Source organism: Pseudophryne corroboree, chromosome 11 (assembly GCF_028390025.1).
Source record: "Pseudophryne corroboree isolate aPseCor3 chromosome 11, aPseCor3.hap2, whole genome shotgun sequence".
In the NCBI taxonomy this organism is placed as follows: domain Eukaryota; kingdom Metazoa; phylum Chordata; class Amphibia; order Anura; family Myobatrachidae; genus Pseudophryne; species Pseudophryne corroboree.
The window spans coordinates 274,503,008-274,647,186 of record NC_086454.1 but is presented as its reverse complement, the minus strand read 5'-3'; positions in this window follow the sequence as shown (position 1 = coordinate 274,647,186).

Below are 144,179 nucleotides of genomic sequence, written 5' to 3'. Positions count from 1 at the left end.
ATATATATATATATATTTAAAAATACATATACATACATACTGTATATGTATATTAGAGATGAGTGGGTTCGGTTCCCCAAAAGTCCGGATCCGAGTCCGCCAGACTCAGAAACCAGGAAAAGGCAAAATGTCATCATCCCGCTGTCGGATTCTCGTGGGATTTGGATCCCATATAAACAGCCGCACGTCGCTGCCATTTTCACTCCGGACTTGGAGTGTGAGGAAGACAGACCTCTGTCTCTCTGTGGGTGGTGGCGTTGGGTGGGGCTAGTGTGTGCTCTGTAGGGGTGCCGCTGCAGTCACTGTGGTGTACCTGTGCTGTGTTATGGGTGCTGTCCTGGCTGTCACTGGTGTTTCATGTGCTGCAGCTGTAAATGAGTGTTGCTGTCCTGGCTGTCACTGAGTTGTACAGAGGGCAGGGGTACTGTAACATATAAGGGTGCTGATGTCTTAAATAACATTACATGGGCCCTGTCTGCTATAAAAATTCAGGGATACAGTTCTTACAAATTAAAAGTACACTGCTCTTGTATGCTGTTAATTGTTAAATATAGGGTTGCTGATGTCTTAATAACACTACACGGGCCCTGTCTGCTATAAAAATTCAGGGGTACAGTTCTTACAAATTAAAAGCACACTGCTCTTGTATACTGTTAAATATAGGGGTGCTGATGTCTTAATAACACTACACTGGCCCCGTCTGCTATAAAAATTCAGGGGTGCAGTTCTTACAAATTAAAAGCACACTGCTCCTATATGCTGTCAAATATAGGGGTGCTGCTGGCCCTGTATGTTGTAAAAATTCAGGGATGCAGTTGTTAAAAATTAAAAGCACACTGCTGTTTGCTGTAAAATATAGGGGTGCTGCTGTTCAAATAATATTACACTGGCCCTGTATGCTATAAAAATTCAGGGGTGCAGTGAAAATCAATGTGCACTGGCACTGTCTTGCATGCTGTAATAATTCTAGGGTGCAGTGAAAATCAGTGTACACTGGCCCTGTCTGGTATGCTGTAATAATTCTAGGGTGCAGTGAAAATCAATGTACACTGGCCCTGTCTTATATGCTGTAAAATGAAAGGGGTGTTGTGAAAATACAGAGGTGCTGGCACTGTCTGCGGTTGCGATGTCTAGGCCCTACTTTCACAACACTGTATGGGAAGAGGAGGCTCCTACCACCATTTGTACGTGCCCTGCAAGTGCTGGGAGGAGCACCGATAGTCCAGTTGCTGACATTGAGATTAAGTATGTCACTGTAGAAGTATACCAGGATGAGGAGGATATGGGTGTAGCTGGTGCTGAGGAGGAAGTTGACGAGGAGGATTCTGATGGTGATGTGTTTTGTTTGAATAAGGCACCAGTGGAGACAGTTGTTGTCCATGGGATGAGAAAGCCCAATGTCATGCCTGGGCAAAATACCAAAAAAGCCACCTCTTCGGTGTGGAATTATTTCTCCACAAATCCGGACAACAGGTGTCAAGACGTGTTGCCTTTGTCAATCCATAATAAGTAAGGGTAAGGATGTTAACCACCTAGGAATATCCTCCCTTATACATCACCTGCAGCGCATTCATCATAAATCATTGTCAAGTGGCAATTAAATTAAAGAGAAGTACATTGTCAAGTATGTGCAGTTCGGGGCCTAGTTTTTAAAACTGCCATCCTGTCTTCCACTGCAGTGCCACTCCTAGATGGGCCAGGTGTTTGTGCCGCACACTTGTGTCGCTTAGCTTAGTCATCCAGCTACCTCGTTGCAACTCTTTCTTTTCTTTGCATTATGTGCTCTTTGGGGCCTAGTTTTTAAAAGTGCCATCCTGTCTAACACTGCAGTGCCACTCCTAGATCGGCCAGGTGTTTGTGCCGCCCACTTGTGTCGCTTAACTTAGTCATCCAGCGACCTTGGTACAACCTTTTGGCCTTAAAACAATATTGTGAGGTGTTCAGAATAAACTGGAAATGAGTGGAAATTAATGTTATTGAGGTTAATAATACCGTAGGATCAAAATTACCCAAAATTCAGTGATTTTAGCTGTTTTTATGGGCTTTTTTTTCAAAAATCATCCAGATCCAAAACCAAACCCAAAATGTGGGTTTTGGCAAAACCAATCCATATTCAAAACATGAGCGGGGATCCAGATCCAAAACCAAAACACAAAACACAAAGAGGAAAATTCAAATGTTTGAAAAAGTCAGTTGGGTGTCTGTTTTTACCTATCTAATAGACAGGAAAAACAGACGCTGTGCTGCATTGTTGTGAGCAGTATATATAGTAGTACAGTGCAGCATTTTGGTGACCAACAGTATACAGTTGTACAGTACAGTAGGCCATTGCTGTATCTTGCAGCTCCGTGTCACTTCAAGTATCCATATCTGTGCTGCATTGTTGTGAGCAGTATATATAGAAGTACATTGCAGCATTTTGGTGACCAACAGTATACAGTTGTACAGTACAGTAGGCCATTGCTGTATCTTGCAGCTCCGTGTCACTTCAAGTATCCATATCTGTGCTGCATTGTTGTGAGCAGTATATATAGAAGTACATTGCAGCATTTTGGTGACCAACAGTATATAGTTGTACAGTAAAGTAGTACAGTGCTCAGTGTCAGTGCTGCATTGTGGTGACTACAGTACAATAGTCCAGTGCTGTTCTCGCTGCTCAGTGTCAGTTCTCCGTAGTATCATCAGTGCTCAGTAAAATCAGTGCTCAGTATTGTCAGTGATTGATCAGTATAATCAGTTCTCAGTATAATCAGTGCGCTGTTAGACGTGCGCTCGTTTTCCGCAATTAGTGCATTGGGATTTAGACAATTGATGAAGTTATTGTGTCCCCGGTACAAAATCCCATCTAGATTCCACTTCACTAGGCAGGCGATAGCGAGATTTTACCAATTAATATCAGTGATTTATAATTAATTATTAATTACAGTGATCTTGCCATATGATTCCATTGACTTTGTCATTTTCTTCCAGTGATTTGGACCAATAATACCATTGATTAGAATTTAGAACAAATAATTCCTGTGATTTTGTCATTTTCTTCCAGTGATTTTGACCAATAATACCATTGATTAAAACAAATAATTCCTGTGATTTTGTCATTTTCTTCCAGTGATTTGGACCAATAATACCATTGATTAGAACAAATAATTCCTGTGATTTTGTCATTTTCTTCCAGTGATTTGGACCAATAATACCATTAATTAGAACAAATAATTCCTGTGATATTGAGGTGTTTGTGTCGCTTAGCTTAGCCATCCAGCGACCACAGTGCACCTCTTTTTCTCTTTTCTTTGCATCATGTGCTGTTTGGGGACTATTTTTTTAAGTGCCATCCTGTCTGACACTCCTAGATGGGCCAGGTGTTTGTGCCGCCCTCTTGGGTCACTTAGCTTAGTCATCCAGCGACCTTGGTGCAAATTTTAGGACTAAAAATAATATTGTGAGGTGTTCAGTGTTCAGAATAGACTGGAAATGAGTGGAAATTATGGTTATTGAGGTTAATAATACTATAGGATTAAAAATTACCCCCAAATTCTATGATTTAAGCTGTTTTTGAGGGGTTTTTGAAAAAAAAAAACACCCAAATCCAAAACACACCTGAATCCGACAAAAAATTTTAAGGGAGGTTTTGCCAAAACGCGTCCGAATCCAAAACACGGCCGCAGAACCGAACCCAAAACCAAATTACAAAACCCGAAAAATGTCTGGTGCACATCTCTACTAGGAATATGGAGCCACTCTGCCATTGAAGCCATGATGAGTATCTGTATTATTTCTTTTTCCATCCCTGGCTGGTCATTGCACCTGCACTTTATGTGTATTTGCTGTTGAATAAAATATATTTGTTTTGCATTGAAGAAATTGGGTGTACTGGTTCCATTTTTTTGTTTTAACATACTTATGTGCCTTGCACTCCGAAGCACTGGGACTTTAAGGCGTGCAGATGGGTTTGTATATATATATGGAATGCATAGAGGAAGTTTGTTAGTCTGCGGGTGAAATGCATATTGGAAAGATGTCCCACCGCAATTCGTTGCACCTCCATGCACTTGTTTACAGTTATTTACTGTGTCCTCTGCTTTTATAGGCTCACGGACTATTAAGTAAAACTTACTGTCCTGCGCCCGCCTCCGGATGTCCTTTACCGGAAGTGAGGTCGCTGTCCATGGAACGCATACAGGAAGTACATTAGTCCGTGGGTGGAACACATATTAGAAAGACATTCCACCGCGATTCGTTGCACCTCCGTGCACTTATTTATTAGTTCTTCACTGTGCCCTCTGCTTTTATAGGCTCACAGGTAATTAAATAAAACTATACTGTTTATTTGTAAGTGTTAAGTTTTCCTCATTATCTTTTTATTTGTTAATTATAGACAGGAAGTGATGTCATCTCTTTACTGGTGTATATATATATCCCTCACTTTGTCACTCACCACACATCACTATTGAACTTTGATAGACACACATCAAGCTGTGGTAAGTATTATACCTTTATAATTGTTTATTGCTCCCATATATGATACTGGACCTGTATATCTTTTATTGCTGTTGGACTGCGTATTATTATTTAAATGCTAAGTCTGATAAATTGAAAAGCCCCTTTTCATGTAATTAGTATTGGCAATATTTAACTTCATGTTTCGCATTTGTAAAGTATAATGAGTAGATTTAGCTAAAAAAAATTCTGGAATGACCATATACTATAAGAAGTAGTGCCTTATTTTGGCGCCTTATGGTCACTGTACACACATATGAACTATGATGTATTATTATATACTCTCTAAGCCCAAATTTGATGGTACATATTACTATACACCTTCTGAGCCCAATTGTTACAATATAGGAAATAATGCTTATTCTTAATTATTTATTTATTATTTATTTTTCAAGTCTTTAATTGGTGCATATAAATTCCCACAGATCACTTTTTCACTGGTTCGGTGAATGCCATTGTACTATCAAGTGGAACTAGTATAAGTTCAGTAGTGTTCCTTGCGCTTTTGCATTCCTGGTATGTATAACCATCCCTACCTAATGGTACCTACCAACAAGTATATAACTTAGTTGGTATGACCTTTTTAATGGTTTCTTATCCTCTCTTTCTTTTTTGTAGGCCCATTATAATCATTGGGTAGCGTACATAGCAATCCTTTGTAAGGATTATTGTATGAAAGAAGTGCTTATTTGTTTTTTTTATTAATTGTTCATATGGGAAAACTATTCTGGTATGTATATTCTGTTAGACCCGCTCTTCCTCTTCTTGGATTTCATTGTCAAACCAGACTCTTATAGTATAAATTATGTGACAGTTTCAGGCTGTTTTAAAACCGGCATTTCTAGAAATATTGCTTTGTACACCATGTTTTTTTATAAGTATTGGTATGTATTTATGTTTTTGACCACTGTTAAGAATGAATGGTCTTTTGTATATTTATACTTAGTTATTTAATTTATGATTTAGATACTTACCCCTGAAGAAGTCCTTTTGGATGAAACGGTTTGGGTTCTGTCTCTTCTTGATCATTATATCACCATTTGAACATCTGCTTGGCAAAAACATTCTGCCCTATTTCAACTGAAATTTTATCCTATGTGATTATAAATTTCTGTTATGTCCTTTATTTGGAAATGTAAATAACTTTTATTTGTATGTCTTACACTGTTTTATAATACATATTTTTTGACTATTAATTAGGATCAGGATTGTGTTCCATGTTGATATATATATATATATATATATATATATACCATGTGTGTGTATGTATGTGCGTATAGTAAATAATGCAGCTGCATGGATGATTATGTACCAGATTAGTAACAGCAAAGCACTATAGAAAATACAACATAGTCCGGCGCAATATAAGGTAACAAGTATACTGTATAGGCCCTGGGGCCCACTAGGGGGTTCCCATGTACTCTTGTGGGCCAGTCCAACTCTGTAGATAGATAGATAGATAGATAGATAGATAGATAGATAGATAGATAGATAGATAGATAGATAGGGATAGATGCTGGTAATACTTTAAGGAATGCAAAGTGGCAGACCTGTTCTGCAATAAATTGCTTTGCCAGCAGTTGCTTCCCTGACACCACATTTCAGTAAGAGTGACAAATAATCTTCGCATGGATTGGCCCGTATCACACCTTAGTAGATGTACACCATAATGTTAATTATTTGTCTGCAACTGTCAGCATGTTCATTCTGAGTGACTTTTTGATTATAGTCCTGTCTCAGGGCAGTGGATTTCAAACTGCTCTGAGACAGGACTTCTTTATAACCAGTGTGGATCAATTAGTGGTAGCTGGATCATTTAGAATGACTGCCATTGATTAATCCCTGCGATCTCCTCAGAGAGCTCGTTACATATGTACAGCAATACTGTTGTTGATTTTGCAGTACTAAACTATTATAGATCCACATAAAAAAATAAGAAAATCTAAGGATAAGATTCCCTAAGAAAATATGTTTTTAAAAATATATTTTAAAATATGTACCATTTCTATTATTACAGACAGATAGGGGTTGATTCAGTTAGCCGAGAGATGGCTTATATCAGGAGGTGATGCATATGCCACACTTATAGTAGCCCGAACTTATGGATTTCTGTCCGCAGCCCCAACCATGAGTTTGAGGCGAGATCGATGTATAATGGGGGAGGGCTGATGTGCCCTTGCTACCATTCCTATAATTTCCATGGCATTGTAATACCAGATTGCGGGGCTCACTAATAATTGAATTGCCCCATGGTATTTCTGCTAAAAGGTGAGGTTTGTGTACCTATTGCATCCCATTTGTTTCTTAGCGCTGCCTGTATATACTGTAAGCAGCTTTGAAGTTGATGGAGCTAAACAAACTTAAATAAAAAATTAAATGTGTGACAGTCTATGATCTACAGTAAATTAGGGCTGTGAATGACAACGTGCATCCCATGGATATATGGCATTACATACCATCATGGCTGATGAATTTGGAACTCACTTACCAGCGTTATGATTCCCACAAATATTTTGTTATGATTAGTTTTGCTATACATATACATTATTATAAGAGATTGCACATAATGACAAATGACACACTGAAAGCATTAGGAGTGAAAACTACAGATATAACACACAAAGGAACTTTTCTTGTCACAAACTACTCAGAGGCGTCTCTAGAGAGGAGGGGACCCATCTGCAGACTCCGTGTATGGGCCCCCTCCTCTCCCGTAGCCTGCGCCACCGCTGTTAGCGCTATGAGTAGTGGCACAGTGTCTAGAGCACATACGCAGGACTCTGAAAAATGGCCGCCTCACCATTTTTTGGGAGTCCTGTGCCTGTGACACTCTACTACTTTTAATGGAGCAAGGCATATTACAAAATGACTGGACAACATGACAAAATGATATAGCATACCACAGGCAGATACATGCACAGTGAAGCCATGTTCAGTTCTGGAACTAAAAGTCCAAAGGAGAGTTCACATGCGTATGGACTGAGCATTCACTGTGGCCAGCATAAAGATTGTACTAGCATCTGGGTCACCCACCCTCCCACTCCAGATACCATGTCCATATCTCTCACTACAATAGCTGTAAGTCCTCCCCTGTAAACTAGAGATGTGGCGGGCACACTTCGTGTTTTGTGTTTTAGTTTTGGTTCTGGTTCCATGCTTCGTGTTTTTGTTTTGGATCTGGATGATTTTTGAAAAAAACATAAAAACACCTAAAGCCACAGCATTTGGGGGTTATTTTGATCCTACGGTATTATTAACCTCAATAACATTAATTTCCACTCATTTCCAGTCTATTCTGAATACCTCACACCTCACAATATTGTTTTTAGGCCAAAAGGTTGCACCGAGGTGACTGTATGACTAAGCTAAGCGACACAAGTGTGCGGCACAAACACCTGGCCCATCTAGGAGTGGCACTGCAGTGGCAGACAGGATGGCACTTTTAAAAAATAGGCCCAAACAGCACATCATGCAAAGAAGAAAAAGACGTGCAATGAGGTACAGTAGCTGTATAACTCAGCTAAGCGACACAAGTGTGCGGCACAAACACCTGGTCCATCTAGGAGTGGGACTGCAGTGGCAGACAGGATGGCACTTAAAAAAAATAGTTCCCAAACAGCACATCATGCACAGAAGAAAAAAAAAGAGGTGCAATGAGGTAGCTGTATGACTAAGCTAAGTGACACAAGTGTGCGGCACAAACACCTGGCCCATCTAAGAGTGGCTATGCAGTGGCAGACAGGATGGCATTTAAAAATAATAGTCCCCAAACAGCACATCATGCAAAGAAGTAAAAAAGGTGCAATGAGGTAGCTGCATGATTAAGCTAAGTGACACAAGTGTGTGGCACAAACACCTGGCCTATCTAGGAGTGACACTGCATTGGCAGACAGGATGGCACTATTCAAAAACTAGGCCCCAAGCAGCATATCATGCAAAGAAGAAAAAGAGGTGCAATGAGGTAGCTGTATGACTAAGCTAAGCGACACAAATGTGCGGCACAAACAACATGGGATGTGCTGGAATTTGCCCAGATGTAATACACGCACAATATTGATGGCACAGGAGAGCGTACCCCTAAACCACACATGCACGGCAAAGCCTGTAAAATTAATTTGGATAATGATAACCCTTTTATTTGGAGCTATTATAATAATCTGCAGCACAGGCGAGCATACCCCTAATACCACACAGGGCAAACTCTGTAAAAATAATTTGGATAATAATATAAGTAATGTATATAACCCTATTATTTGGAGAAAATAATATACAGCACAGAACACCACCACTGGACTTATGGCAGCACAAGACACCACCACTGGACTGTTGCAGCACAATACAGCACCAGTGGACTGAACTTATATGGCAGTAGCCCATGACTTATACGGCAGTACCCCTAGACTTGAACAGCAGTGTCAAATAGGATGGCACTTAAAAAAATAGTCCACAAACAGCACATCATGCAAAGAAGTAAAAGAGGTGCAATGAGGTAGCTGCATGACTAAGCTAAGCGTCACAAGTGTGCAGCACAAACACCTGGCCCACCTAGGGTTGACACTGCAGTCCCACTCTACTATTGGCAGATACCAGATGCACGTCTAACACCAGCATAATTGTTATGGCCTCAGTAATCCGCTTTGCAACAGGGTGACTGCTGTCATATTTCATCTTCCTCGCAAAGGACTGTTGGACAGTCAATTGCTTAGTTGAAGTAGTACAAGTGGTTTCCAACTTCCCATCTGGGATGACGATCGACTCCCAGCAGCAACAACACAGTGGCAGCAACAGCAGTAGGAGGAAATTGTTCTTGATCTCTCCCTACTTTATCCTCCAAATATTTGTTCTCCATTATTTTTTTAGAGTTATATAACAAAATGCAGCACAGGAGAGCGTACCTCTATATCACAAAGGGCAATCCCTATAAAAATAATTTGGATTAAAAATTATTAACCCCTTAGTTTGGAGTAAATAATATACAGAACAGGACAGCACCACTGAACTTATATGGCAGCACCACTGGACTGGACTTATACGGCAGCAGCACTAGACATATACGGCAGTATCACTGGACTGTATTTATATGCCAGTACCACTGGATTTATGCACCATACAGCAGTAGCACTGGACATATACTGCAGTGTCACTGGACATATACGGCAGTACCACTGGACTGGATTTATACGGCAGCAGCACTAGACATATATGGCAGTATCACTGGACTGTATTTATATGCCAGTACCACTGGATTTATACACCATACAGCAGTAGCACTGGACATATACTGCAGTATCACTGGACATATACGGCAGTATCACTGGACTAATATGGCAGTACCACTGGACTGGATTTATACAGCAGTATCACTGGATTTATACGGCAGTATCACTGGACATATACGGCAGTATCACTGGAAATTTACGCCAGTACAACTGGAATTATACGGCAGTATCACTGGACATATACTGCAGTACCACTGGACATATACTGCAGTACCACTGGACATATACTGCAGTACCACTGGACTGGATTTATATGGCAGTATCACTATACTTATATGCCAGTACCACTGGAATTATACAGCAGTATCACTGGGATTAAATGACAGTACCACTGGACTTATACAGCAGTACCACTGGAATTAATTAATACGGCAGTACCACTGGAATTATATGTCAGTATCACTGAAATAATTCGGCAGTACCACTGGACTGTATTTATATGCCAGTAACACTGGAGTTATACAGCAGTAGCACTGGACATATACTGCAGTATCACTGGACATATACGGCAGTATCACTGGACTAATATGGCAGTACCACTGGACTGGATTTATACGGCAGTATCACTGGACATATACGGCAGAATCACTGCATATATACGGCAGTATCCCTGGACTTATTTGGCAGTACCACTGGAAATTTCCACCAGTACAATTGGAATTATACGGCAGTATCACTGGAATTATACGGCAGTACAACTGGACTTATACTGCAGTACCACTGGACTGGATTTATATGGCAGTACCACTGGACTGGATTTATATGGCAGTATCAATGGACATATACGGCAGTATCAATGTACTTATATGGCAGTACCACTGAAAATGTATGCCAATAGCACTGGAAAAATACCATAGTATCACTGGAATTATACGGCAGTACCACTGGACTTATACTGCAGTACCACTAGACTGGCTTTATATGGCAGTATCACTGTACTTATACGCCAGTACCACTGGAATTATACAGCAGTATCACTGCAATTATTTGGCAGTACCACTCGACTTATACAGCAGTATCACTGTACTGGATTTATATGGCAGTACCACTGGAATTACATGGCAGTATCACTGGAATTATACAGCAGTACCACTGGATTGGATTTATATGGCAGTATCAGTGGACATATACGGCAGTATCAATGTACTTTTATAGCAGTACCACTGGAAATGTATGCCAATACCACTGGAAAAATACCATAGTATCACTGGAATTATACGGCAGTACCACTGGACTTTTACGGCAGTACCACTGGACTGGATTTATATGGCAGTATCACTGGACTTTTACACCAGTACCACTGGAATCATACGGCAGTATCACTGGAATTATACGGTAGTACCACTGGACTTATACTGCAGTACCACTGGACTGTATTTAAATAGCAGTATCACTGGATTTATATGCCAGTACCACTGGAATTATACAGCAGTATCACTGGAATTAAATGGCAGTACCACTGGAATTATACAGAAGTACTACTGGACTATATTTATACAGCAGTACCACTGGAATTATATGGCAGCATCACTGGAATTATACGGCAGTACAAATGGACATATACGGCAGTACCACTGGACTGGATTTATATGGCAGTATCACTGGACTTTTACACCAGTAACACTGGAATTATACAGCATTATTACTGGAATTATACAACAGTACCATTGGACTTATACGGCAGTACCACTGGACTGGATTTATATGGCAGTATCACTGGAATTATAAGGCAGAATCACTGGAATTATACGGCAGTATCACTGGATTTATATGCCGGTACCACTGGAATTATCTGGCAGTATCCTGGAATTGTACGGCAGTACCACTAGACATATACGGCAGTACCACTGGACATAAACGGCAGCATCACTGGACTTTTACGGCAGTAATACTGGACATATGCTACTGGACATATACGGCAGTATCACTAAACATATACGGTTGTATCTCTGGATTTATATGGCAGTACCACTGGACTGGATTTATACGACAGTATCACTGGACATATTCGACTTTATCAGTGGACATAAACAGAAATATCACTGGACATATACGGCAGTATCACTGGACATATACGACATTACCACTGGACTTAAAAAGCAGCACAGGGACACCAACACTGGACTGTTGCAGGACAACACAGCACCACTGCAATGGACTGGACTTATACAGCAGCACTGGACATATGGCAGCAGAGGACACCACCACTGTTACTGGACTGATGCAGCACAAGACACCACCACTGGACTGATGCATCACAACACAGCACCACTGGACTGGACTTATACAGCAACACTGGACATATGGCAGAAGAGGACACCACCACTGTGACTGGACTTATGCAGCACAAGACATCACCACTGGACTGATGCAGCACAACACAGCACCACTGGACTGGATTTATATGGCAGTACCACTGGACTGGATTTACACAGCAGTAGAACTAGACATATACGGCAGTATCACTGGACTGTATTTATATGCCAGTACCACTGGATTTATACAGCAGTATCACTGGACATATATGGCAGTATCACTGGACATATACGGCAGTGTCACTGGACATATATGGTAGTACCACTGGACAGGATTTATACGGCAGTATCACTGGACATATACGGCAGTATTACTGGACATATATACAGCAGTATTACTGGATTTATATGGAAGTCCCACTGGAAATTTACACCAGTACCACTGGAATTATACAGCAGTATCACTGGAATGATACGGCAGTACCACTGGATTTATATTGCAGTACCACTGGTCTAAATTTATATGGCAGTATCACTGGATTTATATGCCAGTACCACTGGAATTATACAGCCGTATCACTGCAATTATATGGCAGTACCACTGGACTTATACAGCAGTACCACTGGACTGGATTTATACGGCAGTACCACAGGAATTATATGGCAATATCTCTGGAATTATACGGCAGTACCACTGGACTAATATGGCAGTACCATTGGACTGGATTTATATGGCAGTATCATTGGGTTTATATGCCAGTACCACTGGAATTATACGGCAGTATCAATGGAATTATACTGCAGTGCCACTGGACTTATATGGCAGTACCACTGGACTGGTTTTATATGTCAGTATCACTGGAATTATACGGCAGTACCACTGGATTTATACCACAGTACCACTGGATTGGATTTATACGCCAGTATCACTGGAATTATTTGGCAGTATCCCTGAAATTGTACGGCTGTACCACTGGACTTATACAGCAGTACCACTGGACATATACGGCAGTATCACTGGACATTAATGGCAGTATCACTGGACTGGATTTATACGCTAGTACCACTGGATTTATATGGCAGTACCACTGGACATATACACGGCAGTATCACTGGACATATACGGCAGTATCACTGGACTTATATAGCAGTACCACTGGACTGGATTTATATGGCAGTATCACTGGACTTATACGCTAGTACTACTGGAATTTTACAGCAGTATTACTAGAAATATATGGCACTACCACTGGACATATACGGCAGAACCATTGGACATTTACGGAAGTATCACTGGATTGGATTTATATGCCATTACCACTGGATTTATACACCAGTACCACTGGACATATATACGGTAGTATCCCTGAACATATACGGTAGTATCACTGGGCTTATATGGCAGTACCACTGGACTGGTTTTATAGGACAGTATCACTGGACATATACGGCTTTATCAGTGGACATATACAGCATTATCACTGGACATATACGGCAGTATCACTGGACATATACGACATTACCACTGGACTTATACAGCAGCACAGGGACACCACACTTGACTGATGCAGCACAACACAGCACCACTGGACTGGACTTATACAGTGGCACTGGACATATGGCAGAAGAGGACACCACAACTGTGACTATACTAATGCAGCACAAGACATCAACACTGGACTGATGCAGTACAACACAGCACAACTGGACTGGACTTATAAGGCAGTACCATTGGACTGGATTTATACGGCAGTAGCACTAGACATATACGGCAGTATCACTGGAATGTATTTATATGCCATTACCACTGGATTTATTCACCAGTACCACTAGATTTATACAGCAGTATCACTGGACATATACGGCAGTATCACTGAACATATACGGCAGTATCACTGGACTTATATGGCAGTACAACTGGACAGGATTTATACGGCAGTATCAATGGACATATACGGCAGTATCACTGGACATATACGGCAGTATCACTGGACTTATACATCAGTACCACTGGAATTATACAGCAGTATCACTGCAGTTATATGGCAGTACCACTGTACTTATACAGCAGTAACACTGGACTGGATTTATATGGCATTACCACTGGAATTATCTGGCAGTATCACTGGACTTATATGGCAGTACCACTGGACATATACGGCAGTATCACTGGACTTTTACGGCAGTATCACTGGACTGTATTTATATGCCAGTACCACTGGATTTATACGGCAGTGCCACTGGACATATACGGCAGTATCACTGAACATATACAGTAGTATCACTGGACTTATGTGACAGTAACACTGGGCTGGATTTATACGACAGTATCACTGGGCATGTACAGCTTTATCAGTGTACATAAACAGAAATATCACTGGACATATACGTCAGTATTACTGGACATATACGACAGTACCACTGGACTTATAAAGCAGCACATGGACACCAACACTGGACTGTTGCAGGACAACACAGCACCACTGCAATGGACTGGACTTATACAGCAGCACTGGACATATGGCAGCAGAGGACACCACCACTGTGACTGGACTGATGCAGCACAACACACCACCACTGGACTGATGCAGGACAACACAGTACCACTGGACTGGACTTAAACAGCAGCACTGGACATATGGCAGAAAAGGACACCACCACTATGACTGGACTTATGCAGCACAAGACATCACCACTGGACTGATGCAGCAAAACACAGCGCCATTGGACTGGACTTATACGGCAGTACCACTGCACTGGATTTACACGGCAGTAGCACTAGACATATACGGCAGAATCACTGGACTGGATTTATATGCCAGTACCACGGGATTTATACTCCATTACCACTGGATTTATACAGCAGTATCACAGGTCATATACGGCAGTATCACTGGACATATATGGCAGTATCACTGGACTTATATGGCAGTACCACTGGTCAGGATTTATACGGCAGTATCACTGGACATATACGGCAGTATCACTGGACATATACAGCAGTATCACTGGACTTATATGGAAGTACCACTGGATATTTACGCCAGTACCACTGGAATTATAAAGCAGTTTCACTGGAATTATATGGCAGTACCACTGGACTTATACTGCAGTACCACTGGACTGGATTTAAATGGCAGTATCACTGGACTTATACGCCAGTACCACTAAAATTATACAGCTGTATCACTGGAATTATATGGCAGTACCACCGGAGTTATGCAGCTGTACCACTGGACTGGATTTGTACGGCAGTACCACTGGAATTATATGGCAGTATCACTGGAATTATACAGCAGTACCACTGGACTTATATGGCAGACCATTGGACTGGATTTATATGGCAATATCACTGGACTTATATGTCAGTACCACTGGAATTTTTACAGCAGTATCAATGGAATTATATGGCAGTACCACTGGATTTATACAGCAGTACCACTGGACTGGATTTATATGTCAGTTTCACTGGAATTATACGGCAGTACCACTGGAATTATACGACAGTACCACTGGACTTATACCGCTGTACCACTGGATTGGATTTATACAGCAGTATCATTGGATTTATATGCCAGTACCACTGGAATTTTATGTCATTATCCCTGGAATTGTACGGCAGTACCACTGTACTTATATGACAGTACCACTGGACATATACGGCATTATCACTGGACATTTACGGCAGTATCACTGGACTGGATTTATACACTAGTACCACTGGATTTATACTGCAGTACCACTGGACATATATACGGTAGAATCACTGGACATATATGGCAGTATCACTGGACTTATATGGCAGTACCACTGGACTGGATTTATACGGCAGTATCACTTGACTTATACGGCAGTATCAGTGGACATATACGGTAGTATCACTTGACATATACAACAGTACCACTGGACTTATACAGCAGCATAGGGACACCACCACTGGACTGTTGCAGGACAACACAGCACCACTGCAATGGACTGGACTTATACAGCAGCACTGAACATATGGCAGCAGAGGACACCACCACTGTGACTGGACTGATGCAGCACAACACACCACCACTGGACTGATGCAGCACAACACAGCACCACTGCAATGGACTTATACAGCAGCACTGGACATATGGCAGAAAAGGACACCACCACTGTGACTGGACTTATGCAGCACAATACATCACCACTGGACTGATGCAGCAAAACACAGCGCCATTGGACTGGACTTATACGGCAGTACCACTGCACTGGATTTATACGGCAGTAGCACTAGACATATACGGCAGTATCACTGGACTGGATTTATATGCCAGTACCACAGGATTTAATACTCCAATACCACTGGATTTATACAGCAGTATCACTGGACATATACGGCAGTATCACTGGACATATACGGCAGTATCACTGGACTTATATGGCAGTACCACTGGACTGGATTTATACAGCAGTATCACTGGACATATACGCCAGTATCACTTGACTGTATTTATATGCCAGTACCACTGGATTTATACAGCAGTATCACTGGACATATACGGAAGTATCACTGGACATATACGGCAGTATCACTGGACTTATATGGAAGTACCACTGGATATTTACGCCAGTACCACTGGAATTATAAAGCAGTATCACTGGAATTATACGGCAATACCACTGGACTTATACTGCAGTACCACTGGACTGGATTTAAATGGCAGTATCATTGGATTTATATGCCAGTACCACTAAAATTATACAGCTGTATCACTGGAATTATATGGCAGTACCACTGGATTTATACAGCTGTACCACTGGACTGGATTTATACGGCAGTACCACTGGAATTATATGGCAGTATCACTGGCATTATACAGCAGTACCACTGGACTTATATGGCAGTATCATTGAACTGGATTTATATGGCAGTATCACTGGACTTATACACCAGTACCACTGGAACTTTTTTGGCAGTATCAATGGAATTATACGGCAGTACCACTGGATTTATACAGCAGTACCACTGGACTGGATTTATATGTCAGTATCACTGGAATTTTACGGCAGTATCACTGGAATTATACGGCAGTACCACTGGACTTATACCGCAGTACCACTGGATTGGATTTATACGGCAGTATCATTGGATTTATACGCCAGTACCACCGGAATTATACGGCAGTATCCCTGGAATTGTACGGCAGTACCACTGGACTTATACGGCAGTACCACTGGACATATACGGCATTATCACTGTACATTTACGGCAGTATCACTGGACTGGATTTATACACTAGTACCACTGGATTTATACCGCAGTACCTCTGGACATATATAGGGCAGTATCACTGAACATATATGGCAGTTTCACTGGATTTATACGGCAGTATCACTGGACTTATACGGCAGTATCAGTGGACATATACGGCAGTATCACTGGACATATATACGAAAGTACCACTGGACTTATACAGCAGCATAGGGACACCACCACTGGACTGTTGCAGGACAACACAGCACAACTGCAATGGACTGGACTTATACAGCAGCACTGGACATATGGCAGCAGAGGACACCACCACTGTGACTGGACTGATGCAGCACAACACACCACCACTGGACTGATGCAGCACAACACAGCACCACTGGACTGGACTTATACAGCAGCACTGGACATATGGCAGAAGAGGACACTACCACTGTGACTGGACTTATGCAGCACAAGACATCACCACTGGACTGATGCAACACAACACAGCACCACTGTACTGGACTTATACAGGTACAATGGACATATGGCAGCAGATTACACCACCACTGTGACTAGACTGATTCAGCATAAAACACTACACTGGACTGAGCAACACAAGACGGCACTGGAATCGCCACCCCACTTTCCCTCCCGCACAGACACTGAGAACGGAGACACGTCCTCTCGTCACACTCTCCTGGACTGGAGTGAAAATGGTGGCGACGCGTGGCTCCTTATATGGAATCCAAACCCCACGAGAATCCGACAGTGGGATGATGACGTTTTGTCTCGTTCTGGTTCCGAGTCTGGCGGCAAAATCCGAGCCTGGTTCGGATCCGTGCTCAGGTAGTGAAGTTCGAGGGGGTTCGTTTCTTAGGGAACCGAACCCGCTCATCTCTACTGTAAACATGTGTCTGCTCAATTGAGTTTAAAAACATTGAGTATAGGTGCTGGATCTAATTTCTATATTTGTTTTACATATACTATAGTTAAATACAGGAAGAAATGTCACTTGTCTCATCCTCCTCTATGTGAGACACTGCAGCTTTAATGCACTGGAGACCAATTGACTGACATTTCCAAGTCTTATTTTATATGATCTTTGATGATGATATTTCATTTGTTTTATTGAGACCTCCATGTGAATATGTAGGAATAAGTAAAGCTGTACACCTTAGGGCCCCATACACTACAACGATATGTCTGAGGCTGAAGTCAGAGGCGACTTCCCTTGAACTCTCCCGGGAGCTTCCCGGCAGTGGTTCCATACGATTCCATACGATTTGGTACATTTTGCATGCAATATATCGTATGCGATCCCAGCCATGCCTGCGGGAACCGACATATCACGAGTGCAGCACTAACGATCTAGGGGAGCCGATCCGACCCTCATGGGAATGCGCATCAGATCGGAAACAACTCCAAAATGCCCAATTTCACCCGATACAGTATATCGGCCCGAATGCCCGAAATTGGATGAAATCGGGCATTATCATTTTAGTGTATGGGGCCCTTTCAGTATATTTAGACTGGGATCATCATTTTCCTGTCTTTGCAGAGTGAAATGTCATAACTAATCTCATACAGTGCTGTGCAACAGACTGGGAACCTGTACACAGTGGTCTTTTATTGTGTCACTCCTTTATACATTATTGTTAAGTGGCTGCCCCTGTACCAGGGGCGGCTTCTGCTCAGGCGGCTTCTGCTCAGCTTAGAACTGGTAGGAGAAGATACTCAGAGTATTGGAGATGTGAGTGCAGGAGGTTTTCTGGGCACTCATTTACAAGAGGCGTATATTTTATTATTACCAAGAAACAACCCAACTTTGTTAGATATTATACAAAATGAATTATAGAAATTCTTGTTTTGTTTTTTTCATTTGAACTGTAACTGGTCATCCCAGAGCAAAAAATAACAACAACAACAACAAAAAACAGGATAATTATACATAGGGTTAACTAGAGTTAACTAATTTGTTAGCAGTTGGGCAAAACCATGTGCACTGCAGGGGAGACAGATATAACATGTGCAGAGTGTTAGATTTGGGTGGGGTGTGTTCAAACTGAAATCTAAATTGCAGTGTAAAAATAAAGCAGCCAGTATTTACCTGGCACAGAAACAAAATAACCCACCCAAATCTAACTCTCTCTGCACGTTATATCTGCCCCCCCCCCCCCCCACCTGCAGTGCACATGGTTTTGCCCAACTGCTAACAAATTTGCTGCTGCGATCAACTCTGAATTAGGCCCATAGGCAGCATTTGGCATCATAATCCTTTAAATCTATATAAATTAAGCTGAAAAGTGATAAAAAAAATTATGTCATCACGTTGGCATGTAATATCAGTTGGTATGAACCCTGACCCCCCTCACCAGTGACAGAGATGTTTCTTCCAGAGAGTTTAACTACATTTTCATATTGATAATATAGGTTATTTTGTACCAATTAGTATTGCAAACTCCTAATTTAATGCATTTTTATACTCTATATTTAGAAAAAAAAAGTAGAAAAATATGTGTTTAAATAACAGTAATAATACTATTTTTAATAATAACAATTACAAAAATGAATGATTATATTAGAAATCATCATCAACATAATAATCATAATTATTAATAATACAAGTATTATTATTTACAAATTATATTTACGCACTTTTCTAAAATGTTTATTTTGCTTGGCTTTAATTCAAAATTATTCTCTCATTTTTGGGGGATGAGGAACAAGTTATTAAAATAAATAATATGTTTCAGTGAAATAGGAATACTGATGATTACCTAGTGGTGTTCTTAGAACCGTCATAGAGAATAAGTGGTGGCTGTAAATACTGAACATCATTAACGACCCTTCTGATTAATGTAATATCTCTGTTCTGTAACAAGGATGGCTTTTTCATTTAATGACAGCAGCACGTAGAGACACAGAACATTAGAAATGATAGTGGCAGGAAAGGAGAGGCTTGGAAAGAGTGGATGTAAATATAAAGAATGGGGTTACAACAGATGATGACAGCAATGCTTCTCTTGCTGACACATTTTAAATGGACTGAACAGGATTAGAGCATGGGTTAAGGACATAATATTCACATTGTAAAGAAAGGAGCTCTAGAATTGATCAAGAATTTCCTGGTGATTTAATACCTCACCTGGAGTGCTCTGCGAGCAGAATAAAAACAAGGAAAACATTTGCTTAAAATGTAGTTTTAAGGTGAACCTATCAATTTACATTATTAGTTACTAAGTTCACCATACCTCCAGCACCACTGGATGCCTGAAGGCAGTATGGGTGCTAAGCTTCACGGTTGGGGTCAGTTCACATACTCCTGACTGCTCACTGCAGTGCCTCCCTCTGAGCCCTTCTCACTCTTCAGGTTGTAGGCTTGGCAGGGTCCACAAAGGATTGACTTGGGAAATCACCAGAGGAGGATCTACTAAGAAACTAAACTAGCTTAAGTGTCAGAGCCCCTAATCCTGGAGAGGCCTATTTTCACCTCTTGATTTTATGTAATGTATGGTTATAGCTCATCACCAATAACACCATAATAACAAGGCTTCTAGTATAGCATAGCTGCTATTACAGCTTGGATGCACTTTACTTAGTACTGCGAGAGCTGCTGGGTGTTGTAGTCTAACTTTGTGATTTGTGCTCTGTAAATAGTGTGACACATGTATTTGTTTTAAACTACAATTCCAGACAGCCCACAGAAGTTCTCCTTGTGACATTTCCACGTATGACGGAGCCTGATAAGGCCCATCCTGGGAAGGAGGCTGGGAGCAATGCAAGGTGAGAAGGAGCCCAGGACAAGGAGGCAACTAATGAGACAAACAGTGTGTGCTGTCAAGTGTTTATTAGAGATGAGCGGGTTCGGTTCCCTGAAAACCGAACCCCCCTTAACTTCACGCTCCGAGTCCGGCTCGGGACTTCCCCCCCAGACTCAGAAACCAGAACGAGGCAAAACATCATCATCCCACTGTCGGATTCTCATGAGATCTGGACTTTGTATATTTTGCGCCTCCCGCCCCGCCATCTTCACTCCAGTACTGGAGAGTGTAGCGAGAGGATGTGTCTCCTCAGTGTCTGTGTGTGAAAGTGGCGTGGTGCGTGGAGAGGCAAGCTGCTCTTCTGTATCATTCCAGTGATGCTGTCTTGTGCTGCATCAGTACAGTGGTAGTGTCTTGTGCTGCATCAATCCAGTCACTTCAGTGGTGGTGTCCTGTGCTGCCATAAGTCCAGTGGTGCTGCTGTATAAGTCCAGTCCAGTGGTGCTTTGTTGTACTGCATCAGTCCAGCGGTGGTGTCCTGTGCTGCCATAAGTCCAGTGGTGGTGTCCTTTGCTGCCATAAGTCCAGTGGTGCTGCTGTATAAGTCCAGTCCAGTCCAGTGGTGCTTCCGAATAAGTCCAATCCAGCGGTACTGCCATATAAGTCCAGCGGTACTGCCGTATAAGTCCAGCGGTACTGCCGTATAACTCCAGCTGTACTGCGGTATAAGTCCAGTGGTGCTGTATATTATTTACTCCATATAAAGGGGTTATTAATATTTAATCCAAATAATTTTTACAGGGTTTGCCCTATGTGGTGTAGGGGATACGCTCTCCTGTGCTGCATATTATTTGTAATAACTCCAAATAAAAGGGTTATTATCCAAATAATTTTTACAGGCTTTGCCGTGTGTGTGTGGTTTAGGGGTACGCTCTCCTGTGCTGCATATTATTAGAATAACTCCAAATAAAAGGGTTATTATCCAAATAATTTTTTACAGGCTTTGCCGTGTGTGTGTGTGGTTTAGGGGTACACTCTCCTGTGCCGCATATTGTTATATAACTCCAGAAAAATAATGGAGAACAAAAATTTGGAGGATAAAATAGGGAAAGATTAAGAACCACATCCTCCTAGTACTGAAGCTGCTACCCACTAGTCATGACATAGAAGATGAAATGCCATCAACATCATCTTCCAAGGCCAATGCCCAATGTCATAATAGTGGGCATGTAAAATCAAAAAAAGCCAAAGTTCAGTAAAATGACTCAAAAAATACATTTAAATCATCTGAGGAGAAACGTAAACTTGCCAATATGCCATTTACGACACAGATTGGCAAGGAATGGTTAAGGCCCTGGCCTATGTACATGACTAGTGGTTCAGCTTCACATGACGATGGAAGCCCTCATCCTCCCACTAGAAAAATTAAAAGCTGACAAAAGCACAGCAAAGAATTGTGCATTCAAAGATGGTATCACAAATCACCAAGGAGAGTCTAAGTGTGTCGGTGGTTACGATGCCTGACCTTCCCAACACTGGACGGGAAGAGGTGGCTCCTTCCACCATTTGCATGCCCTCTGCAAGTGCTGGAAGGAGCACCCACAGTCCAGTTTCTGATATACAAATTGAAGATGTCACTGTTGAAGTACACCAGGATGAGGATATGGGTGTTGCTGGCACTGAGGAGAAAGTTGACAAAAAGAATTCTGAAGGTGAGGTGATTTGTTAAAATCAGGCACCAGTGGAAAATGGGATGGGATGAATAAGCCCATTGTCATGCCTGGGCAAAATACCAAAAAGCCACCTCTTCGGTGTGGAATTATTTCTCATTAAATCTGGGCAACAGGTGTCAAGCCTTGTGCTGCCTTTGTCAAGCCATAATACTGTAAGTAGGGGTAAGGATGTTAACCACCTAGGAACATCCTCCGTTATACGTCACCTGCAGCACACTCATCGGAAGTCGTTAAGTTCGGAAAGTTTGGGTAAGAGCGTAAGCAGTCCACTGACACCTAAATCCCTTCTTCCACTTGTACCCAAGCGCTTGCAAGCCACGCCACCAACTCCCTCAATGTCAATTTTCTCCTCAGTCAGGAATGCAGGCCATGTCACTGGCATGACTGACGAGTCCTCTCCTAACCGGTATTCCTCCGGAGGATCCTTGAGTGGTACGCCTACTGCTGCTGCTGCTATTGTTGCTGCCGGGAGTCAATCGTCATCCCAGAGTGAAAGTCAGAAGACCACTTATACTACTTCAACTAAGCAATTGACTGTCCAACAGTCCTTTATGAGGAAAATAACATATGACAGCAGTCATCCTGTTGCAAAGTGGATAACTGAGGCCTTGACAGCTATGTTGGTGTTAGACGTGCATCCTACATCCGCCATTAGTGCAGTGTAATTTAGACAACTGATGGAGGTAGTGTGTCCCCGGTACCAAATCCCATCTAGATTCCACTTCACTAGGCAGGCGATACCGAAAATGTACAGAGATGTCAGAAAAAGTGTCCAGTGTCCTAAAATATGTGGTTGTACCCACTGTCCTCTTAACAACGGACATGTGGACAAGTAGAACAGGGCAGACTAAGGAATATATGAATGTGACAGCCAACTGGGTAGATGTACAGCAGCGGAAGCAGTAACAGCATCTCAGAAACGCAAGCTGGCTCCAAGGCAGGCTATGCTGTGTGTCACTGGTTTCAGTAAGAGGCACAATGCCAACAACCTCTTAGAGAAACTGAGGGAAATGATCGCCAATGGCTTACCCCAATTGGACTCTCCTGGAGATTTGTGATATCAGACGCTACCAATATTGTGCGGACATTAAATCAGGGCAAATTCCATCATGTCCAATGTTTGCTCACACAATAAATTTGGTGGTGTAGCATTTTTTGAGAAATGACAGGGCGATGCAGGAGACGCTTTCGGTGGCCCAAAATATTCCGGGACACTTTTGCCATTCAGCAACTGCGTGCCGAAGACTGGAGTGCCAGCAAACACTATTCAACCTGCCCTGCCATCTCCTGAAGCAAGAGGTTGGAACTCAACCCTCAATATGCTTCAGAAAATGGAGGACTAGCAAGAGGCCATTCAAGCCTATACATGCACCTATGACATAGGCAAAGGAGGTGCTATGCACCTGACTCAAGCGCAGTGGAGATTGATTTCCGTATTGTGCAAGGTTCTCCAACCCTTCGAACTTGCCACACGTGAAGTCAGTTCAGACACTGCCAGCTTCAGTCAGGTCATTCCCCTCATCAGGCTTTTGCAGAAACAGCTGAAAAAAGTGAAGGAGGAGCTAAGACGTAGCGATTCCACTCGGTATCTGGGACTTGTAGATGAAGCCCTTGATTAACTTTGCCAGGATCCGAGAGTAGTCAATCTGTTGAAATCAGAGCACTACATTTTGGCCACTGTGCTTGATCCTAGGTTTAAAGCCTATGTGGTGTCTTTCTTTCCAGTGGACACAAGTCTACAGAGGTGCAAAGACCTGCCGGTTAAAAACACTGTCAGCTGAAGCAGAAAGTGACACGGCAACAGCTCCTTCTTAATTTTGTTCCGCAACACGGGCTGCCAGGAAACAACTTAGATATCCGATTCCTAATCAACCCACTGGCGGTGATGCAGGGCAGGTAGGACCAACTTTGGACATCTGGTCATGACTGAAGGACCTGCCAACAATTTCTGACATGTCTACTGTCACTGTATATGATGCTGTCACCATTGAAAGAATGGTTGAGGATTACATCGGTGACAGCATCCAAGTAGACATGTCAGACAGTCCGTACCTGTACTGGCAGGAAAAAAAAAGAAATTTGGAGGCCCCTGTACTAACTGGCTCTATTTTACCTAAGTTGCCCCTCCTCCAGTGTGTACTCAAAAAGAGTTTTTAGTGCAGCTTGGTAACCTTGTCAGCGATAAGCGTAGGAGGTAATTCCACACAATGTGGAGAAGATGATGTTCATCAAAATGAATTATCAATTCTTCTGGGAAGTACAGCCTCCAGAAAGTACAGAGGGACCTGTGTTGGTGGATTCCAGCGGGGACAAATTAATACTTTGGGGGATATCCAATTCTCCCCGTTAAAACATCGGGTCCGAAAAACAGCCGTTTTCAGCCGTTTATCTGACTCTTTTTTCCGATATTTCACCGATTTTTTTTTTACAGGCTATCCTGTTAAATCGTGTGTAAAAAAAATATTTTCTCCCGAAAACACACAGTTTTAGTGAAACCTGTGTGTTTTTGGGTGAAACAGCCCCGTTTTCGGACAAAAACTGGGCTGTTTCCGGGGATTCTGCTTCGCCTGGCGGAGGCAGGCGAAACAAAATCCCAGATAAGCCGTCGCGTGCCACGGTTCATCAGGGCTAATTATATAGGGTAGGCGAGGAGCTTCTTCTCCTTCATTATGGTTATGTTATTACTTCCTTTGTTTAACCCTGGGAGTTATTTAATTATGTTAAGAATGTTTTTCTTGAATGCTATTTTTCTGGCTTGTAACTTAGTTGCCTCGCTGCTGGACGGACGGCAACGGTTGCTTCTTCTAAGGTTTCGCTGTGATACGTGGATTATTAATTCGAGTGGTATTCATGTGACCGCCGGTCAGCTGACCGACAGTCACATGACCTCCTCCACGAGCCTGACGGCTCACTATCCCGATGGTCGGCATGCCGACCAACAGGGACTATTTCCACTCGTGGACACCCATAGAGTGGGAATAGAACCCGTGGCGACCGCAGGTCACCACCGAGCCCGCAAGGGGCTTGCTGCACTCGCCCCTCCCCGCCGGGATCCCAGCGTCAGTATGCTGCCGGGATCCCGGCGTCGGTAAGCTGACCGGCGGTCAGGAGACCGCCGGTCACCAGTACTACACCCATTAATTCTACGTCTCCTTTTCTATGCTTTTCAACTCTCTCTCTCTCTCTTTCTTCTCTCGCCCTTCCCCACATACTGATTTGTCACGATGGAGTAATGGGTACCAATATTTAGATGTGTATCTGATACCTGCTGCTTATATACTATCATGCTCACCTGTATCCACCTTACTACAAAATTATAATTAGATGACTACTATTAAAATAGGGTCTTGGAATATTGGAGGGATCAACTCTCCACATAAAAGGAAAAAGGTTTTGTTATACCTAAACAAATTGAAGATAGATGTGATATACTTGCAGGAAACCCATTTAAAAGAATCTGAGATGCTCAAACTGAATTCTCTGTCGTGGAAACTGATTGCATCCTCACCATATACATCCAAGGCTAGAGGTGTAGCTATATTAATTAAACAACATGTTATGATGGAAATTAAGGAAACAATAGTGGATCCTGAGGGTAGATATGTGGTATGTAGAGTTCTTCTGGATAATAATGCCTATTGTCTATGTAATTTGTATGCCCCAAATACGAATGTGCAGCCCTTCTTGCAAAATATAATGCAGATTCTCATGCCCTATTCAGACATTCCTATTATCGTAGGGGGTGACCTCAATGCGGTGTCCTCTTTGTTGCTAGATAGACAAATGCCCAGACATAGGAAGGTCAAACTACCCAAAAAAGGTGTTCCCTGGTTTACAAGATCAATGAACTTGTTAGATATATGGATAACTCTTAATACGACAGATAGAGCATACACATGCCTCTCGGCGGCGCATAACACGCTCTCTAGGATTGACTACTTGCTGCACTCCATATTATTACTGCCCAATATAACGACAGTAGGTATTGAGCCCATCACAATATCCGATCATGCAGTAGTGTGGTTGGACATGACATTACAGATGGATAGGGGTCCTTTCCGATCTTGGAGATTCCCATCGTCAATGGCATTATCTCTTGATTTTAGAGGGATGCTTAATGAGGCCTGGGACTCTTACTTGGCTAATAATGAGAGTACTTTAATAGAATCACCACAGTTATTCTGGCAGGCCTCTAAAACAGTCTTACGGGGTGAAATTGTTTCCTATACCTCTAAAGTTTATACCTCTGCAATCCCAGCAATCATTGACAGACAATTTTCAGGCTTATAAAACTTCCCCGACGGCAGTGAACAGGGACAATTACTCAAAGGCGAGGGTGTTTGAGAGTTTGTTTGCCAAAATGGAATCCCGTCATACTTTTAAAAAAGACGCCAATTTCCACCGTTTGGCAATAAATCAGGGAAACTCCTCTCCAGTTTACTGAGAGGACAAAGATCACCTATGCTTGTACATCCTCTTAAGACTAACACGGGCTCGGTTACAACAGATAGTGTTCAGATTTCCCAGATAATGCAAACATTTTATGCGGACTTATACTCAGAACCCCCACCGCCAAACCCAGATGCAAAATTATTTTGGGAGAACTTACCAGTCCCCCCGTTATCAGAAAGACATGGGGATCAGCTGATCCTGGCCATCTCTGAGGCGGAGGTATCCAAAGCCATCGCAAACCTTAAAACCGGCAAAGCACCGGGCCCGGACGGCCTTACATCCGAATACTATAAATTACTGGCCCCTAGGCTGATCCCCCTACTTACTAAAGTGTTTAACAGTATCTTGACCACCGGGAATATGCCACTATACTTTAATTTAGCAGTGCTTAATGTCCTTCCCAAAGTAGGAAGAGACTTATCTGATCCGGGGTCATAAAGACCAATCTCCTTGCTCAACCTAGATTACAAACTTCTAGCCAAAATATTAGCGGAAAGGCTTAAATCAGTATTACCCACTTTGATCCACTGTGATCAGACAGGCTTTATAGCGGGCAGATCCTCTGTGGTCAACATCAGGAAAGTATTAACAGCTATAGATATATCCCAGCGTGAGTTGCCAAAGATCCCTGCAGTGATTTTGTCATTGGACGCGGAAAAAGCCTTTGACATGGTGCATTGGGAACACCTGTATGACACAATGCAACGATTTGGCATCCTCCATGACTTTATAAATTTTATCAAAACATTGTATACCAACTCTAATACTCATGTTTTATGCAATGGTTATCTGTCACCAGTGTTCTCTATTTATCGGGGCACCAGACAGGGCTGTCCACTCTCACCCCTCCTGTTCGCGCTGGCCTTGGAGCCCCTAGCTATTGCCATCCGGCAGTCACCCTTATACCAGGGTATCAAGATTAGGGAAGTGGATCTTCGCATCTCATTGTTCGCATATGACATGTTACTATTCGCCTCGTACCCTCATGAAACATTGCCAGTGGTATTTAGTTTGATTACTGACTTTGGTAAATTCTCGGGTTATAAAGTAAATATTCAAAAATCTGAACTCATCCCTTTAAACGGAGAACCCACATATCTGGCCTCACTGGGTCCACTCCACAATCTAAGAGTAGCCACTACAGCAATTAAATACTTGGGTATTAAGATCCCTGTAAAAATACAGGACTTATATAGACTCAACTATACCCCTACAATACTTGCCATGTCGAGAAAAATCCACACATGGAGATTTCTGCCGTTGTCAATGTTAGGACGGAACGCACTGATTAAATCGGTACTCTTCCCCCAGCTATCGTATCTGATTCAGATGTTACCGATACGTCTGTCCAGAGCGGATATCATCCTCGTAGAGAAATTATTTAGTAAATTTATCTGGAAGGGAGGAAAGAGTAGGATTTCTAATGCGCATCTGAAATTACTGCGTGCAAAAGGGGGGATCGGCTTGCCAGATGTTATGCGATTTTCACACTCTGTCCATTTTCGATACATATTAGATTGGTTGTATGAGAGAAGTGTTTACACATTGTATCCCTTGGATTGTGCTGTGATGGCACCATTTTCCCCAGGGGCTTTACTGCATATGCCCGAATCTAAAATTCCCCTTACCGCCCGCAATCATTTGCTGTTCCGAGATACATACGCTTCCTGGAAGGCTCTAAACAAGAGACTAAATATAAACTCTAACTATTCTCATTTGTTACCCTTGTGGGGCAATCCTATGTTTTTGCCCGGATTGGGGGATGCGGTCTTTTACCGTCTACAATTAAAAGGTATAAAAAAAATAGCAGATGTGTTCGATCCAGGAGGCTTTATGCTTTCCTTTATAGGTGTACAGGAACGGTATGGTGCACATAGATCCTCTCTATACGCATACTTACAGATTAGGCATTATATTTTATCACTGTCAGTAGATATGACTAATTTGTCATGCTCAGACCCTTTGTTCTCTATACTGCAAGGAGCAGGTAAATGACCATACAAAACAAGACTTATATCATAGGCTGGTTGCGGTGAATAATGAAAAAACACAAAGTCAGGTTGTGATGTCATGGACACAGTTTATTCCCACTATAGGTGACTCAATAGGTATATTTGATCAGTTTGACAGGACGTTACAATTATTACAAGCTTCCTCTTTACAAGAAGTACACATTAAAACAATTTACAGAGCATACATCTCACAAGCTCAGAGGAAACATTTTGTTCCGGAAGAATCTGGAAGATGCTTGAAGTGTTTTCACTCTTCAGCTACATTCTTCCACAACTTCTGGGAGTGTGGAGTTATAAAGAAATTCTGGAACAAAATAGTTCAATATATTAAGCGTACTTATGGTATTAAAGCCACTCTTCTTCCGCAAGCTTTACTATTAGCAGATTTTACACCTTGGAATCTCGACAAGAGACATACACACTTATACCCGTTTTTAACACTACTGGTCACAATCTCTAAACAGGTTATACTTAAAAATTGGATTTATAAGCATGCCCCTTCCCTGCGGGAAGTGCATCAGAAACTGTTGAGGATCCTGTATTACGATAGGTATTATACTCTTCCTAATGTTGAGAGGGGCATATTGCTCTTCTATAAGAAGTGGAAACCGTATATCATCACTTTATCACTTGATATGCAATCTCGAATTTTTGCACGTTTTGGGTCAAATGAATGGAATCAACATGAACTGATGCTACGTGCTATTTGACCCTTGACGAGGACGGACAATTACTGCTTATTTCCACGGTATGATAGCTTTCTTATGTCTCAGAATCCTTATATTACTATATAGCCGATGCGATATGACACCGTCTAAGTTATGTTTTAGTAAAGAAGTACCCGGTTGGACATTGGTTATACTTTCTCTTGCTTCGGCTTTCCCAAATTCTAATACTGCATTAACTTGGGATACTTACAAAAAGATATAGGTACCTTTACTGCCTGATCTTAGTGGTCTTCAGGTTACAATCTCCCCCCCCCCACTCCCCCCCCCACCTACCTCTTTCTTTCTCTCTCTTCTCACTCTTCCTACTCTATTCTGCTACTTTCTCTATGCTTCTGTAAGTTAATTTTCTTTTTAACTATGTATGCCAACATATCTCTTATGAAGCACGAAAATTTATTTGGCAAAATTATTTGATTATTTGATTCCTACGCCTTTGGTGGCATTGTATGTTTTACCACTGTATGCTTTATGCTGTTTTATTACCTCTTTCTACAATGGATATGGGAATGTTGGTTCTTTGTATGTGAAAAGACTTTCTTTGAAAACTCAATAAAAAATGTTTATGACTAAAAAAAATGGGGTTATGAGTGACACAAGGTCATACTCCTACAAACGTCAAACCGAAAGGTGTGTGCATAAAAATGGGGTGTGGCTTTGTGACAACTATGCCACGCCCCCATTTATGCTCTCACGCCTTCTGCAAGCGCATGATATGCCTCTTACCCTTGACTACAGATCTTTTCTGGCTCTTTGCCACTGGCTGATTGGCCACCCCTGCACTACACAGCTCTGCTGAAGTCGCGGCCGCACTGACACATTTATAATAAAGTATCATTGGGATAATTTACACCAGGCCTAATTTTTTTGAATTAATAAATATTTTTTAAACAAAAAAAAACTCCATTTAAGATGGCGCCATTACTTATGGGCCAGTGCTCTGGATTTGCCCCCAAGGTTAAAAGTTGCCAGCCAGCCCCTGCTCCCTACCACAGCCGCGCCCAGATCCCCAGAGGCCCTGACTCCACAACACAGCACCTGGGCTGCTGGCCTGGAACCCCTGAGATTGCTAATGTAATGTATAGAGTGGGTTATATCGCAGAGGGTAATATCTGGACACTGAATCAATGTAAAAGAAGACAGTGCTGTGCAATGCAGTGGGTGTGCAGTGTCACTGACACTGCACAGAACTCTCACCTTTTACATTGATTCAGCCCTGTCAGTCAGTCAGTTCTGCGAGCCAGTCACTATTGTTAGCGCCGGTGTCCCAACGTGCTGCATTACAGGGAATTGGACGCATTAGATATACTACAGCTCCCAGCAGCCCTTAGCGCAGAAGCATTCCAGCCCTTAGGGCTGCTGGGAGCTGTAGTTTATTGAGTGCATCTTCTTCCCTGTGATGCAGCGCGTTGGGACACTGGCACTAACAATAGCGACTGGCTGCTTGGCAGTGACGATTGGTGGAGTGAGGCAGGTGAGGCAGAGCCTTTCCTGTCATACTAATGTTTGTGTCAGAGTTTTGACTATATAAAGTATATGAAAAATACAAAGAATATGTTTGAAATATCTTCTTTGCATTATTCTAATCATTTTTATAGCCAAAACTCTGGAGAAAAAAGTCTATGGCAGGTGAGGCAGTGCCTCACCTGCTTATCTTTTCCGCACATCTCAGATCAAAACTCACCAAATTTCAAGGAGTTTACACTGCTGCACCTGTGTATAATGCCCACATGTACCCTTTGGCTCATATATTGCATGTAAATCTAGCTCTAGTGCTAGACAGTGCCTTCTGAGCCATTTAGCTCACTGCACGTCCCTGCTGCTTGGCTGCTGTGCGAGTCTCCGGGAGAGCCACCGCCAAAGGGAGGACAGCAGCATAGCTGCTTCCAGGAGGAGAAGCATTATCCACCCCTCCCCCACTTGCAGTTCCTCCAGGCCCAATCCGCGGCACCCAAACACCAGAACCCGCGGTGGCTTCGGACTCCCACCCCCGCCCCACCCGCGGCCCCCCAGCAACCGTTCCTTCCCCACCCGTGGTGACTCCAGACCCCCACCTGCAGCACCCATGCACCCTCCCCCACCCACGGCACTACCCCCTCCCCCACCCGCAGCATCACCCCCTCCCCCACCCCGCAGCACCCCCATAACCACCCCTCCCCCACCCACGGCACCCCTGGACCCTATCCTCGTCTCCCACGCACTCACCACTCCCCCAACCACAGCACCTACTAGGTGATAGATCAGGCCCTGTGTGCACTGTTCACGCTGGTGCAAGGGGATTCGACCCCTTAACCATCCCACGCCCTTTGTCCATGCAATATTTAACCACTCACACAATTATGATTGGAGGATTGGAGGTAATACTCCATAAAATATTAATAATAATAAAATATTGCATGCCACAAGGGTGTGCAAGAGTTAAGGGTGCGCAACCCCTTACAACGGTCTGAAGAGCGCCCGTAGGGCACAATGAATCACCTAGTACTGGATAACAACAGAAAGACTAAGATACAGACAAGAAAAAGAACAAGTATAGTGTGTAGAAATCCCCACTACAGCTAAAGCCAAGACAGACAGGAACCGGACAGGACTGGGTCTGGCAAGGACAATTTAGCACAGGATTTCACAGGACAAGAATATGATACAGAGCCAAAGGCTTGCACGGCAAACAGGATCTATGACCAGCAAGGAATAATGGGCAGAATGGGAATATAAGGGAGTAACCAATGACAAGGTTCAGTACAGACAAGCCCCCTATAATTACTAACTCAGTGCAACTGTGCTGCGGCACATCCACCAGGCTCCTGACTTTAACAAGAAACCACATGCTGGAGTCAGGTAACAAGGATTTCCCCAACAGGTGTGCTGCTACAGCAATTAAGCAGACAGAATAGAGATTGCAATTAAACTGACAGCACATGTAACACTGATAAAAATAATAAACACATTTCCTAAAAAGTATTACAATAATAGTGTGGGTGAACTTGTCTTTCAGCATTTAAGAATGCATAAAATGTTTTACAATAAATTTCAATACATACAAATGCACAAAGGAAAAATAGCAATACTAGCGAGTGAGCTTATTTGTACAATAATGTTTTAAATTCAAAAACATTAAACTAATAGCTGAATACAAACCACAGTAGCAATTTCAATGCAATAGAAGATGAATAATAACAATGTTAAAAAGACACAATGGGCCTTTTGCAGAGATGGATCAAAATCAAGATATGCGCTTTAACAGGGGAGGGGGCCCGTGTGCTCCTCCAGGTGGGCCCCTCATCTGCACGGCGCAGTAGTCTCTGGCAATATGCTGGAGTCTACTGCGCATGTGCAGGACTCTGGAAACATGGTGCCCGCCATGTTCCGGAGACCAATTTAGCTACTGCGCATGTGCGGCGGCCATTTTAGCTGCGCTTCTCGCTGCCAGACCAGCACAAGGCACTGGACTCAAGAAAGGTGAGTATTAAAATATGGGTGCAGTGTGTGTGCAGTGTTGGACCCCTGGGACCCAGGGGCCCATGTGCAGTGCACACATTGCACCCATTATAGAATTGCCTATGGTGCTCCAGCATTGCTTGTATGGAAAATAGAGGGTTATTCAGAGTTGTAAGCAGTTTTTCCTAAAATAGCAAAAACTGCTACCAAAAAATTGTATGCTGGGTGCAGCCCAGCAGAGTGAAAGGCTGCCCAGCATGGGCAGCTCCACCCAGTGATGTAATTGCAATTTAATTGCAATCGCATTGCAAAAACCTCTAAATAGAGGTCAACCCCTGTATATGCAGCCAGGCAGGAAATGCAGGCGACATCATCTGGCTGTCCAGAAAATAGCCTTGACACTCCGGTATTTCCCATGCCACTCCCCCCCAAACTCCACACCACCACCCCTGACTGCCCACCACCTGTCAATCACTATGCAATTGCATCCTTCTGGGATGCGATTGCATTGTGACCACACGCGCACATGCAATGCGAACGCGAATGACATTTGAGGTTTCCTTTGACGGTTCACATTAAAATAGTAATTTTACATTTTTTTTTGTTTTTAAACACTATTTACATTTTTTTATTTAATACTTTTTATTAGATGTTTTCATATCATCAATACACAATACATTCTGTAAATACAATCACATAAGAAAAAAAAATGTTCATGTAAAAAAAGCAAGAGAAACCATGCTAGGTTTCTTTTTTTTGTTTGGAGCCAGTTAACCTACCTGTTTATTTTTGGATTGTGGGAGCAAACCAAAGTACCTGGAGGAAACCCACACAAGTACAGGGAGAATATACAAACTCTGCACAGTTAGGGCCATGGTGGGAATCGAACCCATGACCTCAGTGCTGTGAGGCAGTAATGCTAACCATTACTCCATCCGTACTGCTCACAAATATCTCCCAGTGTATAATTTATATTCCATATACACCATACATATGTTTCTGCATGAGCTGTATTTACATTTCACGGAACTAAACTAAATTTACTCTATACAATAAATACCTTTACAACTCATCTAAGGAGTGTGTTACAATTCTGAATCTATTTCCATAGCCCCTGTGAAATACTCAGAATCAAACCATTTGGCCCATACTTTGCAGAATTTATGTTCAGCATGTCTGGCTATGTACACATATTTCTCATATGTCATCATGAAATTAACAAGAGAATGCCACTGATTAATTGTTGGACACTTATGGGCCATCGAAGTTGAAACACCTGTAGCCGATATAACCCCAATCACTTGGTTCCAAAACATTACATACCTGGGGACACTCCCACTGTAATGTTGCCCTGCCCCAAAATCTATATAAGCGTATTGGCATACGATATACCCTATTCAATAAAAATAATTGTATTTGTTGATAGCGAATAGAAATAGTTGAATCACAAGTAAATTTTAACGCTAATCTCCACTTCTCTTCCCGTAATGGCCCCAAGTCTGCCTCTCATTTAAGTGTAAGAGTTGTTAATTTTTAATATGGTGAGCTTTTAATAAAAATATATACAATCTAGACAACAACCTATATGGCTCTATGGACATTATATACTTTTTACTAAAAGAGTCCTTTATTACTGGAGGGCCTTGAGGAAACTGAGTGGATAATGCATGCCTAATTTCCTAAAAATCTAAAATAGTAAGCACTAGATAAGTAGGGCAATGACTTATGAGCCCATGGTTTATATACTGGTGTGCTGTCCTGGGGTAGCTGACCTTCGCCGGCTTGTGGGGTTCCACTCCCCAGACTTAGACTTAATATTAAGGACTTAAATCTGATTCTGCATTTGCGACTGAAGTAAATTATTGTGTAGAAGATTGCAAATGGTTTTGTGCAAACAAAAAACTTTTACTGGTCAATGAATCAGATCTTACAGGTAATGAACATACACAATTTGCATGTAATCGATTAAAAAAGGGGGGAGAAGGGAAAAGGGAAAAAGGATGCAAACATTATGAATAATGAAAAATACAAATTATAAATTTAGGAGTTGTCTGAAAAAGTGTCCACTCAGAGGGTGGAGTCCCACCAATCTGTCTTGTGGATTTAGGCTTGTAATGGTAACCTAAAAATGTCCAGAGCTTAATATTATAAGGCAAGTGATGTTTTTCATAGGGAGGTGAACAAACTCTTGTGGAGTATGGTGTTAATAAGTCCATACAATTGGGGGTACCCCTAGAAAGGCTGGCGGGGGGAACAGATGCTGGTAGTCAAGTGTCTGGACTCTGGACTGACCGAACTCACCGGGGACTTGGTGCGGCCGAGATGACGCTTTGTTACAAGTGCATCGCAGTCTTCAAGAGTACTAGGAAGTGGTCTCAGTCTTGGAATGGGGAATGGGACAAGACTTCTAGACCTGATTAGGACTGTCCGTAGTGCCCCCCTCTTCCTACATAGTCTTACCTGCACATCCTGCTCTGTGTCCCTGCATCCACCTGCGCCCGTTTCGACCGCGCGTCCAGGGTCTGCTGCTTCCTGTTGGTGTTCTCCTTCATGTTTCCAGCTTTTGCTGTTCATGTGACCAAGGCACTGTGCACGTCTTCTTTCACCTCCCTGGTTTCCTCTGTAAATAAGGATGATAACGAAGCTCTTGTGAAATTGTGATTATTTTAAGGTTGTATTGTCTGTTGTCCGTTTCAATGATGCTCCTACACGTATCGGCCCTTTAGGGCATTCTTGAATCTGTGGTGGCCATTTTGGATGTGGGCTATATATGCCCATTCTGTGTGACGTAATTCGCTTTTGTGGGCCATACAGAAAGGGGATGGGAGGAGCAGGGGGGAAATGAAAAAAAAAACACATTGTTGAAAACTACTGTATATCGGTGATAACAAATTAGAATTAAATAACATAGTAACAGCATGAAAAAAGAAGGAATATGCACAAATAAAAAGGCAAAACCAATGTATATGAATATATCAGTATGTTGAAGCAGGCAGGGGAGAAATGATTATATAATGATATAAATGTGGTTGACCAGTTTTATATGTTAACTTATAGCCATATAAGTGAGTGCAAGGTATATCCACTTGTATAACATTTCCAGTTACCCCCATACCTACCGGCTCCTCACATGGGTATATTAGACCTTTGAACAGATCGAGATATCAGGGCAAACCTAGTATTTTCACAACTTAACCACAGCACTGCAACACACAAAAGTGTCAACAAATTCAGCGACATTTTCCTAAGACTAGAAAGATTAGTTACTTGAGAATCAAAAGTATGGTGGGACAACAAAGCACTACAATGGTACCTAGAGCATAAACTAATCCCCAAGGGATTAAAAATAAAGAAACATCCAACACAAAATAGCGATAACCCGTAATTTATGGAAAAATGGAATACCATTTTACATAATTGCTCAACACAACTCATACAACTAATACTGGACACACACAAAACTGAACTGAAAACTCTACAGACAGAAATGAAAATATAACACACATCATTAGAAGAATACAAAGAAGACAGTGAATTCAAACAACTAGAAAATATTTCACAAATAGATTTAAGAGACTAGAGGATGAAATAATAGCTACAAAGAATTCCAAAATCCTAAGGGACAAGATAGGGAAAAGGCAAAACAGAAAGAAAAGGAACTAAGAAACCATCATTCTCATTGATTACACAGAAAACACCCAATAAGTCTACAGGAAGGCCACACAAGAAAAGTGCTACAAACACAACAACAACAACAACAACAGTTTATAGAAGATTAAACTTAACATACCAGCAGTACATGACTAGACTACATAATAAAAACATTTTAAAAAAACTCCACTAGAAAAGAAAGGACAAATAGAAGAAGTAGACCTAGACCCATCACAAGAGACCAACTTTTCAACATGTAGTATTGACGAAGACACAAATTACGAAACCTTGGCACGTTGTTTATTAGAAATAGTGTTCCAAATTTCTGTCTATCTAGAAGAAGCAGCATTTGTAGATTCATTAGAAAAATAGACAATGGTTGAACCTACAAATATTAAAGAATGTGTAGAAGTTTTTTTAGGGAGGAATGCAAGCCTCCTGGCTTGCAACCAGAAACAAGTAATTCTGAACAAACGGAAACAAGAGGAACTAAACGAGGATGTAGAGGGAGAGGAGATTAGGAAGACTGAAACTAAACAACACCCGAAATTAGACAGTACAGGTATTTTCAATCTTAGTACCACAACATTTAAGAGTGAACACATAACACTGTTAAACAAAGGCTTAAAATTCGCACCAATGAAAAAAACTGAATAAATTCGAAACATACTTGAACATACATTGCTTTACATGGAAATTGGCACTTGCAAAATACATGGACATAAATGCCACAAAAAACCATGGACCCATCTGTATTACAACAAAGGTTCCACCACATATACAGAAGCCAACACCAGTAAAGACAATTTCAAACACCCAGACTTAAAACTACTTCCACCTTTTTTCCACAACATATGAGAGGTTCCCTAATTGACACATTTGAACAAGATGTGGACAAACTAAACACCACATATAGAAATTCCAATTTAACGTCATCAGAGAAAATTGCACTTAAAGAACTGACTGACAACCGGGAATTAGTGATCAAGCCAGCGGATAAGTGAGAGGGGATAGTCTTTCTGGACAAGAAAGACTATATAGAAAAGTCATTTAAAATCCTTAGCAATAAAAGGACACACGAGATACTCCCACAAGACCCCACGACAGAGTACAAGAGGTTGTTAGGACATCTACTTAAAGATGGATTGGACAAAAGAATGTTGACAAAAAAAGAACATTGTATTTTGGACACTACAAATCCAATCCTCCCAGTTTTCTATTACCTACCAAAGGTACATAAGAACCAAACGAAACCATCAGGCCGCCCAACAATATCTGGAGTAGGCTCACTCACAGCTAACATTAGAGATGTGCAGCGGGCATTTTTCGGGGTTTTGTGTTTTGGTTTTGGATTCGGTTCCGCGGTCGTGTTTTGGATTCAGACGCATTTTGCCAAAACCTCCCTTAAGAATTTTTGTTGTATTCGGGTGCATTTTGGATTCAGGTTTTTTTTTAAAAAAAAAACCTCAAAAACAGTTTAAATCATAGAATTTGGGGGTAATTTTGATCCTATAGAATTATTAACCTCAATAACCAGAATTTCCACTCATTTCCAGTCAATTCTGAACTCCGCACACCTCACAATATTATTTTTAGTCCTAAAATTTTACACCGAGGTCGCTGGATGACTAAGCTAAGCGACCCAAGTGGGTGGCACAAAGACCTGGCCCATCTAGGAGTGGCACTGCAGTGTCAGACAGGATGGCACTTAAAAAAATAGTCCCCAAACAGCACATGATGAAAAGATAAATAAAAAAAAGAGGTGCAAGATGGAATTGTCCTTCGGCCCTCCCACCCTTATGTTGTATAAACAGGACATGCACACTTTAACAAACCCATCATTTCAGCGTCAGGGTCTGCCACACGACTGTGGCTGAAATGATTGGTTGGTTTGGGACCACACCAAAAATGAAGCAATCAATCTCTCCTTGCACAAACTGGTTCTACAGAGGCAGGATGTCCATCTCCTCCTCCTCATCTGATTCCTCACCCCTTTCACTGTGTACATACCCCTCCTCACAGAGTATTAATTTGTCCCCACTGGAATCCACCATCACAGGTCCCTGTGTACTTTCTGGAGGCAATTGCTGGTAAATGTCTCCTTGGAGGAATTTATTATAATTCATTTTGATGAACATCATATTCTCCACATTTTCTAGAAGTAACCTCCTATGCCAATCGCTGACAAGGTTACCGGCTGCACTAAACACTCTTTCGGAGTACACACTGGAAGGGGGGCAACTTAGGTAGAATAAAGTTAGTTTGTGCAAGGGCCTCCAAATTGCCTCTATTTCCTGCCAGTATACGTACGGACTGTCTGACATGCCTACAGTGATGCTGTCACTCCTATAATCCTCTACCATTCTTTCAATGGTGATAGATTCATATGCAGTGACAGTAGACGACATGTCAGTAATCATTGGCAGGTCCTTCAGTCCAGAACAGATGTCAGCACTTGCTTCTTACTGCCCTGCATCACCGCCAGCGGGTGGTTTTGGAAATGTTATCCTTTTCCTCGCAGCTCCAGTGGCAGTAGAAAATGAAGGAGGAGCTGTTGGCAGGTCACGTTCCGCTTGACTTGACAAGTGACTCACCAGCAGGTCTTTGAACATCTGCACACTTGTGTCTGCCGGAAAGAGAGATACAACGTAGGATTTAAACCTAGGATCGAGCACGGTGGCCAAAATGTAGTGCTCTGATTTCAACAGATTGACCACCCGTGAATCCTGGTTAAGCGAATTAAGGGCTTCATCCACAAGTCCTACATACCTAGCGGAATCGCTCCATTTTAGCTCCTCCTTCAATCTCTTCAGCTGCTTCTGCAAAAGCCTGATGAGGGGAATGACCTGACTCAGGCTGGCAGTGTCTGAACTGACTTCACCTGTGGCAAGTTCAAAGGGTTGCAGAACCTTGCACAACGTTGAAATCATTCTCCACTGCGCTTGAGTAAGGTGCATTCCCCCTCCTTTGCCTATACCGTAGGTAGATGTATAGGCTTTAATGTCCTTTTGCTGCTCCTCCATCCTCTGAAGCATATAGAGGATTGAATTCCACCTCGTTACCACCTCTTGCTTCAGCTGATGGCAGGGCACATTCAGGAGTGTTTGCTGGTGCTCCAGTCTTCGGCACGCGGTGGCTGAATGCCGAAAGTGGCCCGCAATTCTTTGGGCCACCGACAGCATCTCCTGCATGCCCCTGTCATTTTTAAAAAAAACTCTGCACCACCAAATTCATAGTATGTGCAAAACATGGGACGTGCTGGAATTTGCCCACATGTAATGCACGCACAATATTGGTGGCGTTGTCCGATGTCATAAATCCCCAGGAGAGTCCAATTGGGGTAAGCCAATCTGCGATGATGTTCCTCAGTTGCCGTAAGAGGTTGTCAGCTGTGTGCCTCTTATGGAAAGCGGTAATACAAAGCGTAGCCTGCCTAGGAACGAGTTGGCATTTGCGAGATGCTGCTACTGGTGCCGCTGCTGCTGTTGTTGCTGCGGGAGGCAATACATCTACCCAGTGGGCTGTCACAGTCATATAGTCCTTAGTCTGCCCTGCTCCACTTGTCCACATGTCTATGGTTAAGTGGACAGTGGGTACAACTGCATTGTTAAGGACACTGGTGACTCTTTTTTTGATGTCTATGTACATTCTCGGTATCGCCTGCCTAGAGAAGTGGAACCTAGATGGTATTTGGTACCGTGGACACACTACCTCAAGCAATTCTCTAAATCCCTGTGAACTAACGGCGGATACCGGACGTATGTCTAACACCAACATAGTTGTCAAGGCCTGAGATATCCGCTTTGCAACAGGATGACTGCTGTGATATTTTATCTTCCTGGCAAAGGACTGTTGGACAGTCAATTGCTTACTGGAAGTAGTACAAGTGGTCTTCCGACTTCCCATCTGGGATGACGATCGACTCCCAGCAGCAACAACAGTAGCGCCAGCAGCAGCAACAGCAGCAGTAGGCGTTCCACTCAAAGATCCATTGGAGGAACCCCAGTTAGGAGAGGACTCGTCAGACCTGCCAGTGACATGGCCTGCAGGACTATTGGCGTTCCTGTCTAAGGAGGAATTTGACATTGAGGGAGTTGGTGGGGTGGTTTGCAGGAGCTTGGGTACAAGAGAAAGAAGGGATTTAGTTGTGAGTGTACTGCTTCCGCTGTCACCCAAAGTTTTTGAACTTGTCAATGACTTCTGATGAATGCGCTCCAGGTGACGTATAAGGGAGGCTGTTCCTAGGTGGTTAACGTCCTTACCCCTACTTATTACAGCTTTACAAAGGCAACACACGGCTTGACTTGTGTTGTCCGCATTTCTGTTAAAATGATTCCACACCGAAGAGGTGATTTTTTTTGTATTTTGACCAGGCATGTCAATGGCCTTATTCATCCCACGGACAACAGGTGTCTCCCCGGGTGCCTGACTTAAACAAACCACCTCACCATCAGAATCCTCCTTGTCAATTTCCTCCTCAGCGCCAGCAACACCCAAATCCTCATCCTGGTGTACTTCAACAGTGACATCTTCAATTTGAATATCAGAAACTATACTGTGGGTGCTCTTTCCAGCACTTGCAGAGGGCATTGATGGCAACGAAGACGTTGATGGCATTAAATCGTCTCTGCCATGACTAGTGGCAGCAGCTTCAGCACTAGGTGGAAGTGAATCTTGATCCTTTGCCTATTTTACCCTCCACATTTTTGTTCTCCGTTTTTTAATGTGTGGAATTATATGCCAGTAATATATCTGGAATTAGACAGCAGTAATGTCTGGAATTAGATACCACTAGATAGATACCACTGTGACTGGAATGACGATGACCTATGCACAGTGACAGGACACTACCACAGCACCCTACAGCAGCAAGATGCAGCACAAGACACTGGACTTTTAGTAATATACTGTAGTATACTGGTCACCACAATGCAGCACAAGACAACGAGCAGTGATACTGAGCACTGATGAGAATACTAGAACTGACACTGAGCAGCGAGATGCAGCACTGGACTATTGTACTGTAGTATACTGGTCACCACAATGCAGAACAAGACAATGAGCACTGATCCTGGGCACTGATGAGGATACTAGAACTGACACTGAGCAGCGAGATGCAGCACTGGACTATTGTACTGTAGTATACTGGTCACCACAATGCAGCACAGATACTGAGCACTGATATTGAGCTGATATTGAGCTTTCCATTCAGATTTCCATTCAGAGAACGTAGCCACGTCCTCTCGCTCTGTCTCCAATGCATGAGTGAAAATGGCAGCAACGCGCGGCTCTTTATATGGAATCCGAATCTCACGAGAATCCTACAGCGGGATAATGACGTTTTGCCTCGTTCGGGTTTTCTGAGTCAGGCGGGCAGAACCGAGGCTGCCTCGGACCCGTGTAAACCACGTGAAGTTCAGGGGGGGGGGGGTTCGGTTCTCGGAGAACCAAACCCGCTCATCTCTAGTCATAATGCAGTGACACATACCTACAGACATATGTACAATTACAAAAATCATACATAAGAGACACAACAAACATCATCAAGACTCTTAGCACCATCAAATGGTCAAGTGAATCCTGGATATGCACTAGTTATGTGACATCCTTATATACTTTCATAGACCATATGCAAGGTTTAGACTCAATATATCATTCCCTCACATCAGATCTCACAATGGAAACATCACAAGCAACCTTTATCACAGACTATGTCGATTTCATTTTACAACATAATAACTTCTGGTTCGAAGATACTCACTACAGACAGACTACAGGAACAGCTATGTGGACTAGGTTTGCCCCAAGTTATGCTAATTTATTTATGAGTAGGTGGGAGGATATGAGTATTTGAAATGGGCACGACTTTGGGGCAAACCTGGTCCTCTGGCAACGTTATATAGATAACATGATTTTTGTATGGCAGGGGATAGAGGACAGACTGCAAGAGTTTCTCAGCTACATCAATTCTAACAACTACAATATGGTGTTTACAACAGATTACAGTCAGACTTCAGTAAACTTTCTGGACATAACTGTTCTTGTAAAGGGTTAAACATTGTTTACCAAAACTAATCAGAAAAGCATAGATGTCAACAGCTATATCCTAAACACAAGTGGACATCATCACAATTGGCTGCGCAGCATACCGTTAGGGCAATTCAAAAGGATTAGACGTAACTGTACGAAACTAGAAAATTTTGAAACACAAGCAAACACAATGAAACAACAATTTCTAGACAAATGATACAAAGAGGAGAGCTTATAGAGAGATTTACAGGATACCACCAACATAGAAAGGGAGACACTATTAACCTACAAAGACAAAAAGAAACAGAGTGAAGAGTTCAAAACTGTATTCATAACCCAATACAGTAGTAACAACAGGAAGCTTGAAAAAATATTACGTAAACACTGTCACATCCAGTGGCATAACTCCCACCCCTGCAGCCACTGCGGAGGCTTGGAGGCGCAGGGCTGCGAAAGCGCCATCCCTGATTCCTGCTATGCTGTGCTGTCCAGGAAGGAGGGTAGTGGTACAGTCCTGGAAGGAGCCAGATGGTGCAGCGCCCACTTCTCCTGTGTCCCTCCTGGGTCTCAGGCAGCGGCGGTGTGTCTGTCAAATGAAGTGCCAGTTTGTGAGCCAATCAGAGTTCGCGGACTGGCAGCCAATCAGGAACCGCAGCTGCCAGTCCGTGAGCTATGATTGGCTCATAAACCGGCACTTCATTTGACAGACATGCCGCCGGAGACACAGGAGAGGTGCGTGCTGTGCCCTCTGGCTCCTTCCCAGACTGTACCACTACCCTCCTTTCCGGACAGCACAGCAGCGGGGGAGGGTGTGTAGCTGGCACTGGGGTGGGCATATTTGACACTAGGGGCATATGTGTAGCTGGTACTGGGGGGGCATATGGGGCACTGGGGGCATATGTGTATCTGGCACTTGGGGGGCATATTTGTCACTGGGGCATATGTGTATCTGGTACTGTGGGGGCATATGTGGCACTGGGGGCATATGTTTTTCTGGCACTATGGGGGCATATTTTTATCTGGCACTGTGGGGGAATATCTAGCACTGGGGGCATACATGGCATTGGGGTCACAGCCCTAGCAACAAGCATTACCCCCTGGTAACAAGCATGACACCCAGCTCATGAAATCTCTGGCAACAAGCATTACCCCCTAGCAACGAGCATGACACCCAGTGCATGAAACCCCTGGCAACGAATAATACCCCCTGGCAATAAGTTTGACATCCAGCACATGATATCCCTGGCAACAAGCATAACACCTAGCGCATGAAACCCCTGGCAATGAGCATTACACCCTGAGCATGAAAAATCCTGGCACCGTGCATGGAACCAAGAGCATGAAACCCCTGGCAACGAGCAGGTAATTAAAAAGTAATTAGAAGCCTTACTGTAGGGATTAATGTGTAATGGGCATTGGGGTGTGTGGCATAATGTATCACGGACATTGTGGTGTGTGGCATAATGCATCACGGACAATTGCACTATGTGGCATACTGTATCACGGACATTGCGGTGTGTGGTATAATGAGTCACAGGCATTACGGTGAGTGGTATACTATATCACAGCCATTGTGGTATGTGGTATAATGTCTCAGGGGCATTGCAGTGTGTGGCATAATGTATAACGGGCATTGCGGTGTGTGGCATAAGGTATAACGAGCATTGCGTTATGTCTCACAGGCATTACGGTGTGTGGTATACTATATCACAGGCATTGTGGTATGTGGTATAATGTCTCAGGGGTACTGCAGTGTGTTGTATAATGTATAACAGGCATTGAGGTGTGTGTCATAATGTGTCACAGGCATGACGGTGTGTGGTGTACTGTTTCACATGCATTGTATGTGCTATAATGTCTCTGGGGCATTGCAGTGTGTAGCACAATGTATAACGGGCATTGCGATGCGTGGCATAATGTGTCACAGGCATTACGGTGTGTGGCATAATGTGTCATGGGCATTACGGTGTGTGGCATATTATGTAATGGCCATTATTGTGTGTGGCATAATGTCTAAGGGCCATTGCAGTATGTGGCTTAATGTATACTAGGCATTACTATAAAGAGGAAAAATGACAAATATTGTAAGGGTACATAGAAAAAAAAGACTTTATGTGGGGGCACACTTGATGGATATAAAATATGTTAAACTTAACTTTTATTATGGTTAATCATAAAAGAAGAATGGACATAGACTTACATACAAAAAACAGTCACCTTAGGTGAAATTGAATGGTATTAGTATAAGGGGTTGACATGCCCCATGTTGATACCAAGCAAATTGCTAAGTGTACATAACCAATTCCAATATGCCTCTGGTGAAAAATATTAAAATCAAAGATATGTATAATATCTTATTATATTAGGAGTGTAATATCGTTATGGAGGAATATGATTTTCAATAATGGTAGATATACTCTTTGATAATGGCTCCTTTAGTATTTGTAATGGTTGTGCTATTAAAGCTTCTTTCTCTAGTAGGTGGTCTTGCAAAATTGTAGTTTTAATTGGTAGAATAGATATAGAGGTAAGGCCAATGTTTTCGCCACCACTTCTGCTGTTTGTTGATGAGTCCAGACACTTGACTATCAGCATCTGTTCCCCCCGCCAGCCTTTCTAGGGGTACCCCCGTTCATAAGGACTTATTAACACCATTCTCCACAAGAGTTTGTTCACCTCCCTATGAAAACATCACTTGCCTTATAATATTAAGCTCTGGACATTTTTAGGATACCATTACAAGCCTAAATCCACAAGACAGATTGGTGGGACGCCACCCTCTGAGTGGACACTTTTTCAGACAACTCCTAAATTTATAATTTGTATTTTTCATTATTCATGTTTACATCCTTTTTCCCTTTTCCCTCCCCCCCACTTTTTTAATCAATTAAATGCAAATTGTGTACGTACATTACCTGTAATATCTGATTCATTGACCAGTAAAAGTTTCATTGTTTGCACAAAACCATTTGCATTCTTCTACACAATAATTTACTTCAGTCGTAATTGCAGAATCAGATATAATCATACTAATCCACGTGAAGTTTAAAGGGTTAGCTTCATCTTTCAATTGCTGCCCAAACTTATAGCCATATAAGTGAGCGCAAGGTATATCCATTTGTTTAATATTAGAGACCTCCAGTATCAGAATACACCTGACATGGCCTGGAGGCTTACAATATATTTGCAAATATATGCAACTGAGATCTCTGAGTTATCTACCACCATGTAGTGTTCAAATCATGTAATTCCGTGTGCTGGGGGAAACCTGTTTTTTTCTTTCTTGTCTAGAATAACTCCTCCCTTTCATGCACCTGGATGACACTACTAATTAGAATATTAAAAAAAAGAATAGAGGAATTTGGGTGCTTTATTAAACATTGTGCATACCAAACTCACTATACTTCATATAGATGAGTGTAAGTGAGATATGCCACCTTAAACTTGAATCATCTCCTCTGTCATCGGAGGAAGTTTATTGTGCAAAGCTGTATAAATAAAGAATCGCACTGGGAGGGTAGGAAATAAAGATACCATTTCAATAATGAATTCTCAAATATAATAAGTGAGTCAGGTATGCACCGTCCATTGATTAAGTAATCAACTTAATTACCAAGATTTCTATATGAATAGAATTATCCCATTTCTTTTTTTAAAATGAGTACACATTGTGGGCATTGTTTACATTCTTTTGTTCATGTACATGAGATCATCAATACATCAACAGGACGAAATAAGAAGGAATAAATACCCACAGACAGACACCTATCTCTAGATAAGTATTTTTTACAACAATATTGATTGACTAAACCTATTATCCTATGACTCAGATAGTAGCGCCATCTTCCTCACTACTATTTACATTACTAATTAGAATGTCCAGCCAGATGCCTGGTTTGTGCTTTAAATATTTTATTATTAGGGACAATAATGTTTAAAAATAATAACTCTTAATTATGTGTACAAAAATATTTTGTTAATTGGGACCATATTCATTAATTACTTAATTAATTAATTAATAATAGCAACACTAATTACAGTATATTACACACTTATGGCATTGCAAGTCCCAGCATGGATAGTTTTTTCATTAGTTAATTAAGCCTCAATTTACATACAATATTATTGTCTTCATAATTTAAACTGTTCATATTTTTTTAACATCGCTACGCCAAGAATAAATTAATTCAATAATTATGGCCCATCAAAATATTTATTTTCTGGGGCCCTATAATTGTATATTAAGAAGGGACAAAATAATGCATTTGTTTAATGTAGCTCTTTTTTTGTCCCAGATAAGTAGTATGAAATAAATGTATGCAGTTTCTGCAATCCTACTAGCCAGAAGGACTTCTTTTACTCTGCAAATTATTCTGGTGATTTTCTTGCTAGTTTATAGGCTATTACAATGGTGGATTTCTGGAGAGTTTGCCTCTAGTCGCATTCTAATACCTACAGCAACTTGAAACTTGTTGTAAACTCAGTTTTTCAAAATCAGGGGCTATTACAACCCCCCTCACCCCCTACCCCCCTCATGTTTCAGAACACTCTGATCCTACATAAAGAAAAAAATATATAATTTAGCATTCATATAACAATCTGCTACTAAATTAATTAGCACTCATATCAATCTCTTTATGCTACAGTGAGAAATAACTGTTATCCTTTGAAAACTTCGCTATCATTGACCTGCTATGTTGGTACTAACCACTATTAGGAGTTTATTTACATAGCAACCTGGCGCTTCTGATTGTGTTTATGACCGATATTTAAAAGGACTATGATTTTACTAGCCGTGTCTTGCTAGTGAAAACATTGCCCTTTTAAATATCAGGCATAAACACTATCAGAAGCCCTTTTTTTTTTTTTTACAACTGAACGCAAAGTAAATAAACCCCTTAGTTACTTGTAACTGGGATAGCAGGGCTGAGTAGGAGAAGAGGCTGAAATTGTGTTCATCCTAGTTGGCATTAAAGCTATATTTTATGATACTGATGAATGCTAAACTGTATAAAGATTGCTAGAACTACTGTCGGAAGCTACTAATAACTGTAGGCTTTTTAGGATAATAGAAATTGGATTTAAGAAGTACCCTTGTGATACGCCCTTTAGAAATAAAAAATTTGTCCACCAGAAGTAATGCTCCAAATGGTCTTTGGGAGTTTAAACAACCAGCGTGTTTGTGAATATACAATAGGTATAGCATTATGTAGTGACAGAATTGCTAATTTAAACAACACAATGTGACATTTGGTTTTCTATAGAGTATGTAATAGATCTGCTATGCACCTCTGCCATTGAAACACAGTTACTTGAATAAAGTTCAACTCAGCACTTCAAACGTGCTTTAAAAAGCAGAAGGTCACATTTATTTTTGAAGATGTTTTGGAAAGGTTTCTTTTTTTATTAATAGAATTCCATTAATCTGAATGGAGTCCTGCTATATGTTTCAAAAGTCTATTTCCCTAATAAAGATGCTGGAAAAATTTGAAATGGCTTCAAATTCAATTGATTCTCACTGGTTCAATGGAATGGACACGTTTGTTGAATAAAGCTTGCGACTCATTCTTCACAGTAGTGTTGAATGTTTGTAGTTCGCATACAAGGTTTGCTGTTTATGTTCAAGGTCTGCCATTGACATTTGAGGTTTCCTTTGACAGTTCACATTAAAAATAGTAGTTTTAAATATTTTAATTTTTTTAACACTACAGGTTGAGTATCCCTTATCCAAATTTCAAAATCCCACATTTTTGGATCCCCTACTGAGATGACATATATATTATATATTATGTCTATATATTTGGTAAATATATTATATAGATATATAATATAATATACATATATATGTGTCATTATCTCAGTAGGGGAACCAAAAATTTGTGATTTTGAATTTTGGATAAGGGATACTCAACGTGTATATACATTTTCTTTCTTTAATACTTTTTGTTGGAATTTTTCATACCACATAACCAATACAATCACATAAAAAACATTAACGCATAAAAGAAAGAAAAAAAGAAAAATGGTAATATAAATATCACAAATATCTCCCACTGTATAATTTATATTCCAGATACACCACACATATATATCTACATGAGCTGTATTTACATTTCATAGAACTAAAGTAAAATTACTCTAACAATAAATACTTTTATAACTCATCTAAGGAGTGTGTGTCAATTCAGAATGGGTCCTGCATTCACAATGCAGGTAGGCAAATGCTTCTGCCTAATTAACAGGGAGAGGCATTCTTGGGGAGGGACGGGGGCTGGGGCGGCCCAAATGTCCAGGAGTGGCGAGGCCAAGGACTGCGTCACGAGATGCAGGTTACTTGGCCTCGCAAGATGCCCTGTGATGGCAAGCCTGAGTATGCTGAAGCTTACTCAGCCTGCTGTCGCAGATAAAAATCGCAATTGATGGTTGCGATGTTCATCTGAGGTGTGAACGCATCGCAAATGCAGGGAGGAGGTGGAATGCACCTCCTGTATTTGCATTTCTAAAGACTGCAAATGCAAAGCTGCTGCGGGCAGCTTTGCATTTGCAATCCTTAATGAATCAGGCCCTGTGGGGGAAATTTACTAAGCTCCCGATTTTGACCGAGATGCCGTTTTTTCATCAAAGTGTCATCTCGGTAATTTACTAAACACTAATCACGGCAGAGATGAGGGCATTCGTAATTTTTTGCAAGTCCAAGTAAAAAATTACGAATGAATACACCATCGGTCAAAACGCGGCTGTTTAAGTATGAATCTCGGTCATTTACTAAGAAGTGCAAAGCAAAAAAAAACCAAACACTGCCGTGAAAAATTACAACTCGTAAAAAAGTGCTAAAAAAAAAACAGACCTTTTTTTTTTATTCGTGATTGGATAGGCATGCACGGATCCATGAGATCCGTGCATGTATATCAGTGGGAAGGGGTGGGAAAGTGCTTATTTTTTCAAAAAAAATTGCGTGGGGTCCCCCCTCCTAAGCATAACCAGCCTCGGGCTCTTTGAGCCGATCCTGGTTGCAGAAATATGGGAAAAAAAATGACAGGGGTTCCCCCATATTTAAGCAACTAGCATCGGGCTCTGCGCCTGGTCCTGGTCCCAAAAATACGGGGGACAAAAAGAGTAGGGGTCCCCCGTATTTTTAAAACCAGCACCGGGCTCCACTAGCTGGACAGATAATGCCACAGCCGGGGGTCACTTTTATATAGTGCCCTGCGGCCGTGGCATCAAAAATCCAACTAGTCACTCCTGGCCGGGGTACCCTGGGGGAGTGGGGACCCCTTCAATCAAGGGGTTCCCCCCCCCCAGCCACCCAAGGGCCAGGGGTGAAGCCCGAGGCTGTCCCCCCCCATCCAATGGGCTGCGGATGGGGAGGCTGATAGCCTTTGTTGTAAAAGAAAAGATATTGTTTTTAGTAGCAGTACTACAAGGCCCAGCAAGCCTCCCCCGCATGCTGGTACTTGGAGAACCACAAGTACCAGCATGCGACGGAAAAACGGGCCCGCTGGTACCTGTAGTACTACTACTAAAAAAATACCCAAAAAAAGACAAGACACACACACCGTGAAAGTATAATTTTATTACATACATACACACATACTTACCTTAAGTTCCCACACAGGTCGGTCCTCTTCTCCAGTAGAATCCAAGGGGTACCTGTTGAAGAAATTATACTCACGAGATCCAGGGGTCCAGGCTCCTCGGGAAATCCAGGGGTAATCCACGTACTTGAAAAAAATAACAAAACGGTGTCCCGACCACGAACTGAAAGGGGACACATGTTTGCACATGGGTCACCTTTCCACGAATGCCAGAAACCCACTTTGACTTCTGTCTAAGTGGGTTTCTTCAGCCAATCAGGGAGCGCCACGTTGTAGCACTCTCCTGATCAGCTGTGTGCTCCTGTCCTCACTGACAGGCAGCATACGGCAGTGTTACAATCATGTAGCGCCTATGCGCTACATTGTAACCAATGCTGGGAACTTTCTGCTCAGCGGTGACGTCACTTTAGGTCAACCGCAGGGCAGAAAGTTCCCATCATTGGTTACAATGTAGCGCATAGGCGCTACATTGTAACACTGCCGTGTGCTGCCTGTCAGTGAGGACAGGAGCACACAGCTGATCAGGAGAGTGCTACAACGTGGCGCTCCCTGATTGGCTGAAGAAACCCACTTAGACAGAAGTCAAAGTGGGTTTCTGGCATTCGTGGAAAGGTGACCCATGTGCAAACATGGGTCCCCTTTCAGTTCGTGGTCGGGACACCGTTTTGTTATTTTTTTCAAGTACGTGGATTACCCCTGGATTTCCCGAGGAGCCTGGACCCCTGGATCTCGTGAGTATAATTTCTTCAACAGGTACCCCTTGGATTCTACTGGAGAAGAGGACCGACCTGCGTGGGAACTTAAGGTAAGTATGTATGTATGTGTGTATGTATGTAATAAAATTATACTTTCACGGTGTGTGTGTCTTGTCTTTTTTGGGGTATTTTTTTAGTAATAGTACTACAGGTACCAGCTGGCCAGTTTTTCCGCCGCATGCTGGTACTTGTGGTTCTCCAAGTACCAGCATGCGGGGGAGGCTTGCTGGGACTTGTAGTACTGCTACTAAAAACAATATCTTTTCATTTACATCAAAGGCTATCAGCCCCCCATCCGCAGCCCATTGGATGGGGGGGACAGCCTCGGGCTTCACCCCTGGCCCTTGGGTGGCTGGGGGGGGGGACCCCTTGATTGAAGGGGTCCCCACTCCCCCAGGGTACCCCGGCCAGGGGTGACTAGTTGGATTTTTGATGCCACGGCCGCAGGGCACTATATAAAAGTGACCCCCGGCTGTGGCATTATCTGTCCAGCTAGTGGAGCCCGGTGCTGGTTTTAAAAATACGGGGGACCCCTACTCTTTTTGTCCCCCGTATTTTTGGGACCAGGACCAGGCGCAGAGCCCGATGCTGGTTGCTTAAATATGGGGGAACCCCTGTCATTTTTTTCCCCATATTTTTGCAACCAGGATCAGCTCAAAGAGCCCGAGGCTGGTTATGCTTAGGAGGGGGGACCCCACGCATTTTTTTAAATTATTTTACAGTGTTTAATTAAAAAAATTAAAAAAAATAAACCCCAGCACGGATCACACAGATCCGGCCGAGATTGATTGTAAAAAAAGTCGGCAGTGTTTTGCTAATCACTGCCGTAAAAATATAAAAAAAAACACGAATGACATCGACATCGGAAGAAAAGAAAAACCTGAATACGACAGCTTAGTAAATTAGTCGTAATAAATTCAAAAAGTTGCAGTTTTACACTTTCGATGTCATTCGTGATTGAACTTTGACCTTTTTCGGAAAATTACGAATGTTAGTAAATTTACCCCTGTGTATGCATATTTATCATGCGCCATCGTGAAATTAACAAGATAAAGCCACTGATTAATTATTAGTGATGTGCACCGGAAATTTTTCGGGTTTTGTGTTTTGGTTTTGGATTCGGTTCCGCGGCCGTGTTTTTGATTCGGATGCGTTTTGGCAAAACCTCCCTGAAATTTTTTTGTCGGATTGGGGTATTTTGGATTCGGGTGTTTTTTTTTTGTTTTTTTTTTAAACCCTCAAAAACAGCTTAAATCATAGAATTTGGGGGTCATTTTGATCCCATAGTATTATTAACCTCAATAACCATAATTTCCACTCATTTTCAGTCTATTCTGAACACCTCACTTCACAATATTATTTTTAGTACTAAAATTTGCACCGAGGTCACTGGATGACTAAGCTAAGCGACCCAAGAAGCCGACACAAACACCTGGCCGATCTAGGAGTGGCACTGCAGTGTCAGACAGGATGGCACTTCAAAAAAATAGTCCCCAAACAGCACATGATGCAAAGAAAAAAAGAGGCGCAATGAGGTAGCTGTGTGACTAAGCTAAGCAACCCAAGTGGCCGACACAAACACCTGGCCCATCTAGGAGTGGCACTGCAGTGTCAGACAGGATGGCAGATTTAAAAAATAGTCCCCAAACAGCACATGATGCAAAGAAATAAAGAGGTGCACCAAGGTCACTGGATGGCTAAGCTAAGCGACCAAAGTGGCTGACACAAACACCTGGCCCATCTAGGAGTGGCACTGCAGTGTCAGACAGGATGGCAGATTTAAAAAAATAGTCCCCAAACAGCACATGATGCAAAGAAAAAAAGAGGCGCAATGAGGTAGCTGTGTGACTAAGCTAAGCGACACAAGTGGCCGACACAAACACCTGGCCCATCTAGGAGTGGCACTGCAGTGTCAGACAGGATGGCAGATTTAAAAAATAGTCCCCAAACAGCACATGATGCAAATAAAAAAAGAGGTGCACCAAGGTCACTGGATGGCTAAGCTAAGCGACCCAAGTGGCCGACACAAACACCTGGCCCATCTAGGAGTGGCACTGCAGTGTCAGACAGGATGGCAGATTTAAAAAAATAGTCACCAAACAGCACATGATGCAAAGAAAAAAAGAGGCGCAATGAGGTAGCTGTGTGACTAAGCTAAGCGACACAAGTGGCCGACACAAACACCAGGCCCATCTAGGAGTGGCACTGCAGTGTCAGACAGGATGGCACTTCAAAAAAATAGTCCCCAAACAGCACATGATGCAAAGAAAAAAAGAGGCGCAATGAGGTAGCTGTGTGACTAAGCTCAGCGACCCAAGTGGCCGACACAAACACCTGGCACATCTAGGAGTGGTACTGCAGTGTCAGACAGGATGGCACTTCCAAAAATAGTCCCCAAACAGCACATGATGCAAAGAAAAATGAAAGAAAAAAGAGGTGCAGGCATCGCAACCGACACAATTGGACTCTCCTTGGGGATTTGTGATTTAGAAGAACGCACAGTTCTTAGCTGTGCTTTTGCCATCTTAACTCTTTTAAGTTTTCCAGCAGGAGGATGAGTGCTTCCATCCTCATGTGAACTGAACCACTAGCCTTGAACATAGGCCAGGCCCTCAGCCGTTCCTTGCCACTCCATGTCGTTAATGGCACATTGGCAAGTTTACGCTTCTCCTCAGACGATTTTGATTTAGATTTTTGGGTCATTTTACTGAGCTTTATTTTTTGGGATTTTACATGCTCTCTACTATGACATTGGGCATCGGCCTTGGCAGACGACGTTGATGGCATTTCATCGTCTCGGCCATGACTAGTGGCAGCAGCTTCAGCACGAGGTTGAAGTGGATCTTGTTCTTTCCCTATTTTACCCTCCACATTTTTGTTCTCCATTTTTTAGTGTGTGGAATTATATGCCAGTAATATATCAATAGCAATGGCCTACTACTATATATACTGCGCACAACTGAAATGCACCACAGGTATGGATGGATAGTATACTTGACAACACAGAAGTAGGTAGAGCAGTAGCCTACTGTACCGTACTGCTATATATTATATACTGGTGGTCAGCAAACTGTGCAAAACTGAAATGCACCACAGGTATGGATGGATAGTATACTTGACGACACAGAGGTAGGTAGAGCAGTGGCCTTCTGTACCGTACTGCTATATGGTATATACTGGTGGTCAGCAAACTGTGCAAAACTGAAATGCACCACAGGTATGGATGGATAGTATACTTGACGACACAGAGGTACGTAGAGCAGTGGACTACTGTACCGTACTGCTATATATATATAGTTATAATGGTGGTCAGCAAAATTCTGCACTGTCCTCCTACTATATACTACAATGCAGCACAGATATGGAGCGTTTTTCAGGCAGAGAACGTATAATACTGGTGGTCACTGGTCACTGGTCAGCAAAACTCTGCACTGTCCTCCTACTATATAATACTGCTGGTCCCCAGTCCCCACAATAAAGCAATTAGCACACTGAGCACAGATATTTGCAGCACACTGAGCACAGTCTGATATGGAGCGTTTTTCAGGCAGAGAATGTAGATATTTGCACTTGCAGCACACTGAGCACAGATATTTGCAGCACACTGAGCACAGATATTTGCAGCACAATTTGCAGCCCCCTGAACATAGAAACTGAGAGGACGCCAGCCACGTCCTCTCACGATCATCTCCAATGCACGAGTGAAAAATGGCGGCGACGCGCGGCTCCTTATATAGAATACGAATCTCGCGAGAAACCGACCGCGGGATGATGACGTTCGGGCACGCTTGGGTTAACCGAGCAAGGCGGGAGGATCCGAGTCTGCCTCGGACCCGTGTAAAATGGGTGAAGTTCGGGGGGGTTCGGATCCCGAGGATCCGAGCCCTCTCATCACTATTAATTATTAAACCATTCTTGGCCCTTGAAGTTCGAGCTATACACACTTTAGCCAGGCTACACATATTGAAGGCATATTGTTTAGTATATACAGTATATCTAGTACATTTGTTTCAATTATTCCCAGTATACAGTACCTCTTGTAACACCTGTAGCCAATATAACCCCAATCACTTGTTCTAAACATTAATACCTGGGGACACTGCCATAGTAAATGTAAAAAAGTTCTGTCAGCACTCCCATATTTGAGGCACTGTAATGTTGCCCTGCCCCCAAATCTATAAAAGCATATTGGCATGCGATATACTCTATTCAATAAAAATAATTGTATTTGTTGATAGCAAATAGAAATAGTTGAATCACAAGGATATTTTAATGCTATGCTCCACTCCTCTTCCTGTATGGGTCCCAAGTCTGCCCCTCATTTAAGTCCAAGAGCTGTTAATTTTTCCATAGAGTATGCTTTTAATAAAAATATCTAAAATTTAGACAACATCCTACATTGATCTATGGACTTTTTATCCTTTTTTTTTTTACTAACAGAGTCCTCTATTACTGGAGGGCCTTCATGGAATTGAGTGGATAATGTGTGCCTCAAAAGTTTCTTTCCCCAAGTGGTCCGCCAGATGTACTCCTGACTAGACGTATATGTAACTCACTTGTGTCTCTACGGTATACCTATGTATAACTTTACTTCCGCCCCCACAACCTGCTTATCTGTTACCTACAGTACTTGGATGTTGTATAGAAGTGAAATTCCTAGTATTCGCAAGCATACCTGATCAATAAAGCTGATTCTATTTCTGAGATCAGCTGCTCCGTACAACTGTATAGTATGCAAATTATAAATGTTACTTTTAGAGAGGAGCAGGTTCGGTTGCCAGAGAACCGAATTCCCCCAAACTTCATGCTCTGCGCTTGGATCCGAGTCTGGCTCGGGAGTTCCCACCAGACTCGGAAACCAGAATGAGGCAAAACATCATCATCCCGCTGTCGGAATCTCGTGGGTTTTGAACACCATATAAATAGCCGCGCGTCGCTGCCATTTTCACTCTGGACTTGGAGAGTAAGGGAGACAGACCTCTGTCTCTCTCTGTCAGTGGTGGTGACGGGTGTGGTAAGTGTGTGCTCTGTAGGGGTGTTGCTGCACTCACTGTGGTGTGCCTGTGCTGTGTTATGGGTGCCGTCCTGGCTGTTCTGGCTGTTACTGGTGTTTCATGTGCTGCAGCTGTACATGGGTGTAGCTGTCCTGGCTGTCACTGTGTTATACAGGGTGCAGTTGCACTGTCCTTCTGTATGCTGGAAAATATAGGGATGCTGCTGGCCCTGTCTGTTGTAAACATTCAGGGGTGCAGTTGTTAAAAATTAAAAGCACACTGCTCTTGTATGCTTTAAAATATAGGGGTGCTGCTGGGCCTGTATGTTGTTATTTGACTACTGTTGTAATCCATATTATGGCACGAACCACTCAGCTCAGCAAAGAGAGATGACAGTCCATCATTACTTTAAGACATGAAGGTCAGTCGACACTGAAAATTCAAGAATGTATCCTCAAATGCAGTTGTAAAAACCATCAAACGCTATGATGAAACTGGCTCTCATGAGGACTGCCCAGGACAGGAAGACCAAGAGTAACCTCTGCTGCAGAGGATAAGTTCACTAGAGTTACCAGCCTCAGAAACCACTATTTAACAAATTAGAACCCACATAAATCCTTCACAGAGTTCAAATAGCAGACAAATCTCAACATCAACTGTTCAGAGGAGTCTGCGTGAATCAGGCCTTCATGGTTGGATTGCTGCAAAGAAGCCACTACTGAGGATGAACAACAAGAAGAAGAGAATTGTTGGACCAAGAAACACAAGAAATGGACATTAGACCAGTGGAAATCTGTACTTTGGTCTGATGAGTCCAAATTTGAGATTTTTGGTTCAAACCGCCGTGTCTTTGTGAGAAGCAGAGAAGGTGAGCGGATGGTTTCTGCATGTGTGGTTCCCACTGTGAAGCATGAAGGAGGAAGTGTAATGGTGTGAAGGTGCTTTGCTGGTGACACTGTTGGTGATTTATTCAAAATCCAAAGCACACTTAACCACCATGTCTACCACATTATTTTGCAGCGCCATGCCATCCCATCTGGTTTGTGCTAACTGGGACCATCATTTGTTTTTCAACAAGACAATGATCACAAACACACCTCAAGGCTATGTAAGGGCTACTTGACCAAGAAGGAAAATGATGACCTGGGCTCCACAATCACATGTCCTAAACCCAATTGAGATGATTTGGGATGAGTTGGAGCACAGAGTGAAGGAAAAGCAGCCAACAAGTGCTCAGAAACTCTGGGAACTCCTTCAAGACTGTTGGAAAACCATTCCAGGAGACAACCTTATGAAGCTGATTGAGAAAATGCCAAGAGTGTGCAAAGCTGTCATGAAAGCAAAAGGGGGCTACTTTGAGGAATCTAAAATATAAAACATATTTTGATTTGTTTAACACTTCAGTACTAATCTACAATGTAGAAAATAATTAAAATAAATAAAAACCAATGGATGAGAAGGTGTGTCCAAACTTTTGACTGGTACTGTAGAGCCAGATACACAAAATTCCCCAGTACAGTACCAGATACACATATGCATCCAGCATAGGGCAAGATACACATATGCTACCAGTATAGTGCCAGATACACATATTCCCCAGTATAGTGCCAGATACACATATTCCGCCAGTATAGTGCCAGATACACATATGCCCCCAGTATGGGACCAGATACACATATGCACCCAGTGTAGTGCCAGATACACATTTGCCCCAGTATAGTGCCAGATACACATATGTTACCAGTGCCAGAAACTTATATGCCTCCAGTGCCATATTCACATATGCCCCCAGTATAGTGCCAGATACACATATTCCCCAGTATAGTGCCAAATACACATTTGCTGCAGTACAGTGCCAGATACACATATGCCCCCAGTATAGGGCCAGATATACATATGCTCCCAGTGTAGTGCCAGATACATATATGCCACCAATGCCAGGTACTTATATGCCCCCATAGTGCCAGATACACATATGCCTTCAGTGCAAGTTACACATATGCCCCCAGTGCCAGGTACCCATATGCCCACAGTGCCAGATACACATATGCCCCCAGTAGCTCTGCTCACTGCCACCTTGGCATTCTGGCTGCCGCCAGGCTCCTCCTCTGCTGTCACCACCGCTGGGCTCCCCTCTGCTGTCACCACCGCTGGGCTTCACTGCCGGAAATCTTATCCTTTTCCTCGCAGCCTCAATTGCGGGAGAAAATAATGGAGAAGCTGTTTACGGGTCACGTTCCACTTGAATTGACAATTTTCTCACCAGCAGGTCTTTGAACCTCTGCAGACTTGTGTCTGCCGGAAAGAAAGATACAACGATGGCTTTAAACCTAGGATCAAGCACGGTGGCCAAAATGTAGTGATCTGATTTCGATTGATTGACCACCCTTGAATCCTGGCAATGCGAATGAAGGGCTCTATCCACAAGTCCCACATACTTTGCAGAATCGCTCCATGTTAGCTCCTCCTTCAATTTCTCCAGCTGCTTTGGCAAAAGCCTGATGAAGGGAATGACCTGACTCAAGCTGGCAGCGTCTGAACTGACTTCACGTGTGGCAAGTTCAAAGGGTTGGAGAACCTTACACAAGACGGAAATTATTCTCCGCTTGTGTCAGGTGCATTCCCCTTCCTTTGCCTATATCGTAGGTGGATGTATAGGCTTGAATGGCATTTTGCTGCTTCTCCATCCTCTGAAGCATATAGAGTGTTAAATTCAACCTCGTTACCACCTCCTGCTTCAGGTGATGGCAGGGCAGGATCAGGAATGTTTGATGGCGCTTCAGTCTTTGGCACACTGTGGCTGAAAACTGAAAGTGGCCCACAATTTTTTCAGGCCACCGACAGCATCTCCTGCACGCCCATGTAATTTTTCTAAAAATTCTGCACCACCAAATTAAATGTATGTGCAAAACATTGGACGTGCTGGAATTTGCCCAGATGTAATGCACGCACAATATTGGTGGTGTTGGCTGATATCACAAATTCCCAGGAGAGTCTAATTGGGGCAAGCCATTGTGCAATGATATCCCTCAGTTTCCGTAAGAGGTTGTCAGCAGTGAGCCTCTTACGGAAAGTGGTGATACATAGCGTAGCCTGCCTAGGAACGTGTTGACATTTGCAAAATGCTGCTACTGGTGCCGCTGCTGTTGTTGCTGTGGGAGGCCATACATCTACCCAGTGGGCTGTAACAGTCACATAGTCCTTAGTCTGCCCTGTTCCAGTTGTCCACATGTCCGTGGTTAAGTGGACAGTGGGTACAACTGCATTTTGTAGGACACTGAGGACACTTTTTCTGATGTCTCTGTATATTCTCGGTATCGCCTGCCTAGTGAAGTGGAACCTCGATGGGATTTGATTCCGGGGACACAGTACCTCAAACAATTCTCTAAGTCCCACTGAATTATTGGCAGATACCGGACACACGTCTAACACCAAAATAGCTGTCAAGGCCTCAGTAAGCCGCTTTGCAAAAGGATGACTGCTGTCATATTTAATCTTCATCATAAAGGACTGTTGGACAATTGCTTAGTTGAAGTAGTACAAATGGTCTTCTGACTTCCCCTCTGGTATGATGATTGACTCCCAGCAGCAACAACAGCAGCGGCAGCAACAGCAGGCGTACCACTCAAGGATCCTCCAGAGGAATCCCGGTTAGGAGAGGACTCCTCAGTTTTGCCAGTGACATGGCCTGCAGGACTACTGACGTTCCTGACTGAGGAGGAAGTTGACGTTGAGGGAGTTGGTGCTGTGGCTTGCAGGAGTTTGGGTACAAAAGGAAGAACGGGTTTAGGTGTCAGTGGACTGCTTACGCTCTTACCCAAAGTTTCACATTTTGACACTGACTTCTGATGAATGCTCTGCAGGTGACATATAAGGGAGGATGTTCCTAGGTGGTTAACATCCTCACCCCTACTTATTACAGAGGCAACACACGGCTTGACACCTGTTGTCCGGATTTGTGGAGAAATAATTCCACACCAAAGAGATGGCTTTTTTGGTATTTTGCCCAGGCATCACATTGGGCTTCTTCATCCCACGGACAACAGGTGTATTCCAAGGTGCCTGATTTAAACAAACCACATCACCATCAGCGCCTGCAACACCCATATCCTCATCCTGGTGTACTTAAACAGTGACATATTCAATTTGAATATCAGAAACTGTACTGTGGCTGCTCCTTGCAGGGGGCGTGCAAATGGTGGAAGGAGCCACCTTTTCCCATCCAGTGTTGGGAAGGTCAGGCATCGCAACCGCCAACACACTTGGACTCTCCTTGGGGATTTGTGATACTATCTTAGAACGCACAGTTCTTTTCTGTGCTTTTTCCAGCTTAACTCTTATAATTTTTCTTGTGGGAGGATGAGGGCTTCCATCGTGATGTGAAGTTGAACCACTAATCATGAAGATAGGCCAGGGCCTTAGTCGTTCCTTGCCACTCCATGTCGTAAATGGCATATTGGCAAGTTTATGTTTCTCCTCAGACTATTTAAATTTCTTTTTTGGGGTCTTTTTACTGAACTTTGGCTTTTTGGATTTTACATGCCCTCTACTAACACATTGGGCATTGGCCTTGGCAGACAACGTTGATGGGATTTCTTCGTCTATGTCATGACTAGTGGCAGCAGCTTCAGCACTAGGAGGAAGTGGTTCTTGATCTTTCCCTATTTTATCGTCCAAATGTTTGTTCTCCATTATTTTTCTGGAGTTATATAACAATATGCAGTACAGGAGAGCATACCTCTACACCTCACAGGGCAAACCCTGTGAAAATTATTTGGATTAAATATTAATAACCTTTATTTGGAGTATATAGTATACAGCACAGTACAGCACCACTGAACTTATATGGCAGCACTACTAGACTGCACTTATACGGAATTATATGGACTTATATGGAATTAAATGGCAGGATCACTGAAATTATATGGCAGGATCACTGGAATTATATGGCAGGATCACTGGACTTATACACCAGTACCACTGGACTTATACGGAAGTATCACTGGACTAGACTTATATATCAGTACCACTGGAATTATACGGCAGGATCACTGGATTTATATGACAGTACCACTGGAATTATATGGCAGGATCACTGGAATTACACGGCAGGATCACTGGACTTACACGGCAGGATCACTGGAATTATACGGCAGGATCAATGGAATTATATGGCAGGATCACTGGACTAACAGTATCAATGGACATAAACAGCAGGATCACTGGAGTTATACGGTAGGATCACTGGACTTATACGCAAGTACCTCTGGAATTATACGGCAGGATCACTGGATTTATACGCAGGACCGCTGGACATATACAGCAGTATCAATGGACATATACGGCAGTATCAATGGACATATACAGCAGTATCACTGGACTGGCGTTACTGGATTTATTCGGCAGGATCACTGGAATTATACGGCAGGATCACTGGAATTATATGGCAGGATCACTGGATTTATACAACAGTACCGCTGGACATATACGGCAGTATCAATGGACATATACGGCAGTATCACTGGACATATACGGCAGCACAGGGACATCACAGCACCACTGCAATGAACTGGACTTATACAGCAGCACTGGACATAATGCAGCAGAGGACACCACCACTGTGACTGGACAGATGCAGCACAAGACACGGACACTGAGGACACTGAGGACGGAGACACGTCCTCTCTCTACAAACTCCAATGCCGGAGTGAAAACGCGGCGACGACCAGCTGTTTATATGGAATCCAAACCCAACGATAATCCGACAGCGGGATGATGATGTTTTGCCTCGTTCTGGTTTCCGAGTCAGGCGGGAAAACCTGAGCATGACTCGGATCCGGGCTCGTTACGTGAAGTTCAAGGGGGTTCGGTTCTCTGAGAACCAAACCCGCTCATCTCTAGAAAAAACCTTTTACATTTTTGGCACTCCATTATTTGGCTGCATTATTATCTTTTGTAGTGTTATGTCTTGTTCTTGCAAATGAGTAGTTGTGTTTTTTTGGGGGTGTTATTTTATGGTTTGGCCATCAAGCTAAGCACATTGATGAATTATGTGTGTAGTTATCTGTATTTTGGTTTATGAGAAAGTCCAAAAAATATACACTTATAGAAAAGAACTGTTTATTTTTAAGTTTAACAACGTGTGTGTGTATATCAAAGAAATAACACAAATTATGCATAATAATTTCCATGGCAACTTTGAGTTTTTAAACACATGTTCCATATTTCTTTCCAGTGGCCAAAAAGACTGCAACAGTGCGCCCTTTCCCCACTCAGCCAGAAAATGAGGATGATGGGGAAGCTGGTAATTATTTCTTGTTTGGATTTTTAAAGTAAGCAAATGTCTTGCTTGATATTAATTGGTTGTTTTTGTTTAGGACCATCCACACAAGGTTCCCCTTCCAGAAAGCGGCGTCCAGATGTTTCGACCAGGCCAAGACACATGCGCCACAGGAAACACCGCCAGGATGTGCACACCAGGCCACACGTTTCTCCATCACAATAGCGCTTTTCCGATGTGTCATCAAGGCCACTACTCCAACTATTGGATAGCCCCCCCCTCAAGATAACCACATTCCCCACAACTGCCTGGTGGGTAAAAAAACACACAACTTTTGGACACATAGATACATAGGGCAGATATGGATTATGCAGGCTGCAAGGATACCAGTGAGTAGCATACATACGCAGGAACAGCAACAACAAACAATGTTACAAAAACTATTATAGATTCACAGGTGTCACAAAAATGTGTGGGTGGCGACTACAGCCATAGAGTAACATAATAACCTGTATGGGCTGCACCCAAAACACAAGGCCTATCTTTACAAAGACTACGCTTCCAAAATTCTGGGTGTGATCATGGTGTGTTATTTTAATGAATGTAGGAACATCACCACAAAAAATAGGTGTATAATTGGTTTTCAACACACCCATGCAAAGCTACATTAAACACTGGTATTAGGTTTTGTGTTTATGTAACGCTTGTTAACACATTATAAAGCATGACATCTAATATACTACTGAGGCATACCCATCATGTAAATGTCTTTTTTTAATGATTGTCTATCCTTGCCACCAACACCATTTGTAATCATCATTAAAATGTATTGTGTCTTTAATTGATGAAGCATACATTAGAACATTACATTAAAAAATAAACATAAATGTTCTTTCATTACAGACCCAACAAATCGGGATAACAATCAGCAGGACCCCCAGTATGACTCACAAATGGAGGATGCATTTGTTTTGAATTTAGAGGCAATCAATCCACCCATAACAACACCACCACATGTGAGTACGCCTCCAAGACAAACGACACCTGCACCACAAATCAGTCCACCATCACCACAAGCCCCGTAGGGACTATACAACAAAAGGATAGCAGAATTATCAAGACACCGAAACCTAGATTTCAGCACACCAAAACATCTTTCTATCACATTTTGAGTGGCTTTATGTGCATGATTGTAATTGTGTTCAGCAGGGGAACCAGGGCACGATAATGGAGTCAGAAGCCAAGAGAAATAGCCATATCCCCATCACCTGAAAGACATATACAGTGCCTTGCTAAAGTATTCACCCCCCTTTGCTTTTTACCTATTTTGTTACATTACACCTGTAATTTTTTTTTTTTTTTATCTGATTCCAGTTTTTTTTACGATTCGAGTTTTTCTGCTGCCGCAATTAAGGATTCCCGTTCGAGTTTACAAATACGAATCTTTGGTAAAATACTGTGTTGTATAAACTAACAGCCGCATTTGACCGATGGTCTATTCATTTGTATTTGTGTAGTCAACCGGGAAAAACAATATGAATGGGCCAAACACTGCTGAGTTTCCAGTTTAGTAAATTCCCGAGATGACACAATTGGAAAAAAAAAACTAGAATGGATTCGGGAGCTTAGTAAATATCCACCATTCAGTTTTTACAAATTCAAAGTACCTGTATAAATTTAATTGATCATTTATAAGCTCAGATGTGTACGAATCATGTACAAACTAGCTGGAACATGGTTTAACAGACTAAAGTCTAACCCAGTGGTTCTCAAACTTTCTTGAATCACAGCACCCTAGAGTATCAGAATGTTGTTTCACTACACTCCTGGGATAAAAGTTTTTGATTGCTACATTTCGAAAATAAATAAATAAATAAATAAATAAAGTAAATTGTGACTATCTGTCATCCTTAGGCAGTGGTGCAAGTAGAAATATTTTCTTAGTGGTACTGAGTGTGGCGAAAAATGGGCGTAGTCACATGTCATGAGTGGGCATAACCACTTGACACTAGGGGGAGTGGCTACATTACACTATGGGTGTGGCCACACAGCACAGCCCCTTTTCTTTGCACTATGGAGGCAAGGCTAGAAATATATAGTACTGCCTCCAGTATAATAGAACTATATAGTAATAACCCCAGTATAATAAAAACATATTGTAATGTGTTACGCACACCAGTGCTAACAGGAGTATACCGGTGTATGAACAGAGAGGGAAGCGAAGCAAACGAACTCACAGACAGTATAACATAACATACACAGGAGGTGATGGAATAACTAATAAACACAAAGTGAACGGAGAAGCCCAAAGGCTCAGGAATTGGGTGTCTCCCTAGTGTCAGGAATGCTCAGATGGAATAGAGCGGACAATGAAGCGATGTGTAGTGATTTAACATGTGGAGCACCTGAAATGATGTTGCTAAGAGCAACAGAAAAAACCCCAAAGGGTTACCAACGGGTGTGGGAATAAACTCCTTGGTCAGAGATAGAAATATAGACACAAGGAGAGTATCCACAATCCTAACCCCCACTTGCAGGGCACAGGTTCAGCTTGCTGCCACTAAACTGACACCTGGACGCCCTGCACAGTGAGGGAGGATTAAGCAAGCAGGTCTGAGAGTACAGCCGCAAACCTGCTGGGTTCACAGAATAGCAAAAGAACCCCAGCAGGTCAAACAACTGACTCCAGTCTTACTGCTAGGTCCGGATTGGCAGAATGAAGTACCGAATCCCAAGGCCTATTCGCAGTAAGCAACAAGTAAATACAAAGTCACACAGTACTAGCTAACTCTCTGGAACTGACTAACAAACAAAGATTCAGCAGCATTTGCCTAGCCTGAGAAGATGGTTTATGTAGCAGGTGCTGTCCACGCCCCACTCAGACCTCACAGACTGTGAGCACAAAACCAGCGCCGGATTCCCTGCCGTGCACAGAGCCTGTAACCACTACACAGTAAAAACCCGGACCGGAGTGTCAGTTGCGCTCAGGTTACTTCGCTAACACTTGCCTCCCGGTTGCCATGGCGACGTGGCAGCACAGAGCAGGAGATCCTAACAGTACCCCCCCTCTGACGAGGGGTCAAAGAACCCCTACCACCGGGTTTATCGGGGAACTGCGAGAAGAAAGAGCGTATCAGTCTGGGGGCATGAAGATCACAACTGCGCACCCACGACCGCTCCTCCGGGCCATACCCCTTCCAGTGCACCAAAAATGACAGCCGAGCCCGAACCATCTTGGAGTCAAGAACCCTTTCAACCACAAACTCCCTCTGACCCCGTATCAGAAGAGGAGAAGGTCTTCCACTGGAAGAAGGGTTACTAACCGCCAGTTTTAAAAGGGAACAATGAAATGTTTTATTGATACCCAATGAACGGGGCAGATCTAACTGAAATGACACCGGATTGATAACCCTGGTGATCTTATAAGGGCCGATGAACCGGGGGCCAAACTTATGAGATGGCTGTCTCAACTTCAAATTCTTGGTGGACAACCACACGAAGTCTCCTTATTTGAAGCTGCAGGGTCTTCTCCGCTTATCAAAAACCCTTTTGGTCACTAATGACACAGACACAAGGGCTTTCTTCACTTTCCTCCAAATACCCCTAAGGACCGAAACAACAGAGGAACCACCAGACGTGGAATCCAGGGGGTCAAAAGAATTGGCCTTAGGATGATGCCCATACACACAAAGGAAGGGAGAGATCCCTGTAGCAGAGTGAGCCGCGTTGTTATAGGCAAACTCCGCCATGGACAGATGAGCAACCCAGTCAGTATGACACTTGGAGACATAACACCTGAGGAACTGCTCCAAGGACTGGTTCACCCTCTCAGTCTGCCCATTAGACTGTGGATGGTAGCCTGACGACAAGCTCACAGAAATCTGGAGATCAGAACAAAATGCCCTCCAGAATTTGGCCACAAACTGGGATCCACGGTCAGAGACCACATCAAGTGGCAACCCGTGGAGGCGCACAACATGCTGCATAAATAACTCAGACAGGCGTCTGGCCGATGGCAACCCAACCAGTGTAACGAAATGCGCCATCTTCGAAAACCTGTCAACGACAACCCAAATGGCTGTCATCCCCGAGGATTTGGGCAAGTCAACGGAATATGCTGCGCTATATAAGAAACTGTTAATAAATAATAAATAAGTCCACCACAAAATCCATGGAAATGTGGGTCCATGGCTTAGACGGAATAGAGAGTGGATGTAATGGGCCGACAGGAACCCCTCTAAGAGTTTTATTTCGGGCACAAACGTCACATGCCCGAACCCACTGATCCACATCCCTAGCCACCGAGGGCCACCACACCGCCCTAGACAGCAACTCCTGAGTTCTGGCAATACCTGGATGCCCTGCCGACCTCTTGGCATGGAATTTCAGGAACACTCGCTGTCTTAACCTAGGAGGCACAAACAAGAGAACTACCGGAAGGTCTGGAGGAGCCTGCTCCTGTGACAAGAGGTCCTGGGTAATGCATACTTTAATACATGATGGGGACACAATGGGCAATGGCTCCTCGGTGGTCTCTTGAACTGGAGCAAAACTCCGCGAGAGCCCATCAGCCTTGATGTTTTTTGACCCAGGGCGATATGTTATCAAAAAATTAAAGCGAGCAAAAAACAAAGCCCATCGTGCCTGCCTGGCATTGAGCCGCTTCGCTGACTCTAAATATGCCAGATTCTTATGGTCGGTGAGAATTGAGACCACAAACTTAGCCCCCTCAAGCCAGTGTCTCCACTCCCCGAGTGCATCCTTTATAGCCAACAATTCCCGGTTACCCACATCATAATTCATCTCAGCAGACGAAAATTTACGGGAAAAGTAAGCACAGGGATGAAGGCGATTATCAGACACCCCCATCTGAGAGAGCACTGCCCCAATACCTATCTCAGAGGCATCCACTTCTACCACAAAAGGACGCTCTGGATCTGGGTGTCGCAGCACCTTGGCCGAGACAACTGCCCTTTTGAGACGGGCAAAGGCCGCTTTGGCCTCACAAGACCAGTGAGCAACATCCGCCCCTTTCTTAGTGAGTGCCACCAAGGGGGCCACTATAGACGAAAATCCAGCAATAAACCGTCTATAAAAATTCGCAAAGCCCAGAAAACGCTGAAGCGCCTTCAAACTAGTGGGCTGTACCCAATCCAGGACTGCCTGTACCTTAGAACCCTCCATTTGGAAACCTTCTGAGGAGATAATATACCCTAGAAATGCGATTTGCTGGACTTCAAACTCGCACTTCTCCAGCTTCGCCCCAAGCTGGTGGTCTCTGAGTTTCTGGAGGACTAAGCGTACATGCTTCCGATGTTCCTCCAGGGAATGAGAGAAGATTAGGATGTAATCTAGATAAACAACTAAGAATCTATCCAAATATTCCCTGAGCACATCGTTCATGAATTCCTGGAAGACTGCCGGGGCATTAGAGAGCCCAAAAGGCATCACCAAATAATCATAATGCCCTGAGTGGGTATTAAAGGCAGTCTACCATTCATCCCCCTCTCTTATTCGGATTAGATTGTAAGCACCGCGTAGGTCAATCTTAGAAAAAATGGTGGCAGTACGAAGCTGGTCAAACAAAACCGAAATGAGAGGCAGTGGGTACGAGTTTTTAATCGTGATACGGTTCAATTCCCTGAAGCCGATGCAGGGTCGCAACGAACTGTCCTTTTTACCCACGAAAAAGAACCCCGACCCAACTGGGGACTGTGAGGGTCTGATAAATCCCTTAGCCAAGTTCTCCTGAATGTACTCTGCCATAGCCTGAGTCTCAGGACATGACAGGGAGTACAACCTGCTCTTGGGAAGCTTAGCATCCGGCAACAAATCAATGGCACAGTCATAGGGGCGATGGGGAGGTAGTACCTCCGCAACTTTTTTGGAGAACACATCCGCAAAATCTGCATAACATCCTGGCAATCCTGGCAAATTTAGCTGCGAGAGCCTAACTGGAAGGCTCAAGCAACTTCTGAAACAATCACTACCCCAACTAAGAATCTCCCCAGAGACCCAGTCAAATTGAGGGTTATGGGCCCTTAACTAGGGTAACCCCAAAACCAATGGGGCAAAAGAACAGACAGTCACATAAAAAGACAATTTTTCAGAGTGTGTGGCTCCAATAAACAAAGGAATTTGGCTGGTGCAGGAGGTAATTTTACCCTGGGACAATGGTTCCCCGTTTAACCCACAGATCTCAATCTCTGATGCCAAAGGTACTGAGGGAACAGAGTGTTCCAGGGCGAATTGACGGTCCATGAAAACCCCATCGGCCCCACTGTCAACAAAGGCCTCAGTCTTGACAGTTTGACCGAGGATCTCCAAAGTCACCGGAATGAGAAAAGTCTTTTTAGGAAATTCTGACTTCTGGCCTGACAGGATATTTCCCATCACCCTCAGGCCCTGAAGTTTTCCGTTTTTTCTGGGCATGATACTACAACATGACCTTTATTCCCACAGTACAAACACAAACCCTTCTGTCTCCTCCGCGTCTTCTCACGCGAGGAGAGGCGGGTAGCCCCAATCTGCATAGGCTCCTCGGAATATTCCTCAGAGTCTGAGGTTCCCTTGGGAAAAAAGGAAACTGCGGTCTCCCTTTCAAGCCTTTGCTCTCTCAGCCATCTATCCACCCGGATGGATAACTGCATGAGCTGATCTAAGCTATCAGGCGAGGGATTATGTACCAGTTGGTCCTTTATCTGGTCAGAAAGGCCCCTTCGATACTGGTTTCTCAGGGCTGGGTCATTCCACTGGGTATCATGAGCCAACCTCCGAAACTCCGTACTATAAACCTCAGCTGGCCATCGCCCTTGCTTAAGAACCGTAATCTGAGCCTCGGCTGAAGCCATCTTGTCAGGGTCATCATACAAAATGCCCAGTGCCATAAAAAAAGCATCAACACTTTTAAGCGACGGACAGTCAGGCTGTAACCCATATGCCCAGACCTGTGGGTCTCCTTGTAGCAAGGAAATCACCATGCCCACCCGCTGAATCTCCGACCCAGAAGACTGGGGCCTAAGCCTGAAATATAGCTTACAGCTCTCCTTGAAACAAAAGAACTGCGAGCGATCTCCAGAAAAACGATCCGGGAGATTTACTTTCGGCTCCTTAACCTCTGAACTTGCCGCTGCTGCTGCGGGAGCTCCGCTAGCGGCCTGCGGGGTGTTCATTTTAATGGACATCTCATTAAATTGTCGAGTCAGTACCTGCACCTGATCGACCACCTGTTGCAAAGTATTTTGAGGGGTATGCTCCATATTCCCACAAAATTTCAACAGGAGTAGGGCTGCTGAATATGTTACGCACACCAGTGCTAAAGGAGTATACCGGTGTATGAACAGAGAGGGAAGCGAAGCAAACGAACTCACAGACAGTATAACATAACATACACAGGAGGTGATGGAATAACTAATAAACACAAAGTGAACGGAGAAGCCCAAAGGCTCAGGAATTGGGTGTCTCCCTAGTGTCAGGAATGCTCAGATGGAATAGAGCGGACAATGAAGCGATGTGTAGTGATTTAACATGTGGAGCACCTGAAATGATGTTGCTAAGAGCAACAGAAAAAACCCCAAAGGGTTACCAACGGGTGTGGGAATAAACTCCTTGGTCAGAGATAGAAATATAGACACAAGGAGAGTATCCACAATCCTAACCCCCACTTGCAGGGCACAGGTTCAGCTTACTGCCACTAAACTGACACCTGGACGCCCTGCACAGTGAGAGAGGACTAAGCAAGCAGGTCTGAGAGTACAGCCGCAAACCTGCTGGGTTCACAGAATAGCAAAAGAACCCCAGCAGGTCAAACAACTGATCCAGTCTTACTGCTAGGTCCGGATTGGCAGAATGAAGTACCGAATCCCAAGGCCTATTCGCAGTAAGCAACAAGTAAATACAAAGTCACACAGTACTAGCTAACTCTCTGGAACTGACTAACAAACAAAGATTCAGCAGCATTTGCCTAGCCTGAGAAGATGGTTTATGTAGCAGGTGCTGTCCACGCCCCACTCAGACCTCACAGACTGTGAGCACAAAACCAGCGCCGGATTCCCTGCCGTGCACAGAGCCTGTAACCACTACACCGTAAAAACCCGGACCGGAGTATCAGCTGCGCTCAGGTTACTTCGCTAACACTTGCCTCCCGGTTGCCATGGCGACGTGGCAGCACAGAGCAGGAGATCCTAACATAATGCCCCTAGTATAATAGAAATAAATTGTAATAATCCTAACGTAATAAAAATACATAGTAATGCCCCCATTATAACAGGAATATATACTATAGTAGTGCCCCTTGTATAATAGAAATATATAGTCGTGTCCCACATTACAATATATAAAGTAATGTCCCATAATAATAGACATATATAGTAGTGTCCCACATTACAAAAGAAATATAAAGTAATACCCCACAATAATAGACATATATAGTAGTGTCCACAGTACAAAATAAATATATAGTAATACCCCATAATAATAGACATATATAGTAGTGTCCCACATTACAATATAAATGTATAGTAATGTCCCCAAATTAATTGCTTCTAAGTATTGAGTATGCCCCCCACATTTTCCTACCCACCCGTACTAAGATCTAATCAAAATGTTAGCCCAATCCTACTCTGCCACTAGTTACCTGTTTTTTTTTTTTTCCTCCATTGCTCGCTTCCACTCCACCATGTGTTTTTCCTGTAATGTTTACCTCCACTGATTGCACACCTTTCCATTGTGCCCTACATGCAGGGTACATCATACTACTACATAAGCATCAGTTTTCCCACATTTGACCTTGGCCCTTGTATGGCTCACCTCCCACAGTGTAACCTCCAAAGTGCGCCCAACATGGCTGCCCCATATGGTACACTTGTGGATGGGATGAAAAATACATAGGCCTGATGGTTTTGATGGAACCCTACTCTGAACTGTAGGACTCTGAAATCACCCCCATTTTGTATCATCACTTCTAGGGGTGGACTATCCCACCCTGGGTAATCCTACGCCGAGCGCCTAATATGGCTGCTGCACCTGGTACCTTGTGAGGGTGGAATACACAACCCTTGGAAGTTATTACCCAAAATGCCTGCACCAATCCTGCGTTATGCTTTCTGTGGGCTTAAGGTTTTCTTTTATGTCTGTTGCTTGTCAATTGTTGTATTACTCAAATCCTCTGTATCATGTGCATTGTTTTTGATGTCTGTAAAGCGCCTTGAGCAGTGGCGTAACTACTGCCCCCGCAGTCCTCGCGGTGGCTTGGGGGCGAGGGGCTGCGGGGGCGCCACTGATTTACAGCAGACTGACATGCGGACGAGCGTCCGCATGTCAGTCTGCTTTCTACTTCCCTCCGCCACTTGTTGGAGGGACACTGAGGGCACAGCGTGTGCGTCTCCTGTGTCCCTCCTGCATCATCTCCGGCGGCCGCGGGTCTAATAGGGGGAAGTGCCGTCCGTGAGCTCTAATTGGCTCACGAACCGGCACTTCCCCCTATTAGACCCGCGGCCGCCGGAGATGATGCAGGAGGGACACAGGAGACGCTGTGCCCTCCGTGTCCCTCCAACAAGCGGCAGCAGCGGCGGCGGGCATTATCTGGCACTGGGGGGAATATCTGGCACTGGGGGGGGGGATCTGGCACTGGGGGCATATATGGCACTGGGGGGGGGAAATATCTGGCACTGGGGGAATATCTGGCACTGGGGGCATATATGGCACTGGGGGGGGGATTATCTGGCACTGGGGTATATCTGGCACTGGGGGGGAATATCTGGCACAGGGGGGGGGGAATATCTGGCACTGGGGGCATATATGGCACTGGGGGGGGGATTATCTGGCACTGGGGTATATCTGGCACTGGGGGGGAATATCTGGCACAGGGGGGGGGGAATATCTGGCACTGGGGGCATATATGGCACTGGGGGGGGATATCTGGCACTGGGGGCATATATGGCACCGGGGGGGGAATATCTGGCACTGGGGGAATATCTGGCACTGGGGGGGGGGAATATCTGGCACTGGGGCATATATGGCAGGGGGGGGGGATATCTGGCACTGGGGGGGAATATCTGGCACTGAGGGGGGAAATCTGGCACTGGGGGCATATATGACACTGGGGGGGAATATCTGGCACTGGGGGAATATCTGGAACTGGGGGGGGATATCTGGCACTGGGGGCATATATGGCACTGGGGGGGATATCTGGCACTGGGGGAATATCTGGCACTGGGGGGGGGATATCTGGCACTGGGGGCATATATGGCACTGGGGGGGATATCTGGCACTGGGGGCATATCTGGCACTGGGGGGGAATATATGGCACTGGGGGCATATATGGCACGGGGGGGAATATCTGGCACTGGGGGGGAATATCTGGCACTGGGGGCATATGTGGCACTGGGGGGGAATATCCGGCACTGGGGGCATATGTGGCACTGGGGGGGAATATATGGCACTGGGGGCATATGTGGCACTGGGGGGGAATATCTGGCACTGGGGACATATGTGGCACTGGGAGCACAGCCCTAGCAACAAGGACTACCTCCTAGCAACGAGCATGACACCCAGTGCATGAAACACCTGACAACGAGCATGACACCCAGTGCATGAAACACCTGGCAACGAGCATGACACCCAGTGCATGAAACCCCTGGCAACGAGCATGACACCCTGAGCATGAAAACCCCTGGCACCGTGCATGGAACCAAGAGCATGAAACCCCTGGCAACGAGCATGACACCCAGTGCATGAAACCCCTGACAACGAGCAGGTAATTGAAAAGTAATTAGAAGCCTTACTGTAGGACTTAATGTGTAATGGGCATTACGGTGTGTGGCATAATGTATCACGGACATTGCGGTGTGTGTCTTAATGTGTCACAGGCATTACGGTGTATGGTATACTATATCGCGGGCATTGTGATATGTGGTATAATGTCTCAGGGTCATTGCAGTGTGGCATAATACATAACGGGCATTGCGGTGTGTGGCATAGGGTATAACGGGCAGGGCATTGCGGTATGTGTCACAGGCATTACGGTGTATGGTATACTATATCACGGGCATTGTGGTATAATGTCTCAAGGTCATTGCAGTGTGTGGCATAATGTGTCACAGGCATTGTATGTGCTATAATGTATCGGGCATTGCAGTGTGTGGCATAATGTATCACGGACATTGCGGTGTGTGTCATAATGTGTCACAGGCATTGTATGTGCTATAATGTATCAGGGGCATTGCAGTGTGTAGCATAATGTATAACGGGCATTGCGATTCCTGTCATAATGTGTCACAGGCATTACAGTGTGTGGCATAATATGTCTGGGGCATTACGGTGTGTGCATATTGTGTCATGTGCATTATTGTGTGTGGCATAATGTCTAAGGGCCATTGCAGTATGTGGAATAATGTATACTGGGCATTACTATAAGGAGGAAAAATGACAAATAATGTAAGGGGCATGAATCAGGATTATTTTTCTTTCCTGTGGTGCTAACGTCTGGGCGTGCAGGTTGCAAAACTGGGGTATAAGGTAGTCTTTTCCTGCAATGCCACGCCCCTTTATGAGAAACCATGCCCATTCCAACGAAACCACACCCCTTTTTTTGCGGCGCGCTCCGAAGGCGCGCGCATATTTATCCCTTTCTTGCTCCCAATTATGGGGCATGGGGGGGGGGGGGCGCTGAAGAATTTTTTGGCTTGGGGGAGAAAAATTTCTAGTTACGCCACTGGCCTTGAGTCCTGTTGGAGAAAGAGCGCTATATAAATAAAATTATTATTATTAATATTATTATTAATAGAACTATATAGAAGTGTCCACATTACAATAGAAATATATAGTAATACCCCATAATAATAGACATATATAGTAGTGTCCCACATTACAATATAATTATATAGATGTCCCCAAACTAATAGAAATATATAGTATTGTCCATATTACAATAGAAATATATAGTTATACCCCATAATAATAGACATATATAGTAGTGTCCCACATTACTAAATAATTATATAGATGTCCCCAAACTAATAGAAATATATAGGGGTATATTTACTAAGGTCCCGATTTTGACCGAGATGACGTTTTTTCTTCAAAGTGTTATCTCGGTAATTTACTAAGCAAAAATCACGGCAGTGATGAGGGCATTCGTAATATTTTGGAAGTCCTAGGAAAAAATCACGAATCAATACACCATCGGTCAAATACGCCTGCAATTTGGTAGAAATCGGGAATTTACTAAAAAGTGCAAATCACAAACACTGCCGACAATAGCCAAACACTGCCGTGCAGAAATACAAATCGTAAAAAAGTGCTAAAAAAAACAGACCTGCTTTTTTATCCCGTGTTTGGATAGGCATGCAGGGATCCATGAGATCCGTGCATGTTTATCAGTGGGAAGGGGATGGGAAAGTGTTATTTTTTTTTTAAAAAATTGCGTGGGGTCCCCCTTCCTAAGCCAAACCAGCCTCGGGCTCTTTGAGCCGGTCCTGGTTGCAAAAATATGGGAAAAAAATTGACAGGGGTTCCCCCATTTTTAAACAACCAGCACCGGGCTCTGCGCCTGGTCCTGGTTCCAAAAATACGGGGGACAAAAAGCGTAGGGGTCCCCCGTATTTTTGAAACCAGCACCGGGCTCCACTAGCTGGACAGATAATGCCACAGCCGGGGGTCACTTTTATACAGCGCCCTGCGGCCGTGGCATTAAATACCCAACTAGTCACCCCTGGCCGGGGTACCCTGGAGGAGTGGGAACCCCTTCAATCAAGGGGTCCCCCCCTCCAGCCACCCAAGGGTGAAGCCCGAAGCTGTCCCCCCCATCCAATGGGCTTCGGATGGGAGGCTGATAGCCTTTGTTGTAAGTTATGAATATTTTTTTAGTAGCAGTACTACAAGTCCCAGCAAGCCTCCCCCGCAAGCTGGTACTTGGAGAACCACAAGTACCAGCATGCGGCAGAAAACCGGGCCCGCTGGTACCTGTAGTACTACTACTAAAAAAATACCCCAATAAAGACATAAAACACACACCTTGAAAGTATAACTTTAATGCATACATCCACACCACCATATACACATACTTACCTTATGTTCACACGAGGGTCGGTCCTCTTCTCTATGTAGAATCCATGGTGTACCTGTTGAAAAAATTCTACTCACCAAATCCAGTGTAGAGGGCTCCTCGGGTAATCCATTTGTAATCCACGTACTTGTAAAAAAAAAAAAAAAGAAAACCCGACCACGAACTGAAAGGGGCCCCATGTTTTCACATGGGACCCCTTTCCCCGAATGCCAGAAACCCCCTCTGACTTATGTCTAAGTGGGTTTCTTCAGCCAATCAGGGAGCGCCACGTTGTGGCACCCTCCTGATCGGCTGTGTGCTCCTGTACTGTCTGACAGGCGGCAGACGGCAGTGTTAAAATGTAGCGCCTAAGCGCTCCATTATAACCAATGGTGGGAACTTTGTGGTCAGCGGTGAGGTTACTTTCGGTCACCCGCTGACCACAAAGTTCCCACCATTGGTTACAATGGAGCGCATAGGCGCTACATTGTAACACTGCCGTGTGCCGCCTGTCATACAGTACAGGAGCACACAGCCGATCAGGAGGGTGCCACAACGTGTCGCTCCCTGATTGGCTGATGGAACCCTCTTAGACTTAAGTCAGAGGGGGTTTCTGGCATTCGGGGAAAGGGGTCCCATGTGAAAACATGGGGCCCCTTTCACTTCGTGGTCGGGTGTCCGTTTTTTTATTTTTACAAGTACGTGGATTACAAATGGATTACCCGAGGAGCCCTCTACACTGGATTTGGTGAGTAGAATTTTTTCAACAGGTACACCATGGATTCTACATGGAGAAGAGGACCGACCCTCGTGTGAACATAAGGTAAGTATGTGTATATGGTGGTGTGTATGTATGCATTAAAGTTATACTTTCAAGGTGTTTGTGTTATGTCTTTATTGGGGTATTTTTTTAGTAGTAGTACTACAGGTACCAGCGGGCCCGGTTTTCCGCCGCATGATGGTACTTGTGGTTCTCCAAGTACCAGCTTGCGGGGGAGGCTTGCTGGGACTTGTAGTACTGCTACTAAAAACAATATTCATAACTTACAACAAAGGCTATCAGCCTCCCATCCGCAGCCCATTGGATTGGGGGAATAGCCTCGGGCTTCACCCCTGGCCCTTGGGTGGCTGGAGGGGGGGGACCCCTTGATTGAAGGGGTTCCCACTCCTCCAGGGTACCCCGGCCAGGGGTGACTAGTTGGGTATTTAATGCCACGGCCGCAGGGCGCTGTATAAAAATGACCCCGGCTGTGGCATTATCTGTCCAGCTAGTGGAGCCCGGTGCTGGTTTCAAAAATACGGGGGACCCCTAAGCTTTTTGTCCCCCGTATTTTTGGAACCAGGACCAGGCGCAGAGCCCGGTGCTGGTTGCTTAAATATGGGGGAACCCCTGTCAATTTTTTTTCCATATTTTTGCAACCAGGACAGGCTCAAAGAGCCCGAGGCTGGTTTGGCTTAGGAGGGGGGACCCCACGAAATTTTTTTTTTAAGTTTAAACATTTTTTTATTTTTTTTACAAGGTGCACAATGAAGCCCAGCACGGATCTCTCAGATCCGGCCGAGATTCATTGTATTAAAGTCGGCAGTGTTTTACAAGTCACTCACGTAAAACACTGCCTAAAAAAACGAATGACATCGACATCGGAAAAACCGAAAATGCAGAATACGGCAGCTTAGTAAATTAGTCGTAATCAATTCAAAAAGTTGCATATTTACACTTTCGATGTCATTCGTGATTGAACTTTGACCTCAAACGGGAAAATACGATTCTTAGTAAATTTACCCCATAGTATTGTCCACATTACAATATAAATATATAGTAATACCCCATAATAATAGACATATATAGTAGTGTCCCACATTACAAAAGAAATATAAAGTAATACCCCACAATAATAGACATATATAGTAGTGTCCACAGTACAAAATAAATATATAGTAATACCCCATAATAATAGACATATATAGTAGTGTCCCACATTACAATATAAATGTATAGTAATGTCCCCAAATTAATAGAACTATATAGTAGTGTCCACATTACAATAGAAATATATAGTAATACCCCATAATAATAGACATATATAGTAGTGTCCCACATTACAATATAATTATATAGATGTCGCCAAACTAATAGAAATATATAGTATTGTCTATATTACAATAGAAATATATAGTTATACCCCATAATAATAGACATATATAGTAGTGTCCCACATTACAATATAATTATAAAGATGTTCCCAAACTAATAGAAATATATAGTATTGTCCATATTACAATAGAAATATATAGTTATACCCCATAATAGTAGACATATATAGTTGTGTCCCACATTACTAAATAATTATATAGATGTCCCCAAACTAATAGAAATATATAGGGGTATATTTACTAAGGTCCCGATTTTGACCGAGATGACGTTTTTTCTTCAAAGTGTCATCTTGGTAATTTACTAAGCAAAAATCACGGCAGTGATGAGGGCATTCGTAATATTTTGGAAGTCCTAGGAAAAAATCACGAATCAATACACCATCGGTCAAATACGCCTGCAATTTGGTAGAAATCGGGAATTTACTAAAAAGTGCAAATCACAAACACTGCCGACAATAGCCAAACACTGCCGTGCAGAAATACAAATCGTAAAAAAGTGCTAAAAAAAAACAGACCTGCTTTTTTATCCCGTGTTTGGATAGGCATGCAGGGATCCATGAGATCCGTGCATGTTTATCAGTGGGAAGGGGATGGGAAAGTGTTATTTTTTTGAAAAAAAATTGCGTGGGGTCCCCCTTCCTAAGCCAAACCAGCCTCGGGCTCTTTGAGCCGGTCCTGGTTGCAAAAATATGGGAAAAAAATTGACAGGGGTACCCCCATATTTAAACAACCAGCACCGGGCTCTGCGCCTGGTCCTGGTTCCAAAAATACGGGGGACAAAAAGCGTAGGGGTCCCCCGTATTTTTGAAACCAGCACCGGGCTCCACTAGCTGGACAGATAATGCCACAGCCGGGGGTCACTTTTATACAGCGCCCTGCTGCCGTGGCATTAAATACCCAACTAGTCACCCCTGGCCGGGGTACCCTGGAGGAGTGGGAACCCCTTCAATCAAGGGGTCCCCCCCTCCAGCCACCCAAGGGTGAAGCCCGAGGCTGTCCCCCCCATCCAATGGGCTTCGGATGGGAGGCTGATAGCCTTTGTTGTAAGTTATGAATATTTTTTTAGTAGCAGTACTACAAGTCCCAGCAAGCCTCCCCCGCAAGCTGGTACTTGGAGAACCACAAGTACCAGCATGCGGCAGAAAACCGGGCCCGCTGGTACCTGTAGTACTACTACTAAAAAAATACCCCAATAAAGACATAAAACACACACCTTGAAAGTATAACTTTAATGCATACATCCACACCACCATATACACATACTTACCTTATGTTCACGCGAGGGTCGGTCCTCTTCTCCATGTAGAATCCATGGTGTACCTGTTGAAAAAATTCTACTCACCAAATCCAGTGTAGAGGGCTCCTCGGGTAATCCATTTGTAATCCACGTACTTGTAAAAATAAAAAAACGGACACCCGACCACGAACTGAAAGGGGCCCCATGTTTTCACATGGGACCCCTTTCCCCGAATGCCAAAAACCCCCTCTGACTTATGTCTAAGAGGGTTTCTTCAGCCAATCAGGGAGCGCCACGTTGTGGCACCCTCCTGATCGGCTGTGTGCTCCTGTACTGTATGACAGGCGGCACACGGCAGTGTTACAATGTAGCGCCTATGCGCTCCATTATAACCAATGGTGGGAACTTTGTGGTCAGCGGTGAGGTTACTTTCGGTCACCCGCTTTTTTTTAAGTTTAAACATTTTTTATTTTTTTTACAAGGTGCACAATGAAGCCCAGCACGGATCTCTCAGATCCGGCCGAGATTCATTGTATTAAAGTCGGCAGTGTTTTACAAGTCACTCACGTAAAACACTGCCTAAAAAAACGAATGACATTGACATCGGAAAAACCGAAAATGCAGAATACGGCAGCTTAGTAAATTAGTCGTAATCAATTCAAAAAGTTGCATATTTACACTTTCGATGTCATTCGTGATTGAACTTTGACCTCAAACGGGAAAATACGATTCTTAGTAAATTTACCCCATAGTATTGTCCACATTTACAATATAAATATATAGTAATACCCCATAATAATAGACATATATAGTAGTGTCCCACATTACAAAAGAAATATAAAGTAATACCCCACAATAATAGACATATATAGTAGTGTCCACAGTACAAAATAAATATATAGTAATACCCCATAATAATAGACATATATAGTAGTGTCCCACATTACAATATAATTATATAGATGTCCCCAAACTAATAGAAATATATAGTATTGTCCACATTACAATATAAATATATAGTTATATCCCATAATAATAGACATATATAGTAGTTTCCCACATTACAATAGAAATACATAGTAATGCCCCCATAGTAATAGACATATATATTAGTGTCCACATTATATAAAAAAAATGAATTACCCACACAGTGAAGCCAGAGATATGCCCGGCAGCCCAGCCTGTGAAGAATAAAATCCACGCAGTGCCGATGCGTCACTCGAGCCGAGTGAAGGGAACCAGCTGGACACTGCGGGAAAAGGCACCAGCCCAGTCTCCTGGCTCCTCTCTTCATGCCAGCCACGGCCGCCAGGAGAGGAAGCGTGATGTGATCTCATGACATCACCGTCGCACTCCCTGTAGCCCTGACAAAGTGGGAGGCGCCATCATGCTGCCGAACAACATGGTCTTGTTGCTCGCCAGCGCATTATAATTGCGGTAATGGCAGTCACAGGTGCAAAGTGTGCAGTGGGTGGGACTGCGTACCTGCTGCCAAATTCTTAAGGTTACTCCGTACCTGCATACTTGCAGCACTGTTCTTAGGCTCATTTATGTGGTGGTGTACAGAGTTGTGCTTCTGATTGCCCACAAGTTTTATGATTAACAGCCACTAGCACTGGTTTTGCCTATCACTTTGACCATAAATAATTTAATTTGGTCCTGGACTACCAACCAGAGGCAACCCAGGCACTCAGTTTTGCCTGAAGTCCAATTACACTTTTTCAGTCATCAAATGGAGTGCAGTTGAATAGCATTGCTATTACTGGAATACGTTCAGTTCCACAGTACGAGCAGTGTGAAAATACACAAAATACTGTTCACAAACCTGCACATTTTCAACTCAACAGCACCAGGTCCTCTTTAAATGACTCTCAATGACTCAGCTCAGTAGAAGAAAAAATAAGGTGATATATCAGTATCTTTTACTTTAATAATCCCTGCCTGCACAATGGTAAAGAGGGTTTACACTCATTAATTACCTATGGGCCCACACCATAAATTAAGAACTTGAATGCTGGTGACATGAATGAAATGCAGTAACTAATGCAGATGACAGGTGTACATTCTAGTCTATAAATGGGCTTTTATTTGAAGATGAGGTAGTAATGAATTATATTACTACTTTTGTGAGAATAATATGAATGGTATTAAGCCTAAAAATTTCAACGGAATTAATATTAACTTGCAAGCTGAATAAGAGAATGATAATGGGAATTATTAGTGTTTGTTAAGGATCCACTATTTCCATTATTATTTATCTTAGTCACACAGCTAGTTCTGTATGTTGCATAGAATTCCACAAAACACACCAGGATCCGGTTAGCATTCCGGCAGTCAGGATGCCGTCAGTCGGAAATACCGATGCTGGAATACTAACAATGGTTAGAAGACCGATGCCGTGATCCCAACATCACTTACAGTGCTTGCTCCAGAATTCCGACTGTCAATATCGCCATCGTAAGTATGCCGGAGAGGGTTAGGGTTAAGACACAGTAAGACAAAGAGCTTCTACATGAGGCTGCAGGGAGGACACATGTCAACTCAATAGCTAGATGACTTGATAACTGGAAAGAGCTACTACGTATATTCCACGTTGGCTGGAGCCTGGAACTGGAAAGAGCTACTATGTATATTCCACATTGGCTCCTTCAGGGAAGTTTCAATCCCTAACCAGGAAGGCCGCCGTCTGTGAAAGCGCATGTGCATTGCCATCTTGTTACTGTGTTAGAGAGCCACACTACTAATGTCTCACTGTAGCACTGTAACACAGTCCCAAGATGGCTCCGTACAGGCTCAGTAGTGGCCTCAGAGGCCACCTTAGTATAAGGAATGAAGCTTCAATGGAAGAGAGCAGCAATAAAGAGTCTGCACAGTAGCGCGCTCTACTTGCAGCAAGAGGGTGGGACTTCTAGAAAAGAACTGCCAGCTGTTTAAAACAAACAATAACACATCTCTTTTACAACATCTGGCTACCTAATTTGTCAATCAAGTATCTGGAACAAAACTTTAAGCCGCAACCAAACTGTCTTTAAGGGGGCCTAGTTTGAAATAACTCAGGGGTTTAGTTATGTTCAGCCAGATCCCTGGTTTGCATTTCAAAGATTTTATTATTGGGGAAACTTATGGTTAAAATAATAACACTGGAGAATTATGGGGGTATTCAATTACCTGCGGTCAATGACCACGGGTAATGGTATCACCGGGGGCTATCCTATAAGCCCCAATGCAGTGCACTCCAACCCCGATGCAGGAACTTGGGGACTTTTGCCCGATCCCATATGTTTTTGTACAATTACAGGTCCAATTTCAGCTGATAAAAATGGCCTCTAATTGGATACCGCGGTACTGACCATCAGTAATTAATTGCGATATCCAGATGTTTTCATCAGCTGAAACAGCATAGTGGCTAAATGGATAGTCCACTATGTGTAAATAAATATTTTGTTAATTGGGTCCATAATAATTCATTAATTAATAATAGAAGCACCAATTATATTACAAACTTAAGGTGTTGCAAGTTCCAGCATGGATGTAGTTTTATCATTAGTTAATTTTCAATTTACATAAAAATATTATTGTCTTCATAATTTAAAATGTTCTTATTTTTTAACATTATTGCCACAAGAATAAATTAATTCAATAATTATGGCCCATCAAAATATTTATAATTTTCTGAGGCCCTATAATTGGATATTAAGTTGGGACAAAATAATACATTTGTTTAATGTGGCCCTTTGTTATCTAGCCAGAGGGACTTCTTTTACTCTGAAAGTTTTTCTGATGATTTTCTTGCTAGCTTATTAGTCATAGTCTATAACTTCAGATGACCTGTATGCTTGACATTACAAATTGCAAACTGTATAGTGGAGAGTGATAATGTTTGCCTCTAGATGCATTCTGTTACCCATGGCAACTTAAAACTTGCCGGAAACTCACAGATCTTGCAGTTTTTCCAAATCAGAGGCTATTAACCCTCCCTACACACACACACACACACACACACACACACACACACACACACACACACACACACACACACACACACACACACACACACACACACGTTTCTGAACACACTGAACCTACATAAAGAAAAAAATAAGATTTTAAACCTACTGGTAAATCTTTTTCTCCTAGTCCGTAGAGGATGCTGGGAACTCCGTAAGGACCATGGGGTATAGACGGGCTCCGCAGGAGATATGGGCACTCTAAAGACTTTAGGATAGAATGGGTGTGCACTGGCTCCTCCCTCTATGCCCCTCCTCCAGACCTCAGTTAGAGAAACTGTTCGCAGAGGAGACGGACAGTACGAGGAAAGGATTTTTGTTAATCTAAGGGCAAGATTCATACCAGCCCACACCATCCACACCGTATAACCTAGAATATACGTAACCAGTTAACAGTATGAACAAAACAGTATCAGCCAATGACTAATCTTAACTGGAACATAAACCTTATGTAAGCAACAACTATATACAAGTCTTGCAGAATTTTGTCCGCACTGGGACGGGCGCAGGGTCGGACTGGCCCACAGGGGTACCAGGGAAACCACCGGTAGGCCCCACTGCCTGAGGGCCCATTCCTTCCTCTAAGGATCAAGTTCCAGACAGTGCACTTGTATTATACATGGTAGATATGTTGCATTACACTGTACTAAACTATTGTGTATTTCAAGCCTTTATGGAGGCTGGCCACACCCCCTTTGTATGCTGGCCACACCCCTAAGTATGGGACCCTATCACTGCATTTCCCCGGTGGGCCCTTTATGCCCCAGTCCGACACTGGACGGGCGCCCAGCATCCTCTACGGACTAGGAGAAAAAGATTTACCAGTAGGTTTAAAATCTTATTTTCTCTTACGTCCTAGAGGATGCTGGGGACTCCGTAAGGACCATGGGGATTATACCAAAGCTCCAAACCGGGCGGGAGAGTGCGGATGACTCTGCAGTACCGATTGAGCAAACATGAGGTCCTCATCAGCCAGGGTATCAAACTTGTAGAATTTTGCAAAAGTGTTTGAACCCGACCAAGTAGCCGCTCGGCAAAGCTGTTAAGCCGAGACGCCTCGGGCAGCCGCCCAAGAAGAGCCCACCTTCCTAGTGGAATGGGCCTTTACCAAATTTGGTACCGGCAATCCAGCCGTAGAATGAGCCTGCTGAATCGTGTTACAGATCCAGCGAGCCATATTCTGCTTAGAAGCAGGAGCGCCAACCTTGTTGGCCGCATACAGGACAAACAGAGCTTCTGTTTTCCTAATCCGAGCCGTCCTGGCTACGTAAATTTTTAAGGCCCTGACTACATCAAGGGATTTGGAATCCTCCAAGTCTCCCGTAGCCACAGGCACCACAATAGGTTGGTTCATATGAAACGATGACACCACCTTAGGTAAAAATTGTGGACGAGTGCTCAACTCTGCTCTTTCCACAAGGAAAATGAGATAAGGGCTCTTATGAGACAAGGCTGCCAAATCGGACACCCGCCTTGCAGATGCCAAGGCCAACACATGATCACCTTCCAAGTGATAAACTTTTATTCAACCGTTTGAAGAGGCTCAAATCAGTGAGATTTTAGGAACTGTAACACCACATTAAGGTCCCATGGTGCCACTGGGGGCACAAAAGGGGGCTGGATGTGCAGCACTCCCTTTACAAAAGTCAGGACTTCAGGGAGAGAAGCCAATTCTTTCTAGAAGAATACAGATAGGGACGAAATCTGTACCTTAATGGAGCCTAACTTTAGGCCCATATCCACTCCTGTCTGTAGAAAGTGGAGAAAACGGCCCAAATGGAAATCTTCTGTAGGAGCATTCTTGGCTTCACACCAAGAAACATACTTCCACCAGATACGGTGATAATGTTTTGCCGTCACCTCCTTCCTAGCCTTTATCAGAGTAGGGATGACTTCTTCCGGAATACCCTTCCCAGCTAGGATTCGATGTTCAACCGCCATGCCGTCAAACGTAACCATGGTAAGACTTGGAACACGCAGGGCCCCTGCTGCAACAGGTCCTCCCTGAGAGGAAGAGGCCATGGATCTTCTGTGAGCTGTTCCTGAAGATCTGAATACCAGGCCCTTCGAGGCCAATCTGGAACAATGAGTATTGTCTGCACTCTTTTTTTCGTCTTATGATTCTCAATATTTTTGAGAAGAGAGGAAGAGGAGGGAACACATAGACCGACTGAAAACACCCATGGTGTCACCAGGGCGTCCACCGCTACTGCCTGAGGGTCCCTTGACCTGGCACAATACCTCCGAAGCTTCTTGTTGAGGCGTGACGCCATCATGTCTATTTGAGGTTAGTCCCCAAAGACTTGTTATTTCTGCAAAAACTTCTTGATGAAGTCCCCACCTCCTGGATGGAGATCGTGTCTGCTGAGGAAATCTGCTTCCCAGTTGTCCACTCCCGGAATGAATACTGCTGAGAGAGCGCTTACGTGATTTTCTGCCCAGCTCAAAATCCTGGTTGCTTCCACCATTTCCACTCTGCTCCTTGTCCCGCCTTGGCGGTTTACATGAGCCACGGCTGTGACGTTGTCTGATTGAATCAGAGCCGGTAGGTCGCGAAGAATATTCTCCACTTGTCGTAGGCCGTTGTATATGGCCCTTAATTCCAGTATGTTGATGTGTAGACAAGCCTCCTGGCTTGACCACAGTCACTGAAAATTCCTTCCTTGTGTGACTGCACCCCATCCTCGGAGGCTCGCGTCCGTGGTCACCAGAACCCTGTCCTGAATGCAGAACCTGCGACCCTCTAGAAGGTGAGCACTCTGCAGCCACCACAGGAAAGACACCCCAGCCCTGAGGAACAGGGTTATTTTCTGATGAATATGAAGGTGGTACCTGGACCACTTGTCCAGAAGGTCCCACTGAAAAGTCCTCGCATGAAACCTGCCGAAGGGGATGGCCTCGTAGGACGCCACCATTTTCCCCAGTACTCGAGTGCATTGATGGACTGACACTCTTTTCGGTTTTTACAGGTCTCTGACCATGTTCTGGAGTTCCTGGGCTTTTTCCATTGGGAGAAAAACCCTCTTTTGTTCTGTGTCCAGAATCATGCCTAAGAAAGACAGCCGAGTCGTTGTAACCAACTGTGACTTTGGTTGATTTAGAGTCCAGCCATGTTGCTGTAGTACTCTCAGGGAGAGCGACACGCTTTTCTGCAACTGTTCCTTTGATCTCGCTTTTATCAGGAGATCGTCCAAGTACGGGATAATTGTGACTCCTTGCCTGCGCAGGAGCAATTACTTTGGTGAACATCTGAAACTGGTAAGGACAGTTCTGTACAGCGAATTTCAGGTATGCCTGATGAGGAGGATATATGGGTACGTGACACCATAAAATCCCTAGAGATGAGCGGGTTCGGTTTCTCTGAAACCGAACCCGCACGAACTTCATGTTTTTTTCACGGGTCCGAGCAGACTCGGATCCTCCCGCCTTGCTCGGTTAACCCGAGCGCGCCCGAACGTCATCATGACGCTGTCGGATTCTCGCGAGACTCGGATTCTATATAAGGAGCCGCGCGTCGCCGCCATTTTCACACGTGCATTGAGATTGATAGGGAGAGGACGTGGCTGGCGTCCTCTCCATTAGAAATTAGATTAGAAGAGAGAGAGAGATTGTGCAGAGTCAGACAGAGTTTACCACAGTGACCAGTGCAGTTGTTGTTAGTTAACTTTTATTTATTTTAATATAATATATCCGTTCTCTGCTATATCCGTTCTCTGCCTGAAAAAAAACGATACACAGCAGCAGCCAGTCACACAGTGTGACTCAGTCTGTGTGCACTCAGCTCAGCCCAGTGTGCTGCACATCAATGTATAAAAGGCAAAGCTTATAATAATTGTGGGGGAGACTGGGGAGCACTGCAGGTTGTTATAGCAGGAGCCCCCAGGAGTACATAATATTATATTAATTTAAAATTAAACAGTGCACACTTTTGCTGCAGGAGTGCCACTGCCAGTGTGACTAGTGGTGACCAGTGCCTGACCACCAGTATAGTAGTATATTGTTGTATGTATTGTATACTATCTCTTTATCAACCAGTCTATATTAGCAGCAGACACAGTACAGTGCGGTAGTTCACGGCTGTGGCTACCTCTGTGTCGGCAGTCGGAACTCGGCAGGCAGTCCGTCCATCCATAATTGTATTACAATATATACCACCTAACCGTGGTATTTTTTTTTCTTTCTTTATACCGTCGTCATAGTGTCATACTAGTTGTTACGAGTATACTACTATCTCTTTATCAACCAGTGTACAGTGCGGTAGTTCACGGCTGTGGCTACCTCTGTGTCGGCAGTCGGCAGGCAGTCCGTCCATCCATAATTGTATTATTATTATAATATATACCACCTAACCGTGGTTTTTTTTTCATTCTTTATACCGTCGTCATAGTGTCATACTAGTTGTTACGAGTATACTACTATCTCTTTATCAACCAGTGTACAGTGCGGTAGTTCACGGCTGTGGCTACCTCTGTGTCGGCAGTCGGCAGGCAGTCCGTCCATCCATAATTGTATTATTATTATAATATATACCACCTAACCGTGGTTTTTTTATACCACCTAACCGTGGCAGTCCGTCCATAATTGTATACTAGTATCCAATCCATCCATCTCCATTGTTTACCTGAGGTGCCTTTTAGTTCTGCCTATAAAATATGGAGAACAAAAAAGTTGAGGTTCCAAAATTAGGGAAAGATCAAGATCCACTTCCACCTCGTGCTGAAGCTGCTGCCACTAGTCATGGCCGAGACGATGAAATGCCAGCAACGTCGTCTGCCAAGGCCGATGCCCAATGTCATAGTACAGAGCATGTCAAATCCAAAACACCAAATATCAGAAAAAAAAGGACTCCAAAACCTAAAATAAAATTGTCGGAGGAGAAGCGTAAACTTGCCAATATGCCATTTACCACACGGAGTGGCAAGGAACGGCTGAGGCCCTGGCCTATGTTCATGGCTAGTGGTTCAGCTTCACATGAGGATGGAAGCACTCAGCCTCTCGCTAGAAAACTGAAAAGACTCAAGCTGGCAAAAGCACCGCAAAGAACTGTGCGTTCTTTGAAATCCCAAATCCACAAGGAGAGTCCAATTGTGTCGTTTGCGATGCCTGACCTTCCCAACACTGGACGTGAAGAGCATGCGCCTTCCACTATTTGCATGCCCCCTGCAAGTGCTGGAAGGAGCACCCGCAGTCCAGTTCCTGATAGTCAGATTGAAGATGTCAGTGTTGAAGTACACCAGGATGAGGAGGATATGGGTGTTGCTGGCGCTGGGGAGGAAATTGACCAGGAGGATTCTGATGGTGAGGTGGTTTGTTTAAGTCAGGCACCCGGGGAGACACCTGTTGTCCGTGGGAGGAATATGGCCGTTGACATGCCAGGTGAAAATACCAAAAAAATCAGCTCTTCGGTGTGGAGGTATTTCACCAGAAATGCGGACAACAGGTGTCAAGCCGTGTGTTCCCTTTGTCAAGCTGTAATAAGTAGGGGTAAGGACGTTAACCACCTCGGAACATCCTCCCTTATACGTCACCTGCAGCGCATTCATAATAAGTCAGTGACAAGTTCAAAAACTTTGGGTGACAGCGGAAGCAGTCCACTGACCAGTAAATCCCTTCCTCTTGTAACCAAGCTCACGCAAACCACCCCACCAACTCCCTCAGTGTCAATTTCCTCCTTCCCCAGGAATGCCAATAGTCCTGCAGGCCATGTCACTGGCAAGTCTGACGAGTCCTCTCCTGCCTGGGATTCCTCCGATGCATCCTTGCGTGTAACGCCTACTGCTGCTGGCGCTGCTGTTGTTGCCGCTGGGAGTCGATGGTCATCCCAGAGGGGAAGTCGTAAGCCCACTTGTACTACTTCCAGTAAGCAATTGACTGTTCAACAGTCCTTTGCGAGGAAGATGAAATATCACAGCAGTCATCCTACTGCAAAGCGGATAACTGAGTCCTTGACAACTATGTTGGTGTTAGACGTGCGTCCGGTATCCGCCGTTAGTTCACAGGGAACTAGACAATTTATTGAGGCAGTGTGCCCCCGTTACCAAATACCATCTAGGTTCCACTTCTCTAGGCAGGCGATACCGAGAATGTACACGGACGTCAGAAAAAGACTCACCAGTGTCCTAAAAAATGCAGTTGTACCCAATGTCCACTTAACCACGGACATGTGGACAAGTGGAGCAGGGCAGGGTCAGGACTATATGACTGTGACAGCCCACTGGGTAGATGTATGGACTCCCGCCGCAAGAACAGCAGCGGCGGCACCAGTAGCAGCATCTCGCAAACGCCAACTCTTTCCTAGGCAGGCTACGCTTTGTATCACCGCTTTCCAGAATACGCACACAGCTGAAAACCTCTTACGGCAACTGAGGAAGATCATCGCGGAATGGCTTACCCCAATTGGACTCTCCTGTGGATTTGTGGCATCGGACAACGCCAGCAATATTGTGTGTGCATTAAATATGGGCAAATTCCAGCACGTCCCATGTTTTGCACATACCTTGAATTTGGTGGTGCAGAATTTTTTAAAAAACGACAGGGGCGTGCAAGAGATGCTGTCGGTGGCCAGAAAAATTGCGGGACACTTTCGGCGTACAGGCACCACGTACAGAAGACTGGAGCACCACCAAAAACTACTGAACCTGCCCTGCCATCATCTGAAGCAAGAAGTGGTAACGAGGTGGAATTCAACCCTCTATATGCTTCAGAGGTTGGAGGAGCAGCAAAAGGCCATTCAAGCCTATACAATTGAGCACGATATAGGAGATGGAATGCACCTGTCTCAAGTGCAGTGGAGAATGATTTCAACGTTGTGCAAGGTTCTGATGCCCTTTGAACTTGCCACACGTGAAGTCAGTTCAGACACTGCCAGCCTGAGTCAGGTCATTCCCCTCATCAGGCTTTTGCAGAAGAAGCTGGAGGCATTGAAGAAGGAGCTAAAAGGGAGCGATTCCGCTAGGCATGTGGGACTTGTGGATGCAGCCCTTAATTCGCTTAACAAGGATTCACGGGTGGTCAATCTGTTGAAATCAGAGCACTACATTTTGGCCACCGTGCTCGATCCTAGATTTAAAGCCTACCTTGGATCTCTCTTTCCGGCAGACACAGGTCTGCTGGGGTTGAAAGACCTGCTGGTGACAAAATTGTCAAGTCAAGCGGAACGCGACCTGTCAACATCTCCTCCTTCACATTCTCCCGCAACTGGGGGTGCGAGGAAAAGGCTCAGAATTCCGAGCCCACCCGCTGGCGGTGATGCAGGGCAGTCTGGAGCGACTGCTGATGCTGACATCTGGTCCGGACTGAAGGACCTGACAACGATTACGGACATGTCGTCTACTGTCACTGCATATGATTCTCTCAACATTGATAGAATGGTGGAGGATTATATGAGTGACCGCATCCAAGTAGGCACGTCACACAGTCCGTACTTATACTGGCAGGAAAAAGAGGCAATTTGGAGGCCCTTGCACAAACTGGCTTTATTCTACCTAAGTTGCCCTCCCACAAGTGTGTACTCCGAAAGAGTGTTTAGTGCCGCCGCTCACCTTGTCAGAAATCGGCGTACGAGGTTACATCCAGAAAATGTGGAGAAGATGATGTTCATTAAAATGAATTATAATCAATTCCTCCGCGGAGACATTGACCAGCAGCAATTGCCTCCACAAAGTACACAGGGAGCTGAGATGGTGGATTCCAGTGGGGACGAATTGATAATCTGTGAGGAGGGGGATGTACACGGTGATATATCGGAGGGTGAAGATGAGGTGGACATCTTGCCTCTGTAGAGCCAGTTTGTGCAAGGAGAGATTAATTGCTTCTTTTTTGGGGGGGGTCCAAACCAACCCGTCATATCAGTCACAGTCGTGTGGCAGACCCTGTCACTGAAATGATGGGTTGGTTAAAGTGTGCATGTCCTGTTTTGTTTATACAACATAAGGGTGGGTGGGAGGGCCCAAGGATAATTCCATCTTGCACCTCTTTTTTCTTTTCTTTTTCTTTGCATCATGTGCTGATTGGGGAGGGTTTTTTGGAAGGGACATCCTGCGTGACACTGCAGTGCCACTCCTAGATGGAACAGCGCTTAGCATTTAATAAAAACTTTTTTTATTTTATTGTCAATAAAATTAAATCAAATATAAAAAATAATAATAAATAATAAATGATAATATATATATGAAAATACGGGAATTATATAATTGTACAATTACCGGCCGGATTTCTTATACTATACAATCATTCCATAAAACAATTAATATGTATATAATACACAACTGTTGCACACAGCATGAATTTTAAAATAATTATATATTAAAGCACAGCAGGATAACTCCACTAATTGGAAAAACTTCTTACGATGACAGATATAACTTAGCAGGCGTCCCTGCGCTGTATAATGTCACTTATATTATCCGTTTGGTTTGAAGGAAAAAAAATTTATATATATGAGATAAATTATATCTTTAATTGCTGAATGATTCCAAGCCGTCCTAAAGCCGTAGATGACAACACAATGATTGGACAATTCTTGGATAATTTATCCTTCCTTTAAGAAGCAAAATGAAGCAACAGTCTCTATGTGAAGTATAAGGGAGTTCTGATGTGAAAATGTCCATGTATCAGCACGGCGGCATGATCAAGAACTATTGCGTGGATGTAACAATATGAAACTCCCCCTATCCCCAGGTGCCGCACCAACCTCTATATTGTGATGTTATATGCCTCAGATGAAGGAGAATCCTCCTAATTCCCCCTTAGCACTGGGGTCCGGAAAACCGGGTACTGAGATGTGCGGTGTTTTAGAGGCAGTCGGCGTCTCCTGTAGTGAATGAATGAATGAGCCGGCCGGCTATAACTCACTTGTCATCACATACGCGTTTCTCCGCCTTCATGTATCCTCGGCGGCTTCCTCAGTGTGTATGGAGCCTCTCAGTTGTTACCCGGCTTATAAGCCGGGTCTGTCTCTCCGTCTTCCTGTTTCATTAATACACGTGTGCTGCATTGCGTGTCAGACCTCCTTATGATTCCGCATTCTGTGTCACAGATCCCAACATGGGATCCCGTCCAGAATCAAAGTTCTTATGTAGGTCAATCAATTACTCTATCATTGTATTGCATAGTGATGTCGCATAACAATACAAAGATTATCCTTAATTAGTGGAGTTATCTGCATAATTATAATCCTCTATATATATGCATAATCAAACACATAATTTCAAGAATCAATTTATCAATTAAAATGTAACTTCTCCACATATCTCCACATATTCAATATTCCCATTATGCTTTGTACATCAACAATACATAATTTTCATTAATTTAAATATCTAGAATTTCCTAATAATGTTGATCAATAATAAATATATATTTTAATTAGAATCCTCAATATCTAGAGCATATAACTAGTGCTATTCTTTTTAGAATAACTTATGCTTATGAATTATAGATTAAATTATAAACTTATAAAATTCAATATAGCAAACACAATTAATTGTTGCCATATTGAATACTAAACCAAATACTAAACCAAACTAAATATTAAATCATATATAAAAGATACTCAACATTTTTTGAATGCAATCAATAAAATAGAATGGAAAAAACATTATTATTTACTCACTTGCGATGTAGAATCGCTTTATTCCAATATCCCTCATGATAGAGGTGTGTTGGCCATTGAACATTATCTAAAGCAAAGTGACATTTCGGACTCTCTACGTGCCTTCCTTTTAGATTCCATCACATTTATTTTGACACACAATTATTTTGTTTTTGATTCACATTTTTATTTACAGACACGAGGTGCGGCCATGGGGGCCAGATTCGCGCCGAGTTTTGCGAACCTATATATGGGCGTCTTTGAGGATGCCCATGTGTGGGGTGGCGGGCTCGGCGCGGATCTGGTTTACTATGGTCGTTATATAGATGATTTATTTATTATTTGGGCAGGGGATTTACAATCACTTGTTAATTTCACAGACACACTTAATATTAATGAATTTGGACTAAAATTTACATATAAGTATAGTAATACTTCTTTAAATTTTTTGGATATAGACCTGTCCGCCGAGGGTAACAAACTGGTTACCAAAACTTTTATTAAACCAGTGGATCAGAATAGATATCTAAATTACAAAAGTGCACATAAACGCACTTGGAAAACAAATATCCCAAGGGGTCAACTTGTAAGGTTGCGTAGAAATTGTACGGAACTGTCCACTTTTCAGGCACAGGCAAGTAAATTGATGGATTCGTTCCGTGAACAGGGTTATCCCTGCGAATTGTTAGAAAAAGCCTATAAGGATGTGACTAAAATGGATAGGGATAGATTATTAGAACCTAGAACCATAGAGGTAAGAAATCAAGAGGAGAATAAGAACAAAGAAAAAAGTTGTCTCTTCTCTACAAAATATAACTGCTGTGCACATCAAATTGGACGTATCATCAAAAGGAATACACAGATGTTACTTTCTGATGAATTAATAAAAACAGATGTAGACCCCAGGGGCACAGTCATCTTTAGACGGGCTGACAATTTAAAATCAAAATTGGTGACTAGCCATTATGAAGGGAAAAAGGCTCAAAGTATAGATACAACTTGGCTGCCACAAAAACCCAGTGGATTTCATAGGTGTGGTAAATCAGAATGTTTATCGTGTAACTACCTTCCTCGTAAAAGTACAGAATTCCAGTCATTTATGACCAAAGAAAAATTCAGAATAAAAGAATTCATTAATTGCTTATCTACATATGTTATTTATTTATTAACGTGTATGTGTGGCAGACAATATGTAGGTCGCACTACACGAACCATGCATGTACGTTTCATGGAACATAGACGAAATATAAGAAAAAATATACAACACCCAGTATCTAACCATATAACTCGGTGTTGCAAAGGTAAATTTGAAGGTGTCACAATGGTAGCCATAGAACAAATCGCAACAACGAAACGGGGGGGTAATAGATATGGGTCATTATGTAGACGTGAAGCATATTGGATTTTTAAATTAGATACAATGATGCCCAATGGATTAAATGACACTGTTGAATTAAATGGGGTTTAGTGGAAATCAGTATGCATTAGTTAACTATGTTATATCAGTTCCAACATACTGTATAGTGTTCCTAATTAAAAGAGGAACACATGATGTCAGGTATAAAGGATGTGTGTTTACCGTGTTTAGTATTCAATATGGCAACAATTAATTGTGTTTGCTATATTGAATTTTATAAGTTTATAATTTAATCTATAATTCATAAGCATAAGTTATTCTAAAAAGAATAGCACTAGTTATATGCTCTAGATATTGAGGATTCTAATTAAAATATATATTTATTATTGATCAACATTATTAGGAAATTCTAGATATTTAAATTAATGAAAATTATGTATTGTTGATGTACAAAGCATAATGGGAATATTGAATATGTGGAGATATGTGGAGAAGTTACATTTTAATTGATAAATTGATTCTTGAAATTATGTGTTTGATTATGCATATATATAGAGGATTATAATTATGCAGATAACTCCACTAATTAAGGATAATCTTTGTATTGTTATGCGACATCACTATGCAATACAATGATAGAGTAATTGATTGACCTACATAAGAACTTTGATTCTGGACGGGATCCCATGTTGGGATCTGTGACACAGAATGCGGAATCATAAGGAGGTCTGACACGCAATGCAGCACACGTGTATTAATGAAACAGGAAGACGGAGAGACAGACCCGGCTTATAAGCCGGGTAACAACTGAGAGGCTCCATACACACTGAGGAAGCCGCCGAGGATACATGAAGGCGGAGAAACGCGTATGTGATGACAAGTGAGTTATAGCCGGCCGGCTCATTCATTCATTCACTACAGGAGACGCCGACTGCCTCTAAAACACCGCACATCTCAGTACCCGGTTTTCCGGACCCCAGTGCTAAGGGGGAATTAGGAGGATTCTCCTTCATCTGAGGCATATAACATCACAATATAGAGGTTGGTGCGGCACCTGGGGATAGGGGGAGTTTCATATTGTTACATCCACGCAATAGTTCTTGATCATGCCGCCGTGCTGATACATGGACATTTTCACATCAGAACTCCCTTATACTTCACATAGAGACTGTTGCTTCATTTTGCTTCTTAAAGGAAGGATAAATTATCCAAGAATTGTCCAATCATTGTGTTGTCATCTACGGCTTTAGGACGGCTTGGAATCATTCAGCAATTAAAGATATAATTTATCTCATATATATAAATTTTTTTTCCTTCAAACCAAACGGATAATATAAGTAACATTATACAGCGCAGGGACGCCTGCTAAGTTATATCTGTCATCGTAAGAAGTTTTTCCAATTAGTGGAGTTATCCTGCTGTGCTTTAATATATAATTATTTTAAAATTCATGCTGTGTGCAACAGTTGTGTATTATATACATATTAATTGTTTTATGGAATGATTGTATAGTATAAGAAATCCGGCCGGTAATTGTACAATTATATAATTCCCGTATTTTCATATATATATTATCATTTATTATTTATTATTATTTTTTATATTTGATTTAATTTTATTGACAATAAAATAAAAAAAGTTTTTATTAAATGCTAAGCGCTGTTCCAAATTGTTTTTTCTTGTTTCAAATTAATTGGAGGCTTACAAACCAGGCCCCAGGAATGTGCGGCTAGCGTTTAATTTAAACATCAGCGCCCAATTTTGTTTTTGTTCTTTGCTTCTTCATAAATTGGTTTATTTGTGGCAGCTGTATGTTTTAAAGTGATATACACATCATTATTTGAGGTAATTAAATGTCAAACTCACTTGTTCTAGGGAGCACAAAATTGTAGTTGTTTAATATATTTCCGTTTATCTTATATATTTTCATAAATTTAAACATCCTTGTTGGTCAAAATAGTTTTTTTGTCTGTGGATAATGTCCATGCTCAGGTGCATTACCCAAAGAATGGAGAGACGTGATAATTACATTAAAGGGAATAAGAAAAGCACCATTGCAATGGATATACCACAGGATGATCTCACCCAAATGCATAAATTGTTCAATAACCTTGAACATCTATGCATTACAGAAACTAAACATTGGTGGGACCAGATATCATTGCAGAAATATTTAGATGAGGGACTTGTCCCCAGGGGTTTGAGAATCCTCAAAGAATCCACCTTTAAGGAGGACAAAATATTTTCAGAAGAGTGGAACAACATATTGGATGTTTGCTCCAGGGATCTCATGAAATTACTAGTGAAATATAGAGAATGTAAAGTAAATTAGATACAAATAGAAATAGAAAAGATACACACATCACTTAAGAGCTATGAAAAATTAGAGGAATTTCTAATAAGGGATGGGAAGGTTAATAAGAAACTAGAAGAATTCGAACAATCATTGATAGAAAGAAAGGAACACAAAATGGAGAGGGATGTATTGGATTACCAGAGAGAGATTACAAGAACCTACAATAAAAGGCCTAAGGTCAATGAAAAAGATTACCATGAATATAGACCCAAACAACAGTTCAACAATTCACAAATTCATAGGCACTCTCAATACATGAAATCAAAAGTTAGAGGGAGGGAAGTACGTACAAACTCAATTGAAAATAGAAGATATAAAGAAAGGTCTGATATAGTACACAAAAACAGATATCACATATTAGATACCAGGAGGGAAGGAGGAGCTATACCCAAAAATAGAAATAGACAGTATCCCAAATACTCAGAAACTGATGATGATCTCCAAACTACACCTGGAGAACCAGTTTTTTTAGGCGTGAACAGATTCCAGCCACAGATAAGGTGGCAGGGATCACAGGGCCTAAAAAAAAGAAGCAGAAATTTAGAATCAGAGGATGTAGAGGGGGCAGAGGGCAACGAAATGAAAACACCCCGCAAAAGATAACAGATTTTAATACAAATAACAAAAAACCTGGAAAGGGAATTTTCAATTTATCTAACAAAGTACTAAATCAGGATGAAATAAAAATTCTAGAGAAGGGATTAAATTATGCCCCTGTCGCACGACCAAACTTATTTCAGCTGTTTGTAGATCTAAATCGGTATGTGCGGATGTTGAGTAGGAAACGATACTTCGCATTAAAACAATTAAAAACTCTAAACAGTCAGGAGATGCCCATATTTTTGGATAACAATGATGACAATGCATTAACCATCTTAGAGTCACTTCAGGTGGAGGGAGGGGTTAATCAAGATAAAGAGATGCCTATCTTTGATATTAAACGTAATCCTTTCAAGAAAATGTCGGACTTTTACTCTTTGACTTATAAGGGTCCATACATAGAAAGTTTCTATAAGTCGACCCTTAATAGCTTTAGGGATATTTGTAACAAAGCGGAAGGCCCAATTTGTGGGGATAACTTGACCCCTGGGGAACGAAAAGCATTAGGCTTATTACAAAAGAATCAAGATATTATAATTAAATCTGCTGATAAGGGTGGTGGGGTGGTAATTCTTAATACCAATGACTATGTGACAGAGTGTCATAGGCAATTGGAGAATGAACAATTTTATCGTAAATTGGATGCCAATCCCATCACCCTTTTCAAAAGACATTATGTGTGTCTACTTGAGTCTGCCCTTGGGGACGGTACTATCTCCAAAGAAACATTTAATTTTTTAAGTTGTGCACATCCTATCACTGCCACTTTTTATTATTTACCAAAAATTCATAAGTCACTTTCCAATCCACCAGGTCGTCCTATTATTTCGGGGGTGGGATCTTTAACCAACAATTTATCTTTTTTTGTGGATCATTTTTTACAGGGGCACGTGGAGAGTCTTAAATCATATATAAAAGATACTCAACATTTTTTGAATGCAATCAATAAAATAGAATGGAAAAAACATTATTATTTACTCCCTTGCGATGTAGAATCGCTTTATTCCAATATCCCTCATGATAGAGGTGTGTTGGCCATTGAACATTATCTAAAGCAAAGTGACATTTCGGACTCTCTACGTGCCTTCCTTTTAGATTCCATCACATTTATTTTGACACACAATTATTTTGTTTTTGATTCACATTTTTATTTACAGACACGAGGTGCGGCCATGGGGGCCAGATTCGCGCCGAGTTTTGCGAACCTATATATGGGCGTCTTTGAGGATGCCCATGTGTGGGGTGGCGGGCTCGGCGCGGATCTGGTTTACTATGGTCGTTATATAGATGATTTATTTATTATTTGGGCAGGGGATTTACAATCACTTGTTAATTTCACAGACACACTTAATATTAATGAATTTGGACTAAAATTTACATATAAGTATAGTAATACTTCTTTAAATTTTTTGGATATAGACCTGTCCGCCGAGGGTAACAAACTGGTTACCAAAACTTTTATTAAACCAGTGGATCAGAATAGATATCTAAATTACAAAAGTGCACATAAACGCACTTGGAAAACAAATATCCCAAGGGGTCAACTTGTAAGGTTGCGTAGAAATTGTACGGAACTGTCCACTTTTCAGGCACAGGCAAGTAAATTGATGGATTCGTTCCGTGAACAGGGTTATCCCTGCGAATTGTTAGAAAAAGCCTATAAGGATGTGACTAAAATGGATAGGGATAGATTATTAGAACCTAGAACCATAGAGGTAAGAAATCAAGAGGAGAATAAGAACAAAGAAAAAAGTTGTCTCTTCTCTACAAAATATAACTGCTGTGCACATCAAATTGGACGTATCATCAAAAGGAATACACAGATGTTACTTTCTGATGAATTAATAAAAACAGATGTAGACCCCAGGGGCACAGTCATCTTTAGACGGGCTGACAATTTAAAATCAAAATTGGTGACTAGCCATTATGAAGGGAAAAAGGCTCAAAGTATAGATACAACTTGGCTGCCACAAAAACCCAGTGGATTTCATAGGTGTGGTAAATCAGAATGTTTATCGTGTAACTACCTTCCTCGTAAAAGTACAGAATTCCAGTCATTTATGACCAAAGAAAAATTCCGAATAAAAGAATTCATTAATTGCTTATCTACATATGTTATTTATTTATTAACGTGTATGTGTGGCAGACAATATGTAGGTCGCACTACACGAACCATGCATGTACGTTTCATGGAACATAGACGAAATATAAGAAAAAATATACAACACCCAGTATATAACCATATAACTCGGTGTTGCAAAGGTAAATTTGAAGGTGTCACAATGGTAGCCATAGAACAAATCGCAACAACGAAACGGGGGGGTAATAGATATGGGTCATTATGTAGACGTGAAGCATATTGGATTTTTAAATTAGATACAATGATGCCCAATGGATTAAATGACACTGTTGAATTAAATGGGGTTTAGTGGAAATCAGTATGCATTAGTTAACTATGTTATATCAGTTCCAACATACTGTATAGTGTTCCTAATTAAAAGAGGAACACATGATGTCAGGTATAAAGGATGTGTGTTTACCGTGTTTAGTATTCAATATGGCAACAATTAATTGTGTTTGCTATATTGAATTTTATAAGTTTATAATTTAATCTATAATTCATAAGCATAAGTTATTCTAAAAAGAATAGCACTAGTTATATGCTCTAGATATTGAGGATTCTAATTAAAATATATATTTATTATTGATCAACATTATTAGGAAATTCTAGATATTTAAATTAATGAAAATTATGTATTGTTGATGTACAAAGCATAATGGGAATATTGAATATGTGGAGATATGTGGAGAAGTTACATTTTAATTGATAAATTGATTCTTGAAATTATGTGTTTGATTATGCATATATATAGAGGATTATAATTATGCAGATAACTCCACTAATTAAGGATAATCTTTGTATTGTTATGCGACATCACTATGCAATACAATGATAGAGTAATTGATTGACCTACATAAGAACTTTGATTCTGGACGGGATCCCATGTTGGGATCTGTGACACAGAATGCGGAATCATAAGGAGGTCTGACACGCAATGCAGCACACGTGTATTAATGAAACAGGAAGACGGAGAGACAGACCCGGCTTATAAGCCGGGTAACAACTGAGAGGCTCCATACACACTGAGGAAGCCGCCGAGGATACATGAAGGCGGAGAAACGCGTATGTGATGACAAGTGAGTTATAGCCGGCCGGCTCATTCATTCATTCACTACAGGAGACGCCGACTGCCTCTAAAACACCGCACATCTCAGTACCCGGTTTTCCGGACCCCAGTGCTAAGGGGGAATTAGGAGGATTCTCCTTCATCTGAGGCATATAACATCACAATATAGAGGTTGGTGCGGCACCTGGGGATAGGGGGAGTTTCATATTGTTACATCCACGCAATAGTTCTTGATCATGCCGCCGTGCTGATACATGGACATTTTCACATCAGAACTCCCTTATACTTCACATAGAGACTGTTGCTTCATTTTGCTTCTTAAAGGAAGGATAAATTATCCAAGAATTGTCCAATCATTGTGTTGTCATCTACGGCTTTAGGATGGCTTGGAATCATTCAGCAATTAAAGATATAATTTATCTCATATATATAAATTTTTTTTCCTTCAAACCAAACGGATAATATAAGTGACATTATACAGCGCAGGGACGCCTGCTAAGTTATATCTGTCATCGTAAGAAGTTTTTCCAATTAGTGGAGTTATCCTGCTGTGCTTTAATATATAATTATTTTAAAATTCATGCTGTGTGCAACAGTTGTGTATTATATACATATTAATTGTTTTATGGAATGATTGTATAGTATAAGAAATCCGGCCGGTAATTGTACAATTATATAATTCCCGTATTTTCATATATATATTATCATTTATTATTTATTATTATTTTTTATATTTGATTTAATTTTATTGACAATAAAATAAAAAAAGTTTTTATTAAATGCTAAGCGCTGTTCCAAATTGTTTTTTCTTGTTTCAAATTAATTGGAGGCTTACAAACCAGGCCCCAGGAATGTGCGGCTAGCGTTTAATTTAAACATCAGCGCCCAATTTTGTTTTTGTTCTTTGCTTCTTCATAAATTGGTTTATTTGTGGCAGCTGTATGTTTTAAAGTGATATACACATCATTATTTGAGGTAATTAAATGTCAAACTCACTTGTTCTAGGGAGCACAAAATTGTAGTTGTTTAATATATTTCCGTTTATCTTATATATTTTCATAAATTTAAACATCCTTGTTGGTCAAAATAGTTTTTTTGTCTGTGGATAATGTCCATGCTCAGGTGCATTACCCAAAGAATGGAGAGACGTGATAATTACATTAAAGGGAATAAGAAAAGCACCATTGCAATGGATATACCACAGGATGATCTCACCCAAATGCATAAATTGTTCAATAACCTTGAACATCTATGCATTACAGAAACTAAACATTGGTGGGACCAGATATCATTGCAGAAATATTTAGATGAGGGACTTGTCCCCAGGGGTTTGAGAATCCTCAAAGAATCCACCTTTAAGGAGGACAAAATATTTTCAGAAGAGTGGAACAACATATTGGATGTTTGCTCCAGGGATCTCATGAAATTACTAGTGAAATATAGAGAATGTAAAGTAAATGAGATACAAATAGAAATAGAAAAGATACACACATCACTTAAGAGCTATGAAAAATTAGAGGAATTTCTAATAAGGGATGGGAAGGTTAATAAGAAACTAGAAGAATTCGAACAATCATTGATAGAAAGAAAGGAACACAAAATGGAGAGGGATGTATTGGATTACCAGAGAGAGATTACAAGAACCTACAATAAAAGGCCTAAGGTCAATGAAAAAGATTACCATGAATATAGACCCAAACAACAGTTCAACAATTCACAAATTCATAGGCACTCTCAATACATGAAATCAAAAGTTAGAGGGAGGGAAGTACGTACAAACTCAATTGAAAATAGAAGATATAAAGAAAGGTCTGATATAGTACACAAAAACAGATATCACATATTAGATACCAGGAGGGAAGGAGGAGCTATACCCAAAAATAGAAATAGACAGTATCCCAAATACTCAGAAACTGATGATGATCTCCAAACTACACCTGGAGAACCAGTTTTTTTAGGCGTGAACAGATTCCAGCCACAGATAAGGTGGCAGGGATCACAGGGCCTAAAAAAAAGAAGCAGAAATTTAGAATCAGAGGATGTAGAGGGGGCAGAGGGCAACGAAATGAAAACACCCCGCAAAAGATAACAGATTTTAATACAAATAACAAAAAACCTGGAAAGGGAATTTTCAATTTATCTAACAAAGTACTAAATCAGGATGAAATAAAAATTCTAGAGAAGGGATTAAATTATGCCCCTGTCGCACGACCAAACTTATTTCAGCTGTTTGTAGATCTAAATCGGTATGTGCGGATGTTGAGTAGGAAACGATACTTCGCATTAAAACAATTAAAAACTCTAAACAGTCAGGAGATGCCCATATTTTTGGATAACAATGATGACAATGCATTAACCATCTTAGAGTCACTTCAGGTGGAGGGAGGGGTTAATCAAGATAAAGAGATGCCTATCTTTGATATTAAACGTAATCCTTTCAAGAAAATGTCGGACTTTTACCCTTTGACTTATAAGGGTCCATACATAGAAAGTTTCTATAAGTCGACCCTTAATAGCTTTAGGGATATTTGTAACAAAGCGGAAGGCCCAATTTGTGGGGATAACTTGACCCCTGGGGAACGAAAAGCATTAGGCTTATTACAAAAGAATCAAGATATTATAATTAAATCTGCTGATAAGGGTGGTGGGGTGGTAATTCTTAATACCAATGACTATGTGACAGAGTGTCATAGGCAATTGGAGAATGAACAATTTTATCGTAAATTGGATGCCAATCCCATCACCCTTTTCAAAAGACATTATGTGTGTCTACTTGAGTCTGCCCTTGGGGACGGTACTATCTCCAAAGAAACATTTAATTTTTTAAGTTGTGCACATCCTATCACTGCCACTTTTTATTATTTACCAAAAATTCATAAGTCACTTTCCAATCCACCAGGTCGTCCTATTATTTCGGGGGTGGGATCTTTAACCAACAATTTATCTTTTTTTGTGGATCATTTTTTACAGGGGCACGTGGAGAGTCTTAAATCATATATAAAAGATACTCAACATTTTTTGAATGCAATCAATAAAATAGAATGGAAAAAACATTATTATTTACTCACTTGCGATGTAGAATCGCTTTATTCCAATATCCCTCATGATAGAGGTGTGTTGGCCATTGAACATTATCTAAAGCAAAGTGACATTTCGGACTCTCTACGTGCCTTCCTTTTAGATTCCATCACATTTATTTTGACACACAATTATTTTGTTTTTGATTCACATTTTTATTTACAGACACGAGGTGCGGCCATGGGGGCCAGATTCGCGCCGAGTTTTGCGAACCTATATATGGGCGTCTTTGAGGATGCCCATGTGTGGGGTGGCGGGCTCGGCGCGGATCTGGTTTACTATGGTCGTTATATAGATGATTTATTTATTATTTGGGCAGGGGATTTACAATCACTTGTTAATTTCACAGACACACTTAATATTAATGAATTTGGACTAAAATTTACATATAAGTATAGTAATACTTCTTTAAATTTTTTGGATATAGACCTGTCCGCCGAGGGTAACAAACTGGTTACCAAAACTTTTATTAAACCAGTGGATCAGAATAGATATCTAAATTACAAAAGTGCACATAAACGCACTTGGAAAACAAATATCCCAAGGGGTCAACTTGTAAGGTTGCGTAGAAATTGTACGGAACTGTCCACTTTTCAGGCACAGGCAAGTAAATTGATGGATTCGTTCCGTGAACAGGGTTATCCCTGCGAATTGTTAGAAAAAGCCTATAAGGATGTGACTAAAATGGATAGGGATAGATTATTAGAACCTAGAACCATAGAGGTAAGAAATCAAGAGGAGAATAAGAACAAAGAAAAAAGTTGTCTCTTCTCTACAAAATATAACTGCTGTGCACATCAAATTGGACGTATCATCAAAAGGAATACACAGATGTTACTTTCTGATGAATTAATAAAAACAGATGTAGACCCCAGGGGCACAGTCATCTTTAGACGGGCTGACAATTTAAAATCAAAATTGGTGACTAGCCATTATGAAGGGAAAAAGGCTCAAAGTATAGATACAACTTGGCTGCCACAAAAACCCAGTGGATTTCATAGGTGTGGTAAATCAGAATGTTTATCGTGTAACTACCTTCCTCGTAAAAGTACAGAATTCCAGTCATTTATGACCAAAGAAAAATTCCGAATAAAAGAATTCATTAATTGCTTATCTACATATGTTATTTATTTATTAACGTGTATGTGTGGCAGACAATATGTAGGTCGCACTACACGAACCATGCATGTACGTTTCATGGAACATAGACGAAATATAAGAAAAAATATACAACACCCAGTATATAACCATATAACTCGGTGTTGCAAAGGTAAATTTGAAGGTGTCACAATGGTAGCCATAGAACAAATCGCAACAACGAAACGGGGGGGTAATAGATATGGGTCATTATGTAGACGTGAAGCATATTGGATTTTTAAATTAGATACAATGATGCCCAATGGATTAAATGACACTGTTGAATTAAATGGGGTTTAGTGGAAATCAGTATGCATTAGTTAACTATGTTATATCAGTTCCAACATACTGTATAGTGTTCCTAATTAAAAGAGGAACACATGATGTCAGGTATAAAGGATGTGTGTTTACCGTGTTTAGTATTCAATATGGCAACAATTAATTGTGTTTGCTATATTGAATTTTATAAGTTTATAATTTAATCTATAATTCATAAGCATAAGTTATTCTAAAAAGAATAGCACTAGTTATATGCTCTAGATATTGAGGATTCTAATTAAAATATATATTTATTATTGATCAACATTATTAGGAAATTCTAGATATTTAAATTAATGAAAATTATGTATTGTTGATGTACAAAGCATAATGGGAATATTGAATATGTGGAGATATGTGGAGAAGTTACATTTTAATTGATAAATTGATTCTTGAAATTATGTGTTTGATTATGCATATATATAGAGGATTATAATTATGCAGATAACTCCACTAATTAAGGATAATCTTTGTATTGTTATGCGACATCACTATGCAATACAATGATAGAGTAATTGATTGACCTACATAAGAACTTTGATTCTGGACGGGATCCCATGTTGGGATCTGTGACACAGAATGCGGAATCATAAGGAGGTCTGACACGCAATGCAGCACACGTGTATTAATGAAACAGGAAGACGGAGAGACAGACCCGGCTTATAAGCCGGGTAACAACTGAGAGGCTCCATACACACTGAGGAAGCCGCCGAGGATACATGAAGGCGGAGAAACGCGTATGTGATGACAAGTGAGTTATAGCCGGCCGGCTCATTCATTCATTCACTACAGGAGACGCCGACTGCCTCTAAAACACCGCACATCTCAGTACCCGGTTTTCCGGACCCCAGTGCTAAGGGGGAATTAGGAGGATTCTCCTTCATCTGAGGCATATAACATCACAATATAGAGGTTGGTGCGGCACCTGGGGATAGGGGGAGTTTCATATTGTTACATCCACGCAATAGTTCTTGATCATGCCGCCGTGCTGATACATGGACATTTTCACATCAGAACTCCCTTATACTTCACATAGAGACTGTTGCTTCATTTTGCTTCTTAAAGGAAGGATAAATTATCCAAGAATTGTCCAATCATTGTGTTGTCATCTACGGCTTTAGGACGGCTTGGAATCATTCAGCAATTAAAGATATAATTTATCTCATATATATAAAAAATTTTTCCTTCAAACCAAACGGATAATATAAGTGACATTATACAGCGCAGGGACGCCTGCTAAGTTATATCTGTCATCGTAAGAAGTTTTTCCAATTAGTGGAGTTATCCTGCTGTGCTTTAATATATAATTATTTTAAAATTCATGCTGTGTGCAACAGTTGTGTATTATATACATATTAATTGTTTTATGGAATGATTGTATAGTATAAGAAATCCGGCCGGTAATTGTACAATTATATAATTCCCGTATTTTCATATATATATTATCATTTATTATTTATTATTATTTTTTATATTTGATTTAATTTTATTGACAATAAAATAAAAAAAGTTTTTATTAAATGCTAAGCGCTGTTCCAAATTGTTTTTTCTTGTTTCAAATTAATTGGAGGCTTACAAACCAGGCCCCAGGAATGTGCGGCTAGCGTTTAATTTAAACATCAGCGCCCAATTTTGTTTTTGTTCTTTGCCACTCCTAGATGGGCCCGGTGTTTGTGTCGGCCACTAGGGTCGCTAATCTTACTCACACAGCTACCTCATTGCGCCTCTTTTTTTCTTTGCGTCATGTGCTGTTTGGGGAGGGTTTTTTGGAAGGGACATCCTGCGTGACACTGCAGTGCCACTCCTAGATGGGCCCGGTGTTTGTGTCGGCCACTAGGGTCGCTAATCTTACTCACACAGTCAGCTACCTCATTGCGCCTCTTTTTTTCTTTGCGTCATGTGCTGTTTGGGGAGGGTTTTTTGGAAGGGCCATCCTGCGTGACACTGCAGTGCCACTCCTAGATGGGCCAGGTGTTTGTGTCGGCCACTAGGGTCGCTAATCTTACTCACACAGCTACCTCATTGCGCCTCTTTTTTTCTTTGCGTCATGTGCTGTTTGGGGAGGGTTTTTTGGAAGGGACATCCTGCGTGACACTGCAGTGCCACTCCTAGATGGGCCCGGTGTTTGTGTCGGCCACTAGGGTCGCTTATCTTTCTCACACAGCTACCTCATTGCGCCTCTTTTTTTCTTTGCGTCATGTGCTGTTTGGGGAGGGTTTTTTGGAAGGGACATCCTGCGTGACACTGCAGTGCCACTCCTAGATGGGCCCGGTGTTTGTGTCGGCCACTAGGGTCGCTTATCTTTCTCACACAGTCAGCTACCTCATTGCGCCTCTTTTTTTCTTTGCGTCATGTGCTGTTTGGGGAGGGTTTTTTGGAAGGGACATCCTGCGTGACACTGCAGTGCCACTCCTAGATGGGCCCGGTGTTTGTGTCGGCCACTAGGGTCGCTTATCTTTCTCACACAGCTACCTCATTGCGCCTCTTTTTTTCTTTGCGTCATGTGCTGTTTGGGGAGGGTTTTTTGGAAGGGACATCCTGCGTGACACTGCAGTGCCACTCCTAGATGGGCCCGGTGTTTGTGTCGGCCACTAGGGTCGCTTATCTTTCTCACACAGTCAGCTACCTCATTGCGCCTCTTTTTTTCTTTGCGTCATGTGCTGTTTGGGGAGGGTTTTTTGGAAGGGACATCCTGCGTGACACTGCAGTGCCACTCCTAGATGGGCCCGGTGTTTGTGTCGGCCACTAGGGTCGCTAATCTTACTCACACAGCTACCTCATTGCGCCTCTTTTTTTCTTTGCATCATGTGCTGTTTGGGGAGGGTTTTTTGGAAGGGACATCCTGCGTGACACTGCAGTGCCACTCCTAGATGGGCCCGGTGTTTGTGTCGGCCACTAGGGTCGCTTATCTTACTCACACAGCGACCTCGGTGCAAATTTTAGGACTAAAAATAATATTGTGAGGTGTGATGTGTTCAGAATAGGCTGAAAATGAGTGTAAATTATGTTTTTTGAGGTTAATAATACTTTGGGATCAAAATTACCCCCAAATTCTATGATTTAAGCTGTTTTTTAGGGTTTTTTGAAAAAAACACCCGAATCCAAAACACACCCGAATCCGACAAAAAAAATTCGGTGAGGTTTTGCCAAAACGCGGTCGAACCCAAAACACGGCCGCGGAACCGAACCCAAAACCAAAACACAAAACCCGAAAAATTTCCGGCGCTCATCTCTAAAAATCCCCCCCTTCCAGGCTGGAGATAACTGCCCTGAGCGATTCCATCTTGAACTTGAACCTTCTTAAGTACAAGTTCAGGGATTTTAAATTTAGAATGGGTCTGACCGAGCAATCCGGTTTCGGGACCACAAATAAGGTTGAATAGTACCCTTTTCCCTGATGTATTGGGGGAACCTTGATAATCACTAGCTGTTGACACAGCTTTTGAATTGCAGCTAAAACTATCTCCCCCTCTGGGGGAGAAGCTGGTAAAGCCGAGTTGAAGAATCGTCGAGGAGGCACGTCTTCGAATTCCAGCTTGTAGCCTTGGGATACTATTTCCATCGCCCAAGAATCCACGTCCGACTGACCCCAGACGTGGCTGAAGAGTTGAAGACGTGCCCCCACCGGTGCGGACTCCCTCAGGGGAGCCGCAGCGTCATGCGGTGGATTTAGTAGAAGCCGTGGAGGACTTCTGTTCCTGGGAACTGGCCATAGCAGGCATTCTTTTCCCTCTACCCTTACCTCTGGCGAGGAAGGAAGAGCCCCGACCTCTTCTGGACTTATGCGACTGAAAGACCGCATCTGATACTTTGGTGTTTTCTTTTGCTGTGGGGTAACATAAGGCAAAAAAGTAGATCTACCCACGGTAGCTGTGGAAACCAGGTCAACGAGACCTTCCCCAAATAAAACCTCGCCCTTGTAAGGTAAAACTTCCATATGCCTCTTTGAGTCGGCATCACCCGTCCATTGGCGGGTCCACAGTGCTCGCCTAGCCGAGATCGCCATGGCGTTGGCCCTTGAACCTAGTAGCTCGAAGTCTCTCTGAGCGTCTCTCACATATAAGACTGCATCTTTGATGTGACCAAAGGTCAATAAAATGGTATCCCTGTCTAGGGTATCAATATCAGCTGACAAGGTATCTGACCAATCTGCTACCGCGCTACAAACTCAAGCCGATGCTATTGCCGGTCTGAGCAAAGCACCCGTATGTGTATTGGCGACTGTAGAGCCACCTTCTTGGATAAGCGCGTTAAAGTCTTGCCCCCCCCCCCCCGGGCGAGGATTCCTACCGTACCCTGTCCTGTGCAGGGAAAGGATACGCCATAAGAGTTCTTTTGGGAATCTGCAGGTTTTTGTCTGGAGTTTCCCAAGCTTTTTCAAATAATGCGTTCAGCTCATGAGCTGGGGGAAATGTTACCTCAGGTTTCTTTTCCTTAAACATGTGCACCATCGTGTCAGGGACAGAGGGGTCATCTGTGATATGCAAAACATCTTTTATTGCAATAATCATATAATGAATACTTTTAGCCACCCTTGGGTGTAACCTTGCCTCATCGTAGTCGACACTGGAGTCAAAATCCGTGTTGGTACTAGTGTCTGCTATTTGGGATAGGGGATGTTTTTGAGACCCTGAAGGGCCCTGTGACACAGTTAAAGCCATGGATTGACTCCCTGCTTTTTCCCTGGACTCTGCTATGTCCAATATTTATGTAATAAATTCACATTTGCATTTAAAACATTCCACATGTCCAATCAATCAGGTGTCGGCGTTGCCAACGGAGACACCACAATCATCTGCTCCACCTCCTCCTTAGATGAGCCTTCCGCTTCAGACATGCCGACACACACGTACCGACACCCCCACACACTCAGGGATATATCTATTTGGAGACAGTTTTCCCAATAAGGCCCTTTGGAGAGACAGAGAGAGAGTATGCCAGCACACACCAAGCGCCCCCGGACTGGAATAAAATCCCAGTAGTACAGAGCTTTTATAGTTTATATATATAAATAGACTTCACTGCGCCAATTACATGTGCCCCTCCCACTCTTTTATGCCCTCTGTAACCATGTTCAGCAGGGGAGAGTCCGGGAAGCCAGCTTCTGCAGTGTGCTGTGGAGAAAATGGCGCTGGTTAGTGCTGGAAGGATCAAGCCCCTCCCCCTAACTGGCAGGCTTCGGTCCCACTCAAATTATTTATACTGGTGGGGGTTTATTAATATACTGCCTCTGCAGTATCTATTGTATATGCCAGTGTCCCTTGAGGTTAATAATGCTGCCCAGTGCGCCCCCCCCCTGCGCCCTGCACCCGTACAGTGCCTGTTGTGTGTGATCTGTGTGGGAGCAATGACGTGCAGCGTTACCGCTGCACGTTACCTCAGTGAAGATCATGAAGTCTTCTGCCGCCTTTGAAGTCTTCTTTCTTCTCATACTCACCCGGCTTCTATCTTCCGGCTCTGTGAGGAGGACGGCGGAGCGGCTCCTGGATGAACGGCGAGGGTGAGACCTGCGTTCAGACTCCCTCTGGAGCTAATGGTGTCCAGTAGCCTAAGAAGCAGAGCCTATCATTTAAGTAGGTCTGCTTCTCTCCCCTCAGTCCCACGATGCAGGGAGCCTGTTGCCAACAGTGCTCCCTGAAAATAAAAAAACCTAACAAAAGTCTTTTTCAGAGAAACTCAGGAGAGCTCCCTGCAGTGCATCCAGTCGCCTCTGGGCACTGGATCTAACTGAGGTCTGGAGGAGGGGCATAGAGGGAGGAGCCAGTGCACACCCATTCTATCCTAAAGTCTTTAGAGTGCCCATGTCTCCTGAGGAGCCCGTCTATACCCCATGGTCCTTACGGAGTCCCCAGCATCCTCTAGGACGTAAGAGAAATATAGAATTATTATAACATTCTGATACTAAATTCATCAGCACTCATGGCGCACTCTTTATGCTGCAATCAGACATGTTAACTGTTTGCAGCTGTAAACTTCACTATCATTGTACTCTGGTACTAACCATTATTAGGGGTTGGATGTAATGCCACCAAGATTGGTGGCTGTCCGGGTTGCCGGCGAAACTCTGACTTTTTTTAAAGGGGCATTCACTTACAAGGCATGGTTTTGCCTTGTAAGTGATTGCTCCGTTAAAAAAACATCTCATGGGGCTCTTGAGACACTGGACAGTATGCAAGTTTGAAAGGAGGTGGAGGATCAAATTATATCTTGCCCCCCCCAACATAAAAACATTCTGCCCCTGTTTATGACCCATAGAAATTAAATATCTGTCCACCAGAAGTATTACTTTAAATGGTTTAAACAACCTTTAGCGTATTTGTGAATATTGTTGCTGTATAGCATTACTGTATGTAGTGAGAAAATTGCTGGTTTAAGCTACAGATGTGCACTGAACCATTTTTGCTGGCTTTGTTTTTGGTTCCAATTTGTCATCAGGTTTTGGATTTTATTTTGGATTTCGGCTGTTACTGGTTTTGGTTTGGGATTTTTTCCAAAAATTGACAAAAAAAAGCTAAAGTCACATAATCTGAGCCTTTTTTCCTCTAAAGTATCACAAACCTCAATAACATTAATTTCCACTAATTTCCACTCACCTTACGGATCACAAATTGTTTTCGTCAGCTTTAGGCCAAAGGCTTCATCGAGCTGGCTGGTTACTAAGCGACAAAGCAGTGGCACAAACACACGGCAGTTTATAGCACATCTAAGAAACATTGTCACACAGCAGTGGCAGAAATAAAAAGTGGCGCATGAATGGTGGTAGCAGCTGCAGCACTAGTCTTTGTTTGCTCTACTCTAAACTGATATCCATTTTTCAATTAGCAGATCACTGCTTGATGTTACATGGCTTATAGATGCACGTGAACAAAGTGCATTAGGGTAAAGCACACCAAACAGTACAAGCAATAGATCTATATATATATTTATATATATTTTTTTACTTGCAGCTTGGTTCAAACTGCGTGAAGTCACAGGGGGCTTATATATGCACATGAACAGAGCACACTAGGATAAAGCGCACCAAATAATACAAACAATAGAAGAATATCTGACAGTGAGTCACACAATACACAATGGAGTGCTGCTTCTGAATAGCCACTTCAGATGGACACAGCATAGCCAAATTACAACAGAGTACAGCACAGCATACAGCAACATGCCTCCTATACACTGACTATATACAGAGCACAGCCACTTGTTAAGTATGGAGTCTGACACAGCACAACCAATACAGCAGATTACAGTGTAACATACAGCAGAGTGCCTGAGAGTGAAATGGCGCCAAGTCCCGCTCGCGGCACCTTATATAGAATCCAAAACCTGAAAGAATCTCATGTCAGGAGGATAATGTTTTGCCTCGAAGTGGAATCCAAGTCTGGCGAGAAAACTTGAGCCATGGCCTGGGAACACCCAGATCCTGGAAGTTCAGAGCAGCTTGGACTCCTAGGAATCCGCACCACTCATCTCTAATTTAAACAACACAATCTGACATTTGGTTTTATATAGAGCATTTTATAGATCTGCTATACACCTCAGTCATTGAAGCACATTTTACTTGAATAAAGCTCTACTCAGCACTTCAAACGTGCTTTAAAAAGCAGAAGTTCACATTTATTTTTGAAGATGTTTTGGAAAGTTTTTTTTTTTTTAATAGAAATTCATTAATCTGAATGGAGTCCTGCTAAATGTTTCAAAAGTCTATTTCCCTAATAAAGGCAATGAACATTTTTGAAACGGTGTGGAATTTAATTGATTCTCACTGTTCAATGGCATGAACACGTTTGCTGAATAAAAACTTGTGACTCATTCTTCACAGTAGTGTTGAATGTTTGTAGTTCGCATGCATGGTTTGCTGTTCACGTTCAAGGTCTGCCATTTCCATTTCACAGTTCGCGTTAAAAATAGTATGTTTAAATATTATTATTTTTAAACAATACATATTTTTAAATAAAAAAAGTTTTACATTAATTTTCACTACTTTTTTGAAATACAAATTTTGTTGTTCAGAGTTCATCTGCATTTATCAACTCTAAGCTCAGGCATCAGGTAAAAACTAGCTTAAACATAGTTGGATTTAATAATGTTAATCCCAATAGTTCCCAAACTTAATTGAATCACGGTGCCCTAGAGCAGGCCTGGCCAACCTGTGGCTCTCCAGCTGTTGTAAAACTACAAGTCCCATCATGCCTTGCCACAGTTTTGCTATTAGGGAATGCTAAAACTGTGGCAGGGCATGCTGCGATGTGTAGTTTCACTACATCTGGAGAGCCACAGGTTGGCCAGGCCTGCCCTAGAGTATCAACATTTTTTCACAGCACCCCTAGGATAAAAGTTTTTGTTTGATACTGTAAATTTGAAAAAAATATTAACTTAAGTAAATTGTGCCCACAGTACCTGTCATTCTTGGGTTCAGTTATGTGGTGGTGTACAGTTGTGCTTCTGATCGTTAGTGATGTGCACTGGAAATTTTTCGGGTTTTGTGTTTTGGTTTTGGGTTCGGTTCCGCGGCCGTGTTTTGGGTTCGGACGCGTTTTGGCAAAACCTCACCGGAATTTTTTTGTCTGATTCGGGTGTGTTTTGGATTCGGGTGTTTTTTTCAAAAAACACTAAAAAACAGCTTAAATCATAGAATTTGGGGGTCATTTTGATCCCATAGTATTATTAACCTCAATAACCATAATTTTCACTAATTTTCAGTCTATTCTGAACACCTCACACCTCACAATATTATTTTTAGTCCTAAAATTTGCACCGAGGTGCTGGGATGGCTAAGCTAAGCGACACAAGTGGCCGACACAAACACCTGGCCCATCTAGGAGTGGCACTGCAGTGTCAGGCAGGATGGCACTTGAAAAAAATAGTCCCCAAACAGCACATGATGCATAGAAAAAAAGAGGCGCAATGAGGTAGCTGTGTGACTAAGCTAAGCGACCCTAGTGGCCGACACAAACACCTGGCCCATCTAGGAGTGGCACTGCAGTGTCAGACAGGATGGCACTTGAAAAAAATAGTCCCCAAACAGCACATGATGCAAAGAAAAAAAGAGGCGCAATGAGGTAGCTGTGTGACTAAGCTAAGCGACCCTAGTGGCCGACACAAACACCTGGCCCAACTAGGAGTGGCACTGGGGTGTCAGACAGGATGGCACTTGAAAAAAATAGTCCCCAAACAGCACATGATGCAAAGAAAAAAAGAGGCGCAATGAGGTAGCTGTGTGACTAAGCTAAGCGACCCAAGTGGCCGACACAAACACCTGGCCCATCTAGGAGTGGCACTGCAGTGTCAGACAGGATGGCACTTGAAAAAAATAGTCCCCAAACAGCACATGATGCAAATAAAAAAAGAGGCGCAATGAGGTAGCTGTGTGACTAAGCTAAGCGACCCTAGTGGCCGACACAAACACCTGGCCCATCTAGGAGTGGCACTACAGTGTCAGACAGGATGGCACTTGAAAAAAATAGTCCCCAAACAGCACATGATGCAAAGAAAAAAAGAGGCGCAATGAGGTAGCTGTGTGACTAAGCTAAGCGACCCTAGTGGCCGACACAAACACCTGGCCCATCTAGGAGTGGCACTGCAGTGTCAGACAGGATGGCACTTGAAAAAAATAGTCCCCAAACAGCACATGATGCAAAGAAAAAAAGAGGCGCAATGAGGTAGCTGTGTGACTAAGCTAAGCGACCCTAGTGGCCGACACAAACACCTGGCCCATCTAGGAGTGGCACTACAGTGTCAGACAGGATGGCACTTGAAAAAAATAGTCCCCAAACAGCACATGATGCAAAGAAAAAAAGAGGCGCAATGAGGTAGCTGTGTGACTAAGCTAAGCGACCCTAGTGGCCGACACAAACACCTGGCCCATCTAGGAGTGGCACTGCAGTGTCAGGCAGGATGGCACTTGAAAAAAATAGTCCCCAAACAGCACATGGTTGAATTTACTAATGTTAATCCCAATAGTTCCCAAACTTAATTGAATCACGGTGCCCTAGAGTATCAACATTTTTTCACAGCACCCCTAGGATAAAAGTTTTTGTTTGATACTGTAAATTTGAAAAAAATATTAACTTAAGTAAATTGTGTCCACAGTACCTGTCATTCTTGGGTTCAGTTATGTGGTGGTGTACAGTTGTGCTTCTGATCGTTAGTGATGTGCACTGGAAATTTTTCGGGTTTTGTGTTTTGGTTTTGGGTTCGGTTCCGCGGCCGTGTTTTGGGTTCGGACGCGTTTTGGCAAAACCTCACCGGAAATTTTTTGTCGGATTCGGGTGTGTTTTGGATTCGGGTGTTTTTTTCAAAAAACACTAAAAAACAGCTTAAATCATAGAATTTGGGGGTCATTTTGATCCCATAGTATTATTAACCTCAATAACCATAATTTTCACTCATTTTCAGTCTATTCTGAACACCTCACACCTCACAATATTATTTTTAGTCCTAAAATTTGCACCGAGGTCGCTGGATGGCTAAGCTAAGCGACACAAGTGGCCGACACAAACACCTGGCCCATCTAGGAGTGGCACTGCAGTGTCAGACAGGATGGCACTTGAAAAAAATAGTCCCCAAACAGCACATGATGCAAATAAAAAAAGAGGCGCAATGAGGTAGCTGTGTGACTAAGCTAAGCGACCCTAGTGGCCGACACAAACACCTGGCCCATCTAGGAGTGGCACTGCAGTGTCAGACAGGATGGCACTTGAAAAAAATAGTCCCCAAACAGCACATGATGCAAAGAAAAAAAGAGGCGCAATGAGGTAGCTGTGTGACTAAGCTAAGCGACCCTAGTGGCCGACACAAACACCTGGCCCATCTAGGAGTGGCACTGCAGTGTCAGACAGGATGGCACTTGAAAAAAATAGTCCCCAAACAGCACATGATGCAAAGAAAAAAAGAGGCGCAATGAGGTAGCTGTGTGACTAAGCTAAGCGACCCTAGTGGCCGACACAAACACCTGGCCCAACTAGGAGTGGCACTGGGGTGTCAGACAGGATGGCACTTGAAAAAAATAGTCCCCAAACAGCCCATGATGCAAATAAAAAAAGAGGTGCAATGAGGTAGCTGTGTGACTAAGCTAAGCGACCCTAGTGGCCGACACAAACACCTGGCCCATCTAGGAGTGGCACTGCAGTGTCAGACAGGATGGCACTTGAAAAAAATAGTCCCCAAACAGCACATGATGCAAAGAAAAAAAGAGGCGCAATGAGGTAGCTGTGTGTTTAAGCTAAGCGACCCTAGTGGCCGACACAAACACCTGGCCCATCTAGGAGTGGCACAGCAGTGTCAGACAGGATGGCACTTGAAAAAAATAGTCCCCAAACAGCACATGATGCAAAGAAAAAAAGAGGCGCAATGAGGTAGCTGTGTGACTAAGCTAAGCGACCCAAGTGGCCGACACAAACACCTGGCCCATCTAGGAGTGGCATTGCAGTGTCAGACAGGATGGCACTTGAAAAAAATAGTCCCCAAACAGCACATGATGCAAAGAAAAAAAGAGGCGCAATGAGGTAGCTGTGTGACTAAGCTAAGCGACCCAAGTGGCCGACACAAACACCTGGCCCATCTAGGAGTGGCACTGCAGTGTCAGACAGGATGGCACTTGAAAAAAATAGTCCCCAAACAGCACATGATGCAAATAAAAAAAGAGGCGCAATGAGGTAGCTGTGTGACTAAGCTAAGCGACCCTAGTGGCCGACACAAACACCTGGCCCATCTAGGAGTGGCACTGCAGTGTCAGACAGGATGGCACTTGAAAAAAATAGTCCCCAAACAGCACATGATGCAAAGAAAAAAAGAGGCGCAATGAGGTAGCTGTGTGACTAAGCTAAGCGACCCTAGTGGCCGACACAAACACCTGGCCCATCTAGGAGTGGCACTGCAGTGTCAGACAGGATGGCACTTGAAAAAAATAGTCCCCAAACAGCACATGATGCAAAGAAAAAAAGAGGCGCAATGAGGTAGCTGTGTGACTAAGCTAAGCGACCCTAGTGGCCGACACAAACACCTGGCCCATCTAGGAGTGGCACTGCAGTGTCAGACAGGATGGCACTTGAAAAAAATAGTCCCCAAACAGCACATGGTTGAATTTACTAATGTTAATCCCAATAGTTCCCAAACTTAATTGAATCACGGTGCCCTAGAGTATCAACATTTTTTCACAGCACCCCTAGGATAAAAGTTTTTGTTTGATACTGTAAATTTGAAAAAATATTAACTTAAGTAAATTGTGCCCACAGTACCTGTCATTCTTGGGTTCAGTTATGTGGTGGTGTACAGTTGTGCTTCTGATCGTTAGTGATGTGCACTGGAAATTTTTCGGGTTTTGTGTTTTGGTTTTGGGTTCGGTTCCGCGGCCGCGTTTTGTGTTCGGACCGGTTTTGGCAAAACCTTACCGGAAATTTTTTGTCGGATTCGGGTGTGTTTTGGATTCGGGTGTTTTTTTCAAAAAACACTAAAAAACAGCTTAAATCATAGAATTTGGGGGTCATTTTGATCCCATAGTATTATTAACCTCAATAACCATAATTTTCACTCATTTCAGTCTATTCTGAACACCTCACACCTCACAATATTATTTTTAGTCCTAAAATTTGCACCGAGGTCGCTGGATGGCTAAGGTAAGCGACACTAGTGGCCGACACAAACACCTGGCCCATCTAGGAGTGGCACTGCAGTGTCAGGCAGGATGGCACTTGAAAAAAATAGTCCCCAAACAGCACATGATGCAAAGAAAAAAAGAGGCGCAATGAGGTAGCTGTGTGACTAAGCTAAGCGACCCTAGTGGCCGACACAAACACCTGGCCCATCTAGGAGTGGCACTGCAGTGTCAGACAGGATGGCACTTGAAAAAAATAGTCCCCAAACAGCACATGATGCAAATAAAAAAAGAGGCGCAATGAGGTAGCTGTGTGACTAAGCTAAGCGACCCTAGTGGCCGACACAAACACCTGGCCCATCTAGGAGTGGCACTGCAGTGTCAGACAGGATGGCACTTGAAAAAAATAGTCCCCAAACAGCACATGATGCAAAGAAAAAAAGAGGCGCAATGAGGTAGCTGTGTGACTAAGCTAAGCGACCCTAGTGGCCGACACAAACACCTGGCCCATCTAGGAGTGGCACTGCAGTGTCAGACAGAATGGCACTTGAAAAAAATAGTCCCCAAACAGCACATGATGCAAAGAAAAAAAGAGGCGCAATGAGGTAGCTGTGTGACTAAGCTAAGCGACCCTAGTGGCCGACACAAACACCTGGCCCATCTAGGAGTGGCACTGCAGTGTCAGACAGGATGGCACTTAAAAAAAATAGTCCCCAAACAGCACATGATGCAAAGAAAAAAAGAGGTGCAATGAGGTAGCTGTGTGACTAAGCTAAGCGACCCTAGTGGCCGACACAAACACCTGGCCCATCTAGGAGTGGCACTGCAGTGTCAGACAGGATGGCACTTGAAAAAAATAGTCCCCAAACAGCACATGATGCGGAGAAAAAAAGAGGAGCAATGAGGTAACTGTGTGACTAAGCTAAGCGACCCTAGTGGCCGACACAAACACCTGGCTCATCTAGGAGTGGCACTGCAGTGTCAGACAGGATGGCACTTGAAAAATATAGTCCCCAAACAGCACATGATGCAAAGAAAAAAAGAGGCGCAATGAGGTAGCTGTGTGACTAAGCTAAGCGACCCTAGTGGCCGACACAAACACCTGGCCCATCTAGGAGTGGCACTGCAGTGTCAGACAGGATAACACTTGAAAAAAATAGTCCCCAAACAGCACATGATGCAAAGAAAAAAAGAGGCGCAATGAGGTAGCTGTGTGACTAAGCTAAGCGACCCTAGTGGCCGACACAAACACCTGGCCCATCTAGGAGTGGCACTGCAGTGTCAGACAGGATGGCACTTGAAAAAAATAGTCCCCAAACAGCACATGATGCAAAGAAAAAAAGAGGCGCAATGAGGTAGCTGTGTGACTAAGCTCAGCGACCCAAGTGGCCGACACAAACACCTGGCCCATCTAGGAGTGACACTGCAGTGTCAGGCAGGATGGCCCTTCAAAAAAATACTCCCCAAACAGCACATGATGCAAAGAAAAATGAAAGAAAAAAGAGGTGCAAGATGGAATTGTCCTTGGGCCCTCCCCCCCACCCTTATGTTGTATAAACAGGACATGCACACTTTAGCGAACCCATCATTTCAGCGACAGGGTCTGCCACACGACTGTGACTGAAATGACTGGTTGGTTTGGGCCCCCCCCCCAAAAAAGAAGCAATCAATCTCTCCTTGCACAATCTGGCTCTACAGAGGCAAGATGTCCACCTCATCATCATCGACCGATTCATCACCCCTTTCACTGTGTACATCCCCCTCCTCACAGATTATGAATTCGTCCCCACTGGAATCCACCATCTCAGGTCCCCGTGTACTTTTTGGAGGCAATTGCTGCTGGTGAATGTCTCCACGGAGGAATTGATTATAATTCATTTTAATGAACATCATCTTCTCCACATTTTCTGGAAGTAACCTCGTACGCCGATTGCTGACAAGGTGAGCGGCTGCACGAAACACTCTTTCGGAGTACACACTGGAGGGAGGGCAACTTAGGTAGAATAAAGCCAGTTTCTGCAAGGGCCTCCAAATTGCCTCTTTTTTCTGCGAGTATACGTACGGACTGTCTGACGTGCCTACTTGGATGCGGTCACTCATATAATCCTCCACCATTCTTTCAATGGTGAGAGAATCATATGCAGTGACAGTAGACGACATGTCAGTAATCGTTGCCAGGTCCTTCAGTCCGGACCAGATGTCAGCACTCGCTCCAGACTGCCCTGCATCACCGCCAGCGGGTGGGCTTGGAATTCTTAGCCTTTTCCTCGCACCCCCAGTTGCGGGAGAATGTGAAGGAGGAGCTGTTGACGGGTCACGTTCCGCTTGACTTGACAATTTTCTCACCAGCAGGTCTTTGAACCCCTGCAGACTTGTGTCTGCCGGAAAGAGAGATACAACGTAGGTTTTAAATCTAGGATCGAGCACGGTGGCCAAAATGTAGTGCTCTGATTTCAACAGATTGACCACCCGTGAATCCTGGTTAAGCGAATGAAGGGCTCCATCCACAAGTCCCACATGCCTAGCGGAATTGCTCTGTTTTAGCTCCTCCTTCAATGTCTCCAGCTTCTTCTGCAAAAGCCTGATGAGGGGAATGACCTGACTCAGGCTGGCAGTGTCTGAACTGACTTCACGTGTGGCAAGTTCAAAGGGTTGCAGAACCTTGCACAACGTTGAAATCATTCTTCACTGTGCTTGAGACAGGTGCATTCCACCTCCTTTGCCTATATCGTGGCCAGATGTATAGGCTTGAATGGCCTTTTGCTGCTCCTCCATCCTCTGAAGCATATAGAGGGTTGAATTCCACCTCGTTACCACCTCTTGCTTCAGATGATGGCAGGGCAGGTTCAGGTATTTTTGGTGGTGCTCCAGTCTTCTGTACGCGGTGCCTGAACGCCGAAAGTGGCCCGCAATTCTTCGGGTCACCGACAGCATCTCTTGCACGCCCCTGTCGTTTTTTAAATAATTCTGCACCACCAAATTCAAGGTATGTGCAAAACATGGGACGTGCTGGAATTTGCCCAGATGTAATGCACGCACAATATTGCTGGCGTTGTCCGATGTCACAAATCCCCAGGAGAGTCCAATTGGGGTAAGCAATTCTGCGATGATCTTCCTCAGTTGCCGTAAGAGGTTTTCAGCTGTGTGCGTATTCTGGAAAGCGGTGATACAAAGCGTAGCCTGCCTAGGAATGAGTTGGCGTTTGGGAGATGCTGCTACTGGTGCCGCCGCTGCTGTTCTTGCTGCGGGAGGCAATACATCTACGCAGTGGGCTGTCACTGTCATATAGTCCTGAGTCTGCCCTGCTCCACTTGTCCACATGTCCGTGGTTTAGTGGACATTGGGTACAACTGCATTTTTTAGGACACTGGTGAGTCTTTTTCTGAGGTCTGTGTACATTTTCGGTATCGCCTGCCTAGAGAAATGGAACCTAGATGGTATTTGGTACCGGGGACACAGTACCTCAATCAAGTCTCTATTTGGCTCTGAATTAACGATGGATACCGGAACCATGTTTCTCACCGCCCAGGCTGCCAAGGCCTCAGTTATCCGCTTTGCAGCAGGATGACTGCTGTGATATTTCATCTTCCTCGCAAAGGAATGTTGGACAGTCAATTGCTTACTGGAAGTAGTACAAGTGGTCTTCCGACTTCCCCTCTGGGATGACGATCGACTCCCAGCAGCAACAACGTCCTTACCCCTACTTATTACAGCTTGACTAAGGCAACACACGGCTTGACACCTGTTGTCCGCATTTGTGTTGAAATAATTCCACACCGAAGAGCTGATTTTTTTTTAATTTTGACCAGGCATGTCAAGGGCCATATTCCTCCCACGGACAACAGGTGTCTCCCCAGGTGCCTGACTTAAACAAACCACCTCACCATCAGAATCCTCCTTGTCAATTTCCTCCCCAGCGCCAGCAACACCCATATCCTCATCCTGGTGTACTTCAACAGTGACATCGTCAATTTGACTATCAGGAACTGGACTGCGGGTGCTCCTTCCAGCACTTACAGGGGGCGTGCAAATGGTGGAAGGCGCAAGCTCTTCCCGTCCAGTGTCGGGAAGGTCAGGCATCGCAACCGACACAATTGGACTCTCCTTGGGGATTTGTGATTTCGAAGAACGCACAGTTCTTTGCTGTGCTTTTGCCAGCTTAAGTATTTTCTTTTTTCTAGCGAGAGGATGAGTGCTTCCATCCTCATGTGAAGCTGAACCACTAGCCATGAACATAGGCCAGGGCCTCAGCCGTTCCTTGCCACTCCGTGTCGTAAATGGCATATTGGAAAGTTTACGCTTCTCCTCAGACGCTTTTAATTTTAATTTTTGAGGCATTTTACTGATCTTTTGTGTTTTGGATTTTACATGCTCTGTACTATGACATTGGGCATCGGCCTTGGCAGACGACGTTGATGGCATTTCATCGTCTCGGCCATGACTAGTGGCAGCAGTTTCAGCACGAGGTGGAAGTGGATCTTGATCTTTCCCTATTTTTTTAACCTCCACATTTTTGTTCTCCATATTTTAATGCGCACAACTAAAAGCCACCACAGGTATACCATGTAGATGGATGGATAGTATACTTTATGGATGACGAGTGATGACACAGAGGTAAGTACAGCAGTGGCCTACCGTACTGCTATATACAGTATAATGGACCTGGTGGACACAGTGTCAGCAGAGTGCTAAACTACTAGTATAAAAAAAAAAGCCACCACAGGTATACAATGTAGATGGATGGATAGTATACTTTATGGATGACGAGTGACGACACAGAGGTAGGTACAGCAGTGGCCTACCGTACTGCTATATACAGTATAATGGACCTGGTGGACACAGTGTCAGCAGACTGCTAAACTACTAGTATAAAAAAAAAAAAGCCACCACAGGTATACAATGTAGATGGATGGATAGTATACTTTATGGATGACGAGTGACGACACAGAGGTAGGTACAGCAGTGGCCTACCGTACTGCTATATACAGTATAATGGACCTGGTGGACACAGTGTCAGCAGACTGCTAAACTACTAGTATAAAAAAAAGCCACCACAGGTATACAATGTAGATGGATGGATAGTATACTTTATGGATGACGAGTGACGGCACAGAGGTAGGTACAGCAGTGGCCTACCGTACTGCTATATACAGTATAATGGACCTGGTAGACACTGTCAGCAGACTGCTAAACTACTAGTATAAAAAAAAAAGCCACCACAGGTATACAATGTAGATGGATGGATAGTATACTATTACTTTATGGATGACGAGTGACGACACAGAGGTAGGTACAGCAGTGGCCTACCGTACTGCTATATACAGTATAATGGACCTGGTGGACACTGTCAGCAAACTGCTAAACTACTAGTATAAAAAAAAAATCCACAGGAGTGTTTTTCAGGCAGACAAACGTATACTGGTGGTCACTGTCAGCAAAACTCTGCACTGTACTCCTGCTATAGCTGCTCCCCAGTCCCCACAATTAAGCAGTGTGAGCACTCAGCACAGATATATCATGCAGCACACTGAGCACAGATATGGTATTGAGCATTTTTTTCAGGCAGAGAAGAGAACGGATAAAAAACTGGTGGTCACTATCAGCAAAACTCTGCACTGTACTCCTCCTAACAGCTGCTCCCCAATCCTCCCCACAATAGTAAAATAAACAAGCAAAGCAAAGCAATCAGATCAACTGTAGTGTCTCGTATAAACGGAGAGGACGCCAGCCACGTCCTTTCCCTATCAATCTCAATGCACGTGTGAAAATGGCGGCGACGCGCGGCTGCTTATAGAATCCGAATCTCGCGAGAATCCGACAGCGGGATGATGACGTTCGGACGCGCTCGGGTTAGCCGAGCAAGGCGGGAGGATCCGAGTCTGCTCGGACCCATGTAAAAAAAGGTAAAGCTCGGGTGGGTTCGGTTTCTCGGAAACCGAACCCGCTCATCACTACTGATCGTCCACATGTTTTGTGATTGGCAGTCACAAGCACTGGTTTTGCTTATCACTTTGATCACAAATAAATTAATTTGACCCTGGACCACCAACCCAAATCACCCCTCAAAGAGCCTTGCGGTATCCAGGGGTGCCTAGACATGCAGTTTGGAAACCACTGGTCTAACCCTAATGTACATAACCCAAATCCATTCCTCAGGCTGGGTATACACTAGAACGATGTCTGCCCGATTTGCCATTTCGTGCTCAGTGTGTACGGGTGATTGTGCGCTCCCATGGTCACTAGCGACGGATGTTAGGTTTGATCTACTGCACATCAAACTTTGCAATATTGCTAGAAACCTTGTTTACGTTCATGAAGGATAGAACATGATCGTTCATTCCAATACCACATCAAATGCCCGTCGCTCCAGTGTGTAACTAACAGTACATGTTTTCTATACCTTCCTTTTGGAATGTACTGTAGGTCATTAATTACTGTCTGAAATATGTTAAAAAGGTCACTTGGTACTAATTATTTCACTTGTGATTCTAGAGATGTAATGAACCTTTGTGAGAGATAAAGTGGACTAATTACCCAAAGCAATAAATCAGCTTCCAACTGTCATTTCACAAACTGTGTCAGATAAATGAGAGAAGCTGATTGGATGCTTTGCACAACTTCTCCACTTTATCTGTCTCCAAGGCTCGATACAGCTCCCTCTTTGTGTGATGATCTGGATAACATGCACTGCTAGGGTGCCCAGAAGACTGGTCTTTGGAAATACTGGTCTAACTAGTTAGTACATAGCCAGACATGTTTGACTTTGTCTAATTGAGATTTTAATAAATTTTTTAATAAGTAAAAAATCCAATTTTGACAACCGCCTTTGAAAAGCAAAAATAGTTCGTTCTCATAGGCATGCAAACACAATGTCCGGCAACTGTCAGTTCAGCCTGGACTCGGAGCACCAGCAGGCAGCCCTGGTGTAAGCCAATCAGGACTCGCAGACCGGCAGCCAATCAGGAGCTCTGTCGTGGGCACCAGATCTTAAATGCTGCCTGCACTGTTTATCTGTCCATGCTGTGCATCTCAGGCTGAGGCTCTTCCCCCCAGTATCAGGATCACTTTCTCTCCCCTAGTTTCTGTAATCAGACTCCTGAGGCTGCCCATGATATGGCGACGCTGTTGCTATGACAACCTGCAGGTGACGTAAAACATTTTTACCACAGACCCAAAGCATTTTTTCCCTGCCGCCATGTTGTGTCTCAGCCTTATTTACCTCAGAGGTGTGTTATGTGCAGGGAAACCACACACAGGTTGGCGCCATGTCAGGTCTGCTTTATACTGTGCAACTATATGCTGGTTATTATATTACCTACCCAGAGGTTAGTCAGTGTGAGGTGGGTGCAGGAGGGTATGTACCAGATTGTATGTCAGTCAGTGTAAGGTCGGTTAAAGAGGGCATGTGCCCACCTGGAGGTCAGTCAGTGTGATGTGGGTCATGAGGGTATGTACAGTAGCGGATCTTGCCATGGGCAAGCAGGACTTTTGCCAACCGGAGGGCGCCGCACCATGGCAAGATCCGCTACTGTGCCCCCCGCCGCTGTGCCCCCCGCTGGTCCCCCGCTGTGAAGGGAACCAGATGCTACGCATCTAGTTTTCCTTTGTGGAGGGGACCTTTGTTATGCGGTGCGCGATGACATCATCGCGCACCGCACAGCATTGTGGCACAGACGCTAGGGGTCATAATTGACCTCTAGTGTCTATGCTGATCCGAGGACAGGAGCGGCGCCGGCGGAGGTCTGCAGCGGTCTGGAATCAGGAGCGGGGATAGTAAGTATACATTTTTTTTTCTCTTTCAGTGGCGCTACAGGGGACACAAATGGTGGCGTAACTGACCATGCCCCCGTATGAAGCCACGCCCCTATTGTTTTGCCCGGGGTGCCACAAGGGCAAGAACTGGCCCTGGGTATGTACCTGCCCAGAGGACAGTGTGAGTTAAGTGCAGGAGGGTATGTACATGCCTGGAGGTCAGTCAGTGTGATGTTGGTCAGGAAGGTTTATTCCCGCCCGGAGTCAAGTGTGAGGTATGTGCAGGAAGGTATAATGTACCCACCAGGAGGTCAGCGTGAGGTGGTTGCAGGAGGGTATGTACCCTCCTGGAGGTCAGTCAGTGTGAGTTAGGTGCAGGAGGGTATGTATAATATATAGCATACAATATTAATAACATGACCGGCCATGCTTGTGTCACTGTGTAGCTTACAATCAATATTTTGAGAAAGTTAGAGACCAGCTGCATATTTTTTACAAGTCTTTGGTAAAACTCTTTTTATGCACCAATCAAAGCCCCATCCCTCTTGTAGCTCCACCCACATTATTTACAGGTACGCACACCACTGCCCGCCCACTTTCAGGGGGAAGGGGGCCCTGCCTATTTTATCAATCCCGGGCCCCATGATTTCTGACAGCAGCCCTGGCCGTGCCCAATACTATAGGTGGTGTTAGCCACGGATCATAGGTGGTGCTAGACACACACCCCTCTTGCGATGCACACCCTAATAAAATGTGCTGTGCAAACCTATGTTCGTTCAAGCATTTGTAAACATGTTCAGATGAAAAGTGAGGACACATAGAAATCAATGACCTGGAGAAAACAAATACTATTTCTACTAAACATCCAGTGTAAGGAACCTAAACATTAGGGGCCTTATTCTGAGTCTTAGGCATCTACTTTCTTTCTGGAAATCAATAGTATCTGGACTTGCATCAGCACCAGACTAGGTGCAAAAAATTAATCAGAAACAAGCATATCATTTCTTAATGCTACCATCATGCATGGAATTTGAATTAAAACACTCCCATGAAAATGGACTATTCCTTGTAATCAGATAGTTGCCGTCCAGTTACCACCAAATATGCCCTTTTCATGGAAAGTGTGGTCCAACAACAGCAGGGACAGATTAATCCATTCACAGGAGATATCTCTGTCAGTTACTGTAAATCTGATCTTTTGCATGCCTAATTACCGATTTCTTTATGTCATGCATTTTGCTGAAATCAGTAAGAAACGTCCCTTTTCCCACTTGCATCCAACTCAGGATCAAGCCCCAGATATAAATTGATCACCATAACATTAAAATCACCTGCCTAAAATTAAGCAGGTCCCCTTGTGCTACCAAAAAAGCCCTGACCTGATTTGGCATTGACTCCACAACACTTCTGGAGGTATCCTGTGGTATCTTGCACCAAGACATTAGCAGTAGATCCTGTAAGTTTGCAAAGTGGGGCCTCCAAGGCTCGGACTCCAAAACATCCCACATTTGCTCATGTGGATTAAGAGCTGGGGAATTTGAAAGCCAAGTCAGTGCCTTGGACTCTCTGACATGTTCCATAAGCTATTCCTGAACAATTTGTGAAGTGAGACAGAATGCATTATCCTGCTAAAAGAGGCCATAGCCATCAGGAAATGCCACTGCCATGAAGGGATGTACGTAATCTGCAACAATGCTTAGGTAGGTGGTAGGTATCTAAGTAACATCCACATGAATGTCAGCACCCAAGGTTTTCCCATAGAACATTGCTTAGAACATCACACTGCCTCCACCAGCTTGCCTTCTTCCTATAGTGCCTCCTAATGTGATCTCTTCTCCAGGTAAATGATGCGCACAAACCCTGCTGTCCCCATGATGTAAAAGAAAACTTCTTTCATCAGACCAGGCCACTTCGTTCCTTTGGTCAATTTCCAGTTCTGAGGCTCACGTGCCCACTGTATGTGCTTTTTATGATGGATAGAGGGAGGCCAGCATGAACACTTTTAGCTTTCTGCAGTTATGCAGCCCCGTACACAGAAAGCTTCAATGCACTGTGTGTTCTGGTATCTTCATATCTTAGCCAGCATTAACTGTTTTTGCAATTTGTGCTACAGTAGCACTTTTGTGGAATAGGACCAGAAGGGCTTGCCTTCTCTTCCAATGTACATCAATGAGCCTTTGGACACCAATGACCCTGTTGCTGGAACTGCTAATAACTGCATACTGGGAATACCCCATGAGCCCTGCCATTTTGTAGATGCTATGATCCAGTCATCTAGCAATCGTAATTTGGCCAATGTTAAAGTTGCTCATATCCGTATGGTTGCCCATTTTTCCTGCTTGCAATACATCAACTTCAAGAACTAAGTGTACACTTGCTGACTTACATATCCCACCCCTTTCCAGATGCCTTTGCAATGAAATAATCAATGTTATTCACTTAAACTGTCTATGGTTTTAATGTTATGGCTGATGGGTCTAGAGCTCACATCTTTTTTTGCTCAAAACCTTAATTTACTGTATAAATTATAGATGAGCGGGTTCGGTTCTCAAAGATCCGAACCTCCCTCCCCCCCGGACTTCACGTCACAAGCCCAGATCCAAGTCAGGCCTGGTTATTCCCGCCTGACTCGGAAACCAGAATGAGGCAAAACGTAATTATCTCGCTGTCTGATTCTCGCAAGGTTTGGATTCCATATAAGGAGCCGCGCGAACCCGCCATTTTCACTCCAGCATTAGAGAGTGTAGAGAGAGAACGTGCCTCCATCCTCAGTGTCCTCAGTGGTAGTGTCTTGTGCTGCATCTGTCCAGTCACAGTGGTTGTGTCCTCTGCGGCCATATGTCCAGTGCTGCTATACAAGTCCAGTCCAGTGGTGCTGTGTTGTGCTGCATCAGTCCAGTGGTAGTGTCTTGTGCTACATCAGTCCAGTCACAGTGGTGGTGTCCTCTTGCTGCCATATGTCCAGTGCTGCTGTATAAGTCCAGTCCAGTGGTGCTGTGTTGTGCTGCATCAGTCCAGTGGTGGTATGTTGTGCTGCATCAGTCCAGTCACAGTGGTGGTGTCCTCTGCTGCCATATGTCCAGTGCTGCTGTATATGTCCAATCCATTGCAGTGGTGCTGTGTTGTCCTGCATCAGTCCAGTGGTGGTGTCCCTGCACTGCTGTATATGTTCAGTGATACTGCCGTATATGTCCAGTGATACTGCCGTATATGTCCATTGATACTGCCATACTGTATATGTCCAGCGGTACTGCCATATAAATCCAGTGATCCTGCCATATAATTCCAGTGATCCTGCTGTATAATTCCAGTGGTACTGGTGTATAAGTCCAGTCCAGTGATACTGCCGTATATGTCCATTGATACTGCCGTATATGTCCAGCGGTACTGCCGTATAAATCCAGTGATCCTGCCATATAATGCCAGTGATACTGGTGTATAAGTCCAGTCCAGTGATCCTGCCGTAAATGTCCAGTGGTACTGCCATATAATTCCAGTGATACTGCCGTATATATATATACCCTGTTGCAAAGCAAATTACTGAGGCCATACAACTATGCTGGTATTAGACGTGCATCTGGTATCTGCCATTAGTGCAGTGGGACTGCAGTGCCAACCGTAAATGGGCCAGGTGTTTGTGCCACACACTTGTGTCGCTCAGCTTAGTCATACAGCTACCTCATTGCCCTCTTTTACTTCTTGGCATGATGTGCTGTTTGGGTACTATTTTTTTAAAGTGCCATCCTGTCTGACACTGCAATTCCACTCCTAGATGGGCCAATTGTTTGTGTCGCTTAGCTTAGTCATACAGCTACCTCATTGCACCTCTTTTTCATCTTTGCATGATGTGCTGTTTGGGGCCTAGTTTTTAAATCTGCCATCCTGTCTGCCACTGCAGTGCCACTCCTAGATGGGCCAGGTGTTTGTGCCGCACACTTGTGTCGCTTAGCTTAGTCATACAGCCACCTCAGTGCAACCTTTTGGCCTAAAAACAATATTGTGAGTTGTACAGAATAGACAGGAAATGAGTGGAAATGAATGTTATTGAGGTTAATAATACCGTAGAATCAAAATTACCCCCAAATTCTGTGATTTTAGCCGTTTTTATATTATTATTTTTTTCCAAAAAATCATCCAGATCCAAACCCAAAACAAAAACACGAAAGGGTGGTTTTGGCAAAACCAATCCAAAACCAAAACACAAAACCAATCCAAAACCAAAACACAAAACATGAAAAGTGCCTGCCGCACATCTCTAGTATAAATAGTGTAGGTTTAGGACCTTTTCCCATATAAAAGTGGGATAACTGTTTCAATGTTAGGGCCATTTGCAATTGGAAATGCATGGTAAGATGGAAATTTATTTTCTGAAGAAACAGAATACAGAATAAGTGAATACAGTATGTATTATATTTAGAGCAAATATATGTTTAGATTAAGGTGTTATTTAAAGAGCCAATGTAATTTTCATGGAATCAAGGTTTTGCTTTAACAATGTTCTGATAGTGCCTACAACTAATGTAAAAATATTTTTTAAAAATGTTAACTTCAATTGAAGGAGTTAAAACATTTTTTTCAGAAGCAGAACTACAATATCCTTATGTGGTCTTCAATGACTAATAGACAGTGAGCACTGGAGGATATCTCATTTAATTACCTTTGATTGCTTGTTTAAAGAGTATTTAAATACAAATGGTCTTACTTTCTCTGAAACAGAAGTAATTTCACCCATTGAAACTATTTAAAATTCATAGTAATTTGGAAGGTAATTGAAAATATAAAGTAGTGTGAAATTACCAATGTTAAAAAGTATAATCTGAAATACTTTGAATCAATAGCTCCTTTTGCTGTAATTAAGATGTATGTTAATTTAACATATGACTCAGCAGTTACACAATTATTAGCATACTCTGTCATTATGGTATTTATTCTACTGTAGCAAATTATTAAGCTAATCAAACAGAAACACACACAATACATTCCAGGTGAGCTCTTTTGGAAAATTAGGGTTTGTTCTCTTTATCCAAATATTAGGGCAGCTTAATTTGTTTCACTGGAATTGTTTTGAGCTTTGTTTTTTTGCCAGAAAAGATGCATTCAAACTGAGATATACTGTACAGCATAGTCATAATTAAACTTCCCTATTCAGAGCTCTCTGTAGCTTGAGCTAACAATCACAATGTCAACTCATTTGGTAGGGAGACTAATTAGGACATGGGAAGCAGAATTCTGTAAAAAAAAAAAAGTACAAAAAGTTACCAATAGGGAGAAAATGGACAGAAAAATGCTAGAACACTAGATCCAAAACATAAGTTAAAATAATACACCAGAGCCAAAATCTTAAGAAAGATCAGACTCAATGGCTGACATTTTATTTAGGTCAAAGTTCATTAAAATGTATGCAGATACAAAAGCAATTAAATTAGCCTCTATGTTCAGATGGAGCCATATATCCGTAGCCTAAACTGAGTACCATACCAAGGGGATTATTCAGGTTTGTAAGCAAACCAAAAAAGTATACAATTGGGCAAAACCATGCTGCACTGCAGGTGGGGCAGATGTAACATGTGAAGAGAGAGTTAGATTTAGGTGGGGCATGTTCAAACTGAAATCTGAATTGCAGTACAAAAATAAAACAGCCAGTATTTATCATGCACAGAAACAATATAACCCACCCAAATCGAAATCTCCCTGCACATGTTACATCTGCCCCACCTGCAGTGCAGCATGGTTTTGTCCAGTTGCTTACTTTTTTTGTTTGCTAACAAACCTAAATAATGTCCCATATAAGCTATAAAATCAGTCTGTAGAACCATTTAAGAAAAGACTCCTGTAAACCTAGATTGTAAGCTCCTTGGAGCAGGGTCCTCTTCCCTCCAGTTCTCACAGCCCTCTTCTCTTACACTTCAATTACAGCTCTCTCCTACTCAGTGAATGTCTGTCTATACCTGCATTTCCAACTGCTTGTGACTGTTCATCTCTTCCAATGGCTACCAGCCTCCAGTAGTATGCCGATTACTTCTTTGATTGCTGACATCTCAGCTGTATTGTGTACTGAGAACTGTGGTGCTCATTGTTACCTGTGCTCTGTTTTAGTTTTCTGTGATGTTAAGTTCTGTATATCCTGTATTGTTCTAATGTGTGTTGTATGTACGGCGCTGCAAAACACTTGTGGTGCCTTATAAATAAATCGTAATAATAATGATAATAATAATAATAATAATAATAAACACAGGCAGGATTTTCCATTTTCCTGTATCTATGATAATTCTATTCTATATATAAAGGCACATTCTACAAACACTACATTTAGTGCACATAACAAATATTTAATATATATTTCATGGTCTGAAAAGACTACAAATCAACTGCCACGAATGCCAGCCATCAACAAAAATGTCAAATACTGAACAGTTAGGAAAAAAAAAGTCCAGTAAATAATACAACAAACTCTGACAGTAGTTAACATCTCCTAACATTCGCCACATCAATTTCTCTGTGTACGACCACCTGATTTTTAAATCCTGTATATCTTTTCTGACAGATGTCACTTTTTTAACTTTTCATACATTTTAGAATTTTACTATATTAATGTTTCATAATAATAATTTGTGTCCAATAACTAATTTCCTCTGGCATTTCCCATTTTTCAGATTGGTCCTTTGCTGCTCCCTAGTCTATCCCCGAGAGTTAAATTCCAATATTTCTCGGGAAGACAGCCTTGTAAGAGATCCTGCAATCTGGTAGCCTTTAGGTGATGTAGTGTGACTTTTGCTGTTCAGTTGAATCTGTGATTCCTTTTTGTAGAGTGTTTAATGGTTTGGCCATCACAGGGTTACCTGGATGATCTGTTTCATTGAGTCTTTTTCTCTCTTTCTGTCACATATATATCAGCACTTTCCCTTCGCTGAGGGGGACTCATCAAAACACACACTGTGCCTTGCTGTCGCTTTTCAGGTTTTAGGATTAAGAACTCTGGAAACAGTAATCCTATTAGAGTGTCTGCTTTTTGCTCTATTTCCCAATTTGGATTGTGTTTCACTTGGAATGTGTACATAGGCCTTTCAGCCAAACACTGTACAGGTGGCTCACACTGGGGTTCGTACCATTCCGCAGCTTGTAAGATTTAGCAGTTATTGATTTTGATGATAGGTGAGTTTGCTGCGATTTGTGATTTTTCCCAGACTTTGTTTGGATGGCTGGCTCCAGTAACACACATCTTGCTGTCCCTAGCATAGTACAGACCTTTCTTTCTTTTACGCTTTTATTTATTTATGTAACTATATTTTGCACTGAAGGAATGCATTTGTAAGATATCTGGTACTCTTTTTATTAAAATGTAATATACTCTTCCCCGTATCAATTTGTGGCATTGAGAGATTGTGCTGGAATTTGGTAACTTATGTACTCAATGTTTTTTTGGTATTGTCTGACTTTCTTTAAATCTATTACTAAGAAGGACATGGGTAGAGCCAATTCATCTTATTTATTATATTATGGGAAAACAGTTTGTTTTGCTATAATAAATAAAATCATATCAGCACTAAACTTATCTTTCTTAGCAATTCTTTTTTTTGTAGGGTGATTGCAGCTTGACCACCAGTCAACAGAACAATTATATTAAAGTTGATATTCATTACTGTAGTGTCATGTTTTGGTGCATGTGAAGTAGTCATCTGTGACTATCACTTACTTCTCGGTCACAGCTGAGCTGACTATACTCTTTGGTCCATACAACATTAGAGATCAACTGTAATGGAGGACTTGCTCGGCGCTGACTTGGTTTAGGCGGCAGCAAAGTGTACGTCATTTAATGGTGACATGTTTTGTTCAGCTGTTCAATCCTGTCTCTAGGTCGACAAGACTTAGGTTGACCACTATTGGTCAACAGTAACTAGGTCGGCAGGGTTTCTAGGTCAACATGGTCTCTAGGTTGACAGGTCAAAAGGTCGACATGAGGTTTTCACTTTTTAAAACAATTTTTTTTAAGTTTTTCATACTTTACGATCCACGTGGACTACGATTGGGAATAGTAACCTTGCCCGAAGCATGGCGAGTGAAGCGAGCCATGTGAGGAGACGCGGTGCACTAATTGGGGTTCCCGGTCACTGTACGGCGAAAATAACACCAAAAAAGATGAAAAAACTCATGTCGTCCTTTTGACTTGTCAACCTAGACCATGGTGACCTAGAGACCCTGTTGACCTTGAATCCCTGTCAATCTAGTTAATGTCGGCCAATAGTGGTCGATCTAGACACTGTCGACCTAAGTCTTGTCGACCTTCAACACCACACCCATGCATCATATATGTTTGCAAACAATGCCAACCCTGACCAGTTTGGTGCCCTAAGCAAGGTGTCCCTTAAAGAACGTGGGTGTGATCTCCTATGATGGATGTGCACCTCCCTGGAGCAATGGCACCCAAGGCATTTGCCTATATAGCCTATGTTCAGGGCCAACTCTGTTTGCACTTCTGATGAGGCTACTACTTTAAGTGGCATCTTAAGCTTTATAGTGAGACTATGATCCCTTAAAGGTGACTATATGGGGGTCCCTCATCTACAGTAGGATACCTGAACTCTCCATACTTTGCCTTAAACAGGAAGTATTGTATTTGTGAAGTGTCTTACAGAGATGAGGCTCCTCTAACTGTGGAATTTATGGACCATCTTCTACAAGACATGTTTTTGCCCAGTTATTCAGAAGCAGTTTATATGAACCACATTCTATTTGATTTGGAAAAAAAAAAAAAAACAACAACAAACAGTTGCTAGTGATCACGTTACACATCACCCCAATGCTCCAATTGATGGATTTTTTCTTCTTAGTGGGATAATAATTGAACCTTCTAAAGAGAGGAAAGTGGAGGTGTTGCCCATAGCAACAAATCAGATTTTACATACCATTTATCTCGTATATTTTATAAAATGAGATTGAGGATCACATTGCTTTGGGCAGCACCACCACCTGTCCTTTTTAGAATGTTTGATAGCTCTTAATCTATCCAACTCCATAATGTTGCTTGGTTATAATTAATGTTATCTACATGTCTGCTCAGCTGCTCAGAAATCCCTAGAACTGATTTTATAAGCTCTTGCATTTCTTAACACACCTGCTATAGCATGCTATATACTTTGCATAACAGATGCAACTTACTATTTTCTATTTCATGTAATGATTTGCACTTACCTTTTTTATGGCGTGAACAGCACTGTAACAGGGCAGCAGTGTGCACTGTCATTGCACTGCCCCAGAAACCCATGATGTACAGTAATGATGCCATGCTTAAGGGGATAGGCTGCTAGCTCTGGGAAGTACAGCACTTGCCGGGGGGCTGCAGGGGGGGCTGCCTAGATCATCCCTTGGACACTGCATGCAGATCTGCAGTAGAACAACTGTACAGGCTGCAAGATGCAGTTCCAGGCACCTTGCAAGCTACATTCAGGTGCCGTGGGGCAGCAATGGTGATGCCTCCAGGTCCTGTGTCCTGTGTGAGGGCACCACTTGACACCCCTAGTTATTGAGTTGATTGTCTTCTATTAGTAAGCTTATCCACTGCTTTAGTCTATCACTTTCACTTATCCACTCCTCAGGATTACATATTGATCAGTATATGTGAGATGTACTTCCCACAGGTTACGCTTACATAGAGGCATATTCACCTCCACAGCTGATGATTACTGTTTCCCAGCTTTAATGTGCTTGGTTTAAACACTACCAGAGCAGCCATTTTTACAAGGTAGTCAGTTTATTTCTGCCTCTACAAATGGAAGATGGCACAGTGCTTTGGGAAGTGCTAGACAAGCTCCAAGATGCCTGGCCAGGTCCTGGTGATGGGTGGAGGTGAAGAAGAGGGGCGCATGTGTTGTCCTGATTCCTCAATTTAAAAAGTTGCGAGATGTACATGTAGGTTACACAGAATAACGAGAGCTACTTGGTTTGTCTGAAACACATCTAAAGAGGGAAATAACAAAGAAGCATAACACATGAACAGAAATAAAAAAAACATGGTCACAAGTAACACATTGCTTAGTAAATATTTGTAACTGTAAGCCATACATGCCGACTTTGTATTCCCGAAGAGGAGTACAAGTGACATGATTCAGTGAAGCGTGGTGATATCTTCACTGGGAAAGTGGGTGGGATCCAGAAAGTTGGTCTCACTCTTTTCTCCTTGGAATCCAGGAAAACTTGCTGAAATTTCTGAGTAACCTGAACATCCCAGGAGAGAAGGCAAGTGTCCTGGTAACATCTTAAAAATGTGCAATAATATTTGTTTTAATTTAACTTGAGACGTTTGATCTCCCTCGGGTTCAATTTTTGAATGGTTTGATGTACCAATTCAAAAATGTGCTGCAATGTTTTTTATTTTTGACTGATTACAAACAATTCTAAGAAAGTCTAACAGGTTTAACTATGTTCAAGCTTGTTAACACATATTGATATCCAGTTCACACATAGGCCCTCATTTCGAGTTGTTCGCTCGTTGCTGAGTTTCGCTATATTGTGATTAGTCGCTTACTGCGCATGCGCAAGGGTCGCAGAGCGCATGCACTTAGTTATTTTACTCAAAAGTTAGGTATTTTACTCACGGCATAACAAGGATTTTTCATCGTTCTGGTGATCGGAGTGTGATTGACAGGAAGTGGGTGGCCGGAAACTGGCCGTTTTATGGGTGTGTGCGAAAAAACGCTGGCGTTTCTGGGAAAAACGCGGGAGTGTATGAAGAAACGGGGGAGTGTCTGGGTGAACGCTGGGTGTGTTTGTGACGTCAAACCAGGAACGAAACTGACTGAACTGATCGCAATGGCTGAGTAAGTCTGGAGCTACTCAGAAACTGCTAAGAATTTTCTATTCGCAATTCTGCTAATCTTTCGTTCGCAATTCTGCTAAGCTAAGATACACTCCCAGAGGACGGCGGCCTAGCGTGTGCAATGCTGCTAAAAGCAGCTAGCGAGCGAACAACTCGGAATGAGGGCCATAGAGCCTGATTCTAATTTGGAAGTAAAGCACAAAAAAAACAAGTAACTTTGTATCTGAAATAAACCATTTTGCAATGCAAGGGGAGCAATTGCATTTATATTTTTGCTGTGCAGGGTTAATACTGCATACTGTACATTTGCATGTACAATAGACCACAAATGGTCAACAGCTTTATTTTTACACTGCAGTTTTGATTTCAAGTTAGACACACCCCACCCAATTTGAAATCTCTGCATGATATTACATATGCCTCACCAGCAGTGCAACATGGTTTTGCCCAGTTGCACAGGTACTTGCGTTTTTTGGTGGTCATTCCGAGTTGTTCGCTCGTTGCCGATTTTCGCTATACTGCGATTAGTCGCTAACTGCGCATGCGCATGGTACGCAGAGCGCATGTGCTTAGTTATTTTACTAGAAACTTAGCTGTTTTGCTATAGCGTCTGTGGCGCTTTTCAGTCGCACTGGTGTTCAGTAAATGATTGACAGGAAAGGGGCGTTTCTGGGCGGCAACTCAGCGTTTTCCCAGCGTTGGATAAAAAACGCAGGCGTGTCAGGGAAAACACGGAAGTGTCTGGAGAAACGGGGGAGTTGCTGGCCGAACGCAGGGCGTGTTTGTGACGTCAAACCCAGAGTGAAACGGCCTGAGCTGATCGCAGTGTAGGAGTAAGTTTCGAGCTACTCAGAAACTGCTAAGAATTTTCTATTCGCAATTCTGCTAATCTTTCGTTCGCAATTCTGCTATGCTAAGATACACTCCCAGAGGGCGGCGGCCTAGCGTGTGCAATGCTGCTTAAATCAGCTAGCGAGCGAACAACTCGGAATGACCCCCTTTGTTTGTTTATTTGCTTGTATTTTTGCTTTACTTCCAAGTCAGAATCAGGCCCATACTCATAAGCTTAGATAAGTGTAGCACAGCATTCAATTTATTTGTGGTCCACAAAGGTATACCAGAGATCTAATAAATAACTGTATATTAAATTCTTATACTTGATAGCTGTAGCAGATTATAAATTGAGGTGTTTATTACATTAAATTACAATGGGATGAATGACTGGGGTCCAGTCCTCCAAGAGCTAATTATTGATAGTTATTTATGCTTTTCTATATACAATAAGATGCTGGTTCTTAGTTTGGAGTAATGAAGAAGAAGCAAGTAACTTTCCACCTGGAACAAACCATGAAGGGTAAATACTGGCTACATTTGCATGTTGCCCACAATTGCTGGGCAGCTTTATTTTATTTATTTTATTTAGATTTAAGTTGAGACACACCCCCTCAAATAAGTATCTGCACAGTTTAAATCTACCCCACCTGCAGTGCAGCATGTTTTTACCATGTTGCAAAGTTACTTGCTCTTTTTTGCTTTGTTCCCAACTCAGAATCAGCTCATGGGCTGTGACTAGAGGTGGTTATTCAGATGCACCTAGATGGCCCATCTAGTGGGTGTATTATGGGTGTGACATTATAGTACACACAGATACTTGGTCTATGTACTAAGCCTTGGAGAGAAATACAGTAGATGGAGATAAAGTACCAGTCAATCAGCTCCAAACTGCCATGTCTCAGGCTGGATTTCAAAAATGTCAGTTAGGAGCTGATTGGCTGGTACTTTATCTCCGTCCACTTTATATCCACCCAAGGCCTAGTACATTAACCCCTGAATCGCTCTCATTGGAGGCCATGCTCAGATGGAGATTCTGCACCTTCCATAGGGATAGTGCAAGTTGTAATGGTGTAATCGATGATGGCATCCAAAGACACAACAATCATGATTACAACATCTGGCAACAGTCCTTGATCATTCATAGGCATAGATGTACACATGGGAAGGGCTTGCAGCAGTAGTAGCATAAAGTGGTAGATGTGCGACACATGTACATCCATAGGCGTTTCTATAATGGGTGCAGTGTGTGCGGTGCACATGGACCCCTGAGTCCAGGGGGGGCCACATGGCACACACTGCACCCATAGAATATACTTTCCCCTCCGGAGTCCCGTGACGGAGGCCCTGCTGTGCGGGCACAGATCACTCGGAAAATGGCCGCGGCGGCCATTTCCGAGTAATTTGCGCATGCTCACTGGAGGTGTCCACGGAAACAAGGCGTGGGTGCCATGTTCCTGGAGACCTGCGCATGTGCAGTAGACTCTGGCATTTTGCCAGAGTCTACTGCTGCCAGAGAGGAGGGGACCCACGACTGCATGCGGGTCTCCTCCTCTCTGAAAACACCCCTGTGTACATCGCTGCATCCCACTCAGAATCAGGCCCTAAGTCCCATTATTGGAAAAGCGATCAGGTGAGTACAATACTATTTAAACTATAAAGCATATACTTGTGAATGATTCAAGAAGTCTTTTTGATATTTGTACAGCCTACAATTTCAGCTGAGTACAGTGAAGAAGAAAAAATACCTGTTGCAAGTTTTTATTAGAATCCTATTATTTTTCAACCTCACTCATTGATGTTTATGTATTATTCATGTAACCTAGGTGTAATATTAATAATGAGAGTAAATGAAGGCTTCCTATTATCTATAACTCCCATTTAAGGTGGTCTCATTGAAGCTTACATGGTGACCTCCACTTCCTTTCTTTACAAGATATATTTTCAACATTTCTTCCAAAGTTGTAAATGTTAATAAATAAATTATTGCTTCCACGTAGCCGAAGGACACCGCTCGGTATAAAACACTTCCAACATTCCGAAGATCAGCAAGTCTGGATGCTGAACAAACTCTTTCTTTTCACATACTCTCATTTTTTATTTTTGGAACAATACATCAACAGTTCTCTTTAAAACGTGTGAAACAGTTAAAATTTAAACCACTATTGCCTTTTTTTGTGTCTTTTTATTCTTGCATACTATACACTACTAGAAGAATGCTTTTATTGTGTACTGCAAATGCAGAAGAGAGCAGAAATGCTTTGAACTTCTCAATGTGATTTTCTTGCCATTACAAAACTTTGATCTTATGAGAATGATCCTCCAGTTTCTGTTCAGCGCAGTGAAGCTGTCACCACCTTTTCTTTTCCATATGAGATGTTAATTTTATGGTATGAAAAAAATGTAAAGTAAAACATATAAATGGCCCATGTGGATTTTAGAGTGGTTTTAGAAAAAAATGAAAGTAGAGTGAAACAGTATGGGTCTCATGTCTTACATCCAAAATGACCCACTTTAAAAATGTGAAAAATGTGAGCATTAATGTTAGGCAAGTGTAGGGTAATTTCTTAGACATGGTTTCATTTAAAGATAGTAATGATAAGAGCCAGCTTATACTGTATACCAGAGGTTCTCAAACGCGGTCCTCAAGACACCACCAAAGCTCCAACTTTTATACCCCTTTCACATCGCACAAATAACCCAGTATAGACACGGCATATTGCCGTGTCGAAACGGGTCAGTGTGCGATGTGAAAGCTCCTTTTCAGAATTAGCGGATCACCTGACCCGGTAATTCAACCCGGTAAAAAAGAAGGGTTATTACAGGGTTGATTACCGGGTCAGGTGCAGTGTGAATGGGAGCCGTTCCGATGTGACACGGCTCCCATTCACAGCATAGGGAGAGGTGGCGCTGGAGATGAGCTCATCTCCCAGCGCCGCCTCCACCCCTGCCCCTGCTGCTGCTGCGCCTTCCGCTGCTATGGCAACCGACCCGGTATATTGCCGGGTCGGAAAGCCAGCAACAGAGCGCAAATGCCGGATCCCACCCGGTAAGTACACGTTTCTCTTACCGGGTAGGATCCGGCATTTGCGATCTGAATGCAGCATTAGTTATATCCATGCATGGCTCAGCACAGATGGTTAAATCAAATTGACTGAGGTGCTAATTAAGTCACCTGTGGCCAAGCATTGGTAAACTTAAAACCAGGATTGATGGGGTGCCTTGAGGACTGCGTTTGAGTACCTCTGCTTTATACCATACTTTTTAAAGTGAGAAAGACAGACAAAAAAACTCTTTTTAGGAGCACTCTTTTGTAATAATAAAGTAAGTAAAATGAATGAAAACATTCTGAATGTGCCAATACTGTAATATAAAACTTAACCTTTTATTGATTCCCCAATAAAATCTGACATTGTTGTCTTAGAACAATTATATAAAAACTTGATTGCCTTTTTAACACAAAAGGTTCAAGTTGCAGAATTAACTTCAGGTGAAAATCTGTGGAATGTATTGTGGATCTCTATATTAATGAAAAGGAATCTGATTGACCACTGAGTGGTTTGTAACTATGTGGTATCTTTAACTGACAATCTCTGTTGACAGTAAATTTTAGATCCGATACATTTACTTTTCTCCCTTGTTGCAATGTATACAATACTTGCCTACTCACCTGGATCCTTGTTTTTCAGATATTCACCCGCAGCTCCTGGAAGAGTGGGCACCTCTCCCGCATTCTGTCCCCTTCCTAGTGAAGAGGGCAGAATGGTGAGATAAATACAGTGAAACCTCAGTCCTGGCAGAGGGGACAGGGTCTATTGATGTGATTCTATACTAATTGCGTCATTTTAGTCACACCCCTATGCAAATATGCTCCAATCAAGACAATTTCCCCACAAGGTGGGGGATGGGGCCTAATGACATTATTAGCACGGACCTGTCCCTGTTGCCACCCACCTGCTTCACTTGTACGAGCATCTCTCAGAGAGTAATTCATTAAGATATACAAGTATGCGGTATACTCTAAAATACATGCAGAAGATTAAGTCCCTGAGAGTCTTAAAGAATGATGGGGTTTATTTACTAAAGGTTGATTTCCATCAATTTGTATTGATTTAAAATTCATGGAGGTCGATCGGAATCGATGTTGGGTGGCAGGGACTAAAATATAAATTTACTAACAGATTTTTTTTATATTATTTTTTTTTCCCAAACACTTTATTGGACAACTGCACCATACAGATATACAGAAACAATCATCATAGAGATGGTATACATACAACTGACAATGTTATAACAATACACACAGTATTTTGAGAATACAGGATCACAAATGCAAGCAGTAGTTTTGCAAATGGAGGTCATAGACTAGCTCTAGGGAGAGTATAGGGGAGGTCTATCACAGGAACATGTACACTTCCAAGATTTAAAAGGGCGGGTGGCCCAAAGAAATCACTTCAAGGTTATACCATGTAGTAAGTGCCACAGCCCGTCTAAGGGAATGCTTAATAGGGTCAGGGAGTGTCATAGCATATGGGAGCCAAATCTCGAAAAATTTCTCTATCTTCTTTTCTTTGTCTATTGCCATCTCCAACCACTCCATATGAAAGAGGTAGGATAAACAAGGCAGCAACAAAGCCAAAGAAAGAGTATCTGTGTATATCCACTGTGACGCACTCAGCGGGGGTTTCCATTTGCACAGAAACCCCCCCCCCCCTAACAACCAAATAAACTATAAAACCTGAGGAAAAAGAAAACCCTTCCCATTATAGAACACAGAGCAGATGCACAAGCGCAGCCGCTCCCAGTGGTGGATTGAAGGCAGAAGTGGGGAGGAGGGTGCACCCACGCGACCAACTACAGATCGAATGTGCAGCGCTGCGCACCACACTTTACACTAGAGCACAGCTGCCGGTGCTGCAGAGCAGTTCCGGACTGCTGAGCAACGGCTCAGCTCTCCAATGGTATGAGAAGCTGTGTGCAGCCTGCGGATTAGTGACTGGCTGCGGGGAAGGAGGACGTGCTGGGATGAACGGAGATCTAAGCTGCAGCAATGAGCTTAGCCTACGGAGGTTATGTTCGGAGGAAGAGAGGAAAGTGCATGTGCAGCTGAGCCAGACAGTGCAGTGCTTGCTCCTGCTGTTCATCAGAGAAAAAGTAAGAGAGGCTACTGAAGTTTTTTCTAATTGTACTATACTTCACATAGGAGAAACACACAATACTAAGATTAAACAAACTAAAGTTCCCTCAAAATAACAATTCTGGGGTTCCTATGTGTCAGAGCCCCCCACATTCCAAGTCTTCATAATAGCCAATTACTGTTTATAAGGCTTGATTAGAAAGAAGCACGAAATCCCGACAGAGCTCAGGATCCCAGCGTAAAAATACTGACGCCTGGAATCCGTTCTTGTAGCAGGAAGCACTCGCGTCCTGCTGCGCGGGGGGTGGGAGGTTAGGTTTAGGAATTAGAAATTAGGTTAGGGTGCAGGGGCAAGAAGGGGATGGTTAGGTACTGGGGAGGGGAGGGTTAGTGTTTGTAACCATGCGGGGAGGGTTAGGGTTAGGCAGTGGGGATGGGAGGGTTAGGTTAGGCACCCACAAGGATTGGGTTAGGGTAGGGGGCAGGGGAGGGTTAGGGTACTTTCTGGGGGCTGTCGGGATTCTGATGGTCAGGATGCCGCTGTCGGTATTCTGACCGCTGGCATCCAGTCCATCGGTTTATCATACCAAATCTATTATATATATATATATATATATATATATATATATATGTGTGTGTGTGTGTGTGAATATTTAAGTAGAACACAGTCACCTGGGCGCAGAGTAATTTGTACCAGAGGTCACTAGGAAACCCCCCTAGGAAATCCTGCGTTTGCCCCTGATCCACTGTGAGAGAATGGATTTCTTACCAGCAGCAGCTACTTTATCTATCAAGGCACGTTGTCCTGGCGGTATTCTGGGGTGTGGAGTGGTGAATGTATATCCCAAAAAATTTACTCAGGGGAAATTATAATACTTATTCCCAATTTCTCTCTTGTAAAGGATTGAAATGAGGTCCAAAATTCAGACAACTCCACAAACAGTGGTATATATTAGCGTCTACCACATTACATATGAAACATTTAGAATCCGATGATATACCCATTTGGAAACGTAGTTTCGGGGTGATGTATGAGCAATGTAATATTTGATAATTCGTTTCAGCATACTGTATGAAAGCTGAAATTAGGCATTTATTCAATCGATTAAAAGCAGTAATTATAGTCGGAATCGTTATGGACGGGAAATTTAAGGACCATTTAGCAAATCCCGTTTGAGTGGTTTCCCAATCAATGGTCCTTTTAAGATACACATAACAGTATAGTGAAGATGTGGAGTGAGTTCTACCTGGAGATAGCCACAATAATCTATCCAAATCATTAGATTTATCTGCATTCATTAAATCAGCCATGAGCCTGTTATATAGCTGCGTAATTGAAAATATACAAACAATGGAATATCAATATGTGGAAATGCTTCACTAAGGCTAGAGTGTGAAAGAATTTGGAGTGTGCGTTGGTCTAACAGTTGATAAATTAATTGTGTGTTTTGTCATGACAAGGCAGTTAAAGTGGAGTGGACTACAGTCCGTGGAATTCTATGTTGTGGGTCAGTGGGATGAAAACAGTGTTATAACTGGAGAAGCCCATCCTAGAGCATGCTAGTCTTCATGCAGCACATCTAGAGGTTAGCAGAACATTGTCTCTGGCGGAACTTGGAAAGGCAGATGGACGCATATGTAACAGGCTGACGAGCGAGATTCCAGTACAAAAGGCTTGTTCCAAGCCGGTGCTTGCGAAGTCTTCCATCGCACGTATCCAATCTATTGCGTATCTGTAATTCACAGCCAACATGTAACTCCTGAGGCAGGGTAGGGTGACACCCCCCAATTTTGGGGATTGACTCAGTTTAAATAGGGAAATCCTGTTTTTTTTATTTGCCCAGATGAACCCACTAAAAGCCCTGGCCAAAACCTTCAGATCCGGCTCTGACAATAATACAGGCAACATCTGGATAGGTTATAAAAGCCTCTGGATGGTGATCATTTTAATCAGTTGGCACATTCCTAGGTACGTAAGAGGTAAATGTTTCCAAGCCTGAAAGTCAGCTAAGGTATTAGCAATAATTTGCAGGAAGTTGTTCATGTATAGGTTAGATGGATTAACGGGGATTTGAAACCCTAGATATGTAATTTTCTGGTCCGCCCAGCAGAGAGGAAACGGAACATTCCAGTACTGTGACACTTTCGGGTGTTTTTGATTTGTTAGTAAAAAACCCGAAAGAGATTCAAAGGTTGCCAACAGCCATAACAAACCAGGAAAATCTAGATGAGGGTACGAGAAATACAAAAATAAGTCGTCAGCATGTGCCGAGACTTTAAGGTTCTAAGATCCTATCTTAATCCCCT